This window comes from Triticum aestivum, chromosome 4B (genome assembly GCF_018294505.1).
Source record: "Triticum aestivum cultivar Chinese Spring chromosome 4B, IWGSC CS RefSeq v2.1, whole genome shotgun sequence".
In the NCBI taxonomy this organism is placed as follows: domain Eukaryota; kingdom Viridiplantae; phylum Streptophyta; class Magnoliopsida; order Poales; family Poaceae; genus Triticum; species Triticum aestivum.
Window position 1 is genome coordinate 60,354,710 of NC_057804.1, and position 144,179 is coordinate 60,498,888.

Sequence of the window (144,179 nt, forward strand, 5' to 3'; positions counted from 1 at the left end):
GTGGTCGCGCCGCCGCCCGTGTCAGCCGTGGGGGGGGGTGTGGAGGGGACGACGTGAAGGAAATATGCCCTAGAGGCAATAATAAAGTTATTATTTATTTCCTCATATCATGATAAATGTTTATTATTCATGCTAGAATTGTATTAACCGGAAACATGATACATGTGTGAATACATAGACAGACATATAGTCACTAGTATGCCTCTACTTGACTAGCTCATTAATCAAAGATGGTTATGTTTCCTAACCATAGACATGTGTTGTCATTTGATTAACGGGATCACATCATTAGGAGAATGATGTGATTGACATGACCCATTCCGTTAGCCTAGCACTTGATCGTTTAGTATATTGCTATTGCTTTCTTCATGACTTATACATGTTCCTGTAACTATGAGATTATGCAACTCCCGTTTACCGGAGGAACACTTTGGGTACTACCAAACGTCACAACGTAACTGGGTGATTATAAAGGAGTACTACAGGTGTCTCCGAAGGTACATGTTGGGTTGGCGTATTTCAAGATTAGGTTTTGTCACTCCGATTGTCGGAGAGGTATCTCTGGGCCCTCTCGGTAATGCACATCACTATAAGCCTTGCAAGCAATGTAGCTAATGAGTTAGTTACGAGATGATGTATTACGTAACGAGTAAAGAGACTTGCCGGTAACGAGATTGAACTAGGTATTAGATACCGACGATCGAATCTCGGGCAAGTAACATACTGATGACAAAGGGAACAACGTATGTTGTTATGCGGTTTGACCGATAAAGATCTTCGTAGAATATGTAGGAACCAATATGGTCATCCAGGTTCCGCTATTGGTTATTGACCGAGAATAGTTCTAGGTCATGTCTACATAGTTCTCGAACCCGTAGGGTCCGCACGCTTAAAGTTACGATGATAGTTTTATTATGAGTTTATAAGTTTTGATGTACCGAAGTTTGTTCAGAGTCCCGGATGTGATCACGGACATGACGAGGAGTCTTGAAATGGTCGAGACATAAAGATTGATATATTGGACGACTATATTCGGACACCGGAAGTGTTCCAGGTGATTTCGGAGAAAACCGGAGTGCCGGAGGGTTACCGGAACCCCCCCCCCCCCCGGGGAGTTAATGGGCCACATGGGCCTTGGTGGGAAGAGAGAGGGGCGGCCAGGGAGGGCCGCGCGCCCCCTCTCCCTCTGGTCCGAATTGGACTAGGAGGGGGGGTGGCGCCCCCCTCTTTCCTTCCCCCCTCTCCCCCTTCCTTTCCCCTCCTAGTAGGAGTAGGAAAGGAGGAGTCCTACTCCTACTAGGAGGAGGACTCCTCCTCCTTGGCGCGCCCACAAGGGCCGGCCGGCCTCCCCCCTCCCTCCTTTATATACGGGGGCGGGGGCACCCCATAGACACACAAGTTGATCTACGGATCGTTCCTTAGCCGTGTGCGGTGCCCCCTCCACCATATTCCACCTCGGTCATATCGTCGCGGAGTTTAGGCGAAGCCCTGCGCCGGTAGAACATCATCATCGTCACCACGCCGTCGTGCTGACGGAACTCATCCCCCAAGCTTTGCTGGATCGGAGCCCGGGGATCGTCATCGAGCTGAACGTGTGCTGAACTCGGAGGTGCCGTACGTTCGGTACTTGGATCGGTCGGATCGTGAAGACGTACGACTACATCAACCGCGTTGTGCTAACGCTTCCGCTTACGGACTACGAGGGTACGTGGACAACACTCTTGCCTCTCGTTGCTATGCCATCACCATGATCTTGCGTGTGCGTAGGAATTTTTTTGAAATTACTACGTTCCCCAACAGTGGCATCCGAGCCAGGTTTTATGCGTAGATGTCATATGCACGAGTAGAACACAAGTGAGTTGTGGGCAATATAAGTCATACTACTTACCAGCATGTCATACTTTGGTTCAGCGGCATTGTGAGATGAAGCGGCCCGGACCGACATTACGCGTACGCTTATGCGAGACTGGTTTCACCATTACGAGCACTCGTGCTTAAAGGTGGCTGGCGGGTGTCTGTCTCTCTCACTTTAGTTGAACCGAGTGTGGCTATGCCCGGTCCTTGCGAAGGTTAAAACAACACTAACTTGACGAACTATCGTTGTGGTTTTGATGCGTAGGTAAGAACGGTTCTTGCTCAGCCCATAGCAGCCACGTAAAATTTGCAACAACAAAGTAGAGGACGTCTAACTTGTTTTTGCAGGGCATGTTGTGATGTGATATGGTCAAGACGTGATGCTATATTTTATTGTATGAGATGATCATGTATTGTAACCGAAGTTATCGGCAACTGGCAGGAGCCATATGGTTGTCGCTTTATTGTATGAAATGCAAACGCCCTGTAATTGCTTTACTTTATCACTAAGCGGTAGAGATAGTCGTAGAAGCAATAGCTGGCGTAAACGACAACGATGCTACGATGAAGATCAAGGTGTCGCGCCGGTGACGATGGTGATCACGACGGTGCTTCGGAGATGGAGATCACAAGCACAAGATGATGATGTCCATATCATATCACTTATATTGATTGCATGTGATGTTTATCCTTTATGCATCTTATCTTGCTTTGATTGACGGTAGCATTTTAAGATGATCTCTCACTTAAATTATCAAGAAGTGTTCTCCCTGAGTATGCACCGTTGCCAAAGTTCGTCGTGCCCAGACACCACGTGATGATCGGGTGTGATAAGCTCAACGTCCATCTACAATGGGTGCAAGCCAGTTTTTGCACACGCAGAATACTCAGGTTAAACTTGACGAGCCTAGCATATGCAGATATGGCCTCGGAACACAGAGACCGAAAGGTCGAGTGTGAATCATATAGTAGATATGATCAACATAATGATGTTCACCATTGAAAACTACTCCATCTCACGTGATGATCGGTTATGGTTTAGTTGATTTGGATCACGTGATCACTTAGATGACTAGAGATATGTATGTCTAAGTGGGAGTTCTTAAGTAATATGATTAATTGAACTTAAATTTATCATGAACTTAGTACCTGATAGTATTTTGCTTGTCTATGTTTGATTGTAGATAGATGGCTCGTGCTGTTGTTCCGTTGAATTTTAATGCGTTCCTTGAGAAAGCAAAGTTGAAAGATGATGGTAGCAATTACACGGACTGGCTCCGTAACTTGAGGATTATCCTCATTGCTGCATAGAAGAATTACGTCCTGGAAGCACCGCCGGGTGCCAGGCCTGCTGCTGATGCAACTGACGACGTTAAGAACGTCTGGCAGAGCAAAGCTGATGACTACTCAATAGTTCAGTGTGCCATGCTTTACGGCTTAGAACCGGGTCTTCAACGACATTTTGAACGTCATGGAGCATATGAGATGTTCCAGGAGTTGAAGTTAATATTTCAAGCAAATGCCCGGATTGAGAGATATGAAGTCTCCAATAAGTTCTATAGCTGCAAGATGGAGGAGAATAGTTCTGTCAGTGAACACATACTCAAAATGTCTGGGTATAATAATCACTTGATTCAACTGTGAGTTAATCTTCCTGATGATAGTGTCATTGACAGAATTCTCCAATCACTGCCACCAAGCTACAAGAGCTTCGTGATGAACTATAATATGCAAGGGATGAACAAGACAATTCCCGAGCTCTTCGCAATGCTAAAAGCTGCGGAAGTGGAAATCAAGAAGGAGCATCAAGTGTTGATGGTTAACAAGACCACTAGTTTCAAGAAAAAGGGCAAAGGGAAGAAGAAGGGGAACTTCAAGAAGAACAGCAAGCAAGTTGCTGCTCAAGAGAAGAAACCCAAGTCTGGACCTAAGCTTGAAACTGAGTGCTTCTACTGCAAGCAGACTGGACACTGGAAGCGGAACTGCCCCAAGTATTTGGCGGATAAGAAGGATGGCAAGGTGAACAAAGGTATATGTGATATACATGTTATTGATGTGTACCTTACTAGAGCTCGCAGTAGCACCTGGATATTTGATACTGGTTCTGTTGCTAATATTTGCAACTCGAAACAGGGACTACAGAATAAGCGAGCACTGGCCAAGGATGAGGTGACGATGCGCGTGGGAAATGGTTCCAAAGTCGATGTGATCACAGTCGGCACGCTACCTCTACATCTACCTTTGGGGTTAGTTTTAGACCTGTTATTTGGTGCCAGCGTTGAGCATGAACATTATATCTGGATCTTGTTTGATGCGAGACGGTTATTCATTTAAATCAGAGAATAATGGTTGTTCTATTTATATGAGTAATATCTTTTATGGTCATGCACCCTTGAAGAGTGGTCTATTTTTTTTTGAATCTCGATAGTAGTAATACACATATTCATAATGTCGAAGCCAAAAGATGCAGAGTTAATACTGATAGTGCAACTTATTTGTGGCACTGTCGTTTAGGTCATATCGGTGTAAAACGCATGAAGAAACTCCATACTGATGGACTTTTGGAATCACTTGATTATGAATCACTTGGTACTTGCGAACCGTGCCTCATGGGCAAGATGACTAAAACACCGTTCTCCGGTACTATGGAGAGAGCAACAGATTTATTGGAAATCATACATACAGATGTATGTGGTCCGATGAATGTTGAAGCTCGTGGCGGATATTGTTATTTTCTCACCTTCACAGATGATTTAAGCAGATATGGGTATATCTACTTAATGAAACACAAGTCTGAAACATTTGAAAAGTTCAAAGAATTTCAGAGTGAAGTAGAAAATCATCGTAACAAGAAAATAAAATTCCTACAATCTGATCGTGGAGGAGAATATTTGAGTTACGAGTTTGGTTTACATTTGAAACAATGCGGAATAGTTTCGCAACTCACGCCACCCGGAACACCACAACGAAATGGTGTGTCCGAACGTCGTAATCGTACATTACTAGATATGGTGCGATCTATGATGTCTCTTACTGATTTACCACTATCATTCTGGGCTTATGCTTTAGAGACGGCCGCATTCACGTTAAATAGGGCACCATCAAAATCCGTTGAGACGACACCTTATGAACTGTGGTTTGGCAAGAAACCAAAGTTGTCGTTTCTTAAAGTTTGGGGCTGCAATGCTTATGTGAAGAAACTTCAACCAGATAAGCTCGAACCTAAATCGGAGAAATGTGTCTTCATAGGATACCCGAAAGAGACAGTTGGGTATACCTTCTATCACAGATCCGAAGGCAAGACATTCGTTGCTAAAAATGGATCCTTTCTAGAGAATGAGTTTCTCTCGAAAGAAGTGAGTGGGAGGAAAGTAGAACTTGATGAGGTAACTATACCTGCTCCCTTATTGGAAAGTAGTTCATCACAGAAACCGGTTCCTGTGACACCTACACCAATTAGTGAGGAAGCTAATGATATTGATCATGAAACTTCAGATCAAGTTTCTACTGAACTTCGAAGGTCTACCAGAGTAAGATCCGCACCAGAGTGGTACGGTAATCCTATTCTGGAAGTCATGTTACTTGACCATGACGAACCTACGAACTATGAGGAAGCGATGATGAGCCCAGATTCCGCAAAATGGCTAGAAGCCATGAAATCTGAGATGGGATCCATGTATGAAAACAAAGTATGGACTTTGGTTGACTTGCCCGATGATCGGCAAGCCATTGAGAATAAATGGATCTTTAAGAAGAAGACTGACGCTGATGGTAATGTAATTTTCTATAAAGCTCGACTTGTTGCAAAAGGTTTTCGACAAGTTCAAGGGGTTGACTACGATGAGACTTTCTCACCTGTAGCGATGCTTAAGTCTGTCCGAATAATGTTAGCTATTGCTACATTTCATGATTATGAAATTTGGCAAATGGATGTTAAAACTGCATTCTTGAATGGATTTCTGGAAGAAGAGTTGTATATGATGCAGCCAGAAGGTTTTGTTGATCCAAAAAGTGCTAACAAAGTGTGCAAACTCCAGCGATCCATTTATGGACTGGTGCAAGCATCTCGGAGTTGGAATAAACGCTTTGATAGTGTGATCAAAGCATATGGTTTTATACAGACTTTTGGAGAATCCTGTATTTACAAGAAAGTGAGTGGGAGCTTTGTAGCATTTCTAATATTATATGTAGATGACATATTATTAATTGGAAATGATATAGAATTTCTGGATAGCATAAAAGGATACTTGAATAAAAGTTTTTCAATGAAAGACCTCGGTGAAGCTGCTTTACATATTAGGCATCAAGATTTATAGAGATAGATCAAGACGCTTAATAGGACTTTCACAAAGCACATACCTTGATAAAATTTTGAAAAATTTCAAAATGGATCAGGCAAAGAAAGGGTTCTTGCCCGTGTTAGAAGGTGTGAAGTTGAGTCAAACTCAATGCCCGACTACTGCAGAAGATAGAGAGAAAATGAAAGATGTTCCCTATGCTTCAGCCATAGGCTCTATCATGTATGCAATGCTGTGTACCAGACCTGATGTATGCTTAGCAATAAGCTTGGCAGGAAGGTACCAAAGTAATCCAGAAGTGGATCACTGGACAGCGGTCAAGAACATCCTGAAATACCTGAAAAGGACTAAGGATATGTTTCTCGTATATGGAGGTGACAAAGAGCTAGTCGTAAATTGTTACGTTGATGCAAGCTTTGACACTGATCCGGACGATTCTAAATCGCAAACCGGATACGTGTTTTTATTAAACGGTGGAGCTGTAAGTTGGTGCAGTTCTAAACAAAGCATCATGGCGGGATCTACATGTGAAGCGGAGTACATAGCTGCTTCGGAAGCAGCAAATGAAGGAGTCTGGATGAAGGAGTTCATTACCGATCTAGGTGTCATACCTAGTGCATCGGGACCAATGAAGATCTTCTGTGACAATACTGGTGCAATTGCCTTGGCAAAGGAATCCAGATTTCACAAGAGGACCAAACACATCAAGAGACGCTTCAATTCCATCTGGGACCTAGTCCAAGTGGGAGACATAGAGATTTGCAAGATACATACGGATCTTAATATTGCAGACCCGTTGACTAAGCCTCTCTCACGAGCAAAACATGATCAGCACCAAGACTCCATGGGTGTTAGAATCATTACTATGTAATCTAGATTATTGACTCTAGTGCAAGTGGGAGACTGAAGGAAATATGCCCTAGAGGCAATAATAAAGTTATTATTTATTTCCTCATATCATGATAAATGTTTATTATTCATGCTAGAATTGTATTAACCGGAAACATGATACATGTGTGAATACATAGACAAACATATAGTCACTAGTATGTCTCTACTTGACTAGCTCATTAATCAAAGATGGTTATGTTTCCTAACCATAGACATGTGTTGTCATTTGATTAACGGGATCACATCATTAGGAGAATGACGTGATTGACATGACCCATTCCGTTAGCCTAGCACTTGATCGTTTAGTATATTGCTATTGCTTTCTTCATGACTTATACATGTTCCTGTAACTATGAGATTATGCAACTCCCGTTTACCGGAGGAACACTTTGGGTACTACCAAACGTCACAACGTAACTGGGTGATTATAAAGGAGTACTACAGGTGTCTCCGAAGGTACCTGTTGGGTTGGCGTATTTCAAGATTAGGTTTTGTCACTCTGATTGTCGGAGAGGTATCTCTGGGCCCTCTCGGTAATGCACATCGCTATAAGCCTTGCAAGCAATGTAGCTAATGAGTTAGTTACGAGATGATGTATTATGTAACGAGTAAAGAGACTTGCCAGTAACGAGATTGAACTAGGTATTAGATACCGACGATCGAATCTCAGGCAAGTAACATACCGATGACAAAGGGAACAACGTATGTTGTTATGCGGTTTGACCGATAAAGATCTTTGTAGAATATGTAGGAACCAATATGGGCATCCAGGTTCCGCTATTGGTTATTGACTGAGAATAGTTCTAGGTCATGTCTACATAGTTCTCGAACCCGTAGGGTCCGCACGCTTAAAGTTACGATGATAGTTTTATTATGAGTTTATAAGTTTTGATGTACCGAAGTTTGTTCGGAGTCCCGGATGTGATCACGGACATGACGAGGAGTCTTGAAATGGTCGAGACATAAAGATTGATATATTGGACGACTATATTTGGACACCGGAAGTGTTCCGGGTGATTTCGGAGAAAACCGGAGTGCCGGAGGGTTACCGGAACCCCCCCACCCCCCCGGGAGAGTTAATGGGCCACATGGGCCTTGGTGGGAAGAGAGAGGGGCGGCCAGGGAGGGCCGCACGCCCCTCTCCCTCTGGTCCGAATTGGACTAGGGGGGGGGCGGCGCCCCCCTCTTTCCTTCCCCCCTCTCCCCTTCCTTTCCCCTCCTAGTAGGAGTAGGAAAGGAGGAGTCCTACTCCTACTAGGAGGAGGACTCCTCCTCCTTGGCGCGCCCACAAGGGCCGGCCGGCCTCCCCCCTCCCTCCTTTATATACGGGGGCGGGGGCACCCCATAGACACACAAGTTGATCTACGGATTGTTCCTTAGCCGTGTGCGGTGCCCCCCTCCACCATATTCCACCTCGGTCATATCGTCGCGGAGTTTAGGCGAAGCCCTGCGCCGGTAGAACATCATCATCGTCACCATGCCGTCGTGCTGACAGAACTCATCCCCGAAGCTTTGCTGGATCGGAGCCCGGGGATCATCATCGAGCTGAACGTGTGCTGAACTCGGAGGTGCCGTACGTTCGGTACTTGGATCGGTCGGATCGTGAAGACGTACGACTACATCAACCGTGTTGTGCTAACGCTTCCGCTTACGGTCTACGAGGGTACGTGGACAACACTCTCCCCTCTCGTTGCTATGCCATCACCATGATCTTGCGTGTGCGTAGGATTTTTTTTGAAATTACTACGTTCCCCAACACGACGCAGGGGCTAAGAGGAGGGGAGCGGAATGTCCAGCTCTAGTTTTAACTCAAGAAGGTCAACATTGTTCTCTTAGAATAATCAAGGTGCACATCAATCTGTCGAGGACAAGCAATCACACAACATGAGCCTAACTTCGGGATTTGTTAACGAGGTTCGTCAACATGACTATTTTCTGGGGCATTGACCACAAACGCTCCTCCCTATGTACCAAATTACTTTATATAGGATGTCGGACCGTCCCTCCTGTGTTCTTTGTCTAGCCTACCGATTTATGTCTAGTCTCTTTGGTCACCCCGAATGCCTTTATATAGTAGCTTAGGTTACAAGTGTTCGACTCAAATAGCTAACCCTCTGTGTACGCCAAGCTTAACCGTAGCCCAATGCACATATTCACACAAATTTTTAACAGTGATCCTTCTCGCACTTCCAAAGGGCAGGACACAAACATCATCGTGGTCGTCAGGTATCTGACATGCGATGTGGGTGCGACATTGCCGCAAGCATTGCGACAACGATGGTGATAGCAGGAGGAGCAAGGCCGCAACTTTGTTTTTGTGGTCGATCATGTGGCATATGTCCTTGACCATGAAGTCAGAGCTGCGGTGACACAAGGCGATGCAACGGGCAACTACGCCATGTGATTGACAGATTAGACTATTATGTTGATGCAAGGCATGCTTTCTTTCTCTAGTGATGCTTGTTTTTTTTAATAAGTTGAAGCTTCCTAGCCCTTGATTTTGTTCCGAAAGAAGTTGAGGGGTCGTCTGCAATGAAGTCAGAGCCGTTTGCTCGAAGGACGGTGATGAGGATGACATTTGTAGACAACCTCGACGATGATGTGCGTGAGTCTTGTTGGTAGCCAGATCGACCTGTGTGCCCTAGCTGGTATCGGTTTTTGATTGTTTTTTCCGCAATTAATGGGGCAACTTTTTCTCTACTCCTAATAGAGCAGTTGGTGAATAGTCCGCCGGTTATTTTTCGCTGGTTTTTTCCGTCTCACCACTTTCGTTGGTTTTACTCCCTCCGTCCGAAAATACTTGTCATCAAAATGGACAAAAAGGGATGCATCTAGAAGTTCTAGATGCATCCCTTTTTGTCCAAGGGATGCATCTAGAAGTTCTAGATGCATCCCTTTTTGTCCATTTTGATGACAAGTATTTTCGGACGGAGGGAGTATTTCGCTGGTTTTATTTCGTCTCCCTCCCACCTGCCTTTTCGCTTCACCACCCACATAAACCCATCAGATTAGTTACCATATATTCGTGCTTGATCTGGCAGGTGTCGATTCAATTTAATCATGTAAATATTTGATAATTAAGAATTCAAAAATAATACCATATACAGAAGATCACCTTCCAAACAAATCACCTCCCTCTCCGATTTATTTCTCCCACCGATCTCCTTCCATACTAATAAAGTACGCATTGCATTCCTAACAAAGAGAGAAAATAAAAAAAGAACCCCCCACCCGCACGACCCCGCCCACGCCTCCAGTGCACCGCCACCCACCACCACGTTGCTGCGCGCCACCCCCCACCTCCAGTGCGCCGCCTCCAGTGCCCCGCCACCCACCGCCACGCTGCTGCGCGCCGCCGGGTGTGGCGACGGTGATCTCCGGCCAGATCCGGCTGAGGCGACGAGTAGGAGTCGAATCATGTTCCGGGATGGTGTGGACATGATCTAGGAGGCGCGGGAGGAGGTCCAGCGGCGGGGCTTGAACTCCAAGTTCTTGGCGGCGGCGTTCCTCGCCGGTTCCGAGTGAGCGAGCTCCGTGCGTTGCCACCCAACTTGAATTTATTAGGTAGTATAGGAGAGATATGAAATTTTAAAAGTGTTAGTCAGATTTGTGTGTTGTTTTGGGTAGTATTCAGTTTTGTTCCATCTTAGAGGCCAATAATGCACATGTGATATTATCTACATTATTCAGTTTATACGGCTTCCCATATTCCAATGGTTATATTTTGCTAAATTGTCCATCTACTTACTGGAATTCTCACAAATAGAAGTGCAGTCAGAAGGTAAAAAGGATGGTATGATATGTCTCCATTCACATGGTACTTAACTGTTAGTGATGCTTTGTGTTATTCTGCAGACTTGAATTTAGTTTCTATGGTTTTCTTTTTCTGTTCACAGACGAGAGTATAGTCTGAAGGAAAAAAATGATATGCTCTCAAGTCTCAAGGGTGTGCAAGAACAGTGAGATTTATATTACTGAACATATTGTTAACAATTTGTTATTTTGCAGACTTGCTCTCAGTTTTTAATCTTGGCAGGTGATTCTTCATGATAATTTTTCATAGAGGAACATTTTTGGTAAGCTATTGTAATATTGACTCCACCTTTTTATTTACATGTAAAGATAACCAATTGGAAATTTTAAATTTTAAATGTACATTTAACTTATTTTGTGAAATAACATCATGTCGTTCAGATAATTTGATTTCCCTCTATGATATTCTTTGGCTTTAGTATATCTTAGGACAAAGTTGTCAGAACTTCTATGCTTCATAACCAAAACATAATCTCCTTTTTGTTATTTTATTTGCATCATGATGTGTGCCCATATGTTCCCTTGTCGCTTAAAAAAAATTAATGCCCGATGCAACGCACGTGCATATACCTATCATGACAAATAAACCTCATCATGAAAGCATTTATGTACCTATTTAATTTGCTATGGCAGGGTGGCGCCGGGAACGGGGATCGGTGGTGCTGGTGTCGGTGTTGCGGTACAAGGCAGGATGCAGGACAGGACGGCCATCCGTGTGAGGCAGTCGGCGGTGAGGGTTTGTGGCATCAGGAGGAGCGCCCGCGACACCTCCAGATTCAAGGTGTTGGCCCGAGACCACCGAAGAGGGAGGAGATGTGGTTAGTATTTCTAGAGGGAAAAAAAGAGAAGAAGAACAAGAACGACGACCATCTCGGGTTCCAGGTACGATGGAGCCGGCACCGAAGCGCATAGCGCTTGCAAACATGATACTGTGATAGTGGATGACGCCGATACCCTCAACTGCGGCATCTGCTACCTCCCTCTCAAGCCACCAGTCTTCCAAGTGCGTACGCTCGTCGTCCATGCTAGGCCGATCCATCACAAGTTTGTGTACCAATAACACTGGAACATCATTTCTGCTTGGGTGCAGTGTGGTTTCGGTCATACCATATGCTCGTGGTGCCGCGACAAGATGATGGCTGCAAGAAGGTGCCATGTGTGTCACGTCCGGTTGACCAGCGGCTATCACTGGAACATCGCACTGGAGAGGCTAATGGAGTCCATCCGGGTGCCGTGCGCCAACGCCGCCCACTGCTGCACCACCACGTCGGCCTACTACGACCACCCCCCAACCTCAAGGCGTGCCCTCACGATGTCGTGCTACTGCCCGCAGGCAGACTGTGGTTTCGCTCGCTCCACGGCGGTGCTCCTGGACCACTTCGCCGACGCGCACGGGTGGTCGTGCACGATTGAGCTTCGGGCCTGGGTGTGCGTCGAGGTCCAGCTTTGTGACGACTTCAAAGCCTTCTCGACCCGTGCCAAAGGCCGACAGTACCTGTTCCTGCTGAACGTGGCGTTGAACCCATTTGGCAGAGCGGGCTCACTACAAGAAATATGTCAACTTGTGACCACCACTATTGGTCACTGAAAGGTCATAGTTTTTCATTTGCGACCTTTTTGTGACCAAAACCAGAAGGTCAAAAGGTGGCGGTCGTAAACTGACTATAGCGACCTTCTTTGCGATGTGTAAAAGGTCGTTGGTTCCACGACCAAATTTTTGGTCACAAGCAACATCCCCAGACCACGTAGGCATCCAGCATGGCAAGCTGATGTGGCACAAGAATCAGCCCGGTCCGATTCAGTGTTTTACATGGGCCAAGCCCAACAATTCAGCTCATTTGTGTTTTTTTCTATCTGTCAATTTTTGGTTGGGTTCATGGGCCAAGCCCAATATTGCAGCCTTATTTTTGTTGGGCCATGGCCCTCTTTCCATCAATTGATTTTCTATTTTTCAATTGTTTTATTTTAGAGCTGGTCCCACTAGTCAGATGGGTCCCACATGTCAAAAATTTCAAAAATTCTCAGATTATATTCATAAGTGGGACATAAATTGGTCCTGCTCGTCAAGTTTCCATTTCACATATTTTTAACATACATAATCACTATTTCAAATAGGATGGGACAAATATAATTCATCAAATAACACTACATTAGTCTTTTACAATCTGTTACAATATTACAATTTACTGTATACTACAGAATCAAAAAACTCTTTGCTAAGTAGGGCTTTGCTGCTTCGCCATCTTCCTAAGTAGGGCTTCGCTGCTTCGCACTTGGCTTCACGGCTTCACACTCAAAAAGATTAGGCCTGAAGCTCCTAAAAAAGAGTGAACATAAAAAGCTACCAGCTTAAATAAAGAAAAACAAGTAAGTAAAGCACATATATGTTGTCCTTGGAAGGCGAACGCATAGAACAGCAGGAAAATTGCACAAGAAAAGAGCATAGAAGCAGATTAATTATATGGAACCAAAAACTGAATCATTGCACATCAGATTACACAGGAACAGAATGTAGAAGCAGATTATATTGAAGCAAAAACCAAATCATTATGGAGCACATAATAATACATGAAGAGAAAGAAGCAGCTATATAGGCCAAAACTGGACAAACCACAAACAACAGCACAACGGCAGAAGTAGCCCTATTTGCATCATGTTGAACAACACAAGCAGCCATATATGCAACGCAAAGAAAGAACACTCGACATCCAATATCTGAAGACATGCATTGCAATGATTTCTAAGAACATCTAGCATACTAGTTTCCGCAAAGAGCATAAGCAAACATGATACAATATCATTTGCATCTCATCAACCAAATTATTCAAGCAGCACAACATGCACATGAACAAAGACAGGTTCTGGGTCCTGTTTGATTCACCTAGTTGATGAGGGCGGCAGAGCGGGAGATGAGCTCAATGGCATTCCCATCGAGGATGATCTTATCCTTGACATTCTCGGACTGCAGCTCCGTCAAATGCGGCAGCAACACCTCCGACAACCACAGCAGCAGCAGCAGCACCAATAAGGACCTGCGTGACATTTCATATCATCATTACAGAAGAAAAAAAATTAAGACACAAGCAATCATAATTTCTAACAACAACAATCATCATTAGTTAAGCACATAGTGAGCAAGAACAAACAATGAATCTTGCATCCATAGTATCTCCTATCAACTTCAATAGTGCAAAATCAGCACACTTCAACATAAGCTCATCAGTTAAGCACTTGAGCCAAAAAAAGAAACACCGTCAGACTAAAATACTAAAAAAACGGCATGTTTAATCAGCTAAGCATACAACAGATTCAGGAGAAGAACATGGCACCACAACAAGCACATCAACAGGCAGCAGCTATTGGAGATGATACTCTAAGCCGGCAACATTGCACAAACACTGGCGGCAGCTTAGCATATATAGCAGGAGCCGTGTCTGCTGACCTGCAGCCGAGGAAAACACAATTATCTCGACTCCATACAAACACTATGGAAGCAGACTGCTACAAAATAGGCAGCCTGGCCGCCGCATACAAACAAAGAGGGAAGCATAACAGAAGTGCAGAAGTATGTATTACTAAGTAAATGTGTAGACAGTGGAGTGGAACATGCATATAAATTTCACTGGATATGATCACAGATTCATATGAGGTGTGCATATAAATTTTACACGATAGGATCACAGAATCGCACAACCACTAGGCCTGCCAATCACTTGAACCCAAACTAAAAATAGAAGAACTACATGGGAAGTTATTTTATGTTGTAATTTTACTAACAGGAGATCATACAAATCTACTTCAATACTGATTTGTGTATATATAAGTCCCAAAGCAGGTCCAGTTTGAGAACTTAATATCTGAATTTGAACATTCTAAACTTCATAGTTAGTTGAGGCTAACTTTTTTAGATGTAATGTAACAATTTAGACATCAATGGGGCACAACTTAGTTAGCTACTAATGTTCAGCAAATTCAAAGATTGTATGTTCTAGCTAACAAAAATATGATACCATGCTTAGGAACTCGGAGAGAGAAAAAGTATGTGTCGCTTAAGAGCTACCACAATTGATACTGGTCAAGGATAAAAACAGGTAGATATCATATAATTCTCATCAGGATCATACATTGAATTCATTAAAGTCTATAGATTCATTTCTTAGATATTGAATTGGGAAATCACAAGAAAAGTAGATTAACCAGTGTGTCCAGATAACACAAGAAGGCAAGCACTAGTAAATCTTGACTCTTGTGCCACTACATGTACATAACAAGTATTTGACACAATCATGCAAGCATGCAAATACATGCAGTATTATTTGTCTAATGAAATACATGACATATTCTCCTCGCGTATACTCCAATCAAACACTTGACGGTCGCCACAGCGAAACGAACAAAGGGAGATTACTGAATATCTTCACAAACTGCACAGAGACACTGCATCTTCAGGTCTGACAAGGCGGGGCGAGGGAGGGGATTACCTGCAGCTGCAGGGTGGGAGTTGGGCGAGGTCCATGGTGACCTTCCTTGCTTCCTCCCTCCCTGCTCGGGTGGTTCTCCAATCCAACACATCCTCCAGGCCTAGCTAGGGTTTTTTCTTCTTCTCCTGCAACAATGGAAAGGGAGGACCATGGCATCACCAACAGTACAGAACTGAGCAACAACCAAAAGCAGAAGCAAATCGAAATCGAAACGAATCAGGCACCTTGACGAAACTGGGTGTCCCTCGCGTGTACCTGCGTGAGGAAACCAACAGAAAGCACATGAGCTGAGGGAAGGGAAGAAGAGTGAATCTCAGAGGAGAAGATGGGCGAGTACCTTGACGAGCATCCATCAGTCAGGCGGCCGAGCAGAAGAACTCCCCCCTCACCTTGGTCAACGAAGGAAGCCGTGGCGTGCTGGATATATCATAAGAAAAGAAGGTCAGGTGAGGTCGCCGGCTGTGGCGACTGTCGCCAAACTTGTAGGCAGGCGGAAATGAAAGGGAAGAGTCAGGCTAGCGTACAGGCCAGGCGCTCCCGGATCGGTCGGCGGCGAGGCAACGCGCGTGGCCTGTGGTCCAACGCGCCTTCCTCTCGGCAGTAGACGGACGGAGCTTGGTGGTAGGCATGCATCTTGAAGCAGCCGCCTCCTCACGCACGGCCGCCTCGTCGGAGAAGCGGAAGCGCGCGTGCGTCGAGAACCCGTGTTGCAGAAGCCCTTGACGACGGCGCTGTCCGATTTGGGAGGGAGCTCCATGGCCGCCGCGCCCTTGATGACGCTCACTCGATCTCCCTCTTCTCTTTTATTCTTATGTGGGTAGGGAAGGGGAGGGGAGGGGAGAGTGTAGGGAAGACCGCGGCTAGGGCTGGACCAAAAGCTCGTAGCTCGCAAGCTTAACGAGCGCTCGATAGTTCGGCTCGTTAAGCTCGTAGCTCGCTTCTTAATGAACAGAGCCAATCATTGATTTTAGCTCGTTAAGCTTAACGAGCTTAACGAGCGAGCTAACGAGTTTCACGAGTAGCTCGTTAAGCTCGTTATAACAACACAACACATATTTTCATATTATGTGACAAACTCTTTGTAGCACCTCAGCCCATCTATTTAATCTAATCGACATATGAGGCAACAAACTACTTTATTTATTTTTGTAGTCACCATATTTCATCTTAAAAACCATACCTACACATTCATCATGTATATCATAACACATTATAATCTGTTAACGAGCGCTCGCGAGCGCTCACGAGCTTAACGAGCTTCAAACGAGCCAAGCCGAGCAGGGTTTTCTGCTCGTTAATCTTAACGAGCTTAATGAGCCGAGCCTTAACGAGCACGAGCTTAACGAGTACGAGCTTAATGAGCCGAGCTGCTCGTTAGTCCAGCCCTACCGGCGGCGTGGTCCGAGGGAGACGGCGGCGCCGATGTGGGCAGCGGTGGATTAGGCGGAGCGGGCGGGGGTGGCGGAAGGGGGGGTGTCGATCTGGATCGGAGGAGGCACCGGCGCGTTGGGTCCGCAAGGGTGGGGGTCTCTGAGCGGTGAGAGTGTGTGGGGAACGCTAGAGGAGTGGGGTGGGGGCGGCGGCACGTCGAGATCCAGAGGGAGGGAATGAGGTTGGGGCGGCGGCGGTGGATCCAGAGGGAGGGAGAGGGTGAGAGCTCTAGGGTTTGCTGCGCGGGGAGAGAGAGGAGTGTTGTGCGATGGTTTTTTTAGGGGTAGCTCGCGGTGGGTGGGTGAGACCGTGAGAGGGTGAGGTGAGGGCCGTTGGATCCAGGAGGATCCGACGGTGATTTATCCATGATCCGCGTGAGAGGTCCCTGGACCAATCAAAACGCAGTATACCGGTATGATACTTTGACCATTTAAATTGGTCGTAATTGACTAAAAGTAATGCGCTAAATCATGTTAGCTATTTTATTATGATCTGAAAATTTGAAAAAAAAACTTCTCATTGTGTCAGCAAATTTGACTATAGTTTTCAGGAATAATCACAAATTGAAATAAGACAGATATTTTTTTAAAGAGTTATGAGAAATGAGTTCTTTTAAATTCATTTTCCATTTTTCGAGTGCCCAAAATGAGTTTTTTTGTGAAGGACCTATAATATATTTGTTGCAAAATTGTACCAAATCAATTTTATAAAATACTAGGACATATTTAATGCACAATTGACCAAATGGTTTGGTGTAAAAAGTTTTGATCCACCTCTGGTGAAAAAGACAAATTTTCGCCGATTCAGGTGGAAACGGGTCAAATTTGAACTGCAGCTGCCTTATAGTTTGCTATTTATTTTTTCAAAAAATCATTTATAGGTACGTAACTATCTATTTAATCAGAGAAACACCAAAAAAAATTCAAGATTCAACCACTAGCTAGGAACGGTCAAGCCCGCCGTTTTGACCGTATTTTGAAACGGGCATAAAAAAATCAAAAAAAAATCAAAAAATTGCAAAACCTTCGCATTGTGTCATTACATGTGACCAAGTTTCCATAAAAAATAATAAACTTGTAATACAGCAATTATTTTAAAAAAGTGTTTTCAGAAATGAGCTATCATGCATGAAGATTCATGGCTTTCAAGCCAAATGATCAATCTTATGGCCACATTCATGGCATAGTTTGTTCAAATGATCTCATATGATGCACAAGGGTGCATATTGGAATTCCAAACAATGTTTCCTAAGGGAGTTTTCATTTTCTTTTCACGGAAAATACATTTTCCATTTTTCGAGTGCCCGAAATGAGTTTTTTTGTGAAGGACCTACCATATATTTGTTGCAAAATTGGACCTAATCAATTTTATAAAATACTAGGCCATATTTAATGCACAATTGACAAAATGGTTGGGTGTCAAAAGTTTTGATCCACCTCTGGTGAAAAAGACAAATTCCCGCCGATTCAATAGGAAGCGGGTCAAATTTGAACTGCAGCTGCCTCATAGTTTACTCTTTATTTTTTCCAAAAATCATTTCTAGATACTTAAGTATCTATTTAATCAGAAATACATGGTTTGGTGGCGAGACATCGAGGTTTGGACGGTGGCCGAGGGCCCCAACTCTAAAGCGCGTAAGCTCGCATGCCCGCCGCGTGGTCATCCCGTGACCGTGGCGTTGCCATGTGTTCTAGGCGGCCTAGGAATGTCTAGTGGGTTGGACACTCCCCAGGTAGGTGCTAGGAAAAAAATTATAACATAAGATTCTCATGAGGAGACCGAACTATGCTCAAACATGAATTAGCAGCCAAGTGTTTGATTAGCGGTACGGAAAATGCACATGGCCAATGGGCGTGAGTTTTGGCTGAGGATGATCATATACTAAGAAGAATGTCTTCACAATTTTTTAGGGAAATCAAGAATATATAAATAACACTTCCTTCACAAAGTGCTGCTCTGAACAGAATAGGAAAATGAATATTGTTGAGTTATTTTTGAACTAGGCAAGGAAGGTTTTTGACATATTTGATGAAGGTATGATCGAAACAATTTATGAGAATTTTTTGGGAATTTTTGGAATAACAGAAATATAGGTTGCTTCACAACCTAGGGCAAAAATTGACACATGGACATGACACATAGGCAAAACTGATGAGGTGGCGCCTAGTCATAGCAATAAGTACTAATGCATCCACGTTCACAATCTCATGACCATTTATATTGGTCGTAATCAGGTAGAAATAAGGTCATGGACCACTCTTGTTTGCTTTTATGACCATTTGGTCTAAGGCAATTCAGGGTTTGAGCCCTTCTAAGCGAAATGGCCGTGGATTTACGACTAATTCAGCTAGGGTCACTAAGAGAAGGTCACTAGTTGACATATTTCTTGTAGTGTCTCCATGCTCTCACTGCATCCTTGGGTGTTGTCGACGACGCCATGTTCTTTGAATTTTGAAGCCAGACTCAGGTATTGCTGCAACATCAACCACCGTGGCGACATGTGCCTCGGCCATAACCACGAAACTACGTTTAAAGTAGGGTGCACTGATCTCTCCGGTGGGTTGTCGAGCTCTGAGTACTCTTCCTGGTTATTCCTGGACAAATACGTCCATCCACATGACATCCGTACTATCATGGCCAGTTTCTACGTAGCACGTGTTTCCAAAGAACTATCATTGTTGTATTAACAAATCTGACTTTCTTTCTTTTTCATATTGTGCAGGATTCAGATTTATGACGAGGACACAAGCAAATTTATAGCATCCGTTGTGATGATAGAAGAGAAGTAAGCATAGATGCGTATTTTGTTAAATGTGATGATACATGGGAGAGCTCGGCCTATGCTACCAACTGATCTGTGGCGGCACAGAAGGAGATTTCAAAAGCAGGGCAAGCGAGAGTGACCGTTCTATTGATGGTCAGAGGGAGGGCTTGGCAAGAGAGATTGAGGGAGCTCTACTACCTCGATCTTGGCATAAAACCTGATGGCATATATTTAGGAATGTCTTATATTTAGGAATGGAGGGAGTAGATAGCACCTGTATAAAAACGCTTTCAGGTGTTATCTATCGTTTGTGATGCAGTGCAAAACTATTGTATATTCTTAAACCACCTTCTTTTATTTTGTGCATCAGATGAGTCAGTATAGGTCATTGAATTACATTTTTTTTATCTAAATACATTGCAATTAAAGTGAAATTCAATTTTTCTACACATCTGAAATTTGACATGCATTATGTTTATATACGCAATAAGTAAGTTTTTAAAAAGCCCGTGCCAATTGAGTAAGTCTTATTGGCGGGGAAAATAGGCTATGTGTGTGTGTTAGAGAGAGAGAGGGAGAGAGAGTGAGGAAGAGGGAGGGAGGAGAGTGTGTGTGAGAATTTGATGGTAAAAAAATCATCAATGTCGGGAGTTCTTCTAGTCTTAATGAAATCGGAGTCCCGATAGACGGGCCCGAGAGAACCGAGATAGACGGGCCCGAGAGCCGGACGGAGGCGGCCCAAAAAAATAGAAATTGGGTGGTCGATAGCCCCACAGAGTTTCCGTCCCCTCCCACCCCACCGCACCTCGAACGCGTCGCCGCCGCCGCCCTCCGCCAAAATCCGTCGCCGCACCTCGACGAGCACCGCTCCCCGTCGCCCTCACCGGATTCGGCGGAGATCCAAGGCCCCCGGTTCCTCAGTTCAGCCTAGGGTTTCTCTCGGGAGGAGGCGCGCCACTCGTTCCACATGGCGAACGAGGTCGTTCTCGAAACTCGAATTGCCCCTTGCGTATTATTATTATTACTCCCTCAGTTCCATATTATAGTGCGCATAACAATTTGGATCAAATTCCGGAATGTAGTGCGCATTAACACCTTTGGACGAAGATATCCCTCTGCTGGACCACTGCAGCGAAGTTGCATGCACCCACATGCGTTACAGTCTGACAAAAGCAAAGGGCATTTCTAGTCCAGATAAAAGGGCCAGCACACATCTTGGTATAAACGCCATAAGCAAAGGCGCACTATATAGGGGAACGGAGGGAGTATTATTATTATTATTATTATTATTATTATTATTATTATTATTATTATTATTATTATTATTATTATTATTATTATTATTATCGATTTCTATCTGGTTTCTATCGTTTTTACCACAACAGGAAACATTACTGCTCTGTTAAGTGTTCCTCACGTGTGTTGCTATCTTTATTACACGCAATTAGCTAGTACAACTCCCGAAGCGAGTTTGTAGATGATGACATTGGCCAGTGAAATTTGTTAAATCTGGAGGATAAGTGGTATTTGGAATCAACAAAAATTACATGGTACATGTTTACTTTCGCCACTGGTTCGATCGTCAGTGAAAGTGCACACTATATATAGCTTATTCATGTGACGATCGATAGCAATTGTTGGCACAAACTGGGTAACCAACTCTTGTTCGGTTCTCAAGGTGTCTAGAATTTATCCCTTGTATGATGTCTTTGATTTATTTTTGATCAATTATGACATGCCATCAGGTTTACAGATGTTGGCAATTCTGTTTCTTCTTGCTCTGGTTGTCTTGTCTACAGGGGTTGAAAAAAAATGTTGCCTTCTTGTCACTAGCTGACAACCATTGAACTTGGGACCGGGACCTCTGTCGTCCCTTGCCCTTTTCTCTTGCCAACATATCTTTCGGCTTCTGTATGATCCTTCTATCATTCACTGATGGAGCTGACCCGATCGATGCAGCCTTGATTTTCACCTAGCTTATGCTGAAGGCACCTTATCTCCTTTTCTGACACCATCAAAGGAGGTGAGGCTCCAGGGTTTCACCGAGGATCATACAGCATCAAGTTTATCTTACGTGTCGGTGTCACGAATTCTGTACATGACCACCCTTCTGCCAAGCCTCAGCTACCATGTTTCTCATCGCTTTCATGTCGTTGCAGCATGTTCTCATATACTGGAAATGTTTCTCAGTTTGCTTTCGATCGGTTACTCTGTCCTCACCAGCAGTGCACATTGAGCGGAGTTAGTCGTAGGGATTTGTTCCACTAGAGTACACAGGAAAAGACGTTGAAATTTCTCGCCTCACTAGGGCTTGGTTGAGGTGCACCTTCACATTACGAGGTTCTTGAATGATAATTCTCGCAAGTATGCTATCTTCCACTCTTCATGTTCATTGCGACCAAATTGCTCATGCTCATGAAGGGTTTCAATAAAGTCACCGACTTAAGAAGGAACCAACTATTCCCGTTAAGCTTCCTTTTAGGATTGCCATAAAATCAGGCTCATCTCCTTTGTTTCCTTCAGAACCATCAGACAAGATGACGCCAAACTGAGACCATAGAGATTGCAGCCATGCAGTGACATCCGCCTCCAAAATAGAGACAGGCTTTCAGTACATCTCTTGCATGGAACATTCAGTCTATGTGGGAGCCAATTCTCGGCTGAAAGATCTCCACCTGGGTTTATTCATCTTTGTTCTGCAGTGGAACACCACCATAGGATTATACAATCCACTAAACTGAAGATTTCATGAACTGCCTCGGGCTTCCAAAGCACTGGCAGTTCATACTTAGCAGATACATTGTGGGTCTTTCTTTTACCCTACACATTGGGGCAAAAGTCCCACAGCCATTGTGGGTCTTTGACCCTGGCTGATGATGCATTCGGGGACGAGAACTCCATTTTCCGCGTCTTAACTTCCATCTCTGACCCTGTCTCATCAGCAGAATCATCGATGGTCCACTGTCCATTGGGCAGCACTTCAAGAGCTAGTGCAGGACCACCATCCAACCTTGTCACTTCCATTAATCTTCTTCCCTTCCTGTCTTTGGTCCCGTGTCCTTTTTCCTTGGTATCTGTGTCAATTGAGTGACCGGAACCAGAATTAAATCCTTTGCCACAGGAACTATAGTGCCTGACGACTAGTTTTAAAAGCGATGTAATACCCTCCTTGGCACTTGTGTCTCACCTTATTTTTCTATGTATCCAACTATTTGTTCTTCGGTAGCAAAGATGACAACTTATGGCTGGTTTACACCAAGAGATTGATTCCCCGCTTTTGCTTGCTCAAGAGGTTGACTGATCAAGTCCTTCCTCTTCTCTTCTGGTAGTCTCAGTTTCTTCCCACATGGTAGGATTCCGTGGTCATCCTTGATCTCAGCTGTAATATCAGTTTCCCAATGCTCTTCAGCGCGTTGTCAGTACATACGTATTATGGCGGGCAGCCATGGTTTGTAGCTATTTGGTGAAGCTCCCCAGCTCTGTTTATTGACCTGAACAAGACATGTCTTATTTGAATTGACTGAATAAGTCAGAAAAGTAAAATAGTTCTTTTGGGAATACATTACTAGATGGACATGTTCTGTCTAGTCAGTTTAAATGTTTCACTTGCATTAGTTGCCATTCTTGTTTGCTTTTTGTTCATCAGTGGGGTTGCATTCAACCTGTATTTTGTACGTATGTTTCAAAGTCCACATAGTGATCAGTTTTTGCGCTTCTTCATTAGACATTTCCAAGTTCTCATTTTGTAGGTGTGCATGCGTTCAACTTTTGATCTCATCCAGAGTTGTGAGCGGTTTCAGAAACGTGGCCATGGGTTTGCTGAGGAGGGCACAAGCAAGAAAAAGTTAGCTACTTCACCATCTCCATCTTCTATGGCAGGCCGACAGGTTTGTAGCTCCTTACTCGACGTTGAGGGGTGCTTTTCGAATTCAGTTCAATTGTTTCACTTGCGCTTGTTTTCATTTGCTTAGTTCTCAGCCAAAGTATTTTTTTGTATGTCGTATTAGTGCATACATTTCTCAGACCTATGTTTTGAAGTCCCTAAAAAAGTGATTATAAGATTTCCATGTGTAACATATGTTTGATTTATTATTTTGTAGGCTTCATTGTCGAGTTCTGATCTCATGCCTAGTTGCGAAGGATTTCAAAAGCATGGCTATGAGTTCCCAACGACACATGTCAGCCATCGGTTGCTTTACACCACTGGTGCTGAAAGTTGCCTCAGTGATAATGGCAACGCCACTGCTGCTAAGGACAGCCTTAGCAACAATCTCGACCTAAAAAATGATGACAGTCTTGGAAACATCCCTTATTACAATGATTTTCTCCCTCTTGAGGATGATTCCGGTGATACGCTTACAGATGATGATGGTACTTCCTCTCCCTCCCTGCCCCACTCTCACTTACGTGTATGAATGCTAAGGTTTTCTTATTGAAGAATATTATCAGAACTGGCATTCAAGGGCAAATTCTGTTTATTCCATAGGACTAACCCTTTGGATAATTCCTATCCCTGATACAGACAAAAAAGGGCAACCTGGTGCATGTAGCTCCCGCTTGCGCAGGGTCCAGGGAAGGGTCCGACACGAGGTTGCCCTTTTTTGTCTGTATCAGGGATAGGAATTATCCAAAGGGTTAGTCCTATGGAATATATCAAAAGGCTACTATTGAAGAGATCTGCTTTGAGTATCTCTTCTGCTGAGTTAGGTGTCAATACGAAGTTAAGTATGATTCCAGAATCTTCGAGAGATTTTAGGCATAGTGGTGATCTTTGTTGGCACGAGTATTATCACATGAGTGAAGTATCTCAGAGTAAGCAACTTTTTCCTTACCCTGTGTCTATTTACTTTATTTGCAGACACGTACTTATATACTGAATAAATATCCTTTTTTTAGCTGTTTTGCCACCAAAGCGGTATACTCGGTGCGAACCTTTGACTGCGGTGCGGTGCTTTCACGAGCCACAGGCTATGCTCCAGGTTTTTTCTATCAAGCTGAAGGCATATCTCCAAGCTATTGGCAGTTCAGTCGATGTATATGGTTTTGTTGCAGTCCGGGATGGTGAGGATTATCACCGAAATTATCTTTTCAATCGACCCCGAACTGACCCAGTGACCATCAACACGGTAATTACTTTTACGCCTTAAATTTGACTTGATATTTTGGTAGTAAATGTGCATATAATGGTCTTCTGTAGTGTCCAGTCAAGCTTTTGCGGCTTTCTTCTATTTTTGTATGGACATGTTTACATTAGAGTAAAAAAATGCACAGTAGGTCCTAAAACTATTTAAGGATTGTCAAGCTAGTCCTGATACTATGAAAATGCACATCTACATACTAAAAGTTTGCTAAGTGTGTCACCTGCAGTCCTATCTGCACTGCATCAGCTTTGATTTGCACAGGTGGCAGGTCGACAACTGCCATGTGGCAACTTTTTGCACAAATTCCCCGGAAAGGTCTTCTCTTTGAATTTTATTACCCCTCATCTTTGCACGTATCATCTATTCCTCTCCCTTGCCCTCCTCTCCACCTATGCCGATGCCATCTAGCCATCAACTAACCAAAACACTTGCAATTCTCGTACATAGGCTAATAGCATAGCACAAAGCAGGAAAAAAAAGACAGAAACGTGGAAGCAAAGGGGATCGATCACGGTGGTGTGCATCGCATGTGGAAGCAGAGCTACAACAGCGGCACCATAAAATTGACCAATGGGAAATAACAAGGGAGCAGAGAGGAAGGCACACACTAGACTAATCGAGCTAGAACTCACCAATGGTGGAGGTGGAGGGCAGCGGCTCGACATCTGATGTCGGGGACAAACATTCCAGTTGAAACGTTGTGGAACGTGGGACAACAAGTCTGGTGGGATTTGTCCGGCTCGTTGTGGTGGTCCTCTACATGGGTGGAATCGGGTCAGCATGCTCTGGTGATTGCCGGTGGCGGGGGCGACCTGCCACATGACAGTGGTCAACCTGCCACATGTGCAAGTCAAAGCTGATACAACGCGGATAGGACTGCGGGTGACACACTTAGCAACCTTGTATTAGGACTAACTAGGCATCCCTCAAATAGTTTTAGGACTTGTTGTGTATTTTACTCTTTACATAATCTAAGTAAATTTGTATGTTTGTCTTGGATATAATGCTTTTACATTCATTGATCATGGTGCAAGATTAGCATAACACTTCACAGTAAAGTTGGAACTTGTGATCATATATCTTACTTAGAAATGCACACTGTTCACCTCTTTTGGCTCTGAAAGCCCTCAAATGTGAATGCATCAGTATCACAGCACACATCCTTGGTAAGCTTAACTTAGATGACATGATAAATAAAATTAAACACGTGTAGATTATTTTTCAAGACATTCATGCTGATTTGTTCTGAAAAGTTCCATCTCATTTGACGTCTCAACTAACTTGGCTATATAGTTGCAACATCTCTGACATGTTGCCATCAAGAAAAGATTTTGACATGCTAATTCTTTTCCCTGTCGAAATTCAGACCAGCGACTACCTGCCTTTGATGAGTCCGATAAGAGGCATGTCCATGACATTTGAATGCTTGATCGAAGTTGATATCAGAATAAAGGGAGATATAGAAGATGTCACTCTAGTCGATGGGTGTTCCGATCTCATTGAGAGTCGTTGTCTATATGACACAGAAATCGAGTGCACGATGGAGATACAAATGGTGCGGCCATGTTCGATTTTATCATCTTTCGTAGAGCGCTTGAGGCGACGATAGAGTTGAATTTCACAAAGGTGCCGGAGGCATGGAGGTGAAGATGTGTGGATACACGGCGATTTCGAAGAGCCTTTATGACTTCATGGGCGAGCAGCGTGAGTGTGATCGGTTCGTTGCCTCTGCTGGGAAACATCCACAGTACTTCATAGCAGCTGTGCCGTTTGAAGATACACTGTTTGTTGACTTCATGGAGGGAAAGCTGTCGATTTCTTTCAAGGCAGCAGTTCATGGCAGCCAAGAGAGAGAATACCATTTCGGCAACGGTGCCGTGGTGTCGGTGACGGTTTCTTGGTCGTCGACCTATTACTGAACCTAGCAAGATATATAAGTATGCAGAGTGTCAACTAACCGCCACCTGTTAGATCTTTTATGTAACTTGATAGATTGTAAACTATGTTTATGTCGCTTTGTGCGACACACATCGACTTGTATGCAGTATTCTTATCGAGTAAAACTCGGCCTTTGCGCAGTGAGAGTAATGTGACCAAAACCTTAAACACATCTGGCAATAGGTTGCTTGCTAAATTTTTCCCGATGTTTTAAGCATAATGAACCACCATAAGACTGAAATGCAGATGCAAGCAAGACCAGTAGTTGCAGGGAAAACCTAAAATTCTAGTACATCCATAAGCATGAAAGAAGACCCAGACAAAGAAGAACCACTGTATGAAAGAAGTTGAAGTGCCACGGTTAGATAGTGCCGGGGTAGTTCATCGTGTCCATGGACAAAAATATTCAAATATGTTTTTTCTTCATCTGAAACACATTTGGGAAGAGTTATAGAAGAAAAATTGAGTAGAAGAGCAGTGCATGAGAGTGATGGTGGAAGTGGTGGACTGTTGTTACTGACATCAAGGTTTATGAACGAGATGTGACATCAAGGTTTTCGAAGACACAGATGAAGAAGCAGCTTTTTTCTTCCAATAGTACTCTTCAGGCAATTAAAATGACAATGATTTATGTTATCGCCACTCCTACTTTTTACTGGATGATCATGGAAAGTATGAGAGTATGGTATTTGACGTCTTTGAAATTTAGTTTGGTATTCAAATTTCTAGAGGCATTATTTCTCACTTTTTTGTAGAGATTTAAACATATGACATTTAATAAGTTTAATGTAACGTTGGAAAAAAGCCACTGTAGAAGGGCAGAGAAAAAACATTCATTACATTTTTCATTGACAAAAATATTTTTCGCAAGGTTTACGTAGCTCCAGTTCCTAGTGGGAATCGAGATTACTACTAACATAAAGTAGCTTCCTCGCTCGCCCGCTCGCCGTAGATCTGACCCTTCAACAGCCGGTGATGTTCCAGGAGGAACATGTTGTACCTATGTTCCTCCCGTGCTTGCTGGAACGCTGACAGAGGAGCCGACGCAGGCTGCACCTCCGCCATAGCGGTGTTGTAGTGCCCCTGCGCCTGCTCTATGGTGAAGCCGGCGTGCACACGAGGCGCGGGAGCCAGGACGGTGTCGTCGGAGACCTCGGGCAAGCTGGCCGGCAAGTCAGCCTCGATCCGCCTTGCACGGCGGCTCTGCCAGATGGCGGCAAGGGCAGCCACGGCGTGCTTCATCTTCGTGGAAAGGCTCTCCCACAGAGCTTCTCCGCCTACAGTCATGGCAGATGTAGTGCAAGAGAGGAGGATGGCGAGAGGCTTGTCTTGTGGTGTGGAGTTAGCCGGATGTGTCCTCCTTTAAATAACGGCTTCCGGTGAAGCGAGGTGTCTACGGACGGACAACGACATTAATCGGGTGTGGTAGATATCCGCCCCGTCCCGTCCATGCACGTGTCTCCGGCATTGAACAAGCACGGACACCGAAGACGCGTCGCGGGCGGTGCCCTCGACCGGCACGCCGCTTCAATGCCAGAGGCAGTGAGAGGTCTCGTCCGCCATGAGCCATCTTCACTGTTGAGCGGCGCACTCTACAGCGGCATGAATGCGGGTAGCTGGCGCCAGGCGGGAACACGCGCGGGCAAGGGAGGAGTTTTGGTGGGGCAGGACGGTCAGAAGCGGGCGTGGGATCAGTACGGACCCCCGCAAAGCTCATGTTTGTCTCCGGTTTGCGAAGGAAATTACGCCCGGACCGTGCCGCGGACCGATACAAAACCGTGTTGGATGGCTTTCACTGTCCGGACAATGCGGTCCGAAATATTCCGGAGGTTTACGGGTCGGTGTTGAAAATGCCCTTATGGTGTACCGGGGAATCAAAAAGAATTATTTATCGTGGTTAGCCCCAACTGGCTGGCATCTCTTTATATTGATTAGATTAACTTGTACAACAAGAAAATACAATGGGTATACAACACGTACACACATAAATATATAATACAACTCTTAACACCCCCCTCAATCTGAACCGTCGTGAACAAGGTTGAGATTGGAACTAAAACGACGAAGTGTGAGCTGAGAAGTAGGCTTCGTGAATACATCAGCCAACTGATCGCCAGTGGAGATGAACCGAACATCAAGGGCACCCAAAGCAACCCGCTCATGCACAAAGTGAAAATCAGCCTCGATATGCTTCGTGCGGGCATGAAAAACTGGATTGGCAGATAAGTATGTGGCGCCAACATTGTCACACCACAACACCGGAGGGCGAGAAAGAAACACACCAAGCTCCTTCAACACCGAGTGTATCCATATAGCCTCAGCGGTACCATTAGCCAAAGCCTTGTATTCTGCCTCAGTGCTAGAACGAGAAACTGTAGGTTGCTTGCAAAAACTCCAAGAGACGAGGTTGGAGCCAAGAAAAAATGGCAAAACCGCCCGTAGACCGACGATCATCAGGGCAGCCCACCCAATCGGCATCAGTGAAAATACTCAGTCCCATAGAAGCGGAGCGCCGGAAACGCAAGCCAGTAGACACAGTACCTCAGATATAGCGAAGAATTCGCTTCACTGCCTCATAGTGAGTGGTAGTAGGCTGCGACAAGTACTGGCACACCTGGTTAACAACAAAGGACAAGTCAGGACGTGTCAGAGTGAGGTACATACTGGAGACCCCCAACAAGACTCCTGTACTTGAAAACATACTCAGAGCTCAACGGCTGGCCTTGATCTCGAGACATTTTGTCAGAAGTAGACATGGGAGTAGTAACAGACCGACATTGCTCCATGTTGGCCCGATGCAAGAGATCAAGAGCATATTTGTGCTGCGACAAGACCAGACCCTCAGAATTATAAGTGGCCTCAATACCAAGAAAATACTCCAGGCGCCCAAGGTCTTTGACAGGAAAAGAACCAGAAAGAGCGGTAACCAGTTTCTCAACAACAGCCGAAGAGGACCCAGCCAAAACAATATCGTCAACATAGACAAGCATATATATAATAACCCCATGATGATAAAAAATGAACAGAGATGTATGGGCCTTGCTAGCAACAAAACCGAGCTGATGAAGCTTGTCACTCAAACGGGCATACCAGGCATGAGGCGACTGTTTGAGACCATAGAGAGCACGCTGCAGCTTGCAAACATGCCAAGGGTACCGTGAATCCTCAAAGCCGGGGGGCTGCTGCATATACACTTCCTCAGACAGAAAACCATGAAGGAAGGCATTACTCACATCAATCTGACGAAGGCACCAACCACGAGAGACAGCAAGAGCAAGCACCAGGCGAACAGTGACTGGTTTAACCACATGACTGAAAGTATCATGATAATCTATACCGTACTGCCGTGTGAAGCCTCGAGCCACAAGCCATGCCTTGTATTTATCAACAGAACCATCGGGACGGAACTTCGTCTTGAAGATCCATTTGCTGCCAACAATGTTAGTGCCAGGTGGACGGGGTACCAATATCCACGTTTTGTTAGCTGAAGTGCCTCGAACTCAGCCTCCATAGCAGCACACCAAGCTGGCTCAGAGAGAGCAGTACGATGAGATGCATGCTCCACCATAAACGCACGGCGACGATAGGGATCATATCGAACCGTGCCATCCCGATACACCTTGGGACGAGAGATATCATTGCACCGTCGCGTGACGATGACCCGAGCCGGTTCAGCAGCAGGAGGCGCTGGAGGCGGCGACACTGGTGGTGTAGAAGACGTCGACGAGGGCGAAGAAGCGGCCTCGTCATGGTCCGGAGACATGCCAGGCGAAGAAGCCCCGTCGGGAGCCGGCGAGGCAGACGACCGTGCTGGCGACGGAGAGCGAGACCGCGGGCTGTGGTCGACGACCGGGACCAGCGAATCGGCCTGGGCGGGGTCGGCACCAGAAGCGGCACAAGAAGCCGACCGGGGCGACCCGGGCAAGCGGGGCGTGCCTGCATGCGAGCCGGGCCGAGGCGCGCCAGCCGAGGCATGCAAAAGCGGTGCCGATCTGGGAGCAGTCTGCGTGCCTGCATGCAAGCGGGCCCCTGGCGTGCCGTCCGAGGCATCCAGAGGAGAGGCCGGCTCGGGCGAACCGGGCATGCCTGCATGAGAGGCGGGCCCAGGCGGGCTGCTCGAGACATGCAGAGGCGGTGGCGCTGATGGAGCAGGGACATCGAGCGGCGAAGTTGACGTCACGGGGACCTGCATAGGAGAACTAACAACAACACCAGGTGCATTAGCCGGTAACAAGGTAGTGTCATAATTAGCGTGTCGGTACTCTGTAACTATCTCATCTGACGGAAACGACACGGGAAGGAGTTTGGATACATCAACAGTGGCACCGGGAGTGGCATAGGGAAACACCGTCTCGTCGAACACGACGTCACGGGAGATGTAAATACGACCAACGGACCGATCAAGGCACTTGTAGCCTTTATGCATGGGACTATAACCAAGAAACACACACATCCTAGAGCGAAACTCGACTTTACGTGAATTGTATTTACGCAAACTAGGCCAACACACACAACCAAAAGTGCGGAGAAAAAAAATACTCAGGAAGCATGTTGAGGAGGCGAAACACGGGTGTGGCATTGTTGATAACAGGCGTAGGCATCCTATTGATGAGATAGCAAGTAGTAAGAAACGCCTCATCCCAAAACTGAAGAGGCGGGGAGGAGTGTGCGAGGAGGGCTAGACCCGTCTCAACGAGATGACGGTGCTTGCGTTCAGCTATACCATTCTGTTGGGAGGTATGTGGACAAGACACACGATGAGCAATGCCGGTGCACTGAAAATAAGCATGGAGACGGTGATACTCACCACCCCAGTCTGATTGAGCAGAACGAACCTTAGCATTCAAGAGACGCTCAACATGGTTTTGAAAAGTGTAAACAATGCTCTCAACATCAGATTTATGCTTGATCAAGTATATCCAGCAGTAACGACTATAGTCATTAATGAAGCTGACATAGTACTTAAAACCCTCGGAAGATGGCAAAGCAGGCCCCCAAACATCGGTATGAATAAGCTCAAGTGGTGATGTAGAAACACGAGTAGAATAATTATGGTAACTGGTGACTCTTAGCACGCCGACAAGCATCACACATAGAGGACTCATTGTTTGGAGAGCACAACAATTTATTGGAGCTAACAATGGTATGAACTATTTTATTTGAAGGATGGTCAAGACGCCGATGCCACTGCTCGGTAGTCAGCCTAACGCCGGAAGACGCATGACGTCCAGAGGTGACGGCGCTGAACGGAAGAGGGTAGAGGCCGCCACGACTCCTACCGCGAAGAAGAATTTTCTTCGTGAACTTGTCCTTGACATAGAAAAAGAATTTATGAAATTCAACAAAGATTTTATTGTCAGAAACAAGACGATAAACGGAGAGCAAATTAGTGCTAAGGTCAGGAACAAGAAGAATATTTTTGAGTTCAATGGGGGCGGATGAACCAGGTAAACGAGAATGACCAACATGTGTAATAGACAAACCTGCATCGTTGGCAACTTGCACTTGATCCGTGCCGTTGTATTGCTCCTGGATGTTCATCCGGCTCATGTTGTTGGTGAGATGATCCGTGGCGCCGGTGTCGAAGAGCCAAGGTTGACTGGGGGCAGGTTGGAAAGAGGCAGAATTGCCAGCACGGTTTTCGTCGTACTGAAACGCGTGGTTGTAGCGTTGTTTGCACTAGAGAGCCTCATGCCCCTAGTACCGACAAACTTGACAGTGGGGGCACTCGCATCGGTTGTTGCGCCTGCCACCGCCGTTGCCCTGTCCTCCTCCTCCGCAGTTGCCACAACCACCGCCCCCTTGGTTGGGGAGGTTGTTACCGCGGGAGGCCTGCTGGCCGCCGTTGTACTGGCCGCCTCCGTGCGAGCCAGTAGGACGACCCCCGCCGCGGCCGTCATTGGTGGTGTCGACGAAGATGCACCCCCCTCCACGGACGTCGCCTTGCCGTGCCACAGCATTAGCGGAGGTGGAGAACTCGGGGGCGAAGGAGTTTTGCTCCTTGAGGGATTCGCAGGAGAGGAGCATGGAGTAAAAATCCGATAGGCTGAGGTTGTCAGCGCCGGCGGCTGCCAACACCGTGAGAGAATGTTGGAGGGACTCGTACTGAGGCCCGAGACCGACGACGATGTAGTCGATCACCTCAGCATTGGAGAGAGGCAACCCCACCTGGGCCATGGCGTCCGCGAAACCCTTCATCTTGTGAAAGTATGTGGCGGCGGTGAGGTCGTTCTTCTTCAGCGTCGAGAGTTGACGCCGCATCTGGCGCACCCCGGCCCTGTTCTGCGCCGAGAACATGGACTCAAGGCACGCCCACACAGAGGACGCGGTGGTGCGGCAGATGACATGGCCGAGGATCTCCTCCGTCATGGAGCCGATGAGGATGCTGAGAACACGCTAATCTGTGTAGAACCACAAGGCGTACTCCGGATTGGGCTTGGTCACGGCCTTGGCACTGTCTCCTTCGGTGATCGTGGTCGGAGGGGCTCCGTAGGAGCCATCCAGGAAGCCGTACCATCCCTGGCCGGCGATGTTGGGGACGACCTGCATCTTCCAGAGAAGATAATTGGTGCGATCTAGACGCACCGTGATGGTGTTGAGGTTCTGGCCGGTAGGGGCGGAGATGATGGCGCCGGCGGGGATGGATGATGCGGAGGACTGAACGAGGTGCTCGAAGTGGAGAGGGCAAGCTGCAACGCGGCGGCGGTGTCACCCATCGCGTCGAGGTGCTGCGGCGGTGGCGGCAGCGGGGAAAAGAGATGGCGGCGGAGGAAGCGCGTGAGCGAAACCCTAGGTCGGATCGACCCGCTCTGTATACCAAATCAAAAGAATTATTTGCCGTGGTTAGCCTCAACCGGCTGGCATCTCTTTATATTGACTAGATCAACTTGTACAACAAGGAAATATAATGGGTATACAACACGTATACATATATATAAAATACAACTTTAACACGGGGTACTGTAAAAGATCTGCTCACGACTCCACCAATGTGCGTGTACGTACTTTTTATGAGCCTTAACACATTCTATGGCGATGAGGAGACCATCGAGCACATGTTCTTTGCTTGTGTTCATGCACATGTCATTCGGGAGCAGATGCTCCCCACTGGTACGCCACCGATCCTCTATGTGGAAGAGCTTTGCACCTATGCCTCATATTATGACCACTAAACCTTCGATTGCAAAATAGTTGTTTCCAAAATCTTTTGATGGTTTCCGAAGCTTTCCATGCCCTCACGTTTGGGAAAGATAACATTTTCGTTAGTCAGAGAGGCATGAACCAAAAGATTAGGAAAATCCATGGCGAATAACCCTTTGCTATGTTTTCCAATCGCTAGCTCCATTGCATCACTACATCCTCTGGGGGTCTTACACATTGACAGAGATCAGATCAGTGCTCCTCCCGCCAAGCCATTGCTGTGATGGGGTGCTCTTAGGGTTCTGGATGAACTGCGCCAGCGTGAAGTCGTCGCCCGTTACATTGTCGTGGATGTGCTTTTGTGGCGGTTGCGATGCTCTCGCTTGGGTCTAGAACTTCACAGCTCTAGACTATTTTCCATTTTGCTTCACATTTTAGCAGGTGTTTTCTGCTGCTTCTGTTGTTTCCCTTTTGCACCATGGATTGATGAAAAGTTCAGGTGGGCAGATCCTTCCCGTTAGGCCTTCTTAAAGAAAGTAACATGTCTCTTGCGATTAGGTTCAGAGCAACAACTACGTAAAAAAGGTAGCAGCCTCTTGGATCTAGACTAAGTGGACCATTGTCACACATACACATTGCAATCTTATCTGGAAGTGCCAATTACCCAAACTGGCCATAAGTTGTTCGTGAAGAGCACTTGTAGCGAACTTATTATATACTACCTCCGTCTTGGTTTATTTGTTCCCTTTGTATTTTGTGTCATTCTTCAATCATAGATTTAACTAGCAAAATGTTAATGCATGTCATAAAAAATTATATCGTTGGATTCGTATTTGAATATAGTTTCTGTTGATATTATTTTTGCTATGTATAACTTATATTTATTAGTGAAAATCCTGATCAAAATATGACTCTAAATACAAGAGGGACTAATAAAGCAGGACGGACGTAGTATATTGCTGTACTGTACTTCATGAATGTGGAAAGGAGCGCTTAGCCGCTTACTGCTTTTATTCAAAGTTAATTAAGGCCGAAGGCCGCCATCCAACGTTGCCCGCATATATTTCAGACACTTTTTCAACAAACCAGATGAAATTCATGCAAACACAACGGATTTCGTACAAATCGAACGAAAACGTTTACATTTTGGACACATTTTTAACTGAAAACGATATTGAACTAGGATAAAACTAGTCTACGGCCAGCGCCGGTGGATATCCATTCTGACGACATGGATACCCTTGACTAGTCTACTGCCAGCCGCGACGGATCTTCATTGTCATCCCCATGTCCGGCAGCTGTGTGCCCCGGAGGTATACGCTTCAGCGCAAAGGGCGGCTCGCTTCCCCACCGCTCATCAGAGTGGAACCGCCGGTTGATGCTTTAGTCGGAGGGGAAGGGTCCCTATGCTGCACGGATCAGGGTTGGTTTTAGGGTAGGGGGCGACGGTGGCCTGCCAGAGGGCAAGACACCGGTTGTGTACTTCGGCGTTGCCTCGGTGGTGGCATTCATGGGACCCAAGCGGCGACGGCCTCACGTATTCTACTTCTCCTTGATGAAGACGACGAGCGCGGACATGGTGGCTGTCGCCTCGTTGATGTCCGCGTGGCCGGCATCTGTATTTGCCGTCAGGGCGCGGTTACACAAGCGTTGACGTCGGCTGGCGCGGTACGACACGGCAACCATGATGCCCGTGCCGCCGTGCTGGCTTGGAGCAACTCGGCATTCCTCGGCAAGCTAAACCACACGACGGGCGAGGAAAGAGACGGTTGGGTGGATCATGACAGTCAGAAGTGGTCGATACAGGCCCACGTTGGATGACACAACACGTTCGAATCGTGTGGCCCAGATGTGTACGGGCGGTTTGAGAGTCGGCATTGGAGATGCCCTTAGCCCTACTACAAAACTTATCAACGAATTGCATTCCATTCCTTCCACGACACAAGCTTACATTTCATTCGTTACCTACTCCATGTACAACACACATGCAGCTTTATTGAGCTCGAACTCAAACACGAGAGCAGAGATGAAAATGACGAACGCGTGTAATCCGATTCAGTACTTAGTGCATTTGTTGGTGGAGCCGTCGTCGAGGTGGAGAAGGCAGCCCTTGCCGTCCTCGGGCGCGCACACGCAGGCGCACCCGTCGAGCTTCTGGCCGGGGTAGTTCTTGCAGGTGATGTACCCTCCCTGTTTGCACCGGATGATGTCGCAGGTCGCCTGCGCGTCCCCGAACACCACCAGCGCTGCTCGATCCACAACAAACACAAGCAAGGATAAAGCGTCAGAGGGAGTGCTGCTTGATCATAGTAAACACAAGCAAGGATGCGAACGGAGGCATACCGGAGAGGAGGAGGACGAAGGTGAGTGACAGCTTCATGGTGGCCGCCATGCTTGCGCTTTCGTGTCTGTGCGTCGTGCGATCTGTGGTTGCAGCGCGGTGCGGGTGCGTTTATATAGGGACTCTGGATGGTTGGATGTGGGACTTCAGTTGAGCTCAGCCAAACTGCATGCTGGATCCGCCGCCCTCTCTGACTTTGTGCCGCGTAGGTTCACTAGAGACCTGAAGCGAGATCGCGTGGCAGGCGATACTGATGTGCTTCAAATCTCCAATACGTACGTGCTTGCGTCGACGGCCGCTTCGTGGATTTCAGAACTATGGCCACGTTTCCCGTCGATCTCAGGCAGCATGCTTTGTCCGGCCGGTCGAGGGCAAAAAGTCAGAGGAGGTTGCCGACTTGGTCGAGTGCCTCTTGGTTTGTGGGGTTTGCCCTGCTGGATGGATCAGCGGCCAGCCCGTACCACTGTTTCTTCGATTTCGATGTGGATCGGGTTGACGTACCGCTCAAAAGTCTGACTCGTGGAGTTCACAAATCACACACAGTGGGATGTGACCTGCAAAGCTTTCGGCCTACTTCTTTCAGCTTGAAAACTTATCGTGCATTCAACATTGCGATCTGGATCCAAAATGGTCCAGTCAAACAATCATCACTATTTCCTTTCTTTATTTCTAGAGCTACTTATCGAGGTCCATCGACCATCACGCATGGCAGGTTCACTGCTTCGAGTTGAAGTATGGAGGCTCAGTTTGGATCTTTACGAAACATCTGTCTAGCCTCTTTCCTCATGCACAAAAAAAAAAAAAAAAAAACTTCAGGCTTTCCTCCTCCTCTCGTCGGCGCCGTCGCCGGCCTGTCCCGTCTCTGATGACCTTCGGGCCATGGAGGTGCGGAGGACCTCAGCCCCCCGCCTGCTCTCGTTTCTGTTAGGTTAAGCGTCTTGTTTTGGGTTGCATGGCGGCGATGATGTCCCTCGGTAGGACTAATTTTTCCCACGTTCGATCCCCGTCCTGATGGTGCGTCTGGCTTCGTCGGAGGGCGTTTGAAGGTGTGTCTCCGTCGCATCTCGCGGGATTCAGTTGGTGCCGTTCTTCGGTCGATCTTTTTGGACCCAGTCGTCGTTCATCTCACTCTGGTGTTTATAGGTTTGATCCTTTTGGTCTACTACTTTCTTCAGCGATGATGGTTGCTTTGGTGCGCTGGTCCTATGCGACCTTAACACGATGATTTCCCGATTATCTATTACAAAAAAATTTGCCTGGCTCTAATGAGGGAGGGTGATGACGGTACTTAGCCGCTTACTATACTGTACTGTACTTTACTTCATGAATGCGGAAAGCAGCACTTAGCCGCTTACTGTTTTTTGTCAAAGTTAGTTGAGGAAGAGTGGAACGTGTGTAGGCAAACGCAATATCATCGATTCTCTGCTCAGGACTCCATCAGATTGGATCAATGGCAACCTGCAAATTTTCTCCCGCATGTATCCGCGGACACAGATGCAAAAGGCCACTATCCAACCGCAGCCGCATACATTTTAAACTCTCTTTTAACAAGTCGGAACGAATTCATGCAAATAAGGCTGGATTTCATAGAAACATGACAGATTTCATATAAACACAGTGGATTTTCATTGCATTTCTAACATTTAGAAGAAGAAAACTACCCGACCCTAAAGCTATTCTACGGCGGCGGCGCCCGGCGCCCAAGCCCGTGTCGTCCTTCATCCGCCGTCTCCGTGAGCACCAACTATAAGACCGATAAAGTGAACGTGCGGGTCCGACGAGGAAGACTAGAACACGGGAGACGGACCGGTCCACATGGAACACAAGGCCCTGCCGCCACCCGTGGCAATCATCCTCAGAGGAGTCCACAATCTGTCCGTTGCTAGTGGACGTGAGGTCCATGATGAAAACGGTAGCGCCGGCGCTGTCGTTGTCCCATCGGGCCGCCTGAAGGTTCGGCGGCAGCGTGTAGGAGGTGCAGTTGGCGTTATTCTCCTCCGCGATCGCCTGCAACTACACCTCTGCGGCGACCACTTCCTGGCGAGTGGCGGAGCGTGGACGGCACCAGGCAAAGAAATCTTTGCAGAGTTCTTTTCCTTTTAGCACTAGGCAAATATTTTTTTTTGTTTTCTTAAATTTCTTCTCCTTTCTCTTTGCCAAGTGCCTTTTTATTGCACACGACAAACAATTAACTTTTCCGTTTTCTTCTCCCTTTCGTTGTTTTCTATTGTTTGTACATTATTTGTTTTCCTTTATGGGCCTTAACACATTATGCTCGGAAATTTTATTCGAAGCATGTAAGTTGAATTACACTGCCAAACTACAGACACGCGAACACTTTCGTTATTCGACAACAAGCTTGCAGAGCATTACTGAACTCAAACTCGAACCAACAATTCAGCTACATATTGGGCGTGCGGCAGTTGGTGTGGGTCACGCCGTCGTCGAGGTGGAGCACGTAGCCCTTGCCGTCGTCCGGCGCGCACTCGCAGTCGCACCCGTCGAGCTCCTGGCCGGGGTAGTTGTCGCAGGTGATGTGGCCTCCCTGGAAGCACACCACGGCGCACGGCGCCTTCGCCTTGGCGTCCGCGGTCTCCCCGAACACCACGAGCCCTGCAGGTTCATCCGGCCAGCACACGCACATAACATTTGTCAAAAAGATCCATCTCTCACCGGATTATGGGTAAGAATTTACGATGGACGCACCTGAGAGGAGGAGGACGAGGGTGACCGATAGCTTCATGGCGGAAACCATAATGCCTTCCTGTAGCGTTGTCTTTGTGAGTGCTTTGACTTGGCACAACCATGGATGCATAGAGAGCTTATATAGGGAAATGAAATTGCTAGCGTGGCGATTTCATTGACTTTGAGCATGGAGATGCATGGATCGAGTTTGCTATCGCTTTTGTCAGTCAGCGTACGTCTTAGACTAAACTGATACGGATTCGCCGCGCTCTCTGACCCGAACAGTGCAAACTCTCCATTTCTTCCCTTTCGGATAGGAAGCGGCCAACAGTTTCACTAGATTTGATGAAGAGGTCGCGGCGTCTTCTTGTGTGTGCTGCGCGCTTTCATCTCACTTGAAAGGTAGCACCAAAACACTAGGGATCGGCACCACTGATCATTTTCCAAAGTGCCATGCAGACACTAATTAGAGCAGCCAGGGAAGCATCCTCGCAAATGCTTTTTCTATCTGATTCAAATAGAAGTACAAATGGAAAAGGTTCAGGTTCAGCACCTCTCACTCTCAGTCGACCCGTCAGCGAGGTGGACGACGCACAAAGGCTCCTGTTCCGCGCGCACTGCGCTGCAAAGTCACCAATCGCACTGCGCTGGAAACAAAAATGGGCCAGCACACTGCGGTATTGTGCGCACTAGTAATTTTTGTCTCATCGAGTTTTCAGCCAGGCTTTTATACTTTGACCTGTTTTTATGTTACAATACTACCACAAAATTTAACTATGTTCATACCTTTAGAAAATGTTCGCAATTTAGAAAAATGTTCATGCATTTAAGAAAATTTACACAAATACAGAGAAGGTCTGTGGTTTGAAAAAATGTTCACGGTTTTGAAAAAAGTCCGTGCATTCAAAAAATATTCACGAATTCAACATGATTTTTGATTTTTTTATTTTTTTAAAATCACAACTTCACAAGATCATGAATTGAAAAAAATGTTTGTGATCTACAAAAATGTTTGCAGCATAAAAATGTCCAGGATTTTGAAAAAAAATGAAACTGGAAAATGTTCACGAATTCAAAATATGTTCGTGAATTCAAAACAATTTCTTGTATTTCAAAAAAATCGAAAATTAAAAAATTTCTCAATTTTTTAAAATGTGCACTAAACAATAAGAATTAATAGAAAAAGGTATAAAGAAAAGAAGATACCAAAAAAAACAGCACAGAAAAAAGAGAAAAAAAGCCGGTTCAAGGAAGGTTTTAGAACCTTCCCAAAACCGGTGAGAAGCTCACACGGGAAAAAATATGAAAGATGCGCCGGCCCATGTAGCAACCAGCATTTGGGTAAGTTGTGCATTCGCTGCCTATTCGCTGCAGTATGAGGTAAATAGGACCCACCATGGTGTGGAAAATTTGGCTACCCTATATTTTAGAAATTTTCAAAATCGGCCCAGGGCGCAGCCCGACACCTTCACCTCCCCTGTAGATGAATCCAACGCTGGAACACATCCAAGTCACACGGGAAAAGAGAGCTGACGCTTATGAGCAATATGGATAAAAGAAAGTAAGTACTCGTCCAGCAAGCCTCCACTAAGATCCGGTTAATTTAAATACATATTATAATTCTACCATATGAATGAACCATGTTTGAAAAGGACGACTAAATAAATTGCTTAAAACATATTTATTATTAAATTTTCATCCTCAATTGATAGCTTGAGATGATCAATCTCGAAGTGAGAAGGAAAGGGCTAACTCATCTTCAATAAATAAACTATCAATCTCCGAAGAAATAAGTACTTTTATTACTTATGGCGCTGGCTAGCAAGCCGGCGCTCACTGGCCTTTATCGTGTGGGCAGGACCACCAAAACGCGAGGTACTATTGATAGCTTGAGATGATCAATCTCGAAGTGAGAAGGGAAGGGCTAACTCATCCTCAATAAATAAACTATCAATCTCCAAAGAAATAAGTACTTTTATTACTTATGGCGCTGGCTAGCAAGCCGGCGCTCACTGGCCTTTATCGTGTGGGCAGGACCACCAAAACGCGAGGTACTATCCCTTCCCAACACCCCGCCCCCCCGCGCGCTCTTTCATTCGACGGTTTGACCATTGACTGTTTGTGAGTCGACTTTAGAAAAATCATGAATCTACAAAAAATCATAAATTCAAAAAAGTTCGCACATATTTCAGAGACTTGAAGTGAAGTCATAAATTTGAGAAAAAAGTTTAAGAATATGAAAAAACAAATTTGAAATTTTAGAATATAATAAAATACACTGAATTGAAAATAATTCACAGATTTTAGAAAAGTTCACCAACTTTAAAAATATCACAATTTTGAAGAAAGGTATGAATTTAAAAAAACACAAATTTGAGAAAAATTCACGAATGTAAAAAACTTAACAAATTTGAGAAAAATTCACGAATGTGAAAAACTTAACAAATTTGAGAAAAAAATCATGAGTTTGAGGAAATTTACAAATAGAGAGAGTTTCGTTTTGAAAAAATAATCATGAATTTGAGAAAAGTTTTCGACTAAATATTTTTTGCGCAAACATTTGACGAAAAATGGGTAAAGAGAAAAATGCTAAAAGGAAAAATGAAAAAGAAACATTGGAAAAGTAAAAAAAAACAGAAAGGAAAGTAAATACGAAAAACCTGAAGTAAACTCGTCCTTTTAAAATCAGAGAAAAAGCTGCCCCTAAAGAAAACTGGTGGGAACCTTCTAAAACCTTCTAAAGCCCCTCCCATCTACCTTGCATAGGTGCTAAGCCTGCCATGTAGGCGAAAAATCTAATGTGGCAAATTATTTAAGAGGAAAGAGATGAGTGTGGTGACCCCAGGAAGAAACAATGTCAATCGCGTGAACCTAGGCAAAACATTTAAATGAAAGAAGCCCACAAGCATGGAGAACTTTAGTTGCTAAATTATTAAAGGAAGAAAGTTTAGCTAAAAAAGATAAGCACCTATGTATTGGGGAGTATAATTGCTAAGCTATTTAATGCGCTTAACATCTTATCTAAGCACCAGTGTGTTAGTAGCAGCCTAAAAGTTTCCCAAAAACGGTGGGAAAAAACCCACATGGGCATGCCCGTATAGAAAGTATATGTGGGAGATGTGGAGATGTGAGTGTCATCTACGGTTAATGAAAGAACCAAGTTTTTAATGCGTCAAATAGGAATTGCGCAGGGAAATGTCTCGCTTCTAGAGTGGCCGAAGGAGGTCTCGCCTCAAGGAGTGCCCTCGTTGCTACTATTTGGCCGTCTCGAGTAGCTTCCTGCAGGCTAGTTTGTTTTCTTTGTTGCTTCATTCATTTTTTTTTCATTTTCAAAAATATTCTAAATACATATATTCCGTAACAAAAACTTGAAAAATCAGCAAATTGAAAAATGTCAACGCAACGCAAAAGTTTGTTAGAGTGGTTTTAAGAATATGTTGATAGCATTCAAAATAGATGTTTGTGACATTAAAAAAAGGATCAAGCCTTTTGAAAAAAGCACATGACATTTTAAAAATGTTTATACAGGATAAAAAAATGTTAATGTAAATTTAAAAAGGTTTCCATATTGTTCATAAAATGTACGAGACACTAAAAATATTCACGCATATTTACTTGATATTTACACAAAAAATTATAAATTTCTAAAAATGTTCGAGTAGTTTAAAAAAATGTTCCACGTCTTTCAGAAAAATGTATCAATGTGTATTTGAAAAATATTTAACAACTGTTCAAAAAATTGTTAAAAAATTTATTTAAAATATGTTAATCATGTATTTGCAAATGTTTAATGTGTATAAAATATTCTTCCACGTGTACGCAACAAATGTACAATATCTGTTGAAAAAAGTAGACACGTATTAGAAAAACCAATAAAGCAATGAAAATCTGTTAAACACATAAAAATGAAAGTAAAACACACACACACAAGGTTCTAAAACCAGTCGAAGCGTCCACGAAACCTTCCTTTATTTTCATTGTTTTCTATCGTTTGTACATTATTTGTTTTCTTTATGGGCCTTAACACATTATGCTCGGAAATTTTATTCGAAGCGTGTAAAGTTGAATTACACTGCCAAACCACAGACACGCGAACATTTTCGTTATTCGGCAACAAACTTGCAGAGCCTTATTGAACTAAATCAAACCAACAATTAATTCAGCTACATATTGGGCGTGCGGCAGTTGGTGTTGGTGACACCGTCGTCGAGGTGGAGCACCACAGCCCTTGTCGTCGGCCGGCGCGCACTCGCAGTCGCACCCATCGAGCTCCTGGCCGGGGTAGTTGTCGCAGGTGATGTGGCCTCCCTGGAGGCACACCACAGCGCACGACGCCTTGGCCTTGGCGTCCGCGATCTCCCCGAACAACACGAGCCCTGCAGGTTCGTCCGGCCAGCACACGCACATAAAATTTGTTAAAAAGATCCATCTCTCACCGGAATATGGGTAAGAATTTACGATGGACGCACCTGAGAGGAGGAGGACGAGGGTGACCGACAGCTTCATGGCGGAAACCATAATGCCTTCGTGTACGTCTTCGTGTGTGCTTTGAGTTGGCAGAGCCATGGAAGCCTAGGCAGTTTATATAGGGAAATGAAATCTCCGGCGTGGCGATTTCATTGACTTCGAGCATGGAGATGCAGGGATCGAGTTTGCTGTCGCTTTTATCAATCAGCGTACGTTTTTAGACTAAATTGATACGGGTCCGCCGCGCTATCTGACCATTAGATAGTGCCGGGGTAGTTCATCGTGTCCATGGACAAAAATATTCAAATATGTTTTTTCTTCATCTGAAACACATTTGGGAAGAGTTATAGAAGAAAAATTGAGTAGAAGAGCAGTGCATGAGTAATCTTGTTGTATGGCATGCAACATGTTTGGTTTAAATTGTGGCAATTTCCTACACCATGTTTGTTATGGCACATCCTGTTTAGCATATTATGATGAAACTTTGGCACATGAACTGCAGCATTCTCGATCTAAAACTGTCTGCCTTCTCATTACACCGGATGTTAGTGCCACATAGAATGGTTGCAGGAATTTGATGTTCCGTTAAAAGTTGCATATTTGTGTTAAATTATTGATACTTTTTAGCATTAATGACCAGCTCTGGGCATAGTTGGTAACTTGTACCACTGGGTTGTACTGTCATTTTATATTAATAATGTCCTAAGGTAGCGGATGGTATGATCATTTTGCAAGTTTTACAGCAATATCTTCTGCTAATTAAGCATGTCTTTTCAATTATTGCCTGCAGATATCCCAGTGCCTTCCAGTGCCATTAGTGCAGCCTCAGACGAAATTATTGAATTCCATGAAGTGGATATTGTAACACCATCGCAGAAGCTATTGGCGAGGAAGCTGTCATGCAGTGTGGTACAAGGGAAAAGCCTTCTTTTGACTTGTATATCACCTGTCTGCGCTCTGAAGCCTTCAGTTATCTTTTTATAAGGCAGTGAATCATGCTGACTTGCCTTTTTACCTTGATTTTCTTAAGGCCCCAATGGTACCGGGAAGAGCTATGTTTTTAGGGTGCTCAGAGATTTATGGCCTGCCTTTTCTAGGAGAGTTACCAAGCCCTCTGAAGGGATGTTCCATGTTCCTCAGAGTCCATACACCAGCTTGGGAACCCTTCGGGATCAGATCATATATCCTCTGTCAAGGGAGGAAGCAGAGATGAAGATTCTTTCATTATATAAAGCTAGTAGGTGCCACCCAGAATGTGGACATATTGAATTACCGAAAACTGTATATATTGAACTGCATATCCTTCCTTTTTACTACGAAATTGCTTGTCAAAATGAAGTAGTAAATTATATGTTTGCTTCTCCTGGTAACCTGAAATCCTGTGCTAATGTAGGCAACAGGTCTAGTGCTCCTGAGTTGCTAGATGACCACCTGAAGACGGTTCTTGTGAATGTTCGGTTGGTCTATCTTCTAGAGAGGGAAGGTTGGGACTCTACCCAAAACTGGGAAGACGTATTGTCGCTGGGAGAGCAACAGAGGCTTGGGATGGTCAGTGTTAACTCCACTGCAAGCTGTGCAAACTGTCGTGTCTGTCCTCTTAATATCTTTTGACCAAAAATCTTTTGTTCCAAGCTCGCTTGTTCTTCCACCATCCTAAATTCGGCATCCTCGACGAGTGCACAAAGTATGTGTAGCGCCACTGTCGGATATCCGGTTCTGGCAAAACCCTTAAGGTTCGAACTCTGGGGTGCGCACGAAGATCTTCTCCCTACCGATCCATGCCCACAACTTCGCCGCGATTCTAAGCTAACAAGATGAACAACACAAGGGACACGAGGTTTATACTGGTTCATGCCACCATTGTGGTGTAATACCCTACTTTAGTGTATGGTGTGTGGATTGCCTCTGGAACTGATGATGAACAGTACAAGGGGAAGAACAGCCTCGCGAGGAGAGGTGTTCTTGTGCTGGTGTGGGTGGTTCTGATCCGAATGGATCCGTCCTTTGCTACGGTGGTGGCTAGCCCTATTTATAGAGGCCTTGGTCCTCTTCCCAAATATTGAGCGGGAAGGGATTCCACAATGGCGGGATTTAAAGGGGGACAGTCAGTACATGCTATCCTGACTAAAGGTGGTCTTCGACTGCCAAAGGCACTGGCGATGACGCCGTCTTGGGCTCCACGGTGACCTCCATCTTGCCGTCCTCCTGGTCCTGGTCTTGTTGCACCGATATGGAAACCTTTTCTTGATGCCTCGGTACTCCGCGCCCGCGCTTGCTCCCTTTGCACCAAAGAGAAAACAAGGACACTGCGCTGGCCGGCGCCCGCCTAGTCTTGATCGCCATGGCTTGCGTCATGTGCACCTCGCGAGGTACTCCTTGCCTTGATCTCTCCGCCTCCTCGTGAGCCTGCCTGGTGAGGCTGCCCTTGAGGAGGCCTTGCGTTGTCTACCCCGCGAGGCTTGGCCCCTCGCGAGGGTCTTGAACTTGGGTTGATGAAGACGGGTCGTACTGGGCCATTGATGAGCCACGCCATAGGCCGCAGGCAGGTAAGTCTGGATACCCCCATATCCAGGATGCCGACAGTAGCCCCCGGGCTCAAGGCGCGCTCGGACTTGGCTTAGCGGCGAAGCCAAAGGGCAAGTACGGAGCGCCGCGGGCCCCAACAGCCTGTGGCCCTAGTCGACGCGTGGCGACTGATTGGATGTGGGCGTCTCCACTTCCCCACGCTCCCCCAATATTCGCCTAGCTAGGCGGCCACGAAGCTTTACACAGTTATTTCCCCTTTGCCGCCCACGAGCTTCCTGTTCCCCCTTCTTCCTCGAGCCTCTGTTTCCACTTCCAATCTGACTCGAGCTCTGCCTCCTCCATCGCCATGGCGCCAACCAACAAAGAGAAACGAAAGAAATTGCGCCCTCGTCCAGCTCGCCTCCAGCAATCGAGCCCGCCGTCGGCCAGTCGTTGGTGCTCAATCGTGAAGCCTTGGACAAGGTCCGCTCCGCACTCGCCCCGAGCCTCAACGAGTGCGGAAAGACGATGGCTTGGCCTGCGTCCCATGCCTCCGTCGACAGGATTGTCATGGAGGTTCGATTCTTCGTTGATGCCCTGTGGGCTGGTCTGGTTCCTCCTTTCTCCACCTTTTTCAATGCAGTGCTATCCCATTATCAGATCCATATGATGCATCTTGATCCTCAATCCGTTACCCTTCTTGCTGTCTTTGCTTATGTCTGTGAAGCCATGGTGGGCATTGCTCCTTCCATTACCCTCTTGCGCCACTTCTTCTCTTTGCGCCTGACCGACCCATCGCAGTGCTCGGGGTGCGTGAGCTTCCAGGCCATGGCAGAGACGGCCGCCTCAGGGATTGATTTTGGCCTTCCACCTTCCACGAGCGGGTTCCGGACGCGGTGGCTGTATGTGGATGTCGGGGTGCCCAGCTCCCTGCTCTCGCATCTGACATTGCCTGCTATTCCCAATCCGGGCTGGGACCACAAGGAGCTCATTAGCCCCTGGCTCTCCTTCATCTGGCGCCGACTGGGGAGGTTGAGAGAGCTCGGCGTGACCGCGCCCTGGGTGGTGTAGGAGTTCCTCCGGTGTCGCATTGCTCCTCTCCAGTGCCACTCCTGCCCGATGTGGGCCTTGACTGGGTACCAGGACCGCATGAGGCTCCAGGAGACAGAGCTGGCGCCTGAAACACTGAAGAAGGTGCTGGAGGTCTTGGCAGGTGACCCCGCGCCGGGCGACATTCGGCACGGGGGCAGCCTTCTGTATCTCTGCTCGGGCGGGGCCGATTTCGCGAGGCAGATGCCTCACTTTGATGAATGGGGGCTGCGCCCGGCTGGCCTCGTGGGACCTCACGAGAATCCCGTCACCGTGGCTCCCTTCCCCGCCGCAAACATCGATCTTGCCCCAGGAGCGGGTGCAGGGAGGCAAGCATCGGATGAGGCTGGAGGCTCTGGTGTCGTGGTGCTGACACCACACGGGGCTCCCGAGGCGTCATCCTCCGGAGCCCATGAAGCCCATCCTGAGGCAGTTGTCAATGGGGGGATGCGGCCCGCGACCCCCGAGGCCTCGACAGGTCATCAGGAGGTGGTGCCTGATCGCTCCTCCCAGCTTGGCGCCCCTAAGGTTGGATCTCTGGGTGCTTCTTCATTCGTGCCGCGTGCTGGTCCCCATGTTGCGCGCTTGGGTCGGTTCCGCGTGGACTTAGACGCCCTCCGCAAGAGGAAGGAGTCTTCGAGCGGCAGTGGGTGCCCCTTCCGACCATTGAAGCACAGGAAATACTTCGCCATAGATGAGTAAGTACCTCATTCTTGCAATTCCTCAGTCGCTGCTCCCTTTTCTGATTGTGGCCCTTCAGGATCCCTCCTGTCAAGCCTGCGGAGTCTTCCAAGGGAGTTCTTCCAGCCTCGCCTCCATCGCTGGCCTTGTGCGTCCCGAGCTTTCGCGCTGTCCCTGACGCGAGTCCGACCGGAGAGGCAATCCGGCCTGTAGAGCGCCTGGAATCTGCGCCCTTGCCTCCCTTCCTTCGCTTCCTTGCCCAGGGCGTGACCAGCCTTCCCAAGGCTCATCCCCTGATTGTGGACGGCGAATGGTTGAGGTTGGCCCTAGGCTTTTCTTCTCGGGGTGGATCTGCACCGGCTTGGGTCCCTTGCGGAGCCCGTCCGACGATCATGGGGGCGCCAGCCCCCAGCCCCCTGCCGAGAGGGGGCGTACCGCTCAAGAGCCCGCCGCCAACGCTGAGAGCGGAGGATGATATCAATGACGTGCTCAGGCGAGCGCGAGAGCGCAACTTCGTCCGCCAGGGGTTCCTCTAGAAGGCGATGTACGCGATGGGCCAACTCGGTGGAGAGCTTGCGGACGTGGACGCGTGTCTTGAAGCTGAAGGCTTGCGGCTGGTTGAGGAGCGACGCAAGCTGAAGGTGGCGGTCAGCCTCGCGCGTCATCAGCGGGATCTTCACAATGTGAAGGCCGAAGCATCACTTGCAGCCTCGCAAGAGGCCCGCTCCCGAGCTATTGGGAGGCTCGGGAAGCAGACCAATGATGTCTACTACACAACCTTCTTCTTGTAGACGTTGTTGGGCCTGCAAGTGCACAGGTTTGTAGGACAGTAGCAAATTTCCCTCAAGTGGATGACCTAAGGTTTATCTATCCGTAGGAGGCGTAGGACGAAGATGGTCTCTCTCAAACAACCCTGCAACCAAATAACAAAGAGTCTCTTGTGTCCCCAACACACCTAATACAATGGTAAATTGTATAGGTGCACTAGTTCGGCGAAGAGATGGTGATACAAGTGCAATATGGATGGTAGATAAAGGTATTTGTAATCTGAAAATATAAAAACATCAAGGTAGCAAGTGATAAAAGTGAGCGTAAACAGTATTGCGATGGTAGGAAACAGGGCATAGGGTTCATACTTTCACTAGTGCAAGTTCTCTCAACAATAATAACATAGATAGATCATATAACTATCCCTCAACATGCAACAAAGAGTCACTCCAAAGCCACTAATAGCGGAGAACAAACGAAGAGATTATGGTAGGGTACGAAACCACCTCAAAGTTATCCTTTCTGTTCTATCTATTCAAGAGTTCGTAGTAAAATAACATGAAGCTATTCTTCCCGCTCAATCTATCATAGAGTTCATACTAGAATAACACCTTAAGACACAAATCAACCAAAACCCTAATGTCACCTAGATACTCCATTGTCACCTCAAGTATCCGTGGGCATGATTATACGATATGCACCACACAATCTCAGATTCATCTATTCAACCAACACAAAGTACTTCAAAGAGTGCCCCAAAGTTTCTACCGGAGAGTCAAGACGAAAACGTGTGCCAACCCCTATGCATAGATTCATGGGCGGAACCCGCAAGTTGGTCACCAAAACATACATCAAGTGGCACATGATATCCCATTGTCACCACAGATAAGCATGGCAAGACATACATCAAGTGTTCTCAAATCATTAAAGACTCAATCCGATAAGATAACTTCAAGAAAAACTCAATTCATCACAAGAGAGTAGAGGGGGGAGAAACATCATAAGATCCAACTATCATAGCAAAGCTCGGGATACATCAAGATCGTGCCATAGAGGGAACACGAGAAAGAGAGATCAAACACATAGCTACTGGTACATACCCTCAGCCTCGAGGGTGAACTACTCCCTCCTCGTCATGGAGAGCGCCGGGATGATGAAGATGGCCACCGGTGAGGGATCCCCCCCTCCGACAAGGTGCCAAAACGGGCTCCCGACAGGTTTTTGGTGGCTACAGAGGCTTGCGGCGGCGGAACTCCCGATCTATCTTCATATTCGATGTTTTTAGGGTACGTAGGCTTATATAGGCAAAAGAAGTCTGTCGGGGGAGCCTCGAGGGGCCCACGAGAGGGTAGGGCACGCCCAGGGGGTGGGCGCACCCCCCTGTCTCGTGGCTTCCTAGATGACCCCCCGGCTTGCACTCCAAGTCTCCTGGATCATAATCTTTCCAAAAATCACGCTGCCGAAGGTTTCATACCGTTTGGACTCCGTTTGATATTCCTTTTCTTCGAAATACTGAAACAGGCAATAAAACAGCAATATGGGCTGGGCCTCCGGTTAATAGGTTAGTCTGAAAAGTAATATAAAACTGTATAATAAAGCCCATAATCATTCAAAACAGATAATATAATAGTATGAATGCTTCATAAATTATAGATACGTTGGAGACGTATCAATATCCCCAAGCTTAATTCCTGCTCGTCCTCGAGTAGGTAAATGATAAAAGAAAGAATTTATGAAATGTGAATGCTAGCAGGTGCACAAGTTTGATCAATGATAATTTCAATCACCTTTTCTAGCATGTTTATATGTCATAACAGTAATTTATCTCATAACACTTTTCATGATCAGGTAACAAGCAATTCACATGTTAAAGCATAGACCATAAACTTTCTTGAAAACTAGCAAACTTCATTCTTAGTCATCAAACAATTGCAGTTCATCTTATTTTCAGGAAGGGTCTATGTCAGAGCTTTAATTTAGCAAACTTCACATACTCAACTATCATATAGTCTTCTACAATTGCTAACACTCACGCGATATTAATGGGTCCAAAGTTTTAATCGAACACAGAGAAAGATAGGGGCTTATAGTGTTGCCTCCCAATGTATTCACCTTTGGGTGATGTCAACAATAATAGTTCATGCTAACTTACATTCAATTGGATATATATATATATATATCAGGATCACCCTAACACAAAGTGCTTGCCAAAGGATAAAATGAAAAAGGGAAAGGTGAAGATCAGCTTGACTCTTGCATAAAAGTAAAAGACATAAAGTAAAAGATAGGCCCTTCGTAGAGGGAAGCAGGGATTTGCAGAGGTGCCAGAGCTCGATTTTGAAATAGAGATAAATAATTTTGAGAGGTATGATCTCATTGTCAACATAACAACCAAGAGTTCCCAATATCTTCCATACTACATACAAATAGGCGGTTCCCAAACAGAATGGTAAAAGTTTTTACTCCCCCTCCACCAACAATCATCAATCCATGGCTTGCCCGAAACAACGGGTGCCTCCAACTAACATCAAACCTGGGGGAGTTTTGTTTGTAATTATTGATTTGATTTTGATCTTTTGATCATGGGACTCAGCATCCCGAATACCAGCCATTTTCTCGTGAATGAGGAGCGGAGTTCACTCCTCTTGAGAATAATCCACCTAGCATGGAAGACACTAACAGCCCCTAGTTGCTACATGAGCAATTCAGGCATACAAAACAGATTATAATTTGAAGGTTTAGAGTTTGGCACATGCAAATTTACTTGGAACGGCAGGTAAATACCGCATGTAGGTAGGTATGGTGGACACTCATGGCAAAAACTTGGTTCAAGGAATTTGGATGCACAAGCAATATTCCCGCTTAGTACAGATATTTAGGCTAGCATGAGGGGGAAAGGCAAGCTCAACATGTTTGAATGATCCATGACAATATACTTTAACTGAAATGTGAGAAAACATAACCCATTACGTTGTCTTCCTTGTACAACATCAACTCTTTAGCATGTCATACTTAATGAGTGCTCACAATTATAAAAGATGTCCACAATAATATATTTATATGTGAAATCTCTCTTCCTTCAATATTCTTTCATGAATTGTTCAAATGACCAATACAATGCTTGCTAACCTTCAATACACTTACTACCTCTACTTCTTAGATGTGAAGTCATTACTCCCCATGGGATAAGCAAATGAAACATATATAATTTCAGATTTATGACATTCAATTCATTCAACCATTTACTCATAGGATATAAGTGAAGCACATGAGTAAATGACAAACTACTCTCAAAAAGATATAAGTGAAGATCAATGAGTAGTAAAATAATTATGTAACTATGTGAAGACAGTCTCTCATTAAAGAATTTCAGATCTTGGTATTGTATTCAAGCAGCAAGCAAAGAAAAATAAAATGGCATTGCAAGGATAGCACAACTCATGTGAAGAAGCAAAAACTTAGGTTCAACCGATACTAACCGATAGTTGTTGAAGAAGAAAGGTGGGATGCCTACCGGGGCATCCCCAAGCTTAGATGCTTGAGACTTCTTGAAATATTATCTTGGGGTACCTTGGGCATCCCCAAGCTTGAGCTTTTGTGTCTCCTTAATTCCTTTCATGTCACGGTTTCTCTTTTTATCAAAAGCTTCATCCACACCAAACTCAACAAGAACTCGTGAGATAGGTTAGTATAAACCAATGCAAAACCTTATCATTTTCTACTGTAAAAAATCACTAACATTATTATTCAACATTGAATACTAAATTTATCTGCATATTTAATACTCCTATCCTCAAATAGAATCATTAAACAAGCAAGCATAGGCAAACAATGCAAACATAACAACAATCTGCCAAAACAGTATAGTCTGTAAAGAATGCAAGAGTATAAATACTTACCTAACTCCAAAAATTATAAAAAAAATACTACGCTATAAAAGATTTATTAGAGCTCATTATGCAAAAAGATTCAACATTATATCACTCTCTGAATTTTCTAGGGAATTTTTTGCAACAGCGGTAAACTTTCTCTTTTGAAACAGCAACATGTATGCATGCAAAATAAGCATGGTAAAGGTTATCCTTGACATCTTTATTGAAAATAGAGATGCAAAAAATTATTCTAAATAACAGAAAGCAAATACAAACAAAATAAATTGACGCTCCAAGCAAAACACATATCATGTGGCAAATAAAAATATAACTCCAAGCAAAGTTATCGATGAACGAAGACGAAAGAGGGGATGCCTTCCGGGGCATCCCCAAGCTTAGGCTCTTGGTTGTCCTTCAATATTACCTTGGGGTGCCTTGGGCATCCCCAAGATTAGTCTCTTTCCACTCCTTATTCCATATTCCATCGAATCTTTACCCAAAACTTGAAAACTTCAACCACACAAAACTCAAAACAAAACTCGTAAGCTCCGTTAGTACAAGAAAACAAACCATCACTTTAAGGTACTGTAATGAACTCATTTTTTATTTATATTGGTGTTAAACCTACTGTATTCCAACTTTTCTATGGTTCATACTCTCCGATACTACTCATAGATTCATCAAAATAAGCAAGCAACACAATGAAAACAGAATCTGTCAAAAACAGAACAGCCTGTAGTAATCTGTATTAAACGTATACTTCTGGAACTCCAAAAATTATGCAATAAATTGGTGGACCTGAGTAATTTGTCTATTAATCATCTTCAAAAAGAATCAACCTAAAAGCACTCTCCAGTAAAAAAATGGCAGCTATTCTCGTGAGCGCTAAAGTTTCTGTTTTTTACAGCAAGATCATATAGACTTCACCCAAGTCTTCCCAAAGGTTATACTTGGCACAAACACTAAGGGCCTGTTCTGAAACCATCTAGCTTCTCCAAAACTTCCCATATCCAGCTTCTTGGGTTGCTTCTTGCTTCAGGTGGCGAACAAAAAAACATTCTGGAGCTGCAGCAGCTTCTCCCAGCGCTTGGATGAGCTGGCAGCCCAGCTGTGGCGCGGAAGGCCTGCTGGTTGGCACGTTGGGCTGGCTGAAGGAGCCCATCTCGGGCGGAACTGCAGACAGGCGGCGGCTCGGCAAGCTTCACGGCGGCTCTTGGCTCGGGAAGAAGAGAAGGGAAGGGGAAGAAGAGAAGGGGGGGTCGTCTTGGTGCTGCTCCTGACTTCGAGGTTCTGTCGGGCGTCAATGGCGTCGGGGCTCCGAGCCATGGGGTCGCAGTTCCTTGTAGCAGGCGCGACGGGCGGCGGCAATGATGGGATCCGGCGAGAAATAGCCTTGGATGGCCGGATCTGTAGTCGGAGGCGAGGATCTGGCCAGCGACGGGGGCAGCCGGGTGTGGCGGCGGTGAGGGTTCGAGAGGAGGGACGAGGAAGAGGGGAGATGTGACGAGCGGGTGCGTGCGGGATCGAGGGTGGAGGAGTTGATCGAAACGTTTTTTTGGGCGGTGGCATTATGGCCATAAATAACCCGAACTCCAGATTCACCAAAACGTGGAGCTGGGAATGTCTCGCTTCAGAAAAATGAACTACAGCCCACGACAGCTTCTTGGATTTCAGCTTCACGGAGCTACGGCGTTCGGGTTCGCTTCAGGCTGGGAATTAGAGAAGTTTGGAGTTGGAGGACTTTAGAACAGGCCCTAATTAAAGCATTTGAAAGGGCGTGTAGCCCCTAAGTGTGGTTTTGGTAATTAAATGACAATCTCTATGGACTAATGTTTTCAGTGAGATATATTTGAAGGTTTTGTCCATAGATAGTGCCTCAAGGATATTGGACCGAATCCAGGATGAAGTCTATATATATTAAGATAGTGCCTCAAGGATATTGGACGAAATCAAGGATGAAGTCCATATATATATGAAGATAGTGCCTCAAGGATATTAGACGGAATCAAGGATGAAGTCCATATATATGAAGATATATTTTCCCTATGCTTTGGTATTAAATGACAATTCCTATGGAGCGTCAAGTGCATTGAATCTTATATGAAGATATGTTCCATAGTGATGCTTGAAGTGCATTGGGTTGTTTTGTGAAGTCTGCCATCAAAGCATCCGAAGAAGTCCTCATGGTATCCTTCTCTGGATACCCTGTGCACACGGGCTTGTACCTTGCGCACGGGGTCAAGTGTCAACTCTCTGGATACCCCGTGCTCACGGGGCCTAGGTGTTGGCTCTCGAGATCCCATATCCAGTGAGGTTTCAAGTTGGTCTTCGAGTACTTCTATTGAAGCCATCAAGATTGGTTTCAATGCCTAATCTAATTATGTTCATGATGGAGTGCATTGGAGGATCTCAAAGATTGATATATTTGGGCTTCTGAGGATCAAGGCTTGAGAGAGTAATCAAAGATAAGAATTCAAGTTATGGTTTCAAGACAAGATCATGGTGAGCTCATGTGTTGGGTTTAGGTTGATCAAGTCTTGAAGCAAACAACTAGAGTGAAGAATTCATTGTGCCTCTCAAGATATTATGATGGAGGGCTTTTAAGGATCAAGGGCTTGAGAGAATAATCAAAGAGAAGAATTCAAGTTATGGTCTCAAGACAAGATCATGGTGAGCTCATGTGTTGGGTTTCGGTTGATCAAGTCTTGAAGCAAGCAACTAGAGTGACGAATTCATTATGCCTCTCAAGAGATTGTGATGGAGTTTTTAGAAGGGCAAGTGGTGACCAAGATGATATTCATAGTGGAACTTGATATGGTCATGGAAGAGTCTTTGGTGATATAGTCTTGAAGCAATGAAGGGAAATGAAGAGTTCATTGTGGCTTTCAAGAAACCAAGATGGAGCTTCGAGTAAAGATGTTGGTTGACCAAGATGAAGCTCGAAGATTATATCTAAGTGGTCAACTCTCAAAGCACAAACATTGTACCACGTGAGATCAAGTGATCTAGTGGTATGGTAAGTAATTGTGAATTGTGCTTTGTTACCTAACCCATGCTATGTGTTTGGTATGTCTATGTGGGTTAGGTGTTTCTCATGGGCTTGCATCAAAAGGAAAGATCTCAAGTAGCCTATGTGTGGATGACATCAAGTGGTGATGGTCATCGGGTTCGAGGAGTCCAAGTGCAAGATGAGAAGCCGGAGGTTATATGCTTTGAAGCTTGCGGTCCACATCATGATAATGCTCATGTGAAGATGGGCTTAAGTTAAGGCTTCCCTCATTGCAATATGAGGAATCAATTCGAGCATCTTCACCAAGTGGTTGTGGACAAGAAAGGGATTCCAACTTGAGACAAGAATTGGAGTCATCACCAAGCTCAAGTTGAATATGCAAGGCAAAGGTATACCTTAGCTAGGTTTTCCTAGTTTTGCCGGTCTCATGGTGCTTGGAGGGAGACCGGATTATAGGTTTGATAGCCGTACTATCAAGAGGGACTCTCGGGCAAGTAGCTTGATCATGTCGCATGTAGAGAGCTCAAACCTTTGCATTACTTGCATCATTATTTATTGTTGATCTTGGGTGGTTCTCTATGTTAGGACCTTGGGCTTTTCCATAGCTTCAAAACGAGCCCAAGATCATCGAATTCGGAGTCCGTATGCCAAAGTTATCACTGTTTTAGTGGGCTGCTGCAGGCTGTTCTGGGTACCCCGTGGACACGGGGTTTTTGACCCCGTGGGCACGGGGCCTCGTGCACACGGGCCTGTACCGTGCGCACGGGACCCCGTGGGCACGGGTTCTAAACCCCCGTGGGCACGGGGTGTCCAGGAAGTGCCCGTTGGAGCCCCAACGGCTAGTTTCGGAAGTTGGCTAGAAAAGAGCCCTTCCTCCCCACCGGTTTGGGGGTTGTTCATTCACATTCTAAACATCATTTTGAGCCGCTTACCACCTCTCCCAAACCCCTATCTCCCTTCTAAGTGAAGGGTGATTTGTGGATGGATCTTGGAGTCATTTGTTGATTTCCTCCATTGCATCCCCTCTCTTCAATGTCCCACTTTCTTGAGTTGCATCTTGTGAGATTGAGAGAGTGAGTTGAGCATTTGTTGCTTGACCTTGCATTGCATTTGTTGCATTGGTTTGAGCTCCCCGCATCGATTTGTTCGTGTGAGATCCCGTGAGTTTATTACTCTTGGAGGCTTCGCCTCCTAGACGGTTTGGTGATATATTGAGAAGATTGTGAAGAGGCCTATGTGGCCAAGGTTCTCCCGGAAGCTTCCTTTTGTGGTGTGCTCCGAGGAAGGGTGTTCAAGTGGCCTAGGTGGTCAAGTTCCTCCGGAAGCTTCCGTGGTTGTGGTGTGCTCCGGAGAGGTTTGTAAAGGTGTGGTGGTCGCCTTCAAGACCAACCCCGAGTGAATCGAGGCTCATCCGTTGGGGGTGACTCGAAAGGGAGAATACGGTGAGTCACTTGGTGACGCCCCGGAGCTTTGGCTACGGCACCGCTCTAACGGAGATTAGCACTCTCACGAGTGTGAACTTCGGGATAAATCCACGTCCCCGACTCACTTGTGGTTATCTCATACCCACACCCTTTACTTTCCGCAATTCATACTTGCCCATATTGATATATCTTGTGATAGTTGAATTGCTTAGTTGTTCCTTCATTTCCATATCTTGTGATATAGTTTGTGCTTGCTAGTTTGCTTAATTGCCTATCTTGTTTAGCATAGGTTGTTGGTGCACTTAGTTGAGCCTAGCATATTTAGGATTTGTGCTTGAAAAGTATCCGTTAGTTTAATTCCGCATTAGGATAAAGCCAAATCTGTAAAAGTTTTAAAACTCCTATTCACCCCCTCTAGTCGTCATCTAGATCGTTTCAGCATTAAACCACATCTAACCAGAGGCTAGATGAATTATTTATTACTAAACAGGAACAAAAATCTAGGAACAAAAATAAAGTTGGGTTGCCTCCCAACAAGCGCTTTTCTTTAATGCCTTTCTAGCTAGGCATGATGATGGCAATGATGCTCACATAAAAGATAAGAATTGAAACATAAAGAGAGCATCATGAAGAATATTACTAGCACATTTAAGTCTAACCCACTTCCTATGCATAGGGATTTTGTGAGAAAACAACTTATGGGAACAATAATCAACTAGCATAGGAAGGTAAAACAAGCATAACTTCAAGATTTTAAGCACATAGGGAGGAAACTTGATATTATTGCAATTCCTACAAGCATATATTACTCCCTCATAATAATTTTCAGTAGCATCATGAATGAATTCAACAATATAACCAGCACCTAAAGCATTCTTTTCATGATCTACAAGCTTAGAAATTTATTACTCTCCACATAAGCAAAATTCTTCTCATTCGGAATGGTGGGAGTATCATAAGAGACTTGAACACTAAAAGTTGTTTCCACATTAAAAGAGTAATGTTCATAAAAAGGGTAATCATAATCATGACAAGTTTTATAAATATAATCATCACTACTTTTTATAGCATAAGTTTCATCACAATAATCATCATAAGTAGCAACTTCGTTCTCATCATAATCGATTGAAACCTCTTCCAAGATAGTGGAATCATCACTAAATAAAGTTGACACTCTTCCAAATCCACTTTCATATTCATCACAATAAGATTCAATATCCTCCAAAATAGTGGGATCAATACTATCTAAAGTTGACACTCTTCCAAACCCACTTTCACCAATATAATCATCATAAGTAGGAGGCATGCTATCATCATAACAACTTTGCATATCAAAACTTGGGATGCTAAAAATATCATCTTCATTAAACATAGCATCCCCAAGCTTGGAAAAATCATTAATTTCAGCAAATATATTCTCAAATATTTCATACTCATCAAACATAGCTTCCCCAAGCTTGGGCCTTTTCATATCATAAGTGTGATCATCATCAGTAGTATGGATAGCACCAATAGTATAGCAATTATCATCATCACAATGAGTAGTAGGAGCAACATCATTTGGGAGGGATACCTTTTTACCTTTGCTGCTCCTTCTCTTTCTTTTCTTCTTCACATTATGTGTGGGTTCAACCATCTTCTTTGAGCTCCTTATAGATGAGATTGGTTGAATAGAAGGCTCCTCCTCGATACTTGATTCATCATAAGAAATAATAGGAGGATATTGGGAAGTCTCTTCCCTTTCATTAGTATTCTTATCATCTTCTATTTGCTTTCTTTTCTTTAGGTAATTGGCAATATAAGGATTTTCAATGCAATTCACCGTACAATACATATAAATCTTCTCTAGATCAATATCAAGGAAATGCTCAAGATTAAATTTTGGAATAAGCTTAGTTGCATGTTTCAATTCTTCATAACCCAAAAGAAAACTAAATTCATTGTAATGAGCAAGGGAGATCAAATCATCACAATTTTTGGACATGATTCAATCATGAAACAATTTGCATCGGAGATTTAAATGACCATGTTCATTGCAAAGTTCACAACGGTAAAGATATCTTAAATTTTCAGCACTAACATTAAGCCTTTCTTGCAACCATTTAGTTTCTAAATACTTATGCCTCTTGCAATATATATCTTCTCTATTCGGTGTGTTCATGCAAACATGCACTCCACAAAAGTTGACATGCTCATAAGAGATATTTTCATCATGACTAATGTAATCATCATTAGTACTATGGATATTCAAAGAATTCATACTAACAACATTGCAATCATGCTCATCATTCAAAGATTTATTGACAAACATTTTATAGATTTCTTCTTCTAGCACTTGAGCACAATTTTCTTACCATCATACTCATGAAAGATATTAAAAAGACGAAGCGTATGAGACAAACTAAATTCCATTTTTTTGTAGTTTTCTTTTATAGACTAAACTAGTGATAAAACAAGAAACAAAAAGATTCGATTGCAAGATCTAAAGATATACCTTCAAGCACTCACCTCCCCGGCAACGGCGCTAGAAAAGAGCTTAGTTGACGGGGTGTGAGTGCCGTTTACCTAGCCTCCCCGGCAACGGCACCAGAAAAGAGCTTGATGTATACTACACAACCTTCTTCTTGTAGACATTGTTGGGCCTGCAAGTGCACAGGTTTGTAGGACAATAGCGAATTTCCCTCAAGTGGATGACCTAAGGTTTATCAATCCGTAGGAGTAGGATGAAGATGGTCTCTCTCAAACAACCCTGCAACCAAATAACAAAGAGTCTCTTGTGTCCCCAACACACCCAATACAATGGTAAATTGTATAGGTGCACTAGTTTGGCGAAGAGATGGTGATACAAGTGCAATATGGATGGTAGATAAAGGTATTTGTAATCTGAAATTATAAAAATAGCAAGGTAGCAAGTGATAAAAGTGAGCGTAAACGGTATTGCAATGGTAGGAAACAAGGCATAGGGTTCATACTTTCACTAGTGCAAGTTCTCTCAACAATAATAACATAGATAGATCATATAAATATCCCTCAACATGCAACAAAGAGTCACTCCAAAGCCTAATAGCGGAGAACAAACGAAGAGATTATGGTAGGGTACGAAACCACCTCAAAGTAATCCTTTCTGTTCTATCTATTCAAGAGTTCGTAGTAAAATAACATGAAGCTATTCTTTCCGCTCAATCTATCATAGAGTTCATACTAGAATAAAACCTTAAGACACAAATCAACCAAAACCCTAATGTCACCTAGATACTCCATTGTCACCTCAAGTATCTGTGGGCATGATTATACGATATGCACCACACAATTTCAGATTCATCTATTCAACCAACACAAAGTACTTCAAAGAGTGCCCCAAAGTTTCTACCGGAGAGTCAAGACGAAAATGTGTGCCAACCCCTATGCATAGGTTCATGGGCGGAACCCACAAGTTGGTCACCAAAACATACATCAAGTGGCACATGATATCCCATTGTTACCACAGATAAGCACGACAAGACATACATCAAGTGTTCTCAAATCATTAAAGACTCAATCCGATAAGATAACTTCAAGAGGAAAACTCAATTCATCACAAGAGAGTAGAGGGGGAGAAACATCATAAGATCCAACTATAATAGCAAAGCTCAGGATACATCAAGATCATGCCATAGAGGGGAACACGAGAGAGAGAGAGATCAAACACATAGCTACTGGTACATACCCTCAGCCTTGAGGGTGAACTACTCCCTCCTCGTCATGGAGAGCGCCAGGATGATGAAGATGGCCACCTGTGAGGGATCCTCCCTCCGGCAGGGTGCTGGAACAGGCTCCCGAGAGGTTTTTGGTGGCTACAGAGGCTTGCGGTGGCGGAACTCCCGATCTATCTTCATATTCGATGTTTTTAGGGTATGTAGGCTTATATAGGCGAAATAAGTCGGTCGGGGAAGCCTCGAGGAGCCCACGAGAGGGTAGGGCACGCCCAGGGGGGTGGGCGCGCCCCCCTGTCTCGTGGCTTCCTTCATGACCCCCGGCTTGCACTCCAAGTCTCCTGGATCATAATCTTTCCAAAAATCACGCTGCCGAAGGTTCCATTCCGTTTGGACTCCGTTTGATATTCCTTTTCTTCGAAATACTGAAACAGGCAATAAAACAGCAATATGGGCTGGGCCTCCGATTAATAGGTTAGTCCGAAAAGTAATATAAAAGTGTATAATAAAGCCCATAATCATTCAAAATAGATAATATAATAGCATGAATGCTTCATAAATTATAGATACGTTGGAGACGTATCAACCAACGGCGCGAGATCGCGGAGAAGCGCGCGTGGGAGCTCCAAGCCTGGAGCGCTTCCCTGGAGCAGCAGGTGGAGCTGCATTAGGCCGCCCTCGCATCGCTGAAGGGGATGCCCGTCGAGGAAGAGGAGCTCCGGAGGCGTGAGGAAGCGCTGACGCTGGAGGCTGCCAAGCGCAACCTCGACCTTGAGCTGTTGGAGACAAGGGAGCGCCTGGTTACCCAGGCGGAGGATGATGTTGGCGAGCGGGAGGCTCGGTTCCAAGAAGAGGTCAACCGCCGCGTGGCAGAAGTTTGTGCGGATTGATACGTCTCCGTCGTATCTATAATTTTTGCTTGTTCCATGCCAATATTCTTCGACTTTCATATACTTTTGGCAACTTTTTATACTATTTTTGGGACTAACATATTGATCCAGTGCCCAGTGCCAGTTTCTGTTTGTTGCATGTTTTAGGTTTCGCAGAAAACCAATATCAAACAGAGTCCAAACGGGATAAAAACGGACGGAGAATTATTTTGGAATATTTGGGATTTTTCGGAGGAATAATCAACGCGAAACGGTGTCCGAGGTGGCCACGAGACAGGGGGCACGCCCACACCTCCTGGGCGCGCCTGCCACTCTCGTGGGCCACCCGTAAGGCAGTTGATGCCCTTCTTTTGCCGCAATAAAGCTAATTTTATGAGAAAAATATGGGCGAAAGATTCACCCCAATCGGAGTTACGGATCTCCGGATATTAAAGAAACGGTGAAGGGGTAGAATCTGAGAACGCAGAAACAGAGAGATAGATCCAATCTCGGAGGGGCTCTCGCCCCTCCCATGCCATGGGAGCCAAGGACCAGAGGGGAAACCCTTCTCCCATCTAGGGAGGAGGTCAAGGAAGAAGAAGAAGAAGGGGGGGGCCTCTCCCCCTTGTTTCTGGTGGCGCCAGAACACCGCCAGGGGCCATCATCATCACCGCGATCTACACCACCGCCGTCTTCACCAACATCTCCATCACCTTCCCCCATCTATATTCAGCGGTCCACTCTCCCGCATCTCGCTGTACCCTCTACTTGAACATGGTGCTTTATGCTTCATATTATTACCCAATGATGTGTTGCCATCCTATGATGTCTGAGTAGATTTTCGTTGTCCTATCGGTGATTGATGAATTGCTATGATTGGTTTGAGTTGCATGTTTTATTATTGGTGCTGTCTTATGGTGCTCTCCGTGTCGCGCAAGCGTGAGGGATTCCCGCTGTAGGGTTTGCAATATGTTTATGATTTTCTTATGGTGCGTGGCGTGAGTGACAGAAGCACAAACCCGAGTAAGTAGGTTGTTTGCGTATGGGATAAAAGGGGACTTGATGCTTTAATGCTATGGTTGGGTTTTACCTTAATGAATCTTTAGTAGTTGCGTATGCTTGCTATAGTTCCAATCATAAGTGCATATGATCAAAGTAGAGAAAGTATGTTAGCTTATGCCTCTCCCTCAAATAGAATTGCAATAGTGATTACCGGTCTAGTAACATAGTTAATTGCTTAGGGACAATTCCACAACTCCTACCACCACTTTTCCACACTCGTTATATTTACTTTATTTGCATCTTTATCTAAACAGCCCCTACTTTTTATTTACGTGCTCTTTATTATCTTGCAAACCTATCCTTTCACACATACAAAGTACTTCTAGTTTCATACTTGTTCTAGGTAAAGCGAACGTCAAGCGTGCGTAGAGTTGTATCGGTGGTCGATAGAACTTGAGGGAATATTTATTCCACCTTTAGCTCCTCGTTGGGTTCGACACTCTTACTTATCGAAAACTGTTGCGATCCCCTACACTTGTGGGTTATCAAGACCTTTTTCTGGCGCCGTTGCCGGGGAGTCATAGCGTGGCGTGAATATTCTCGTGTGTGCTTGTTTGCTTTATCACTAAGTAATTTTTATTTGTTGTTCTTAGTTGTTCTCTATCTTTAGTTATGGATATGGAACACGAAATACCAAAAAAATTAGGTGTAGATGCTACTCATGGAGATAGGGAACTTCCTAAAACCCTCGATGCTTGTTATGTGAAACACATTATGTACTACTTTAATAATCCTGAGAAAACCCCATTCAATTATGTTATGGGAGACACGTTGGATCAACATGAATACTTTAGGGATTATCGCTTGACACAAAAAGGGAAACTATTATGGGATCAAATTCATATATTACGTTGGTATACTCGTCAACTATGCTTGATACATGATTATACTTGTTGCTCTAGGATGAAGGCTCCACACCTTCTCTTTTCATGCAAATTCAATGATAATAAAACCTTAGCTTCTTATGCCAATGGTAGATATCATTACTATGATGTGGAACAAATAGAAGAATTTGTTGCTTTTATGGGTGCTTATGGGATTGAATCTATGTTTAAAGAGTTTGATGATTTTGATGATGCGGTTTATAGACCTGAAAATTTTGCTATAAAAATTATGAATACAATTACAATATTAATGCATTTATTGAGAAAGTCTCCGCTGTCCAAGAAGAGATTAATATTTTGCAGGGAGCTATGGAAGAAGAAATTGATGAAACTATGAGCTCATTGGATGAAAAAGATGATGAGGAGAGAGAAAAACAAAAGGAGGAAGAGCGGATTGATCACCCGTGCCCACCTTCTAATGAGAGTAACTCTTCAACTCATACATTGTTTAATTCCCCTTCGTGCTTACCGAAGGATGATTGCAATGATGATTGCTATGATCCCTTGAATTTGTTTGAAATATCCCTTTTTGATGATGCTTGCTATGCTTGTGGCCAACATGCCAATATGAATTATGCTTATGGAGATGAACTTGCTATAGTTCCTTATGTTAAACATGAAATTGTTGCTATTGCATCCACGCATGATAGTCCTATCATCTTATTGAATTCTCCAAACTACACTATATCGGAGAAGTTTGTGCTTATTAAAGATTATGTTGATGGGTTGCATTTTACCGTTGCACATGATGATTTTGATATATATAATATGCATGTGCTTGCTGCTCCTACTTGCAATTATTATGAGAGAGGAACTACATCTCCGCCTCTTTATGTTTCCAACACGATGGAATTGCAAGAAACTGCTTATACTACGCATTGGCCTTTACTTGGTGTGCATGAATTGTACTTTTATGACATGCCAATGCATAGAAAGAGAGTTAGACTTCATTGTTGCATGATATATGTTACTTTGTGCTCACTACTAAATTACAAATCATTGTTAATTAAAATTGGCTTTGATATACCTTGGGATCCGGGTGGATTCATTACTTGAGCACGGAATGCCTAGCTTAATGGCTTTAAAGAAAGCGCTGCCAGGGAGACAATCCGAAAGTTTTAGAGAGTCATTTATTTCTGTTGAGTGCTTTTATATAGTTTAAAAACAAAAAAATAAAGAGGGGAACCTAAAACCTTTTCAAAAAGGAAAGTGAAAGTGAGAGAGACAAGCATTGTTGAAGTGGGAGCTACCCTTGAACTTTGTTCATGCTCACGGAAACTTTGTGAATCTTAATTACAGAAACTTTTCAAAAAAAATAATTATCCCCTTGTATAATTCCATTGTATTATAAAAATAACGTGCCAAGGTTTGCCTTCAGGATGTTTACAAAGCTTGTTGGTTTGTACGGTGCAGGACAGAAACTTTGGCTGTAGTGCACGATTTTACATTTTTAACTGGAAAGTCAAATGGTTCTGATTCTTTTTGCACTGTCTTGATGTATAAAGTTTTTATGTTTCCTAATTTTGGTAGAATTTTTGGGGTACCAGAAGTATGGTGAATGTTCAGATTACTACAGACTGTTCTGTTTTTGACAGATTCTGTTTTTGATGCATAGTTTGCTTGTTTTGATGAATCTATCAATTTATATCAGTGGATTAAGCCATGGAAAAGTTATATTACAGTAGACACAATGCAAAAGCAAAATATTAATTGGTTTGCAACAATACTTAGAGTAGTGATTTGCTTTATTATACTAACGGATCTTACCGAGTTTTCTGTTGAAGTTTTGTGTGGATGAAGTGTCTAATCGAGGAGGTTTCGATATGAGGAAAAGAAAGAGAGGCAAGAGATCAAGCTTGGGGATGCCCAAGGCACCTCAAGTAAATATTCAAGAAGACTCAAGTGTCTAAGCTTGGGGATGCCCCGGAAGGCATCCCCTCTTTCTTCAACAAGTATCGGTATGTTTTCAGATTCGTTTCGTTCATGCATTATGTGCAAGTCTTGGAGCATCTTTTGCATTTAGTTTTCACTTTGCTTTTATGCACCATGCTGGTATGATATAGTCCTTTATTGATTTATAAAATTCTCATTGCACTTCATTTAAATCTTTTGAGTATGGCTTTATAGAATGCTTCATGTGCTTCACGTATATCGTTTGAAGTTTGGATTGCCTGTTTCTCTTCACATAGAAAACCACCATTTGTAGAATGCTCTTTTGCTTCATTTATATTTGTTAGAGCATGGGCATATCTTTTGTAGAAATAATTAAACTCTCTTGCTTCACTTATATCTATTTAGAGAGATGACAGGAATTGGTCATTCACATGGTTAGTCATAAAATCCTACATAAACTTGTAGATCGCTGAATATGATATGTTTGATTCCTTGCAATAGTTTTGCGATATAAAGATGGTGATATTAGAGTTATGCTAAGTGGGTGGTTGTGGATTGTAGAGACACTTGTGTTGAGGTTTGCAAGTCCCGTAGCATGCATGTATGGTAACCGTTGTGTGACAAATTTGAAGCACGGGGTGTTTCTTTGATTGTCTTCCGAGTGGCAGTCGGAGACGAGCGATGGTCTTTTACTACCAATCTATCCCCCTAGGGGCATGCGTAGTAGTACTTTGCTTCGAGGGCTAATAAACTTTTGCAATAAGTATATGAGTTCTTTATGACTAATGTGAGTCCATGAATTATACACACTTTTACCTTTCCATCATTGCTAGCCTCTTCGGTACCGTGCATTGCCCTTTCTCACCTTGAGAGTTGGTGCAAACTTCGCCGGTGCATCCAAACCCCGTGATACGATACACTCTATCACACATAAGCCTCCTTATATCTTCCTCAAAACAGCCACCGTACCTACCTATTATGGCATTTCCATAGCCATTCCGAGATATATTGCCATGCAACTTCCATCATCATCATATACATGACTTGATCATTCATTGTCATATTGCCTTGCATGATCGTAAGATAGCTAGCATGATGTTTTCATGGCTTGTCCGTTTTTTGATGTCATTGCTACGCTAGATCATTGCACATCCCGGTACACCGCCGGAGGCATTCATATAGAGTCATATCTTTGTTCTAGTATCCAGTTGTAATATCGAGTTGTAAGTAAATAAAAGTGTGATGATCATCATTATAGAGCATTGCCCCATAAAAAAAGAAAAAAGAAAAAAAAGAAAAAAAGGAAAGGCCAAAGAATCCTAAATAAAAAAGGGGGCCAAAGAAGCCCACCCAAAAAGAAAAGAAAAAGAAGAAAAAAGAAAAAAAAGAAAAAAAAGGGCAATGTTACTATCCTTTTTCCACACTTGTGCTTCAAAGTAGCACCATGTTCTTCATATAGAGAGTCTCTTATGTTGTCACTTTCATATACTAGTGGGAATTTTTCATTATAGAACTTGGCTTGTATATTCCAATGATGGGCTTCCTCAAATGCCCTAGGTCTTCATGAGCAAGCAAGTTGGATGCACACCCACTTAGTTTTCAATTTGAGCTTTCATACACTTATAGCTCTAGTGCATCTGTTCCATGGCAATCCCTACTCCTCGCATTGACATCAATTGATGGGCATCTCCATAGCCCGTTGATTAGCCGCGTCGATGTGAGACTTTCTCCTTTTTTGTCTTCTTCATATAAACCTCCACCATTATATTCTATTCCACCTATAGTGCTATATCCATGGCTTGCGCTCATGTATTGCATGAGGGTTGAAAAAGCTGAAGCGCGTTAAAAAGTATGAGCCAATTGCTCGGCTCGTCATCGGGGTTGTGCATGATGGGAGTATTTTGTGTGACGAAAATGAAGCATGGCCAAACTATATGATTTTGTAGGGATAAGCTTGCTTTGGCCTTGTTGTTTTGAAAAGACATGATTGCTTTACTGTTACGCTCGAAGTATTATTGTTTTTTATGTCAAATGATAGACCATTGCTTTGAATCACGTGTGTCTTAATATTCATGCCATGATTAGATATTTGATCAAGATTATGCTAGGTAGCATTCCACATCAAAAATTATCTTTTTATCATTTACCTACTCGAGGACGAGCAGGAATTAAGCTTGGGGATGCTGATACGTCTCCGTCATATCTATAATTTTTGCTTGTTCCATGCCAATATTCTTCAACCTTCATATACTTTTGGCAACTTTTTATACTATTTTTGGGACTAACATATTGATCCAGTGCCCAGTGCCAGTTCCTTTTTTTTGCATGTTTTATGTTTCACAGAAAACCAATATCAAACAGAGTCCAAATGGGATAAAACGGATAGAGAATTATTTTGGAATATTTGGGATTTTCCGGAGGAAGAATCAACGCAAAACGGTGTCCTAGGTGGCCACGAGACAGGGGGGCGCCCCACACCCCTGGGCGCGCCTGGCACTCTCGTGGGCCACCCGTAAGGTGGTTGATACCCTTCTTTTGCCGCAAGAAAGCTAATTTTATGAGAAAAATATGGGCGAAAGATTCACCCCAATCGGAGTTACGGATCTCCGAATATTAAAGAAACGGTGAAGGGGTAGAATCTGAGAACGCAAAAACAGAGAGATAGATCCAATCTCGGAGGGGCTCTCACCCCTCCCACGCCATGGGAGCCAAGGACCAGAGGGGAAACCCTTCTCCCATCTAGGGAGGAGGTCAACGAAGATGAATAAGAAGGGGGGCCCTCTCCCCCTTGCTTCCGGTGGTGCCGGAACGCCGCCAGGGGCCATCATCATCATCGCGATCTACACCAACATCTCCGCCGTCTTCACCAACATCTCCATCACCTTCCCCCATCTATATTCAGTGGTCCACTCTCCCGCATCCCTCTGTACCCTCTACTTGAACATGGTGCTTTATGCTTCATATTATTACCCAATGATGTGTTGCCATCCTATGATGTCTGAGTAGATTTTCGTTGTCCTATCGGTGATTGATGAATTGCTATGATTGGTTTGAGTTTCATGTTTTATTATTGGTGCTGTCCTATGGTGCTCTCTGTGTCGCGCAAGCGTGAGGGATTCCTGCTGTAGGGTTTGCAATATGTTTATGATTTGCTTATGGTGGGTGGCGTGAGTGACAGAAGCACAGACCCGAGTAAGTAGGTTGTTTGCGTATGGGATAAAAGGGGACTTGATGCTTTAATGCTATGGTTGGGTTTTACCTTAGTGAATCTTTAGTAGTTGCGGATGCTTGCTAGAGTTCCAATCATAAGTGCATATGATCCAAGTAGAGAAAGTATGTTATCTTATGCCTCTCCCTCAAATAGAATTGCAATAGTGATTACCGGTCTAGTAACATAATCAATTGCTTAGGGACAATTCCACAACTCCTACCACCACTTTTCCACACTCGTTATATTTACTTTATTTGCATCTTTATCTAAACAGCCCCTACTTTTTATTTACATGCTCTTTATTATCTTGCAAACCTATCCTTTCACACCTACAAAGTACTTCTAGTTTCATACTTGTTCTAGGTGTAGGACCTTGAGAAGAGGTGTCTAGAGGGGGGGTGATTAGACATTAAGTACCAAAGTTGAAGTTTTTAAGTTTCTTTGAAGTTTGAGTGGAGTTTAGGCACAAGTTTAACATTCACAACATATAGCAAGAAAGCATGCAAAGAGTATATGAGCAGCGGAAAATAAAGCATGCAACTTGCAAGAATGTAAAGGGAAGGGTTTGGAGGATTCAAACGCAATTGGAGACACGGATGTTTTTGGCGTGGTTCCGATAGGTGGTGCTATCGTACATCCACGTTGATGGAGACTTCAACCCACGAAGGGTAACGGTTGCGCGAGTCCACGGAGGGCTCCACCCACGAAGGGTCCACGAAGTAGCAACCTTGTCTATCCCACCATGGTCGTCGCCCACGAAGGACTTGCCTCACTAGCGGTAGATCTTCACGAAGTAGGCGATCTCCTTGCCCTTACAAACTCCTTGGTTCAACTCCACAATCTTGTCGGAGGCTCCCAAGTGACACCTAGCCAATCTAGGAGACACCACTCTCCAAGAAGTAACAAATGGTGCGTTGATGATGAACTCCTTGCTCTTGTGCTTCAAATGATAGTCTCCCCAACACTCAACTCTCTCTCATAGGATTTGGATCTGGTGGAAAGAGGGTTTGAGTGGAAAGCAACTTGGGGAAGGCTAGAGATCAAGATTCATATGGTAGGAATGGAATATCTTGGCCTCAACACATGAGTAGGTAGTTCTCTCTCAGAAATAGGATACTGGAAGTGTAGGTTCAGTCTGATGGCTCTCTCCATGAATGAAGAGGAGGTGGAGGGGTATATATAGCCTCCACACAAAATCTAACCGTTACACACAATCTACCAAATTCGGTGGGACCGAATCGTTAAACTCGGTCAGACCGATTTAGCAAATAATGTGACCGTTAGAGTTTTCGGTGGGACCGAAATGCAACTCGGTAGGACCGATTCGGTTAGGGTTAGGGCATAATGTAATCTCGGTGAGACCGATTACACAAACTCGGTAGGACCAATTTTGGTAATAAGCTTTCCACAGAGTTGGTCAGGCAAACTCGGTTTGACCGATTATCAAACTCGATGGGACCAATTTTGATAATAAGTTAACCAGAGAGTTTGCATTGTAATCTCGGTAGTACCGATTGCTCAAACTCGGTGAGACCGATTTTGATAATGGACATACACAGAGAGATTACAATCCCATCTCGGTGAGATCGAGATCCCTACCGGTGAGACCGATTTGCCTAGGGTTTGTGGCAGTGGCTAAGACATCCAAACTCGGTGGCGCCGGATAGAAAGAATTAGTGGGGCCGAGTTTGACTTTAGGTTTAGGACATATGTGTGGAAGTGGGAAAGTAGTTGAGGGTATTTGGAGCATATCACTAAGCACTTGAAGCAAGAGGCTCATTAAGCAACACCTCATCCCTCCTTGATAGTATTGGCTTTTCCTATAGACTCAATGTGATCTTGGATCACTAAAATGTAAAATGAAGAGTCTTGAGCTTGAAGCTTGAGCCAATCCTTTGTCCTTAGCATCTTGAAGGAGTTCCCACATCCTTTAGTCCATGCCACTCCATTGTTGAACTTTTCTGAAACATACTAGATAAAAGTGTTAGTCCAACAAGAGATATGTTGACATTAATTACCAAAACCACCTAGGGAGCACTTGTGCTTTCAATCTCCCCCTTTTTGGTAATTGATGACAACATACATCAAAACTTTAGATAAAGATATAAAGAACAGCAAGTAAAGCTTTGGAAAGACATGTAACAAGCATAGGCTCCCCCTACATGTATGCAATCATGTGAATATGAAATATAGAAGCATGTGATAGCATAACCATGATAGATCAGGCAATGTGTTACATGTATCTTGGCCATATGCATCAGAGCAAAAAGTATTAAAGGAAATACCTTCATGCCCATGAGTCCTTCTTGCAAACAGTATGTACATCAGCAAGAATTCATCATACACATGATTGTGATGCATATACTTACCTTGTAGTCTTGAGTAGGCTTAGGATGGAATGAACCTGCACAAACAAGGTTAGATAACACAGGTACATCTACTAGCCAGAGCAAACAGAAGAAACTACAAGAATACCAAGACTGGGATGACATGTAGAGAGTGAGTACTAAGTACCACATTGGATTAGACATGTCCCCAAGAGTAAACATATGCAATGAATTTAAATGATCTCTTTCCCTTAGATGTCTTGCTCCCCCTGAATCTAACATGGGATACTGGGAGAAGATAGGGAACAAAAAATCAGAGCTGAAAGATATAAATGAACAGAGCTAATGCAAGCTAATGCAAATAAGCACATATGAACATGAACATGTCTTTTCCCTCAATAAGACATGTGGCTCTCCTCTTGAACACTAAGCATCTGGGATCCTTGAGAAATGCTCTCTACTAGTATTCTCTCCCCCTAGAGATCTCTCTCTCTTTCCCTGAAGGATCTCTCTCCCCTATAAGATGTGATCTCTCTCTCTAAATGATAAGCTTTGATGTGATCTCTCCTCCCCCTTTGACATCAATTTCCAAGAAGGGCTTGATAAAGATGTAACCTCTCTCTCTCCCTCTGGAATTTGACGTGAATGGGTTTGATCCTTGAGTCACAACATAAAGCAATGATAAAAATGTGATGCTTGTTAGAGGACAAGATTCATTGAGTGGAGCTGGATCAGAAGAGACACAGAATATGTGGCAAACTGTTTTTCCTGTTGTGAAATCGGTGGCACCGAGTGGTATGCTTCGGTGGTACCGAAAGTATTCGGTTGGAGCGAAAATAACAAATCGGTGGAACCGAGTTCATCGCAGAGAAAACACCTGTCACCTCAGCTCACTAGACTAGTAATATCTCACAAAGATTTGCAAGGAATTAACTGAATGATATGCAAGGAATTGGATGCATAGAATGCAGAGCAAAAAGAAAGAAATCTAGATGAAGTTTTTTTTGAAAGGGGAAACAAATATGCATGAGACAAATGCAAAAACACAGAAGAAAACACAAGGGAACTTCATCTAGAAATGGTCGGCGACAAAGTCACCTATGTTAGAGTATATTGACTTAGGAGTCAAGTGAGATCACTTGATCATAGGTCATACTCATCGTTTAAGCTCAAAATGGGGTTGCCATTTTTTGTTTAAGCATCTTGATGTATTCACATCTTGTCGAGTTGCTTTAGCTCATGTCTCGGAGTAAAGCTTCTCTAAGATGGAATAACATACCTTGGTTGGTGGTGTTGTCCATGTAGTTGAACTTGTGTGAGTTGCTCGAGGTTGATGTAGCTCATCAAGAATTTGGAGCACCACTTGGAATTTGAGTCCATCTACCTACATGGGTTAGTTCTTGCAAGGAAGAGCACTTGTGTATCCAAAAATGACACTCATGAAGCTTAACATAGAATTTGTCAAAGGATATGTTCGAATGGTTTCGTGCTTCCTTGTCTTCAACCACCTTTGTATAGAGACTTGGTGATGTAGAGATTGCTCAAGATATGAGTAGGTTTCAACCTCATGGAATTTGATTCAACCAAGTACCTACATGGGTTAGATAACATGCAAGATACAAATATATCCAAGACATAAGATTTTCATCATAAGAGAAATATCAAGGATTAGTCATAAGCTCATGTCTTGCATGTATCCAATGGAGTTTCTACTCCAAGTTTGAAGCATCAATGATGTTCAATTCTCCTCTCAACCTGCAAAATACTTTCTCATCAAGAGGTTTAGTGAATATATCCGCTAATTGCTTTTCGGTGCGAACATGCTTAAGATCAATGTCACCCTTAGCAACATGATCTCGAATGAAATGATGACGAACTTCAATATGCTTAGTTCGAGAATGTTGCACAGGATTATGACCAATTTTGATAGCACTTTCATTATCACAAAGAACATGTCTCACATATATCCCATAATCTTTAAGAGTTTGGGTCATCCAAAGTAATTGAGCACAACATGATCCAGCGGCAATATATTCAGCTTCGGCGGTGGATAAGGATACCGAGTTTTGTTTCTTGGAGGACCAAGACACAAGAGATCTACCAAGAAATTGACAAGTACCCGAAGTGGACTTTCTATCAACCTTGTCTCCGGCATAGTCCGAGTCGGAATAGCCAACAAGATCGAAAGAGGCCCTCTTAGGATACCAAATGCCAAAATTTGGTGTATGGATTAAGTATCTCACTATCCTTTTCACGGCCTTAAGATGACATTCTTTAGGAGCAGCTTGATATCGTGCACACATGCACACACTTAGCATAATATCGGGACGTGAAGCACATAGATATAACAATGAACCAATCATAGAGCGATAAACCTTTTGATCAACCGGTTCACCATCTTTGGTCAAGTCAAGATGTCCACTAGTAGGCATGGGTGTAGACATACCTTTGCATTCTTGCATATTGAACTTCTTGAATAAGTCCTTAGTGTACTTCGTTTGAGAGACAAAAGTACCTTCCTTAGTTTGCTTGATTTGCAACCCAAGAAAGAATTTGAGTTCACTCATCATAGACATCTCAAACTTCTCCGACATTAGCTTCCCAAACTTTTCACTAAAATGAGGGTTAGTTGAACCAAATATAATATCATCAACATAGATTTGGCACACAAATAGTTCACCATTAACCCTTTTAGTAAAGAGTGTGGAATCAATTTTCCCAATTTCAAAGCCTTTTTCAATAAGGAACTTGGTCAAGCATTTATACCATGCTCTAGGAGCTTGTTTAAGACCATAAAGAGCTTTGTGAAGTTTGTAAACATGATTGGGTTTCTTAGGATTGACAAAGCCGGGAGGTTGTTTAACATAAACTTCCTCCTCTATTTCACCATTTAGAAAAGCACTTTTAATGTCCATTTGGTACAAGGTGATATCATGGTGATTAGCATAGGCAAGTAAGATGCGAATAGACTCAAGTCTAGCAACGGGGGCGTAAGTCTCACCATAGTCCATACCTTCGACTTGTGTGTAGCCTTGGGCGACGAGACGTGCTTTGTTGCGAACTACTTGTCCATCTTCATCTTGCTTGTTGCGAAACACCCATTTGGTACCGATGATGTTGTGGTTGTTGTCGGGCTTCTCAACCAATGTCCAAACTTGGTTCCTCTCAAAGTTGTGTAGCTCTTCATGCATAGCATTTATCCAATCCGGATCTTCCAATGCTTCTTCGACCTTCATAGGTTCAATGCTAGAGATGAAAGAATAGTTTTCACAAAAGTTAGCTAAACGAGTTTTAGAGCGAGTGATTCTCCCGGTTTGAATATCATTGTAGATTTGCTCGACGGGATGGTCTTTAGCAATTCTTGCTCGAACTCGTGAAAGCTTTTGCTTGGTCTTCGTTGAACATCTTCTTCATCTTGTTCTTCTTCTTGGCCTTCTTCATTGTTGGCGTTGTCGTTCTCTTGTCGTGGTGGAGAAGGAGGTTGTTGACGTTCATCTTGATGCACTTCCTCGTTTCCTTCATCTTGGTGTGTCCCACTTGTGGATGCTTCCGTATCAACTCTTGGTTCACCTTGTCGTGAAGTAGAAGCTTCCACTTGGACAGACGAGGTACTCTCCTTCACCTCCGTTGGACGGACCTTGCCAATAGACAAGTCTTGGATTGCTTCCGAAGGATCTTTGTCTCCTACATCAATTGGCAATTGCTCTACTTGCGAGCCGTTAGATTCATCAAACTTCACATCTACCGTCTCTTCAACCTTTCGGGTGAAATTGTTGTAGACACGGTATGTGTGAGAGTTTGAGCCATAACCTAGTAGGAAACCTTCATGAGACTTAGGAGCAAATTTAGAACGACGATGCTTATCAAGAATGTAGCACTTTGAGCCGAATACTCGAAAGTATCCAACTTGGGGTTTGTTACCGGTGAGGAGCTCGTATGCCGTCTTGCCGAGTAGCTTGTGAAGATACAAGCGATTTGTTGCATGACAAGCTGTCTCAACCGCTTCTGCCCAAAAGTGCTTCGGCGTCTTGTACTCATCAAGCATCGTTCTCGCCATTTCGATGAGCGTCCGGTTCTTCCTCTCAACAACTCCATTTTGTTGAGGTGTGTACGTAGCCGAGAACTCATGTGAAATCCCTTCTTCGTCAAGAAAGGTGTCCACATTTGCGTTCTTGAACTCCGTTCTGTTGTCGTTGCGAACCTTCTTGATCTTCACTTCAAATTGGTTTTGGGCCTTCCTAGCGAAGTTTTTGAAGATCTTTTGGACCTGCGATTTATCATCGAGAAAGAAAACCCACGTAAATCTGGAAAAATCATCAACTATAACTAGACCAAAAGAATTTCCACCGAGACTCTTGTAAGAGTTGGGACCAAAGAGATCCATGTGAAGTTGCTCGAGTGGCCTCTTTGTGGTCATCATGTTCTTCATGGGATGCCTTCCTCCAACCTGTTTACCTCCTTGACAAGCACTGCAAAGTCTATCCTTATCAAATATGACATCATTAACTCCAAGGATATGATTTCCTTTAATAAGCTTGTCAAGGTTTCTCATGCCAACGTGACCTAGTCGTCTATGCCATAACCAACCTTTTGAGGATTTAGCAATGAAGCAAGTTTTAGGTTGAGCCTTTTTAGTGAAATCAACAATGTAAAGATCACCTCTACGTATACCGGTAAAGACCATTTTATGATTATCTCGACGAAACACTTGGCAATCTACTTCAGTAAATAGAACATTGAAACCAAAATCAGCAAGTCTAGATACTGAAAGTAAGTTGTATCCAAGAGATTCAACGAGCATGACATTTTGTATGGAGCTATCATGTGAGATGGCCACCTTACCAAGGCCAACGACCTTACCCTTTGAGTTGTCACCGAAAGTGACATACTTTCGAGGACTATCATTATCAGCAAGCTCACGAAACATGTCTTTATCTCCGGTCATGTGATCGGTACATCCACTGTCAAGGACCCATTCCTTTCCTCCTGACATATATCCCCGAAGATTTGCCATAAGACCAAAATGTCTCATTGCATCATCAAGATCGAAGTCACTATCATCATCCACATCATAGTATCCATGTTCAACATCGTCATGTGGTGGATCAAATCCTAGAGAGGGTGATTCATTAGAGTGAGTTTGACAATGATCTTGTCTATGAATTTTTATAGCTTCGGAAATAATATCACTAATAATACCAACATTTCCTTTGGCACGCATAAGGTTTGTAAGCTCAAATAGACGATCACCAAACATAGGATCACTAGTATTCATTTTACTCAAAGCAATAGACTTATGGAGAATTTCATCAAGATTTTTCAAAGAATAATCAGGAAATCGTTCCTCAAGAAATTTCCATATAGTGTAGGCACACTCAAGAGTAGGCAGTTTTATAATCAAGTTTCTAGGCATGCCTCTAGTGATAAGATTAACAGTTCTAACATTCCTAATCATGTCAATAGACTCATCAAGGGTAGGATGCATAGGATCAACACAAGGTGCACAAGGACTAGCAATGTACTTGTTCAAATGATATTGATTGAAAATTACAAGCATCTCATTTTTCCACTCATGAAAATACTCTCCATCAAGAATAGGCACTCTATGTCTAAGACTCCCCAAAGTAGACTCATCCATCTTCCTCCAATGGTGATTAAACCAAGGCAATGGAGACCAATGCTCTGATACCACTTGTAGGACCTTGAGAAGAGGTGTCTAGAGGGGGGGGTGATTAGACACTAAGTACCAAAGTTGCAGTTTTTAAGTTTCTTTAAAGTTTGAGTGGAGTTTAGGCACAAGTTTAACATTCACAACATATAGCAAGCAAGCATGCAAAGAGTATATGAGCAGCGGAAAGTAAAGCATGCAACTTGCAAGAATGTAAAGGGAAGGGTTTGGAGGATTCAAACGCAATTGGAGACACGGATGTTTTTGGCGTGGTTCCGATAGGTGGTGCTATCGTACATCCACGTTGATGGAGACTTCAACCCACGAAGGGTAACGGTTGCGCGAGTCCACGGAGGGCTCCACCCACGAAGGGTCCACGAAGTAGCAACCTTGTCTATCCCACCATGGCCGTCGCCCACGAAGGACTTGCCTCACTAGCGGTAGATCTTCACGAAGTAGGCGATCTCCTTGCCCTTACAAACTCCTTGGTTCAACTCCACAATCTTGTCGGAGGCTCCCAAGTGACACCTAGCCAATCTAGGAGACACCACTCTCCAAGAAGTAACAAATGGTGCGTTGATGATGAACTCCTTGCTCTTGTGCTTCAAATGATAGTCTCCCCAACACTCAACTCTCTCTCATAGGATTTGGATCTGGTGGAAAGAGGGTTTGAGTGGAAAGCAACTTGGGGAAGGCTAGAGATCAAGATTCATATGGTAGGAATGGAATATCTTGGCCTCAACACATGAGTAGGTAGTTCTCTCTCAGAAATAGGATACTGGAAGTGTAGGTTCAGTCTGATGGCTCTCTCCACGAATGAAGAGGAGGTGGAGGGGTATATATAGCCTCCACACAAAATCTAACCGTTACACACAATCTACCAAACTCGATGGGACCGAATCGTTAAACTCGGTCAGACCGATTTAGCAAATAATGTGACCGTTAGAGTTTTCGGTGGGACCGAAATGCAACTCGGTAGGACCGATTCGGTTAGGGTTAGGGCATAACGTAATCTCGGTGAGACTGATTACACAAACTCGGTAGGACCGATTTTGGTAATAAGCTTTCCAGAGAGTTGGTCAGGCAAACTCGGTTTGACCGATTATCAAACTCGGTGGGACCGATTTTGATAATAAGTTAACCAGAGAGTTTGCATTGTAATCTCGGTAGTACCGATTGCTCAAACTCGGTGAGACCGATTTTGATAATGGACATACACAGAGAGATTACAATCCCATCTCGGTGAGACCGAGATCCCTATCGGTGAGACCGATTTGCCTAGGGTCTGTGGCAATGGCTAAGACATCCAAACTTGGTGGCGCCGGATAGAAAGAATCAGTGGGGCCGAGTTTGACTTTAGGTTTAGGACATATGTGTGGAAGTGGGAAAGTAGTTGAGAGTATTTGGAGCATATCACTAAGCACTTGAAGCAAGAGGCTCATTAAGCAACACCTCATCCCTCCTTGATAGTATTGGCTTTTCCTATAGACTCAATGTGATCTTGGATCACTGAAATGTAAAATGAAGAGTCTTGAGCTTGAAGCTTGAGCCAATCCTTTGTCCTTAGCATCTTGAAGTAGTTCCCACATCCTTTAGTCCATGCCACTCCATTGTTGAACTCGTCTGAAACATACTAGATAAAAGTGTTAGTCCAACAAGAGATATGTTGACATTAATTACCAAAACCACCTAGGGAGCACTTGTGCTTTCACTAGGTAAAGCGAATGTCAAGCGTGCGTAGAGTTGTATCGGTGGCCGATAGAACTTGAGGGAATATTTATTCTACCTTTAGCTCCTCGTTGGATTCGACACTCTTACTTATCGAAAACTGTTGTGATCCTCTACACTTGTGGGTTATCAAGATTGATCTTGTGCGCGAGTATGGCCAGAAGCTAGGGTTGATTGAAGCTGAGGCCGCGGGCAGGACCGCCGCCCTTAGGTCCAAGCTGGCAGAAACAACGCAGTGCACAAAGGCCACCGCAGCCACCCTGGTCTCGGCGCAGACTGAGTTGGGTTTCTCCCGCGCCAAGCTGCTTCTCCTTCAACGGCGAGTTGATGACGCTGAGTCTGTTGCGCGGCAGAACAGAGAAGAAATTCTCCAGCACCAGATGCTGGAGCACATGCATGGCCCCATGCTCCAAGAGCTCAGGGATAGGGCCAACATGGCCCTAGGCAATGTCTGCGACGCGAACGCTCCATATCCTCGTGTGACCAACTATGCTGCCCATCTCCAATTCTTCACTGACGTGGTGACGCATCTGCAGAATCGCTCCGAGAGAGCTCGCCAGCTTGTCAAGGAGAGGAGCCACGTATTTCTCGGGTGTGCATTCTCCCGCGTCTTCAGCCATCTTCAGGACAGAGATCCCCACTTTGACTTTGACGTCGTCATTGCTCCAGTGCCCATGGTCATTCGAGGTGACCTGGCGCAATGGGTAGAGGACAACGTGGATGCTCTTGTTAGGGCCTTCGCTTCTGATGATGACGGGGTGGTAGTGGTCGCGGATGAAGGCGATGTGGTGAACGACGGTGAAGATGGCGCCGATGACGGTGATGGTGATGACAGTGATGGTGACAGCGACGCCGGTGATGCCTCCGGAGGCGACCTAGAGGATGCGGTGAGCGATATGTCCGACTGATCTTGTGTCTCCCTGTTGTTTTTCCCTGCACACAAAAAGCTCGGGTGTGGCCCTGAAGGTTGTGAGAGCATTTTGGGAGGGGAAGCCCCTCATGTAAAAAGGACCTTCATCCGCATGCTTGTAGGGGTGACACTGAATGTGTGCCTCCATCAGGCTACATGCCTCGTGATGAGTTAGTTGCTGTGGTTTACCTTTAGCTCGAGCATGCCTTGGGGTCGTGGTCCTCCGAAGGTCCTCTAGGGGATCCGCTGATCATGTGGTGAGAGCCTCGCGAGAGCGAGTGATAGCCAAAGGCCGGCGCGCGCATGTGCTTAGCCCAGCCCCACCCGCGAGGGGCTCGCGGGGGGGGGGGGGGGAGGCAAGTGACGCGAACCTTGAACTAGGGCAGAAATCAGAACACGAGAAATCACACGAACGAGACAAGACACCCCCCGAAAACACGCAAACACAAATTCAATTTCAACTTAAACCCAAAGCAAGGAAGCTCGACCACAAAAAGGGAGGCAAAAAGCAAAAGGCCGCGTCCGGCACCTAGTCTAGTCTTCGATGTCTTCTCACCAGCGCAGAGCTAAGTGCTGCCACTGGGCGTGGGCGGGAGCCCTCGAGGCCCGAGGGCGGCCCTCCAGAGACTCCGGGGCATGTACAACCCCAACTCATTATTACGTGAGAGTGTCACGGGCGGCGAGCTTCACAGGCACTAGGCCTTCTTCACAGGTACCGGCCTTGCTTCATATCGCCAGACGAGGGCTCCGCCTTGCGCCACGCTCGACCATCATTGACGGCGACCGGAAACCAAGGACGACACCAATGGGATAAAGCGGACGCAAGCGGTTCCCCCGACGACCACGGGTCCTCTGCCGGGGGTAGGCTTCGGAGCACCTCCCCGGCAAAGGGCCTACCTTCGGAAAACACCTTCCTTCGCACGCCATGGGGAGGGGTCTGGCTCCCGGCCCCTCTCCAGCAGCCCCCAGTGCGCCCCTCCTGGCGGAAGGGAGGCTGCTGAGCTGGGGCAACCATCCGCTGCAGTGACCTGAACTTCCTACGATCCATGGTTAGCCTAAGCTTGCTCCTGAGGAATTAACGGTACCCGATAGCTGTTGCCGCCAGCGCGGTTGCTGATGATTCCTTGTGGCTCCTGAAAAGGCTCGGCTTCCGGTCTCTCTTCCTCCCAGCCTGGTCCGGAGAACAAGTCATGGTCGTCTTCCAGTGCGTACTCCTGGTCCACAATGTGGGGTACGTAAGCCTCCGAGGTTTCCACCCCGAAGGCTTCGCCGTAGTGCGCCATGCTCCATGCGGCTTGACCCAGCACGCCGTCTTGGGGATGATAGGGCGGCAGGCCGCTTGGGTTGTAGGCGGTGATGCGCATGCCCTCGCTCACTAGGGGTGGTGCTGATGCAGTCTGACGCCCGGCGTTGATGGTTGAGCTTGTGCTGATGAGGCCTTGAGGCACGCCTGAGGGCGCACGGGCGCGGATGGGCCCGCCGCATGATCCGCCCAGGGCCTGAGATGGAAGCTGGACGCAGAAAGGAGGCGCCCCTGAAGCTGCAGCATCAGGAGCTCGGCAACGCGCTCCAACAGCACATCTCTGCCGCTCTCCTTCAACCTGCACCGCAGCAGCTCGCGAGCCACCGTGAGCTCAGCCCTCGTGTTTGCTTGCTCCCGCCGGGTGTGCGGTGCCGTGACCGCGACGTGATTCGAGGCCCTTGCTGCTGAGCGCACCTGCCGCGGAGTGAGGGCAGGTGGCGCTTGACCGCGTCGCCCGCGGCCCGCAGCGCTCTGCGGAGCGCGGGTTGCGTGAGGCGTGGGGTTGAGGTCACCTGGGGCAGGCGGCGCGGCATAGGCAGGCCATGCCGCCGAGCGGTTGGCGTTGACCGTCGGGTCGCCAGACATTGATGCGACAAAGCGGTGGAACACAGATCGACGGAGAAAAGATTCCGGTGCACCCCTACCTGGCGGGCCAAATGTCGGATATTGGGTTCCGGCAAAACCCTTAAGGTTCGAACTCTGGGGTGCGCACAAAGATCTTCTCCCTACCGATCCACGCCCACAACTTCACCGCGATTCTAAGCTAACAATATGAACAACACAAGGGACATGAGGTATGTACTGGTTCAGGCCACCATTGTGGTGTAATACCCTACTCCAGTGTGTGGTGTGTGGATTGCCTCTGGGACTGATGATGAACAGTACAAGGGGAAGAACAGCCTCGCGAGGAGAGGTGTTCTTATGCTGGTGTGGGTGGTTCTGGTTCGAATGGATCCGTCCTTTGCTACGGTGGTGGGTAGCCCTATTTATAGAGGCCTTGGTCCTTTTCCCAAATATTGAGCGGGAAGGGATTCCACAATGGTGGGATTTAAAGGGGGACAATCAGTACATGCTATCCCGACTAAAGGTGGTCTTCGACTGCCAAAGGCACTGGCGATGACACCGTCTTGGGCTCCACGGTGACCTCCGTCTTGCCGTCCTCCTGGTCCTGGTCTTGTTGCATCGATATGGAAACCTTTGCTTGATGCCTCGGTACTCCGTGTCTGCGCTTGCCCCCTTTGCACCAAAGAGGAAACAAGGACACTGCACTGGTCAGCGCCCGCCTGGCGCCTGCTTGGTCTTGATCATCATGGTTTGCGTCATGTGCACCTCGCGAGGTACTCCTTGCCTTGATCTCTTCGCCTCCTCGCGAGCTTGCCTGGTGAGGCTGCCCTTGAGGAGGCCTTGCGTCGTCCGCTTCGCGAGGCATGGCCCCTCGTGAGGGTCTTGAATTTAGGTTGATGAAGACGAGCCGTACTGGGCCAGTGATGAGCCACGCCGCAGGCCGCAGGCAGGCAAGTTTGAATACCCCCATATCCAAGACGCCAACATCCACAACTCTCTTTGACCATTTTTATTTTCATTCACTGATCAATTACTGTGGGTCCTAAAAATTCGCACTTCATTGCAGCGCTACGAGTGTTGATGGTGAAGAGCATCTGTACAGGCTAGCAGCAAACATGGGCATAACTGTGATCACTTCGTCACAAGTAAGTGTTCGCGTCATTCCCGCTAATTGTGTAAAGTATCTGCTGCGACCGCAGCTCAGTTATTTGTTGTAGCCTCTGCATTTCAATAGTAAACGTATTCCCAAATAATCTGAAGTTGAGTATTTTGCTGGAACTTCTTTTCCCTGCTCCATTTACAGAGGCCTGCTCATCGACGGCGAGGGAAACTGGGAGCTGTGCGAGATCCAGCATTGATTGACGCCCCCAAGCTAGAGTTTTATCGGCTCAGTCACTTATGCCGTGCAGAAGATGCTGCTGCTGTTACTGGTGCTACAGCAATTTGTTCATAACAGGTCGCCCTCACAGACCATCTGAAAGCTGGAGCAGTCTGTACATCTGCGAAGCAGCTCGACACAAAGAAATGAATCCTTGCCAGGAACTGAAAGACGCAGAAACATGTCGATCGTAGTCTAGTTATACCAAATTTAGTAGCAAACTGAATGAGCAGGTGACGACGGAAAACCGGATGCTTAGGATTGGGAGGTGTTTCGGTTTGGAGGTGTGGAGTGAAGTAGGAAGAGTGTATAGCAGCAGTACATAATCTCAGAGCAGCTGTTAATGTTAATTCATCCATCCTATTATTCATTGATTCCAAGCTAGTGTAGTACATATGGAATAAATTTGGCTGTTGTTGCCATCATCTTCATTGTCGTCGTCATAAAAAATCGTGTAAACAAAAAAGGCAGGAAATGATGGAATAAGTTATTGGTTGTTGCCATCACCAAACTGCAATTGAATGTTTCTTTAACATTCTCCACGTGCACGGATGATCATGTGTTTGGTTGTATAGAACTAGCAAAAGGACCGTGCGTTGCAATGAAAGGAAAAAACATAATCGCCAAAGGATATAATCACATTTTGCTGAGTGCAGCGATTCGGTGCCCGAACTCATCTCACCTGGTCAGAAAAAAATTCACAAAATTCCAAGTGTTTTTCATGGTAGACAATTTATTGCGTGAGGTTCGCTCCAAATATTAGCTCACTTGGACATCTGAGTAGCTCCCTGCAAAAAAGACAAATAGGGTCAAAACAGTACATGAATAGTAAATTGTTTTACATACTCGAATTTGTCTTTTTTGCGGAGAATTGCTCAGTTGTCCAAATGATTTGAAAATTTGGCGGACCTCACGCATCAAATTGTCTATCATGGAAATTTTTTTGGAATTTTTGAATTTTTCTAGTATTTTTTTGATTTTTATTCAACATAGGTGCAGATGAGTCCAGGCTTAGAAAATGATTTTCGCATTTTGCTGCATTATTGAGATACACTATCACTCTCTTCCCATTGCGTGTGTCAACCCGGGTGGGGAGATTCACTAACATACTTTTCCAACCGCTACTGTGTGGGCTGGCCCAGGTGGAGGTGGGGATTCCCCTATCTAAAACGTATTTATGTCTCAAAAAAATCTAAAACATTTTTTCAACCGCTACTGCATGGGGGTTTCCTATTTGGCGCGTAGCAACCCAGCGTGTACCCTCTCCTGCCTTCGATCCTGTTTTCGGTCGACCCTTTTTCGGATTTCTTCCTCATTGGTTTTGGGAAGGTCCTTGAGCCATTTTTTTTCTATTTTTCTTTTATTTTTCGTATTTCTTTTCTTTTTTTCTTTTTCTTTCTTTACTTTCTTGTGAACATCCTTTCGAATTTTTGAATATTTATCTGAAATCATGAAAAAAAAATTAAACTCGTAAACATATTTGAAATCATGAACTTTTTGCAAAGTCATGAAATTCTTTACAAATTTGTGATTATTTTTAAAATCATGAACATTTTTTAATTAATGAACATTTTATATTATTTTGTATTACTTTTTTAACTGTGAGATTTTTTTTGAATCGGCGGACATTTTTAGAATTGACAAACATTTTTTTGGAAATTTATGGAACAATTTTTGAAATTCACAAACACTTTTTTGATTTATCAAACAGTTACTAAAATGGATGATCAATTTTTAAATCAGCAAATAATTTATGATCAACAAACTATTTTGTAATTCATGAACAATTTTCTAATTTTTAGGACATTTAAAAAAATTCATGAACATTTTTTGAATTGGCAATTTTTTTGTTCAATTATCAATATTTTTAAACTAAAGGTTGAACTTAGGATTGTCATCTGCCAAGCCGAGCTGGTGGGGGTCATGGGCGGCGGGGTGGGCCGAGGGATGGCTGGCCTCGAGGTGCGCAGCGGGGGCATGCGCTATAGTTTCCCCCATTTTACCGAGACTTGTCCTTGGAGGACAAATGGGTTAGATGTGTATATTTTGGGATGAACAACTATAAATCCAAGGGATGGGCTAGATAGTGCTTAATTCCCCAAACCAGAAAATATCGTCCATATACAACAAAATTCTGAAACCAGGCAACGAGCACCGCTGGCTGCTGAGCCGCAGATGCAATTCTGTTTTCTCCCAAAAAATTCTCATTAACCAATCAATGCCAACTTTCCTCTTAGTTGTCGGCTATATATACCACTTTGGATAGTCTGAAATTCAATCAGATGACGAACAAAACTGATGGTATGGTTGACGATCTAAATTTTTTTGGGTACTCACCTTTGGGTGGGCCCGCCTCGTTATTTCTTCAAAGCTCCGCCACCGCTAGGCAATCTACTTGTACACTTCAACACCTTGAACTAGACTAGATACTTTCTTTGTCCGGGTTTTTAACCCCCCTTTTGCATTTTTGATTAGTTTTGACCATAGATATTATTAGCAAAATTTAAACTAAATATCATGAAATTAATATGACTAACTTCGTATTTGAAAGAAGTTCCAAATAATATTATTTTTACCACATAAAACTTATATTTTATTGGTTACGTTTACATTAAAGTTTGACACAAAATATGAGGGGAACTAAATAAACTCAGACGAAGGAAGTATATTATAAGAATCTTTTATCGAGTTATTATTTGGTTAGAAGACTTCCCGGCTGCCATTGGCAAGGTCAAGCCGACTTCGGTAGGGGAGTCACGACAGCGGTGCATCGGTGAATCGTTCTGGCAGCAGTAATCTTTCGATGATCCAGAGACCTTGATGTAATTTTTATTATGTCTGAGGTGTTTTGTACTAAGTTTGATAATAAATCTGAATCATTAAAAAAATAGTATTGACTAATGAATGTGTGGCATTCATTTTTATTTCCGCATTTTTAGCTCCTTATCAAAAGAGAATTTAAGCATTCAATTTTGCTTGTGAACTGAGCATAGCTTGGATGATTGAATCAGCTCACCAGGGTTCAAGTCCTAAATTTAACAATAGTGCTTCTACTTTTCTAGATCTGTTTTAGACTTTTTGACGATGTTGGTTTAGCGAGAGAAGACGTTGGTGACTTCTTCAAATATGTTGTGTTGACTTACTATTTTAGAGGTACATTTTGCGTGCGTGACTTCATAGAGATGAATGTACGTGAGCAAACCTGGACAAATGGGCTGGTTTTTGTTGGGGAACGTAGTAATTTCAAAAAAATTCCTACGCGCACGCAAGATCATGGTGATGGTATAGCAACAAGAGGGGAGAGTGTTGTCCACGTACCCTCGTAGACCGTAAGCGGAAGCGTTATGACAACGCGGTTGATGTAGTCGTACGTCTTCACGATCCGACCGATCCAAGTACCGAACGCACGGCACCTCCGAGTTCAGCACACGTTCAGCTCGATGACGATCCCCGGACTCCGATCCAGCAAAGTATCGGGGACGAGTTCCGTCAGCACGACGGCGTGGTGACGATGATGATGCTCTACCGGCGCAGGGCTTCGCCTAAACTCCGCGACGATATGATCGAGGTGGAATATGGTGGAGGGGGGCACCGCACACGGCTAAGGAACGATCCGCAGATCAACTTGTGTCCCATGGGGTGCCCCCTGCCCCCGTATATAAAGGAGCAAGGGGAGAGGAGGCCGGCCCTAGGAGGGGGCACGCCAAGTGTGGAGTCGTACTAGGACTCCCTAGTCCTAGTAGGATTCCACCTCCCTTGTTGGAGTAGGAGAAGGGGAAAGAGGGGGAGAGGAAGAAGGAAAGGGGGGCTGCGCCCCTTGTCCAATTCAGACCAGAGGGGGGGCGCAGGCCTCCTTCCTTTTGGCCTCTCTCCTCTATTCCCGTATGACCCAATAAGGCCTATATACTCATCGGCGAATTCCCATAACTCTTCGGTACTCCGAAAAATACCCGAATCACTCGGAACCTTTCCGAACTTCGATATATCGATCTTTACGTCTCGACCATTTCGAGACTCCTCGTCATGTCCCCAATCTCATTCGGGACTCCGAACTCCTTCGGTACATCAAAACTCATAAACTCATAATATAACTGTCATCGAAACCTTAAGCGTGCGGACCCTACGGGTTCGAGAACTATGTAGACATGACCTAGAACTATTCTTGGTCAATAACCAATAGCGGAACCTGGATGCCCATATTGGCTCCTACATATTCTACGAAGATCTTTATCGGTCAAACCGCATAACAACATACTTTGTTCCCTTTGTCATCGGTATGTTACTTACCCGAGATTCGATCGTCGGTATCTAATACCTAGTTCAATCTCGTTACCGGCAAGTCTCTTTACTCGTTACGTAATGCATCATTCCGTAACTAACTCATTAGCTACATTGCTTGCAAGGCTTATAGTGATGTGCATTACCGAGAGGGCCCAGAGATACCTCTCCGACAATCGGAGTGACAAAACCTAATCTCGAAATACGCCAATCCAACATGTACCTTTGGAGACACCTGTAGTACTCCTTTATAATCACCCAGTTACGTTGTGACGTTTGGTAGCACCCAAAGTGTTCCTCCGGTAAACGGGAGTTGCATAATCTCATAGTTACAGGAACATGTATAAGTCATGAAGAAAGCAATAGCAACATACTAAACGATCAAGTGCTAGGCTAACGGAATGGGTCATGTCAATCACATCATTCTCCTAATGATGTGATCCCGTTAATCAAATGACAACTCTTTTGTCCATGGCTAGGAAACTTAACCATCTTTGATTCAACGAGCTAGTCAAGTAGAGGCATACTAGTGATACTATGTTTGTCTACGTATTCACACATGTATTATGTTTCCGGTTAATACAATTCTAGCATGAATAATAAACATTTATCATGATATAAGGAAATAAATAATAACTTTATTATTGCCTCTAGGGCATATTTCCTTCAGTCTCCCACTTGCACTAGAGTCAATAATCTAGTTCACATTGCCATGTGATTTAACACTAATATTCACATCTGTATGTGATTAATACCCATAGTTCACATCGTCATGTGATCAACACCCAAAGGGTTTACTAGAGTCAATAATCTAGTTCACATCGCTATGTGATTAACACCCAAAGAGTACTAAGGTATGATCATGTTTTGCTTGTGAGAGAAGCTTAATCAACGGGTCTATCACATTCAGAGCCGTATGTATTTTGCAAATATTCTATGTCTTTAATGCTCTGCATGGAGCTACTCTAGCTTAATTGCTCCCACTTTCAATATGTATCCAGATTGAGACTTAGAGTCATCTGGATCAGTGTAAAAGTTTGCACCAATGTAACTTTTACAACAAACTCTTTTATCACCTCCATAATCGAGAAACATCTCCTTAGTTCTTACTAAGGATATTCTTGACCGCTGTCCAGTGATCTACTATTAGATCAAAATTGTATTCCTTTGTCAAACTCAGAGCAAGGTATACAATAGGTCTGGTTCACAGCATAGCGTACTTTATAGAACCTATGACTGAGGCATAGTGAATGACTTTTCATTCTCTTTCTATTTTCTGCCATGGTCGGGTCTTGAGTCTTACTCAACTTCATACCTTTGCATCACAGGCAAGAACTCCTTCTTTGACTGTTCCATTTTGAACTATTTCAAAAATTTATCAAGGTAAGTACTCATTGAAAAATCTTATCAAGCGTCTTGATCTATCTATATAGATCTTGATGCTCAATGTGTAAGCAGCTTCACCGATGTCTTGCTTTGAAAAACTCTTATTCAAGTATCCTTTCATGCTATCCAGAATTTCCATATCATTTCCAATTAACAATATGTCATCCACATATAATATTAGAAATGCTACAGAGCTCCCACTCACTTTCTTGTAAATACAGGCTTCTTCAAAAGTCTGTATAAAACCATATGCTTTGATCAACTCATCAAAGCGTATATTCCAACTCTGAGATGCTTGCACCAGTCCATAGATGGATCACTGGAGCTTGCACAATTTGTTAGCACCTTTAGGATTGACAAAACCTTCTGGTTGCAACATATGCAACTCTTTTTTAATAAATCCATTAAGGAATGCAGTTTTGACATCCATTTGCCAGATTTCATAAAATGTGGCAATTGCTAACATGATTCGAACAGACTTAAGCATCGCTACAGTTGAGAAAATCTCATTGTAGTCAACATTTTGAACTGTGTCGAAAACCTTTTTGTGACAAGTCGAGCTTTGTAGATAGTAACACTACTATCAACGTTCGTCTTCCTCTTGAAGATCCATTTATTTTCTATGGCTTGCCGATCATCGGGCAAGTCCACCAAAGTCCACACTTTGTTCTCATACATGGATCCCATCTCAGATTTCATGGCCTCAAACCATTTTGCGGAATCTGGGCTCATCATCGCTTCCTCTTAGTTTGTAGGTTCATCATGGTCTAGTAACATGATTTCTAGAATAAGATTACCGTACCACTCTGGTGTGGATCTTAATCTGGAAGATCTACAAAGTTTGGTAGTAACTTGATTTGAAGTTTCATGATCATCATCATTAGCTTCCTCACTAATTGGTGTAGGAATCACTGGAACTGATTTCTGTGATGAACTACTTTCCAATTCGGGAGAAGGTACAAATTACCTTATCAAGCTCTACTTTCCTCCCACTCACTTCTTTCGAGAGAAACTCCTTCTCTAGAAAGGATCTATTCTTTAGCAACGAATGTTTTTGCCTTCGGATCTGTGATAGAAGGTGTACCCAACAGTTTCCTTTGGGTATTCTATGAAGACGCACTTCTCCGATTTGGGTTCGAGCTTATCAGGTTGAAACTCGTAACTCAAATATTCGTCTCCGAGATCAGATCGTAGAAACTTTATTTTCTTGTTACGATGATTTTTCCACTTCACTCTGAAATTCTTTGAACCTTTCAATTATTTCAGACTTATGTTTCATCAAGTAGATATACCCATATCTGCTCAAATCGTTTTGTGAAGGTCAGAAAATAACGATACTTGCCACGAGCATCAACACTCATTGGATCAACTCTGAAATTCTTTGAACCTTTCAATTATTTCAGACTTATGTTTCATCAAGTAGATATACCCATATCTGCTCAAATCGTTTTGTGAAGGTCAGAAAATAACGATACTTGCCACGAGCATCAACACTCATTGGATCGTATACATCGGTATGTATTATTTCCAATAAGTCAGTAGCTTGTTCCATTGTTCCGGAGAATGGAGTTTTAGTCATCTTGCCCAAAAGGCACGGTTCGCAAGCATCAAATGATTCATAACCAAGTGATTCCGAAAATCCATCTTTATGGAGTTTCTTCATGCGCTTTACACCGATATGACCCAAACGGCAGTGCCACAAATAATTTGCACTATCATTATTAACTTTGCATCTTTTGGCATCAATATTATGAATATGTGTATCACTACGATCGAGATCCAACAAACTATCTTCATTGGGTGTATAACCATCGAAGGTCTTATTCATGTAAACAGAATAACAATTATTCTTTAACTTCAAATGAATAACTGTATCGCAATAAACATGATCAAATCATATTCATGCTCAACGCAAACGCTAAATAACATTTATTTAGGTTTAACACTAATCTCGAAAATATAGGGAGTGTGTGATGATGATCATATCAATCTTGGAACTATTTCCAACACTCATCGTCACTTCCCCTCAACTAGTCTATGTTTATTATGTAACTCCTGTTTCGAGTTACTAATCTTAGCAACCGAACAAGTATCAAATACTCAGGGGTTACTATAAACACTAGTAAGGCACATATCAATAACCTGTATATCAAATATACCCTTGTTCACTTTGCCATCCTTCTTATCCACCAAATATTTAGGGCATTTCCGCTTCTAGTGACTATTTCCTTTGAAGTGTAAGCACTCAGTTTCAGGCTTTGGTCTAGCTTTGGTCTTCTTCACGGGAGTGACAACTTGTTTGCCACTCTACTTGAAGTTTCCCTTTCTTTCCCTTTGCCCTTTTCTTGAAACTAGTGGTCTTGTCAATCATCAACACTTGATGCTCTTTCTTGATTTCTACCTTCGTCGATTTCAACGTCACGAAGAGCTCGGGAATCGTTTTCATCATCCCTTGTGTACTATAGTTCATCACAAAGTTCTAGTAACTTAGTGAGGGTGACTAGAGAATTCTGTCAATCACTATCTTATCTAGAAGATTAACTCCCACTTGATTCAAGCGATTTGAAGTACCCAGACAATCTGAGCACATGCTCACTAGTTGAGCGATTCTCCTCCATCTTTTAGATATAGAACTTGTTGGAGACTTCATATCTCTCAACTCGGGTATTTGCTTGAAATATTAACTTCAATTCCTGGAACATCTCATATGGTCCATGACGTTCAAAACATCTTTGAAGTCCCGATTCTAAGCCGTCAAGCATGGTGCACTAAACTATCAAGTAGTCATCATATTGAGCTAGCCAAACGTTCATAACGTCTGCATCTGCTCCTGCAATAGGTTTGTCACCTAGCGGTGCATCAAGGACATAATTCTTCTGTGCAGCAATGAGGATAAACCTCAGATCACGGTTCCAATCCGCATCATTGCTACTAACATCTTTCAACACAGTTTTCTCTAGGAACATATCAAAATAAACATATGAAAGCAACAACACGAGCTATTGATCTATAACATAATTTGCAAAATACTACCAGGACTAAGTTCATGATAAATTAAAGTTCAATTAATCATATTACTTAAGAACTCCCACTTAGACAGACATCTCTCTAGTCATCTAAGTGATTACGTGATCCAAATCAACTAAACCATGTCCGATCATCACGTGAGATGGAGTAGTTTCAATGGCGAACATCACTATGTTGATCATATCTACTATATGATTCACGTTCGACCTTTCGGTCTCCGTGTTCTGAGGCCATATCTGTATATGCTAGGCTCGTCAAGTTTAACCTGAGTATTCCGCGTGTGCAACTATTTTACACCCGTTGTATTTGAACGTAGAGCCTATCACACCCGATCATCACGTGGTGTCTCAGCACGAAGAACTTTCGCAATGGTGCATACTCAGGGAGAACACTTCTTGATAATTAGTGAGAGATCATCTTAAAATGCTACCGTCAATCAAAGCAAGATAAGATGCATAAAGGATAAACATCACATGCAATCAATATAAGTGATATGATATGGCCATAATTATCTTGTACTTGTGATCTCCATCTTCGAAGCACCGTCGTGATCACCATCGTCACCGGCGTGACACCTTGATCTCCATCGTAGCATCGTTATCGCTATGCCATCTATTGCTTCTACGATTATCGCTACCGCTTAGTGATAAAGTAAAGCAATTACAGGGCATTTGCATTTCATACAATAAAGCGACAACCATATGGCTCCTGCCAGTTGCCGATAACTTCGGTTACAAAACATGATCATCTCATACAATAAAATATAGCATCACGTCTTGACCATATCACATCACAACATGCCCTGCAAAAACAAGTTAGACGTCCTCTTCTTTGTTGTTGCAAGTTTTACGTGGCTGCTATGGGCTGAGCAAGAACCGTTCTTACCTACGCATCAAAACCACAACGATAGTTTGTCAAGTTAGTGCTATTTAAACCTTCGCAAGGACTGGGCGTAGCCACACTCGGTTCAACTAAAGTTGGAGAAACAGACACCCGCTAGTCACCTGTGTGCAAAGCACGGCGGTAAAACCAGTCTCACGTAAGCGTACGCGTAATGTCGGTCCGGGCCGCTTCATCCAACAATACCGCCGAACCAAAGTATGACATGCTGGTAAGCAGTATGACTTGTATCGCCCACAACTCACTTGTGTTCTACTCGTGCATATAACATCAACGCATAAAACCTAGGCTCGGATGCCACTGTTGGGGAACATAGTAATTTCAAAATTTTCCTACGCACACGCAAGATCATGGTGATGGTATAGCAACAAGAGGGGAGAGTGTTGTCCACGTACCCTCGTAGACCGTAAGCGGAAGCGTTATGACAACGCGGTTGATGTAGTCGTACGTCTTCACGATCCGACCGATCCAAGTACCGAACGCACGGCACCTCCGAGTTCAGCACACATTCAGCTCGATGACGATCCCCGGACTCCGATCCAGCAAAGTATCGGGGATGAGTTCCGTCAGCACGACAGCATGGTGACGATGATGATGCTCTACCGGCGCAGGGCTTCGCCTAAACTCCGCGACGATATGACCGAGGTGGAATATGGTGGAGGGGGGCACCGCACACGGCTAAGGAACGATCCGCAGATCAACTTGTGTCCCATGGGGTGCCCCCTGCCCCCGTATATAAAGGAGCAAGGGGAGAGGAGGCCGGCCCTAGGAGGGGGCGCGCCAAGTGTGGAGTCGTACTAGGACTCCCTAGTCCTAGTAGGATTCCACCTCCCTTGTTGGAGTAGGAGAAGGGGAAAGAGGGGGAGAGGAAGAAGGAAAGGGGGGTTGCGCCCCTTGTCCAATTCGGACCAGAGGGGGGGCGCAGGCCTCCTTCCTTTTCGCCTCTCTCCTCTATTCCCGTATGACCCAATAAGGCCTATATACTCCCCGGCGAATTCCCGTAACTCTCCGGTACTCCGAAAAATACCCGAATCACTCGGAACCTTTCCGAACTCCGAATATAGTCGTCCAATATATCGATCTTTACGTCTCGACCATTTCGAGACTCCTCGTCATGTCCCCAATCTCATCCGGGACTCCGAACTCCTTCGGTACATCAAAACTCATAAACTCATAATATAACTGTCATCGAAACCTTAAGCGTGCGGACCCTACGGGTTCGAGAACTATGTAGACATGACCTAGAACTATTATTGGTCAATAACCAATAGTGGAACCTGGATGCCCATATTGGCTCCTACATATTCTACGAAGATCTTTATCGGTCAAACCGCATAACAACATACTTTGTTCCCTTTGTCATCGGTATGTTACTTCCCCGAGATTCGATCGTTGGTATCTAATACCTAGTTCAATCTCGTTACCGGCAAGTCTCTTTACTCGTTACGTAATGCATCATTCCGTAACTAACTCATTAGCTACATTGCTTGCAAGGCTTATAGTGATGTGCATTACCGAGAGGGCCCAGAGATACCTCTCCGACAATCGGAGTGACAAAACCTAATCTCGAAATACGCCAACCCAACATGTACCTTTGGAGACACCTGTAGTACTCCTTTATAATCACCCAATTACGTTGTGACGTTTGGTAGCACCCAAAGTGTTCCTCCGGTAAACGGGAGTTGCATAATCTCATAGTTACAGGAACATATATAAGTCATGAAGAAAGCAATAGCAACATACTAAACGATCAAGTGCTAGGCTAACGAAATGGGTCATGTCAATCACATCATTCTCTTAATGATGTGATCCCGTTAATCAAATGACAACTCTTTTGTCCATGGCTAGGAAACTTAACCATCTTTGATTCAACGAGCTAGTCAAGTAGAGGCATACTAGTGACACTATGTTTGTCTATGTATTCACACATGTATTATGTTTCCGGTTAATACAATTCTAGCATGAATAATAAACATTTATCATGATATAAGGAAATAAATAATAACTTTATTATTGCCTCTATGGCATATTTCCTTCAGTTTTAGCGTGCCGATCAGATAGCCGTGTGCCCGAACCGACATGTTTATAATTGGGCCGTGCCGGCACATGGCACACCTAGGGTTATGCGTGGGCCGCGAGGCTGGACATAAGTGCCGACACGACACGTCCCACTTAGTTTTTTATGTAGCCTAATAGACTAATATAGGCCCAAAATAACCTAATGGGCTGGATTCCATGCGGGCCAGCGGGCTAAACGGGCCGACATGCTGGCCCGTGTAAGAAGGGGGGCGGGCCTGGGCCAGAGAGGGAAGCATGCGTGTTGTTCCAGCATGGCCCGTGTACTTGCCGTGCCTGGCCTGTATAACCCAGGCCGGGCCGACCCATTTGTCCTAGTTTGTATGTGAGCATTTATCAGTGTTCTATGTTAATTATGTTTTGATAGATGCCAATTTGATCCCTCAAAGCCTACCAAATTACGCCTTCCGTGTCCACGTCGAAACACACGGCTCCCCACCTCAATTTTCATCCCTGGAACAACCATACAACTTCCCCATCCCCATCCCATCCCGAGCAGCCCACCCGCTGACGACCGCTAGGGCGAGCACCCTCCTCCTCGGCACCGAAGAGAATCCGCTCTCGGAGCCCAGCCGCCTTGGTCTCCTCTCCGTCTCCCTCGCCCTGCCCACCGCCTCGGAGCCACCCGCCGCACCCCACTTGCACTATGTCTTCTCTCCCATCAGGTTGATCTCTAATAGAACAATGGACAATGCCATGAGTGAAGAGGAGATGATTCACGAATTCAACAACATGGTCACAAGAGAGTCTGAAGCATATGAGCCTACAAGCTTGTTTGAGGGCCATATACGTAGTGATGATGATAAAATAAAGTACATGAAGCAACTTCAACTCAATTTGTCAGAAAAAAGTGAAGCTACAGATCTTCATGATATGGATGTCCCGGTGAATGCAGGTTCTCTTCTACAATATAATGTTCTTTTTCGTGCATGTCTAACCTGAGTAGTGAACTACTAAATCTTTGTAGGCTAAATCTAAGCAAGAAATGTTGCTTATTTAATTTGTGGCTAAACTTTGAGATGTCACTTGTCCAAACAAATTGGAACATGGGTCAAATTATAAATATGATTTATGCTCAACTTTTATATCTATTTATAATTAACTTTATCATGTTGCGGTCTTAAGAGTATTATTTACATAGTTAATCACATATCGTTGTTCATACATATTAGTTATAGTGTGCTTTCTTATACAATTCTGTTGCATATCATTGTAACATATATTTGCATTCTCTTGAATTATTTTTAACAATGTCATAAATTATAGATGTGAATTTTGTGTGTGTTTTCTATTCTTAAATATCATGTAGACACCTTTTAAGTGGTTGATAAAACTAATATCTTAATGATGGTTTTTGATTTATAATTAGGTAAGCTTATTTGTACAAACTTCTAGAGTATAACTTGAATAGTTGTCATTTTTCTTTTGCTAGTATTTTTGTGGTTGAATGTATCTTGCAAGTAATGGTTCATCAATTAGTTGACGAGGATTGTGTGCTATTTGTACTGATTTGTTTTTAACCTATGGCAATCACCTGCGAACATCAAAATATCATGCCAAGTACCTCCACATGTACACAATACAATTACTTGATATGCCCGCTTGCAATGTGTTTGGTGTCATCTTTTGTGCATGAGTTCTGCTACTAGTTTTTAAACTAACAGTCTTACTAAAACGAAAACTAAAAATCTGGTTAACTCAAGTTCACTGCAACATGTAGAACGTCCATTAGAGAGATACATGTGTAAGGATTGATCTTTGTGATTAGGTTTACCGTGTTTCCAATATCGTCAATAATCATATCGAAGTTGTTTTAGCGATTGCTAAGGCGCCTCGTAATTGTTTGGTGTAGCAGGGTCATGAAAGTCTCCTCCACCAAAATTGATATCATCTCTTCAAAAGATCAGGACACCCATTTACCTATCACAAACCCATGTCACACGTAGGCTTTGTGGGCTGCAGTTGCATCCATATGCGATACAGGACAAAGGGTGTGGGCCACTGTTGTGTATATGATCATCTATCTCACACAACTTTCTCTATCCTCCACGAGCCCCACACAACTGTGGCCTTTTCAGCTTTTTGTTTCACCCCATGTGAAGTTTCTAGAATTTTGAAAAGTTCAGAATTGCAAAAGTATTAAATTTTGGAAAGTTCGAAAACCATGAATGTCCAAATACCGGAAGTTGTTTTAAATTTCTAAATTTCAAATTCTAAAAAACTCGTAAATTTTGAAGTTCAAAATTTTCAAGAGCTCAATTTATTTTCAAGATTTGAATATTTGAAAGCTTCAAATTCAAGAAGGTGGGCAAAAAATATTCTAAGTGAATATTACAACTCCTGAAATTGCCAAAAAGTTTTTTTAAGTAGGAAGCACCACATAGGGAAAGTTACCAAGAAAGGAGTGTCCAAATTTGACCGCGGCAACATTGGATGGCTTTGCGTTAATAGCGACCGCACCATCCGTCAGGCAGGAGTAACGTGGCCAAATTCAACCAAGTGGGGACTTCTTGTTTTTGGAAAGTCGTGTTTGGTTGGACTTTTCTTATTTTCAAAAAGTTCCCTTTTTAGGAAATTTTTGATAATGCATGCACCATCTTTCAAAAATGGTCCACCATCTTTTAAAATTTCAAATTTAGGAAAACTTTTCATTTGAACTTTCCAAAATTCAAAATTTCAATGACAAAACATAAAAGTTCAATATTATTTTTTGATTTATTTTGCACCACTTGGAAAATCAAACTTTTGTAAAGCTAAAAGTTTTCAACTAAAAATAATAAAGTTGAAAATTCTAAAACATTCAGTTTTTTGGAGCTTCACAAAAGGAGAAGATAACCCGGAAAAAAGGACACACGAGCGAGGACCACCGGAGAGAGCTGCTGAGAAAGAGGGGACATATTGTGTGCCCCCTAGTAACTTTCGACATCAATTTGATTTAGGAGGGTTGGCCAGTTTCAACTTGATTCAAACAGCACGCCCAACATCTTTTTCGGGGACCACATGCCCCATTTCTGTTTTAACCCCAAATAAAAGTAGGCATGGAATTGCTTATTTGGTGCTTATAGCACCCTCATAGGCTTATTGCTAGTTAGCGCACACCCACCACGTATGCTGTCTAGAACCACACATAAACTTACTTTAAAAATATATTAAAGTATGACTGATTATGCATGGCTTTATTCGCACCAGAAAAAAGACATGCATGATTTCATGATGTGATATTGTTTATATTGATAGATTAATGCAAAAATGCACCTTATGGGTACATGGCTGACTTGCCGATGTTACAAAATTTTAATCAGATGACTATTGGTAACTGAGGTGACGTGGAAGTACACATAGTGCAAAAACTGTAATAGTGTGGACTAGCTACTCAGATATAAAAGATATCTTTGTTGCATATTTATTTTTATAATATTGTTGTACTTCGGTTGTGTATCATGTTAAGAAGTGTGTAATTAGCTAAGTGTGGTACGGGCATATGACTCTCTCTGCAGGCAGGCAAATACCCCATATTAGATTTTCTTAAGTGTTTGGTGAATGCTGAAGTGAACAACCCATCCAAATCCCACTGTTAACTAAGGGTGTGTTAACTATTGTCTAGAAGGTGTTTCGGGACATGTCTGCTTATTTCTGAACCTGTTTGGTCACACGCTTAACGGGTTCTAGTCCTGGCTATTGGAGAAATGAGTTAAAAGAGCACCGAAAGAGTTTTAGGTAGTTCTGAAAGTGTTCCACAGAAAGGTTCTGGGAATTCCGGATCGGTATAACATGATTTCAGAAAGTCTAGATATATATATGGAAATTTTTCGGGCTCTCACAATGGGTTGTGGAGACATCCATAGAATCCAGGATTTTATTTGTGAAAGAAAGTTCTCAAGGACCATCATGAGATGACGACTCCTAGTGAGCCCCACAGGGCCCACATGGTGCGCCCCAGACCGAATTGGGAAAGGGAAGGGATTCTTCCGTGTGCAAGGGGAGAAGGATTCCTCCTTCATGGGGCTCCCTCTTCCTTGTCCACACATATATTATACTAGCAAGATGCCCGTGCATTGCACGGAACATCAAGATGCATTTTTTACAGAACACCTGTTGTGATTGACCCATGCAGGAGTAATCCCATGTGTAAAAACTAATGATATCTTGAGAATTTTATCGGAATAATGGTATCTCAAGAATTTCATCGAAAAAAATGATATCTCGAGAAAGATGAGAGATAAGGTGAGGAGGAGTAGGGCATGGTGGTGACTGGTGGTCGGACTGGGCGGAGGCATGGGGATGGACTGCGCCGGCAACGGCTACCATGCTAGATTGTTCCAAAGATTTCCTTTTTTAACTGCTCAGCAATGATGTTGTGGGAGATAAGGATGAACGAGGCAAGGCCTTATCTATAAATGTGGAGAGATGTGCGGGTATCTTTTGTAAAATTGTCATAGTTTGCTTTCTGTCCTTCAGAGATAGATCAGACGGCCTATATTACAAGATGGCAGGCACACCATCATCACCAACTCGGTTTTTCTTATAAGAGTAGAGATGTGGAGGGCTCCCTCTTGAAACAGATGAAATCCAAGGGCTTCTCTCCCGCATAGCTCCATGCTCTCCATGTCTAGTTGTGCCAACTGTTTAGCCTCCTAATTAGACGATCTCTAATCTTGATCTCATTGGTCTAATATAATTAGACTCCTAATTAGAAGAGAAGCGCCGCTAGGCTTTCTCTCTTTAGTTTTCTCATAATTCTTCTTCATGGACGTCGAAACTCTGCTAGACTACTACTTCAGAACACGTGGATACCTCGAAGGGGTCATCTACACCGACTCTCATCTCGGAGAACAATCTCATGGCTGGGAGGTATAACCTAGCTGTGGGAATCAATGGGAATCGTCACGCTGCACCGACTCGTCACTACTTCCGCTACTCTGCACTGTCGATGAGTTTGATCGTTACATCCATCTTCCTAGTGTTTCTGGGTGTGATCGTGTAGCATAAAATTTTGTTGCGTAGCACCTTCCCGTACAATTTTAGCATTAGTGGGCTTGAGCAGCAGAACACCATCATCATCATAAAAGGATATGCGATGTCGGAAGCCCGGTCTCGCGAGCAAGGAGAAAATGCCAGCTTCCTCAACCTTTACGAAGATTGCTAGCAAGACGTCCATGACCAAAATGAATAGAAGGGGAGAGACAGGATCTCCCTGACGAAGACCGTTACCATGCCAAAAATTGTCGCTAGGGAAAGCATTGACTAGGACTTCGATACTTGCATAGGAAAGGAGCAAGGCCCATCACGCGAGCCATCTAGGCCAAAAACCATGATGACGTAGAACCTGACACAGAAAGGTCGAGGTAATAGAGCGAAAACACCACATGAGTCTTAGGGAGGCCATCAGCATACGGAAGAAATCGTCCGCAGCTGTCGGCATAGCCTTGTCGGCGTATTCTAGACGGTCCATCGACCTAGAGACGCCCTCGCCATAGCGATATGTGCTGATGGCTTCCGTTCGGCTGTCGACCTTGTACCACCATCGGCAAAAAAGATCAGACGGTAGCTGACGGAACCGTCGGCAATTCGACCCTACCAGAGCCTGCCACGTGTGGACGGTATGCCGACGGCCAGGTCGTCGGCATACACGGGGAACTATGCCGATGGCTAGCATCGACATGTGGCGGCACCTAGCGCTTCGTGGCTCGAAGCTATGCTGACAACTGCTACTTGTGAACTGCGTTGGGATTTTCTCGAAGAGGAGAGGATGATGCAATACAGTAGAGATAAGTATTTTCCTCAGTAAAGAACCAAGGTTATCAATCCAGTAGGATAACTAAGCAACACCTCGTTAGCAGCAGCTGCACACAAACAACAAATCCTTGCAACCCAACACGAACAATGGGTTGTCAATCCCTTGACGGTTACGAGCAAGATTAAATTATATGGTGGTTGATAGATAGACTGAACAAAAATACAAAATAAAATAAATAAAGTAAAAACACAACAAGGTATTTTTGGTTTTAATATAGGATAAAAGTAGACCCGAGGGCCATAGTTTTCAGTAGAGGCATATCTCTTGAAAATAGCATACAGCGGGTAAACAAATTACTGTTGGAAAATTGATAGAAAAGTAAATAATTATGACGATATCCAAGGCAATGATCATATATAGGCATCAGCTCCGAGACAAGTAGACTGAAATGATTCTGCATCTACTACTATTACTCCACACATCTACCGCTATCCAACATGCATCTAGAGTATTAAGTTCATAAAGAACGGAGTAACGCCTTAAGGAAGATGGCATGATGTAGACAAGATAAACTCACATATGAATAAGCGCCATCCTTTTATCCTTAATAGCAATGATACAATACGTGTCATGTCCCCCTCTATCACTGGGATTGAGCACCGCAAGATCAAACCATTACAAAGCACCTCTCCCATTGCAAGAAAAAATAATCTAGTTGGCCAAACCAAATCAATAGATCAGAGATAAATACAAAGCTATAGTAATAATGCATAAAAGAGTTCAGAGAAAACACAAATAATATTCATGGATAGATCTGATCATAAACTCACAATTCATCGGATCCCAACAAACACATCGCAAAAAGTAATTACATCAAATAGGTCTCCAAGAACATCAAGGAGAACATTGTATTGAAGGTCAAAGATATGGAAGAAGTCATCTAACTACTAGCTATGGGCCCGCCGGTCTGTGGTAAACTACTCATGCATCATCGGAAGTGCAACAAGGTTGATGTAGAGCCCCTTTGTGATCCATTCCCCTCAGGCAAAGTACTCGAGAAGGCCTCCAGATGGGATCTCGTGGTTCTGGAACTTGCAACGGCGAAAAATGTATTTGGGGTGGCTCTATGATCTCAAGGGAATATTTGAGAATTTATAGAGGTGGAATTAGGGTTGGAGGTGCCACAAGGGGCCCACAATCCTGGGGGGTGCCCCCTGGGGCGCCCCCTCGAGCTTGTCACTCCCTTGTGTCTCGTCTGGCCTTCTCCCGAACCTTCTAGGGTCTCTTCTGGTCGAGAAAAAATCAATCCAAAGTTTTTTCTCTGTTTGGACTCTGTTTGATATTGATTACCAGAGAAGTGAAAAATAGGAAAAAAAAACTAGCACCGGGCACTAAGTTTATAGGTTAGTCCCAAAAAATGATATATATATATATATAATTGCATATAATGGTATATAAAACATCCAAGTTGATACTATAATAGCATGGAACAATTAAAAATTATAGATACGTTGGAGATGTATCAAGCATCCTCAAGCTTAATTCCCGCTTGTCCTCGAGTAGGTAAATAATAAAAACGGAATTTTTGATGTGGAATGCTACCCAACACATTCATCATACAATATTTTTCTTTTGTAGCTTGGATATTTGGACTTGAGCGATTCAAAGTAATAGTCTATAATTTGACATGAAAACATAAATACTCAAGTATTCCAACAAGCAACTATGTCTTTCAAAATATCAATGCTAAAGTAAGTTATCGCTAGCCCATTATGCTCATCCGTTGATCCATTCATGAAATACACTCAACATTAGCTACATCTAATGCACAAGTATGACTATCTCTCCAATTGGTGATTTATAAGAGAAGATGGAGACTCAAATAAAAATAAAAATTGCATAAAAGCAAATAGTCAAGCCCTTTGCAGAGATTTGCAGAGGTGCCAGAGCTCAAGGTTTAAAATTGTTTTTGAGATAGGCATGCTTTTCCTGTGAACAAAAACGACCGAGAATTCCCAATATCTTCCATGCTAGACACATTATAGGCAGTTCCCAAACAAAAAATAATGTTTATTTCCTTTCCACCATTCTTTCACAATCCATGGCTAGCCGTATCCATGGGTGCCTTCTATACCAACACTTTCGAAGGAATTTATTATTGATTTTTCCGTTTCAGGATTGGACATCCCTATTACCTTGCCACTTTCTCGTGCAATGACAAGTGAATAAACACTCATCGTGAGAATAACACACCTAGCATGAAAAATATTGGCCACCCCTGCCGCTTCATGAGCAGTACGGGCACACAATACGGATTTTTTTTGAATGATTAGAGTTGGCAAATGCAAATTTACTGGAACGACATGGAAATACCGCATATATGTAGGTATGGTGGACTCATTTGGCATAGTTTTGGGTTTAAGGAATTGGATTCACAAGCAGTATTTCCGCTTAGTACAAGTGGAGGCTATCAAATAGATTGAGAAACAACCAACCAAAAAACAAAAACGGTCATAAACATGCATTGAACATCACTAACACTGAATAATGCACCATAAGTAGGATGTAACTTCATTGCATAACTATTGACTTTAAGTGCATGCATAGCAATTCAGAAACCTTAACACCAATATTCTTACTAAAGCATAATTGCTCACTAGCATGATTGACATATTATCATCTCCATATCACAAAACTATTGCAAGGAATAAAACTTATCACATCCATTGATCTATATGGAATTTTTTATTATATCCTTCTTCGATATTCATCACTTTGGGACCAAATTCATATCTTGTGCAAATTACCATTACTATTATCAACTCTCAAAAAGATATAAGTGAAGGATGAGAGTTCATATATTTCTTCAAAATATAAACACCGACGTGCTCAAAAAGATATAAGTGAAGTACTAGAGCAACTGCCTAGCTCAAAAGATATAAGTGAAGCATATAGATTATTCTAACAAATCACGAAGAATGTGTGTCCCTCTCAAAAAGGTGTGTTCAATAAATATGATTGTGAAAAACTAAAAAGCAACCAAAGAAATGACTCATATAATACACGACGCTCCAAGCAAAACTCATATCATGTGACGAATAAAAATATAGCTCCAAGTAAAACTACCGATAGTTGGTAGAAGAAAGAGGGGATGCCTTCCGGGGCATCCCCAAGCTTAGTTGCTTGGGATTCCTTGAATATTACCTTTGGGTTCCTCAGGAATCCCCAAACTTAGGCTCTTGACACTCCTTATTCCTTCATCCATCATGATCTCACCCAAAACTAAAAAACTTCAATCACACAAAACTCAACAAAACCTCGTGAGATCTGTTAGTATAATAAAGAAAATCACTACTTTAAGTACTGTTGAAAACCCATTCATATTTTATTTTTGCATTATACCTACAGTATTCTAACTTCTCCCTATCTTGTACCCCCCGATACAATCCATAGTTTCATCAAAACAAGCGAAACAATGGACCAAAAACAAAATTTGTCAAAAACAGAACAGCCTGTAATAACTTGAACAATGACCATACTTCTGCAACTCCAAAATTTCTTAAAAATTAGGAGAACGTGGGAAATTTTTATATCAATCATGTGTAAAAAATTCAGAATTTTTTGACCCTTCAGTGATTTTTAACAATAATGCTACTGGACATAAAATTTTCTAATTTTTGCACAAAAATCAAAGCAACTATCAACCAAATCATCCCAAAGGCTTTATTTGGCACAAACACTAATTTAAACACAAAAAACACAACCTAATAGTAGCATAATTGTGTGCTTATTGAAAAACAGAAAAGAAACAAAAAATAAAAAGTAAATATTGGGTTGCCTCCCAACTAGCGCTATCGTTTTACCCCCCTAGCTAGGTATAATGCATATTTAAAGTGTTGTCTCCTTTATATTCTAACTCCTCAATCACACATTCATAATTCCTAGGAGTTATAGCATACAAGCTTTTAATGATCACACTCCTAGGAACAAAATGAAGAGATTTGTTTTCATATGTAGGTTCCTTTATCAAATCAACAAAATTGGGTGAACATTAATCATTTTAAGATCTTCGCCGTTGTTGCTAGATGTGGCACCCTTGTTTTTAGGAACATATATAAACTTTCAACTCTTGCTAGGTGGAGTTTTTTCTATAGTTTTAACAGAATAAAAAGCGAAACCCAAATTAGTAATAATTTATTCCAACTTATCAATCCTAGCGGGACTTTGCTCTACTCTTTCATTGATTATTGGTTCTTTATCCTTTAGCATCTTAAGAGTAATCCCTACCTTTGATCCAAATTGGGTAACATGATCATGAATCTTTTTTATCCAAATTTTCAATATGCTCTAGTAGGCATTTTATTTTCAATAGCATCAAGCCTTTGCATAACATGTTCCAAGGCTAAAATTGTTTCATTAATAGTGATAGGTGGTGATCGCACTAGGTTTCCCATAGAATTGAAAGCATGCATAGGGTGACTACTCAAGAAATTCCCTCCAGTAATAGTATCAAGCACAAATCTATACCAAGTAGTAACACCCACATAAAAATTGCAAAGAAGAACGGTAGTAGATTGCTTACGAGGTGATCTATTTTGACCATCGCAAATCCTTACTAAACATCTTTGAAATTCTCTCCTCCCCTTTGCTTAAAGTTGAGAACTTCATTTTCAGGGGTACACGTAACAAGGGAAGAACTAGCCATAACGATAGAGTGGACAAGCAAACAAAAAAAGGAAAATAGAAAATATTTTTGTAAAAAAATTTAGAAGTGGGGGAGATGAAAACGAGAGGCAAAAGGCAAATAAAATAAATGCAAGGCGATGAAAGTTTATGTGAAGGTACTTGATAGATGTTCATGATGTCTACCTGGCAATGGTAGTAGAAATTCTTCTTGCTACTTGTGAACTGCGTTGGAATTTCCTCGAAGAGGAGAGGATGATGCAGTACACCAGAGATAAGTATTTCCCTCATTTAAGAACCATGGATATCAATCCAGTAGGAAAACCAAGCAACACCTCATTAGCAGCACCTGAACACAAACAACAAATCCTTGCAACCCAACCCGAACAAGGGGTTGTCAATCCCTTGACGGTTACGAGCAAGATTAAATTGTATGGTGTTTGATAGATAGACTGAACAAAAATACAAAATAAAATAAATAAAGTAAAAACGCAACAAGGTATTTTTGGTTTTAATATAGGATAAAAGTAGACGTGGGGGCCATAGTTTTCACTAGAGCATTCTCTCTTGAAAATAGCATACATTGGGTAAACAAATTACTGTTGGGCAATTGATAGAAAAGCAAATAATTATGACGATATCCAAGGCAATGATCAAATATTGGCACGTCCGAGACAAGTACACCGAAATGATTCTGCATCTACTACTATTACTCCACACATTGGTCGCTATCCAGAATGCATCTAGAGTATTAAGTTCATAAAGAACGGAGTAACGCCTTAAGGAAGATGACATGATGTGGACAAGATAAAATCACGTATGAATAAACGCCATATTTTTATCCTTATTAGAAACAATACATTACGTGTGATGTCCCCTTCTATCACTGGGATTGAGCACCGCAAGATCGAACGCATTACAAAGCACCTCCCCCATTGCAAGAAAAATCAATCTATTTGGGCAAACCAAATCAATAGATCAGAGAGAAATACAAAGCTATAGTAATCATGCATAAAATAGTTTAGAGAAAACATAAATAATATTCATGGATAGATCTGATCATAAACTCACAATTCATCGGATCCCAACAAACAGGCTGCAAAAAGTCATTATATCAAATATATCTCCAAGAACATTAAGGAGAACATTGTATTGAAGATCAAAGAGAATGAATAAGCCATCTAGCTACTAGCTATGGACCCGTAGGTCTTTGGTAAACTATTCATGCATCATCAGAAGGGTAACAAGGTTGATGTAGAGCCCCTCTTTGATTGATTCCCCCTCCGACAGAGTACCGGAGAAGGCCTCTAGATGGGATCTCGTGGTTTTGGAACTTGTGGCGGCGAAAAAGTATTTTCGGTGGCTCTCTGATGTCAGGGGAATATTTGAGAATTTATAGAGGTGGAATTAGGGCTGGAGATGCCATGAGGGGCCCACAAGCCTAGGGGGCGCGCCCCTCGAGCTTGTCGCTCCCTCATAGCTTGTCTGGCCTTCTCCCGAAACTTATAGGGTCTATTCTAGTCCAGAAAAAATGAATCCAGTTTTTTATTTGTTTGGACTTTGTTTGATATTGATTACCTGAAAAGCCAAAAACAGGCAAAAAACAACAATTGGCACTAGGCACTAAGTTAATCGGTTAGTCCCAAAAAATTATATACAATTGCATATAATGGTATATAAAACATCCAAGATTGATACTATAATAGCATGGAACAATCAAAAACTATAGATACGTTGGAGACGTATCAACGACCAAGCTATCGGCATAGTTCCCTCTGTTTGCCGCCGGCCAGACCGCTGGCATAGTATTTAGACATGGTGGTATCAGGTGCTTCGTGGCTCCAAGATATGCCGACGGCCTGGCCGTCCGCACAGTTCCCCCATATACGCTGATAGCCAGGCCGTTAGCATAGCATGGTGTCCACTAGATTGTTGCATAGTATAAAATTGTCCACAATGGATCTCCCCCAATGAAAGCACTTTGGTTGGTGTTCATAAGCTTAGGCACGACAAGTGTGGCAGGCATAGCCTTGATCTTGAATACAATTTTTCCAAGGTTGTGAACCAAACTGATTGGCTGAAAATCCTTAATACCATAATGTCAACATGTTTATAAAGAAATTACTTGTATCTACAATACCAAAGATAAATGATAGTATGAAGTAACTACATGTTGTGATGAATCTAATGATCGTTCCAGATGTAAATGTTTTTCTCCACATATACCTGGTCAAACTTTCCTGAGGTTTGAGTTTTCAAAACATCCATATGCTTATGGACGTGAGAGAGTACCTATCTAGAGAGAGAGAGAGAGAGAGAGAGAGAATGAAATAGAAAGAGTGACTAAAAAAGTGTGTGTGCATGTGTGAAAGAGACATGGACAACACACGATAAAAGTAGAGAAAAAGCGTGTGTGTCTTATGCAAACATATCACACATGCATCTTCGACAACGAAAGCAAGGTGAGGAGATAGTGTGTGGTTGTTTGCAACTGGGAGAGAAAGACCCCTAGCACGTGGCTGAGAGGGGTCTGACAAACAAGGGAGAGAGGTCGAGAGAGACGTACAGAGAAAATGCAGACATGGGGAGGAGAGAGTGTATGTTTTTCATAGAGAGATCGCCTGGAGATTGTGATGGGACTACATGGGTAGGAGATCGAGTGACAAGGTGTGTGCATGATAGAAGATACCCAGAGAGATATCGAGATAGACGTATGGATGGAAGGAGACAATACGTGTGTTCCTGATGGCTAGTGAGAAATATTCATACTTAGGGGGGGAGTGCGTGCGCCTATGATGGAGTGAGGGATTATGGTACTTAGGGGGGTGCGTGTCACATAGAGAGAGAGAGAGAGAGAGAGAGAGAACAAGGGCAGGGAGTGTTAGATGGGTCTATGTAGCGCGAGCGAGACATGTGTATGTGTGAACCGGGGAGACATAAAGTTTGAGAGAGATAGAGGAGCCCCGATAAGGCTGAGTGGCGCGTCAGATAGCTGAGAGGGGGAAAGAGATATTCCACCCGCTCGATAATCCAGTGCATATAATTTTTTTAGAAGTCGAATTTTGGAAACTTTGACTAGGTTAACACAAATATTATTTATATGTACAATACCAAAGATACATCATACGAATCTACATGTCATGATGAATCTAATGGTATATGTTTGCCATTCTAGATGTAAATGTTTTTCTCCACGTACATGGTCAAACTTTGTGATGTTTGAATTTTCAATAAATCTATATGCTATGGACCAAAGAGAGTGCCTAAGTCGAGAGAGATCAAGTGTATGTGAGGGAGAATGAGTGAGTGTGCAAAAATAGTATGTGTGTGAAAGAGAAAAGGACAACAAACGATAAGTTAGAGAGAGAGAGGTGTGTGTGTGTGTGTGTTTGTTTCTTATGCAAACATGTCACGCACGCATCTCCGAGATAGAAAAACGAGGTGAGGAGATACACGAAGATAGCTAGTGCGTGATTGTTTGCAACAGAGAGAGACACCCCTAAAGAACATGTCCAATAGAGGTCTAGCCAACAAGGAACAAAGGTCGAGAGGGACGCATGGAGAAGATGGATGCATGTGGAGGGAGAGAGAGAGGGTGTGTTTGTGATAGAGAGATCACCTCGAGATCGTGAGGGGACTATATGCGTGGGAGATCGAGGGACGAGGTGCGTGTGCAATAGAAAGATGCCCCGAGAGAAATCGAGATAGACCATGCACATGTTTGTGATGGAGACTAAGAATTAGCTAGTCATATACATATAGGGGGGACTGCGTGTGCCTACAATTGAGGGAGAGACCATCATACTTGGCTAGGCATGAGATTGTCTGTGTGTGTGTGTGAGATGGAGAGAGAACGAGGGAGAGAGATAGAGTTTTAGATGGGTCTATCGAGTGCGGGTGAGATATGCATGTGTATGTGTGACCCAGGGAGATGGAGAGTTAGAGAGAGAGAGAGAGAGAGAGAGAGAGAGAGAAGAGCTCCAAAACGACAAAGTGGTGTGTGGGAGAGTTACGGGCAATGATCCAGGGAATTTGTGTGCGTACGATGAGTGCACCCAAGATATTTAGCTTGGACTAGATAATCATACATAGTGTGCGAGAGAGAACTATACATGGAGTATATATGTATGTGAACTAGAAAGACCCCCCCCCCACACACACACACAGAGAGAGAGAGAGAGAGGGAGAGGGACCAACAAGGTTTGTGTGTTGGATGTGTGTGATATAATTGAAGATTGTCGGCGAGAGAGAGAGCAGGAGTCCGGGAGAGGGGGAGGTCGCATTTTATGAATCAAAGACTGATATAAACCATGTTCCGATATAAACTTGCATTCAAATATTTAAATTGGAGAACATGTTGTGTGCAATCCACACATGAACGGAGATATGCGTATCAAACAAGTTCATTAATTTGACTTTCAACATGTTCATGGAGTACTATAATACTGTACAACATGCTACTCGATTGAGGTGTTCAATTTTTGATTTAGTTCACTATTTTGACTTGGTGAACGAGCTATTTCATTGAATAGAGCTATTTCATTTTGTTTTAATTCCCGTTTTTTAGTGGGTCAACTATTTATCATATAGTAAATCGTTAGCAACGAATGTAAAAACACATTAGTCCCGAGCATCATCTCTCCATCTAAAAAAGAAGTTGCAAGCTAATATTTCAAAATTTGATTGGAACCAACTTGGTAAGGTAGACGTGGATGCTCATTCTCCCAAAATTTGAACGAGCCGCTAAACACCCTCTGCTCAGTGGAATTCGCCCAAGCAAATAAATGGGAGACACGAAATTACTGGCCTATGCGGGACACGCATCAATTGGCCCGTTGTACATCGAGGGTAGGTTCGTAACTTCACCCAAGCGCGCCTTCTCCTCGTCCGAAATGACATGTGCCAAATAATTCATAAAGCATGGGCGGCAAAACACCCTCTCCTCGCTTGAAATCGCTTGCGCCGACTATTTCAAAACACGCCCTCCTCGCCCGAAATCGCTCGCGCCCACTATTTCAAAACAAGCCCTCCTCGCCCGAAATTGCTTGCGCCCACTATTTCAAAACACGCACTCCTCGCCCAAAATTGCTCGCGCCCACTATTTGGAAGAAGCAAAGTTACTCTACTATCCCCGACCCTTAGTACTACCCAAGCCCAGAAGCCTAGAGGCAGGGGTAGAACTGTAAGTCACCCCAAATTTCAGACAAATGCGTCTGTAAGACATGGTTCCCCCTCCCAATTCCCCATTCATACCTCGTGGGCACCAAATCACCTTCTCCCCGGAAGCTTCCTTCTCCCCAGCCGCGAAACCTCAGCCCCTCCTCCATGGCACCCCACACCGCACCAAATTCACCGCTGCCCTCCTCCCAAATGCCGGAGATGATGTCCGTTTGCTGTCGTGTACTGGGCCGTGTGCCTCTTACTCCATGTTGCCGGAGCTGCATCGACGATGGCCGCGTGAACCATACCAGAGCCGATTCACCCCTACCATTGTGCACGGCGCCGGAGCGACTCCAACGTCGGAAGCATCCGGCAGGGCCTCAACGCTGCTTCCCCGTAGCCGTCGACCGTCGCGACATCTCTGCTTTCCTACCGCCGGTAGCCACCGCAACCATGCCGTCCTCATCGACTCGACAGCTGGAGCTGCCTACTTCATCGGGCCGCAAGATAGGTCGTACACTCATCCTCAAATCACTTTATTTAGGCATCAGGTGTCTGAATTTTTATTCTGGGCCAATCGATTCCCAATGGGAAGCTGCACTCCTCGAGGCGGTGGAGCTCCTAAGCTGCCGGTTGGCTGGTCTCTAACATAAGGGTGTGAGGGCGCAAGTTCGTCGCAGAAGCAGCGCTTACATGGCTATCTTAGAGTTGCATGGGTTGAAGGTACTGCCGCCGCTGGATCTGGATGACGGTGAGTCTTTGTGGATTGGCCGGGGGCGGCGCAACCGCTGCAGTGCAGTGGGGCAGGGAGCGGGGTTTTGGTCGGAGCTCTCGCGGCCACGGATGATGGAGGCAGGCTGCTCTATCGGTGGTCGCTAGCTCTTCAAGGAAGATTCTGAACAGTGTCAGCCAGGAGGCACAAGACGGCCATCAAGCCATCCGGCATAGATCTTATAGTACCAAAATAAAAAAAATTGTGTGACCCCAATTTAGTCTTCAGTTAACAAACGTGTGACCACTCTTGTACCTACTGTTGATCTCTTAGGGTATTTCTTCAGATCAGAGATATGTGTCGTTCTTAACATTATGCGTTTTCTGCATCTTCAGCCACACCGTCTTCCTTCTCACTGGAGCTACTTCAACAAGGGAAGCATACACCAGAAGGGAGCTATAGTCCCCACTCAACAGTTCCCTGCAACGAATGCGCATGCCCGACATGGACAACCACAACAACTGCAGGGCCATCGACAAGTCAGCACATGATGCTCACTCCTATGGACGGCGGCCAGATATGTTATACCCTCATCTTACTTGTGTGCAACATTTATGGCTTTGTTATTCATCTAAGTGATAACCCACAAGTGTAGGTGTCGGATTTTGGGTTCCGGCAGACCCTTGAGGTTCGAACACTGGGGTGCATGCGGAGATCACACCCCCAGCCTACTCATGTCTCACCGCCTCGCTAGGATCTAAACTACACGAAGAACAACACAAAGGACACAAGATTTATACTGGTTCATGCCACCATTGTGGTGTAATACCCTACTCCAGTGTGTGGTGTGGTGGATTGCCTCTGAGGCTGATGAACAATACAAGGGAAGAACAACCTCGCGAGGGTCTGTTCCTTTGGTGGTGGTGTTGTCCATGGTTCTTCTCTCTGGTTGGTCTCCAGATCGGATGCCAATGGATCAGGTGTCTCTACCCTGGGGGTGGCTAGTCCTATTTATAGGCGGAGGCCCTCGGCCTCTTCCCAAATATTGAGCAGGAAGGGCGCCAACAATTGGCCATTTTGAAGGGGAACATCTAGTACACTTATCCTGACTAAAGTTGGTCCTCGCCTGCCAAAAGACCCTGACGATGACGCTGGCTTGGGCTCCACGATGACCTCCATTCTGCCGCCCTGCTGGTCTTGGTCTTGTTGCACCGAAATGGTTGCCTTTGCTTGATACCCTTGCCCGCGCTTGCCCCCTTTGCACCAAAGGGGAAACAAGGACTCTGCGCAGGCCGGCGTCTGCCTGGCGCCCGCCTAGCCTTGGTCGTCATGGCTTGCGTCACGGGCACCTCGTGAGGTACCCCGCCTTGATCTCTCTGCCTCCTCGTGAGCCAGCCTGACGAGGCCGTGCCTGAGGAAGCCTCCTGTCGTCCTTCCCCGGGAGGCTTGGCCCCTCGCGAGGGTCTTGAGCATGTGTTGGTGAAGATGGGCCGTATTGGGCCACTCCTTGAGCCACGCCGCAGGCCGCAGGCAGGCAAGTCTGGGTACCCCCGTTCCCAGAATGCCGACATTAGCCCCCGGGCCCAAGGCGCGCTCGGACTTGGCTTAGCAAAGAAGCGAAGAGGCAAGTGTGAAGCACCGCGGGCCCCAAGAGCCTGCGGCCTTGGGTGCCATGTGGCGGTTGATTGGACATGGGCGCCCTGGCTCCCCCACGATGCCTTGGCAACTGCACGATTTGACAAGTCCCTGCATGCAAAACGGGTCATGATTACCTGTGATCGTGGAGGCCGATGGTTGGCCTCCCCCGGCTATATGTACGGAACGGCGCGAGCCCTTCCAGTCCATCTCTTCCCGCTACTCCTCGTCTTCCTCTTCATCCTTGCTCCTCCCTTCACCAATGGTACCGATTCGTCGGTTTTCTGCCGAAGAGAAGGGGATGGCTCCCCGGGAGGGTCCTGTCCCGCTTCCTCCGAAGAAATGGCTCGTCTCTTGCCACGGGGAAGGAGGTGCTTGGCAGGAGGTGTTGAGGCCACGGTTCGAACGGCCGCCGCCGAGATTCCCACTGCCTCTATACGCCCGGATCGAGGGCCCTAAGGATGCTGGTGCCGAGCAGCATCGCCAGAGGCGCCGTCGCCGCCGGCGGATCACGGTGGTGCACGTCATTCCTCCTGGGGTTCATGCCATGGGCTCTGCTCGCGAGCTCGTGCCTCACGCCGCCACGCCTCCTCGGTCTTGGATTCACCTCCCTCCTTCCTTCGCCTTTGAGGTCCCGCCGAGGGGGCCTACCGAGCTTTGGCTGCAGCATGCTGGCTGCAGTGCCCCTGCGACCGAAGCGGAGGTCGAGGTCGTCGCTCCGGGCAGGGTCTACCTGACCCGTGGCTGGAGCAAGATCGCCCGGGTCGGCAGGATGGGTGGCGCCCTCGCCATTCACCTCGAGTATGATGGTGCCTCCCTGATGTTCTTCAAGGCCTTCAACACGGAGGGGCGCCGGCTGGAGTGCTGCCCTGCAGCGGCGAGGACTAGGCTCGTCAACCGCTTCCCCAGCAGCTCCTCAGGCAGCGGGGGTGCCGGAGGATCCAGCGACTCCGCCGAGCTCCTTGTGACCCCGGAGTCGAGCGATGACAGCTATGAGCCTCCGAGCTTGCGTCGCTCCCGGAGCCGGACAGGCTCGTCGGGCCGCCGTTGCCACTGATCTGTATGGGGTTGGCGCCAGTGGCCGATGGCCCACTGTTGGTGATGGCGTCTCTTGCGGTGATGCGTGTAGTTAGCACTCCTTAGGATTTGCCCCTTTTGTTTCCTGCTAGGAATCGAAGAACAACACCCCGCGGGGGTTTGTAAGGTGCTTGTAGTTCCATTTGTTAATATGAACCTTATTATGAAATGGTGAGGGGTGCTCGTCCTGTCTTAGCTTAGTTCCTCCTTTCGAACCTCGCGAGGACTTGACGCTCTGCGCTGACAGGTCCCGGTCCCAAGGCAGGCTTCAGCCGTCGCTGGTATGCCAGGTCGCGATGCCGTGGTCAAGGCCAGGAGGTGAGCGGCCCGGGGTCCAGTAAGAGCCCCTGAGTCGCGATGCTCAGGAGGTCCCCCTTAGCGCTCAAGCAGCCATCGCTCAGTGAGAAAGGAGCGCGACATCGCCAAAAACAGAACTGCATTAGGTGCGGGGTTGGTGCTGAGACAGCTAGCATTCCCGGAGGATGACTTATCTCAGGAGTCAGAAGCCACCCCTCGGCGCGGCACCAGGCCCGCGCATCGGCAACTGTGGAGGTGCCTGGCGAGGTCCCTTCGTGCCTCTTCCCTCTCGCCTTTACTCCCCTTCATGCTCTACATCCTCAGGTCCCAGCCCTTGAGCGAGCTCAGCAGTCGCTGGTATGCCAGGTCGCGATGCCGTGGACAAGGCCAGAGGGTGAGGGCTGGAGAGCGGTAAGAGCCCATGAGTCACGATGCTCAGGTACCCCCCTTTAACGTGCAAGCAGTTCGCGCGGATGAGAGCGAAGGAGACGCCGCGGAGACCTCACCCGACGGTGCTCCTTAGAGTGATCTTGCGTTCATCATGAGAAAAGCGAGGGTTTGCCGTTACAATTGCCGGCCAGCTGTTGGTCGCTCTGGGAGGGCGACGAGGCACTAAAGGATTGGTGAGGTGGCGCCCTGCGGGGTTGCCACGGCCAGAGCTCAGCCACTCAGGTTTGTTGATGTTGCAGGGACAGACCCATGCGCAAGCGTCGTGCCGTGAGGGAGCAGCTCCATCAGTTGGTGTCAATCGAGCAGGCGATTGGGTCAAGCACGTTAGCCATGAAGGAGCAAATCCATTTATAAAGACGCAGAAAGAGACGATCACCGCTGGGTCGAACCCGAGCGACTTTGGGGATGATGCAGCCCGAGGGGCGCCCCCGACAAAGTAAGCTGAAAACATGGACTGAAAGAGATACATGCCGTAGGGATGAACCCACGCGGCCTGGGAATGATGCAGCCCTGGGGGGCGCTCCCAGCTGAAAATGAAACTCGAAGGATGTCACCTGACGATGTTGAAGATGGAGGGATGCTGAAGTAGCAGACAGCGTGTGCTGCGGGAGATGATCTTCACGAGCCCCCAGGCCCTGGGGCCTCGGGAGGCTCCAGAGGCGCTGGCGGCTCCTCGCGGACCATCTCCATCTCTGCCAGGACTGCGGAATGCCTGAATGCCTGAGCCTCCAAGATGCTCCTCATGAGGCGCTGACGCACCGCAGCCGCGTTCGGCAGGCTGTGAGGCATGCGAACATAGCTGTGGGGTGGACCTTCGTAGCGCCCCACGCGTGAGGGCCAGAGGCGCTCCTGAGAGGCGGCTCGGTTGAGTCCTGGTATGTCGATGCAGACGCGTAGCCCACCATCCTCGCCTGGATGGGGAGCTACGGCGGGTAAGCTGCGACTGCCGCTCATGACTCTTGACTCCTGTAGCTCCTGAATGATCTTGTTGATGAACTCCTGGGGGTTTGGCCCTCCTTGTCTTGCTCCTTCTTGAGGGAAACGTGCCTTGAAGCATGCCTCCAAGTGGTGCCCGAGCGCCTCCCTCGCGATCCTAGCAAAGTCGATGGCCCTCCAGGAGAGAGCCCCCGAGCCTTGCTCGAGGAGGGCACCGGGCGCGCCTTTCTATGCGGCAGAAGGAGGCGCCCCCTGAACAGGCACGGACCCTGAGGGGCCTGCCTTCCGAGGGGTCGGGCCAGGCAACATCTTCTTCTTCTTGGGGGCGGCCTCGGGAAGCCTCCCGCTTCCGTGATCTGGGTCTTCAATTGATGCGGCTTGGAAAGCGCATTCCAGAGAACACACAGCGTCTCTTTCTTAATAGGGCACCGTGATGACTCCACCGCTTCCTGGCATCTTGAGGACATTGTAGCCGTGATGGGTCACGGCCATGAACTTGGCCAGGGCTGGGTACCCAAGGATGGCATTGTACGGCAGGCGGATGTGAGCGACGTCTAAGTCAATGAGCTCGGTGCGGTAGTTGTCGCGCTTCCCACAGGTGACAGGAAGGCGAATCTGCCCTATCGGAACTGTGGAACCATCAGTGACTCCTGAGAAAGGCTTGGTCGGCTGCAGTTGATTGTATGGCACTTGGAGATTGTTGAACGTCTCGAAGGATAGGACATTGAGCCCTGCTCCACCATCGATGAGGGTCCTGGTGACTTGCACATTGCTGATGATTGGGGAGCAAAGCATCGGGAGGACTCCGACTGTGGCCACGCATTTGAGCTGATCCGCTGAGTTGAACGTGATAGCGCACGATGACCACCTGAGAGGGCATGTGGCCTCAAGCTTGGGGAGGACTGCATTCACTTCGCGGGCGAACTGCTTGAAGATGCGCTGAGAGGCCGGGGCTTGAGCGCCGCCCAGGATGCAAGCGATTGCGCGCGGCTCCCGGAAGCCCCCAGCCCCCTCGTCCTGGTGATGGTCTTCGTTCCTCCTCGGCTGTGGTGGCAGAGGAGGGAGGCCTGCATTGCCTTGTGGGCGATCCTCGCGAGGCTGATCTCTCCAACCCCCCTTGCGAGGTGGGTCCCTCCAACCTCCCTCACGAGGCTGGTCCTGCCAGCGGTCCTCGCGAGGTCAGTCGCGCCACCCTTGGCATGGGCCACGGTCTTCCCATCGTCCTCCACCTCTTCCTCCTCCTCGGCCATAGCCCCGGTCGCTGCGCTCGGGGCGTCGGTCGGCATGTACGTCTCACACGGCCCTGAGCTCTTGGCATTCATTGGTGTTGTGGGTATGGAGGTCGTGGTACACGCAGTACCGGCTTCCCTTGGATGACTCAGGATGATCCCTGCCTCGCTTGGTGTCTGGCTCTGCTGCAAGCACTGCAGCCCCCTTGCGCTTCACGTCCTTAGTCTTGGGCTTCTTCTCTTCTTGGTCAGCAACTGGCAGCTCGAGGAGGGACAGGCGCCCCTCCTCAGCCCTAGCGCACTTGGTCGCCAGATTGAACAGCTCCAGGGAGGTGCACAGGTCTTCATGGATTGCGAGCTCCTGCTTCATCTTGACATCACGCACGTCGTTGGAGAAGGCTGAGATGATGGCCTCCTCGGACACCTTGGGGATCTTAAGGCGAGCGCTGTTGAAGCGCTGGATGAACTTCTGCAGGATCTCTCCCGGCTGCTGCCTGATGCGATGCAAGTCGCTCATGGCCGGGGGCCGGTCGCGAGTGCCTTGGAAGTTGGCGATGAATCGGGTGCGCATCTCGTCCCAGGAGGATATCGTGCCTGGAGCCAGGTTCAGGAGCCAGATGCGGGTGCCGTCCTTGAGCGTCATGGGGAACCAGTTCGCCATGACCTTCTCGTCCCCGTTGGTGGCTTCGATGCCCAGCTTGTAGAGCTGGAGGAACTCAGCAGGGTCAGCCGTGCCGTCGTAGCGTGGGGGCAGGTCTGTCTTGAACTTGCCCGGCCAGGCCACGCTGTGCAGCTCGGCGGAGAAGGCACGACAGCCTGCAGTGGCCGCGGAGGCCTTGGGCGATGGAGAGCTTGATCTTGGAAGTCCTGGTGCGCTGCCTCCAGGAGCAACGCGGGGTCTTGGTGCGCCGGAGCAGGTGCGCGCTCGTGCCGAGCCGGTGCAGGGAGCACACGGGCGGCTTCTTTGGGACGAGGGATCTCCTGGCAGCTCTTCTCTTGCTGCGCTGGCACCGGACGGAGTGGGTTCTACCCAGGGGCCATGCGCCTTGGGGCCAAGGCGCCTTCTTGAGGGGGAGGCGGCTGAGGCACCCCTGGAGCTTCGTCGCCCGCGCCGGGCGGTGCGCGATGCAATGAGAGGGGCGGTGCAGGGGAGCCCCCAGCGGCGCTGACGAGGTCGGTGATGCGGGCGAGCCACTCGTCATAGAGGTCGTCGACGGGACGGTAGTGCAGAAGCTCTCGCGCCCGAAGCAGTGAAGCGTGCGCGTACGCTGGAGCGCGACGGGCGTGGGACGAGGAGCCGGCCGAAGTCATCGACGGAGTGGCGGTGCGGCCTTCTCGCCGCACTGATGGGTGTAGGGACGATGCCTGCTGTTCATTCCCCGCCGGGCCGGTGGCGACGTTGATGGCAGGCGACAGGGAACGGTGGCGGCACCCGCCGACGGGGGCAGTCTGAGCGACGCGAGTGGCGAGGGCGGCCCGGTGCTCGGCGCAGGCGCGACGTGCGTCCGACATAGATGGGATGAGCAGTGAAAACATGAGGCGACGGAAGGCGGATTCCGGTGCACCCCTACCTGGCGCGCCAGATGTCGGATTTCGGGTTCGGCAGACCCTTGAGGTTCGAACACTGGGGTGCACGCGGAGATCACACCCCCAACCTACTCATGTCTCACCGCCTCGCTAGGATCTAAACTACACGAAGAACAACACAAAGGACACAAGATTTATACTGGTTCAGGTCACCATTGTGGTGTAATACCCTACTCCAGTGTGTGGTGTGGTGGATTGCCTCTGAGGCTGATGAACAATACAAGGGAAGAACAGCATCGCGAGGGTCTGTTCCTATGGTGGTGGTGTTGTCCATGGTTCTTCTCTCTGGTTGGTCTCCAGATCGGATGCCGATGGATCAGGTGTCTCTACCCTGGGGGTGGCTAGTCCTATTTATAGGCGGAGGCCCTGGGCCTCTTCCCAAATATTGAGCGGGAAGGGCGCCAACAATTGGCCATTTTGAAGGGGAACATCTAGTACACTTATCCTGACTAAAGTTGGTCCTCGCCTGCCAAAAGACCCTGACGATGACGCTGGCTTGGGCTCCACGATGACCTCCGTTCTGCCGCCCTGCTGGTCTTGGTCTTGTTGCACCGAAATGGTTGCCTTTGCTTGATACCCTTGCCTGCGCTTGCCCCCTTTGCACCAAAGGGGAAACAAGGAATCTACGCAGGCCGGCGCCCGCCTGGCGCCCGCCTGGCCTTGGTCGTCATGGCTTGCATCACGGGCACCTCGTGAGGTACCCCGCCTTGATCTCTCCGCCTCCTCGCGAGCCAGCCTGATGAGGCCGTGCCTGAGGAAGCCTCCTGTCATCCTTCCCCGCGAGGCTTGGCCCCTCGCGAGGGTCTTGAGCATGTGTTGGTGAAGATGGGCCGTATTGGGCCACTCCTTGAGCCACACCACAGGCCGCAGGCAGGCAACTCTGGGTACCCCCGTTCCCAGAACACCGACAGTAGGGGATCGCAACAGCTTTCGAGGGTAGAGTATTCAACCCAAAATTATTGATTCGACACAAGGGGAGCCAAAGAATATTATTAAGTATTAGCAGTTGAGCTGTCAATTCAACCACACCTGGATAACTTAGTATCTGCAGCAAAGTATTTAGTAGCAAAGTAGTATGATAGTAATGGTAACAGTGGTAAAAGTAACGATAGCATTTTTGTAGTAGTTGTAACAGTAGCAACGGAAAAGTAAATAAGAAAAGCACAATATGTAAAAAGCTCGTAGGCAATGGATCAGTGATGGATAATTATGTCGGATGCAATTCATCATGCAATAGTTATAACATAGGGTGATACAAAACTAGCTCCAGTTCATCAATGCAATGTAGGCATGTATTTCGAATATAGTCATACGTGCTTATGGAAAAGAACTTGCATGACATCTTTTGTCCTACCCTCCCGTGGCAGCGGGATCCTAGTGGAAACTAAGGGATATTAAGGCCTCCTTTTAATAGAGTACCGGACCAAAGCATTAACACATAGTGAATACATGAACTCCTCAAACTACGGTGATCACCGAGAAGTATCCCGATTATTGTCACTTCGGGGTTGTCGGATCATAACACATAATAGGTGACTATAGACTTGCAAGATAGGATCAAGAACTCACATATATTCATGAAAACATAATAGGTTCAGATCTGAAATCATGGCACTCGGGACCTAGTGACAAGCATTAAGCATAGAAAAGTCATAGCAACATCAATCTCAGAACATAGTGGATACTAGGGATCAAACCCTAACAAAACTAACTTGATTACATGGTAAATCTCATCCAACCCATCACCGTCCAGCAAGCCTACGATGGAATTACTCACGCACGGCGGTGAGCATCATGAAATCGGTGATGGAGGATGGTTGATGATGATGATGGCGACGAATCCCCCTCTCCGAAATCTCGAACGGACTCCAGATCAGCCCTCCCGAGAGAGATTAGGGCTTGGCGGCGGCTCCGTATCGTAAAACATGATGATACTTCCTCTCTAATTTTTTTCTCTGTGAAACGGAATATATGGAGTTAGAGTTGAGGTCGGTGGAGCAGCAGGGGGCCCACAAGACAGGGGGCGCGCCCAGGGGGAGGGGGCGCACCCCCACCCTCATGGACAGGGTGTGGGCTCCCTGGCCTTCATCTTTTGCCAGTATTTTTTATATTTTCCAAAAGTTATCTCCATGGATTTTCAGGTCATTCCGAGAACTTTTGTTTCTGCACAAAAATAACACCATGGCAGTTCTGCTGAAAACAGCGTCAGTCCAGGTTAGTTTCATTCAAATCATGCAAGTTAGAGTCCAAAACAAGGGAAAAAGTGTTTGGAAAAGTAGATAAGTTGGAGACGTATCAACTCCCCCAAGCTTAAACCTTTGCTTGTCTCAAGCCATTCAGTTGATAAAGTGAAAGTGATAAAGAAAAAAATTACAAACTCTGTTTGCTCTTGTTGCTGTAAATATGTAAAGCAAGCATTCAAGGTTTTGGCAAAGATTATGAACTAACCATATTCAATGCTCAAGTCTCATGTTTACTCATATCAATGGCATAATCAGCTAGCGAGCAATAATAATAAAACTCGGATGACAACACTTTCTCAAAACAATCATAATATGATATAACAACATGGTATCTCGCTAGCCCTTTCTGAGACCGCAAAACATAAATACAGAGCACCTTTAAAGATCAAGGACTGACTAAACATTGTAATTCATGGTAAAAGAGATCCAGTCAAGTCATACCCAATATAAACTAACAGTAATACATACAAATGACAGTGTGCTCTCCAGCGGGTGCTTTATAATAAGAAGGTGATGACTCAACATAAAAGTAAATAAATAGGCCCTTCGCAGAGGGAAGCAGGGATTTGTAGAGGTGCCAGAGCTCGATTTTAAAATAGAGAGATAAATAACATTTTGAGCGGTATACTTTCACTGTCAACGCAACAACTATGAGATGGTGATATCTTCCATACTACATGCATTATAGGCGGTTCCCAAACAGAATGGTAAAGTTTATACTCCCCCACCACCAACAAGCACACTCCATGGCCATCCGAAACAACGGGGTACTGTCCATACCAACAACAGTCCTGGGGGAGTTTTGTTTTATTATTTTGATTTGTTTTGATCTTTTTGATCATGGGACTGGGCATCCCGGTTGCTGGCCATTTTCTCGTGAATGAGGAGCGGAGTCCACTCCCCTTGAGAATAACCCACCTAGCATGGAAGATACAGACATCCCTAGTTGGAACATGAGCTACTCGAGCATACAAAACAGAATTTCATTTGAAGGTTTGGAGTTTGGCACATACAAATTTACTTGGAACGGCAGGTAGATACCACATATAGGAAGGTATGGTGGACTCGTATGGAATAACTTTGGGGTTTATGGAGTTTGGATGCACAAGCAGTATTCCCGCTTAGTACAAGTGAAGGCTAGCAAAAGACTGGGAAGCGACCAACTGAGAGAGCGACAACAATCATGAACATGCATTAAAATCAATCTACACTAGGTGCAAGCATGAGTAGGATATAATCCACCATGAACATAAATATCATGAAGGCTATGTTGATTTTGTTTCAACTACATGCGTGAACATGTGCCAAGTCGAGTCACTCAATTCATTCAAAGGAGGATACCATCTCATCATACCACATCACAGTCATTTTAATAGCATGTTGGCACGCAAGGTAAACCATTATAACTCATAGCTAATTAAGCATGGCATAATCAACTATAATCTCTAAATGTCATTGCAACCATGTTTATTCAGAATAAGCTGAATCAGGAACGATGAACTCATCATATTTACAAAAACAAAAGAGGTCGAGTTCATACCAGCTTCTGCCATCTCAATCAGTCCATCATATATCATCATTATTGCCTTTCACTTGCACGACCGAACGATGTGTATAATAATAAGAGTGCACGTGCATTGGACTAAGCTGGAATCTACAAGCATTTGAATCAAGAGAGAAGACAAAGTAATATGGCTCTAAATTAAATCAACAATCATGCATATGAGAGCCGCTAAACATTTTCAATATGGTCTTCTACTCTCAACCCCCAAAAGAAAAGAAAAGAAAAGAAAGCTATTTACACAGGAAAGCTCCCAACAAGTAAAAGAAGAATGAGAAATCTTTTTGGGTTTTCTTTTAATTATTACTACAGGCATGGAAATTAAACTAACTAATTTTTTTTGGTTTTTCTAGGTTTATCAAACACACAAGAAGAAAAATAGAAAAAGAATTTAAACTAGCATGGATAGTACAATGAAAGAGTATGAGCACCGACAACTAGAATAGTGTGTGAACATGAATGTAAAGTCGGTGAGAAATACGTACTCCCCCAAGCTTAGGCTATTGGCCTAAGTTGGTCTATGCCCATGGGTAGCCTGACTGATATCTGTAGTTTTAACTGGGTTGTACTAAGATACAGCAGTCATTGCCTCCTCAGCTGCTGCCTGACGGCGGGCTGCTTCCGCCCTCCTCTCGTATTCACTTGCCTCCTCCCTGGTGACAACATACCTTCGTTTGCCTGATAATCAAAAAGAGTAGGAGCAGGGAGAGTAATATGGACAGCACGACGTCTGTCAAAGATTAGTCGGTATTGGAGGAATTGGTCATTCCTCTCAAGAAATGGGTGACTAAGCATAGCATTATGATCTAAATAAGTGGGAGGCAACTCCATATCATTTTCATGTATAGGTATCTCAAGATAATTAGCCACATGGGTTGCACAAATTCCTCCGAAAAAGTTTCCAGCTAAACCATTATGATGCAACCTACGTGCAACAATTACCCCCAAGCTGTATTGTTTATCACCTAATACAACACTCTTGAGAACACAAAGATCAGGGACACACATGTGACATGCTTCATCTTTACCATTAATACATCTACCAATAAAGAGAGCAAAATAATGTATAGAAGGAAAATGAATGCTCCCTAAGGTAGCTTGTGCTATGTCCCTAGATTCTCCCACAGTGATATTGGCAAGAAAATATTTATATTCTGATTTACTAGGTTCATTAACACTTCCCCAATGCGGGAGTTTGCAAGCAGTAGTAAAACCTTCTAGGTCCATGGTATATGATTTATCATAAATATCAAACAAGACATTTTGAGAATTGCGCGAAGATGTAAATTTAAACCTTCTCACAAATGAATCAGTTAAATATCGGTACTGCGGGCACTTATCTTGCATGAATGCCTCAAGGTCGGCATTACGCACATATGCATCAAATTCATCCTTGATATCCGCTGCAACCATAAACGGCTCTGACGGCCATTCAGAGGGCCGAACATCAGCTTCCCTTGGTGGTTTGTCGTCTAGCTCACGTATCGCGAGCCTGGGTCGTTTCTTCCTTGAAGAACCACCTTGGTACATTTTCATGAACATATTTATTTTTCTGCAATATTTCTGAAATTTTTTGTAACTTCAAAATAAAAGTAAATCAAACCGAACAAGATTGATAGCAACTACTCCTACAAGTGCCTAGAGCCTATATCATGCATTAGAATTACTTGGGACCTCATAAATTTGACATGCAAGCTCAAGAACAGGTTCACCAAGGCAACAAGAATTTGCAATGAATAAAGCACTAGAACAAAAACTAATTGGACCAATGGAGGAGTCACATACCAAGCAACAATCTCCCAAAGCAGTTTTGCGAATGGAGATTTGAGCAAGGAGATCGAAAATCACAGCAAAATGAGCTAGAACTCGTGCTTGAGCTGGATGGGGATTTTTTGGCAGGAAGGTGGAGTGTGTGGGTGCAGGAATAAGTGGAGGGGGTCCACCATGGGCCCACAAGACAGAGGGGAGCGCCCAGGGGGAGGGGGCGCGCCCTTCACCCTCGTGGCCAGGTGCTTGACCTCCCCTGCAGTGTTCTCAGTGCCTAAAATCCTCAATATTCCGTAAAAAATCATACTAAATTTGCAGGGCATTTGGAGCACTTTTATTTTCGGGATATTTTTTATTGCATGGATAATTCAGAAAACAGAGAAAATATCTTATTTCTACTTTATTATTCTAAGTAACAGAAAGTAAAGAGAGGGTACAGAAGGTTGTGCCTTCTAGTTTCATCCATCTCATGATCATCAAAAGGAATCCATTAACAAGGTTGATCAAGTCTTGTTACCAAACTCATTCCGAATCGCATGAAACTGGAGAAATTTCAAAGTGGCACTAGGTTACCTGAACGGGGATATGAACATCCCCAATAATAAGAATATCATACTTTTTCTTTGCAGTAGGAAGAGGAAATTCAAATCCTCCAATAATTATTGATGGAATTTTCTCAATAGAATTTATGCTGTGAACTTGAGGTTGTTTCCTCGGAAAATGTACCTTATGCTCATTTCCATTAACATGAAAGGTGACATTGCCTTTGTTGCAATCAATAACAGCACCTGCAGTATTTAAAAAGGGTCTACCAAGGATGATCGACATACTGTCGTCCTCAGGGATATCAAGAATGATAAAGTATGTTAAGATAGTAACGTTCGCAACAACAACAGGCACGTCCTCACAAATGCCGACAGGTATAGCAGTTGATTTGTCAGCCATTTGCAAAGATATCTTAGTAGGTGTCAACTTACTTAATTCAAGTCTACGGTACAAGGAAATAGGCATAACACTAACACCTGCTCCTAAATCACATAAGGCAGTTTTAATATAATTTCTTTTTATGGAGCATGGTATAGTGGGTACTCCAGGATCATCAAGTTTCTTAGGTATTCCACCCTTAAAGGTATAGTTGGCAAGCATGGTGGAAATCTCAGCTTCAGGTACATTTCTCTTATTTGTAATGATATCTTTCATGTATTTAGCATAAGGGTTTGTTTTAAGCATATCAGTTAAGCACATGTGTAAGAAAAATAGGTCTAATCATTTCAGCAAAGCACTCAAAGTCTTCATCATCCTTTTTCTTGGATGGTTTAGGAGGAAAAGGCATGGGTTTCTGAACCCATGGTTCCCTTTCCCTACCATGTTTCCTAGCAACAAAGTCTCTCTTATCATAACATTGATTTCTTGATTGTGGGTTATCAATATTAATAGCAGGTTCAATTTCTATATCATTGTTATTACTAGGTTGAGCATCTACATGAACATCATCATTAGCATTATCATTAGGTTCATGTTCATCTCCGGATTGTGTTTCAGCATCAGAGATAGAAGTATCATTAGGATTCTCAGGTGTTTCTTCATTAGGTTCACTAGAATCGTGCAAAGTCCTATAATTTTTCTTTTTCTTCTTTTTAGAAGAACTAGGAGCATCTAGGTTATTATTCTGAGAATCTTGTTCAATTCTCTTAGGGTGGCCTTCAGGATACAAAGGTTCCCGAGTCATTTTACCAGTTCTAGTAGCCACTCTAATAGCAAAATCATGTCTATTATTTAATTCATCAAGCAATTCATTCTGAGCCTTAAGTACTTATTCAGCTTGAGTGGTGACCATAGAGACATGTTTACTAGTGAGTTTAAGTTCACCCTTAACTCTAGACATATAATCACTCAAGCGTCCAATCATATAAGCATTATTTTTCAACGGTCTACTAACATAATCATTGAAATTTGCTTGTTTATCCATAAAGTCATCAAATTCATCTAAGCACTGGCTAGCAAATTTAGTAGACGGGGTTTCAACTTTATCATATCTGTAGAGAGAATTTACCTTCACTACCTGTGTCGGGTTATCAAGAAGATATGTTTCTTCAACAGGTGGTATATTAAGACCATGTATTTCTTCAATAGGAGGTAAATTTTTAACATATTCAGCTTTAATACCCTTTTCTTTCAATGATTTTTTTGCCTCTTGCATATCTTCAGGACTGAGAAATAGAACACCCCTCTTCTTCGGAGTCGGTTTAGGAATAGGCTCAGGGGTTGGCTCAATTGGCTCAGGAATTGGCTCAGGAAGAGTCCAATTATTTTCATTAGTCAACATATTATTCAATAACAATTCAGCTTGGTCTACTATTCTTTCCCTGAAAACACAACCAGCACAACTATCTAAGTGGTCCTTGGAAGCATCGGTTAGTCCATTATAGAAGATATCAAGTATTTCATTTTTCTGAAGAGGATGATCAGGCAAAGCATTAAGTAACGGAGAAGCCTCCTAAAAGCTTGTGGGAGACTCTCTTCTTCGATTTGCACAAAATTATATATTTCCCGCAAGGCAGCTTGTTTCTTATGAGCAGGGAAATATTTAGCAGAGAAATAGTAAATCATATCCTGGGGACTACGCACACAACCAGGATCAAGAGAATTAAACCAAGTTTTAGCATCACCCTTTAATGAGAACGGAAATATCTTAAGGATATAATAATAGTGAGACTTCTCATCATTAGTAAACAGGGTGGCTATATCATTTAACTTAGTAAGATATGCCACTACAGTTTCAGATTCAGTACCATAGAAAGGATCAGATTCAACTAAAGTAATAATCTCAGGTTCAACAGAGAATTCATAATCCTTATAAGTAACAAAAATATGTGAAGTAGCAAAAGCAGGGTCATATTTCATTCTAGCATTCAGAGTTTTCTGTTTCAGCTTAGCTAATAATTTCTTAAGATCTGATCTATCATTGCAAGCAAGAAAATCTCTAGCAGTTTCTTCATCCATAACATAACCCTCAGGAACAACATGCAATTCATATTTAGGGGGAGAACCTTCATCATCACTATCTTCAATATAATTAGTTTCAATAATTTCATTCTCCCTAGCTTTAATAAGTTGTTCATCAAGAAATTCACCTAATGGCACGGTGGTATCAAGCACATAAGTAGTTTCATCATAAGTATCATGAATAGTAGAAGTGGCATCATCAATAACATGCGACATATCAGAATTCATGGCAGTAGCAGGTTTAGGTGTCGCAAGCTTACTCAAAACGGAAGGAGAGTCTAGTGTAGAGCTAGATAGCAGTCCCTTACCTCCCCTCGTAGTTGAGGGATAAATTTTAGTTCTTTCATCTTTCAAGTTCTTCATAGTGATCAGCAGATATAAATCCCAAGTGACTCAAAGAATAGAGCTATGCTCCTCGGCAACGGCGCCAGAAATTAGTCTTGATAACTCACAAGTGTAGGGGATCGCAACAGCTTTCGAGGGTAGAGTATTCAACCCAAATTTATTGATTCGACACAAGGGGAGCCAAAGAATATTCTTAAGTATTAGCAGTTGAGTTGTCAATTCAACCACACCTGGATAACTTAGTATATGCAGCAAAGTATTTAGTAGCAAAGTAGTATGATAGTAATGGTAACAGTGGTAAAAGTAATGATAGCAGTTTTGTAGTAGTTGTAACAGTAGCAACGGAAAAGTAAATAAGAGAAGCACAATATGTGAAAAGCTCGTAGGCAATGGATCAGTGATGGATAATTATGTCGGATGCAATTCATCATGTAATAGTTATAACATAGGGTGAGACAAAACTAGCTCTAGTTCATCAATGTAATGTAGGCATGTATTCCGAATATAGTCATACGTGCTTATGGAAAAGAACTTGCATGACATCTTTTGTCCTACCCTCCCGTGGCAGCGGGGTCCTAGTGGAAACTAAGGGATATTAAGGCCTCCTTTTAATAGAGTAACGAACCAAAGCATTAACACATAGTGAATACATGAACTCCTCAAACTATGGTGATCACCGAGAAGTATCCCGATTATTGTCACTTCGGGGTTGTCGGATCATAACACATAATAGGTGACTATAGACTTGCAAGATAGGATCAAGAACTCACATATATTCATGAAAACATAATAGGTTCAGATCTGAAATCATGGCACTCGGGCCCTAGTGACAAGCATTAAGCATAGCAAAGTCATAGTAACATCAATCTAAGAACATAGTGGATACTAGGGATCAAACCCTAACAAAACTAACTTGATTACATGGTAAATCTCATCCAACCCATCACCGTCCAGCAAGCCTATGATGGAATTACTCATGCACGGCGGTGAGCATCATGAAATTGGTGATGGAGGATGGTTGATGATGACGATGGCGACGAATCCCCCTCTCCGGAGCCCCGAACGGACTCCAGATCAGCCCTCCCGAGAGAGGTTAGGGCTTGGCGGCGGATCCGTATCGTAAAACGCGATGAAACTTCCTCTCTGATTTTTTCTCCGGAATATATGGAGTTGGAGTTGAGGTCGGTGGAGCAGCAGGGGCCCACGAGACAGGGGGGCGCGCCCCCCACCCTCGTGGACAGGGTGTGGCCCCCCTGGCCTTCATCTTTTGCCAGTATTTGTTATATTTTCCAAAAGTTATCTCCATCGATTTTCAGGTCATTCCGAGAACTTTTGTTTCTGCAAAAAAAATAACACCATGGCAGTTCTGCTGAAAACAGTGTCAGTCCGGGTTAGTTTCATTCAAATCATGCAAGTTAGAGTCCAAAACAAGGGCAAAAGTGTTTGGAAAAGTAGATACGTTGGAGACGTATCACTAATCATGGAAAATAGATTATCACATTTCATTGCATATTCATGCTGATCTCTTACGGGTCTTGTTCAGGAGTTAATGTTGTTCCATAGTTCAGCTAAGAGACTTGTTCTTTAGGTAACGTTGTTCCATAGTTATCATCCATCAGCCAATGCTATCCCACATGCTAGTGATTGTAGTATTATACCACTTCTAGTATTACCTATGTTGTTCTTTAATACTTTTGTGTGCCATCTAGTTAATCTTGAGTACAAATGATACATATTCTGTAGCTTTCATCTGTGTTCTCCCTTTAGTTTTTGAGACCTGTTGCTGCTAGTTAACCCCAGTCCTACTATTTATGTCGTCTCTTACAGGCACTCATTACATAAATCTAACTACTAGTTGTCTTCCATGCATGTCAGATATAATTGCACACACTGATTTATCCACAAGAACCTCACGGAGCACTGTAACGGCCAACAAACTTGATGTCAATGATACCCAATATGATGGAACATGTAAAGGTAGTTCTTCACAAGACTTGCAGAAAGATGATGAATCCTATTCACCCCACAAGGTCCTTGCTCTAACTTGGCACGTGATATGGGTACATCATGCATATAATGTCCTGTAGTGCATCTACTCTGTTGTAATGCATTGTGCTTAGCCAGCTAATCATGCATGTAAATATGGCATGCCTTCCTGTTTTTCAGTACCTATTCCATTCATGATAACATGTTTTCAAATTCAAGTATTGTCATTCTACTCTATCGCAATGCCATCTGCTTAGTTTGGACATCATGCTTCTGAATATCCTATGCATTATTATTCATCAGTATGTACTTCATATGTCTACCATACCATGTTCTTTTTTTTACATTGAAGTGTTGTTCTAGTGGTCTGTTGCAATGCCATCTTAGTTTTCCAATCATACATGCATATGTTGCCTTAGTGTTTTTCTGTATGTATTCTGCTAGCATACAGCTTTACATTCAACTAGTGTTTATTTTACACTGTTGTCCTGTCGTATCCCTAGCTCCTACATCATACTCCCTCTGTCCGGATTACATGTCACAGAAATGGATAAAAATGGATGTATCTAGAACTGAAATATGCCTAGACCCATCCATTTATTTCCAGATGGAGGGAATACATGTCAATATGTCATTCCTTTCTATTCTTCTGTACCTATTCCATCTCTGTTGTAGCATGTTTTATAATTGAAGCACCATTCTTCTATATAAGGCATGTAAGGGGAAGACGGCTATGTTAGAATCTGAAGGGTTACAAACGAGGTCTTTGCAAAAGACCAAAACGCCAGGAGATAGTAAACCAACTCCAGTTTTCATAGATACTGCTCCAGCACAGAGAAACTCAACTCCTACTGATAATAAGCAGATTCCAGTGGCTAAAGAACTAGTCCGCTCCAATCCAGCAAAAATATGTCCATTCTAAGAAGCGTGTGCGTATCCTCGCATCATGAAATTTTATAGCATTCTGATCATATTTTTTACATGTTTCTTACCCATCTCTCTTTTAGAAAATAAGGTTAAACGATAGAAGATTTTCTGCACTAGGATTGTATTCGAGGAAAGTATCTTGCGGGAATTCTCTATGCTCCAATGCTGATATAAGTACCTGTTGTATATCACTATATTTTTACATCAGCATGTATTTTGTTAATTGGCGTGAATCCAACCTTTATCTGATCTAAATTTAGTTGTAGCAAAATGTATAATTAAAGGCGACAATGTTGATTTTTGTAAGGAAAACTACCTGGTGGTTTTGCATACTGAGCTGCATGAGTGTACTATCTCATATCATGCACATTACTGAATTGTAGTGTTGCTCTGGTTGCCCATTCATTCATTGTGTCAATGTTGCTTTCGTGTTACCTTACCTGGCTGATGATAGTTGTGCCATATTGTGTTAATTTGGTGTAGGCTGGTGTGGTCTGGTTGCCCAATGATACGTCTCCAACGTATCTATAATTTTTGATGTATTCATGCCATGTTTATAATATTTTTACATGATTTTGGTATGATTTGGTTAGAACTAACCCGAACTGATGTTGTTTTCATCAGAACTACCGTGGTGTTGTTTTTGTAAAGAAATAAAAGTTCTCGGAATGCCCTGAAAATCAACGGAGAATATTTTTCGAAAATATAAAAATATTGGAACGAAAAGTTATCAGAGGGGAGTCCCGAGGGCCCCACAAGGGTGGAGGGAGCCCCCCTATGGCGCACCCCCTGCCTCGTGGACTCCCTGTGGGGCCCCCTGACATGAGACCGACGCCAACTCCTCTTATAAATCCCCAAACTTCCAGAAAGAAACCTAGATCGGGAGTTTCGCCGCTGCAAGCCTCTGTAGCCACCAAAAACCAATCGGGACCCTGTCTTGGCACCCTGTTGGAGGGGGGAATCATCACCGGTGGCCATCTTCATCATCCCGGCGCTCTCAATGACGAGGAGGGAGTAGTTCATCCTCGGGGCTAAGGGTATGTACCAGTAGCTATGTGTTTGATATCTCTCTCTCTCTCATGTTCTTGATATGGCACGATCTTGATGTACTGTGAGCTTTGCTATTATAGTTGGATCATATGATGTTTCTCCCCCTCTACTCTCTTGTAATGGGTTGGCTTTTCCCTTTGAAGTTATCTTATCGGATTTGAGTCTTTAAGGATTTGAGAACACTTGATGTATGTCTTGCATGTGCTTATCTGTGGTGACAATGGGATATTCACGTGATTTACTTGATGTATGTTTTGGTGATCAACTTGCGGGTTCAGTGACCTTGTGAACTTATGCATAGGGGTCGGCACACGTTTTCGTCTTGACTCTCCGGTAGAAACTTTGGGGCACTCTTTGAAGTTCTTTGTGTTGGTTGAATAGATGAATCTGAGATTGTGTGATGCATATTGTATAATCATACCCGCGGATACTTGTGGTGACATTGGAGTATCTAGGTGACATTAGGGTTTTGGTTGATGTGTGTCTTAAGGTGTTATTTTAGTACGAACTCTAGGGTTGTTTGTGACACTTATAAGAATAGCCCAATGGATTGATTGGAAATAATAACTTTGAGGTGGTTTTGTACCCTACAACAATCTCTTTGTTTGTTCTCCGCTATTAGTGACTTTGGAGTGACTCTTTGTTGTATGTTGAGTGATTGTTATATGATCTAATTATGTTATCATTGTTGAGAGAACTTGCACTAGTGAAAGTATGAACCCTAGGCCTTGTTTCGAAGCATTGCAATACCGTTTTCACTCACTTTTACCACTTGCTACCTTGCTGTTTTTATATTTTCAGATTACAAAAACCTATATCTACCATCCATATTACGCTTGTATCACCATCTCTTCGCCGAACTAGTGCACCTATACAATTTACCATTGTATTGGGTGGGACACAAGAGACTCTTTGTTATTTGGTTGCAGGGTTGTTTGAGAGAGACCATCTTCATCCTATGCCTCCCACGGATTGATAAACCTTAGGTCATCCACTTGAGGAAAATTTGCTACTATCCTACAAACCTCTGCACTTGGAGGCCCAACAACGTCTACAAGAAAAAAGTTGTGTAGTAGACATCAAGCTCTTTTTTGGCGCCGTTCCTGGGGAGGTTAGTGCTTGAAGGTATATATTTTGATCTTGCAATCGAATCTTTTAGTTTCTTGATTTATCACTAGTTTAGTATATAAAATAAAACTAAAAATGGAATTGAGGGTGCCTCATATGCTTCATCTTTTTAATGTCTTTCATGAAAATAGGGATTCCGATAATTGTGCCAAAGTGTTAGAAGAAGAATGCAATAAAATGTTTGGCATACAATCTTTGAATGATGAGCATGATTGTAATGTTGTTAGTATGAACTCTTTGAATATCCATAGTACTAATGATGATTGCACTAGTCATGATAAAAATGTCTCTTATAAGCATGTCAACTTTTGTGGAGTGCATAGAGTTTGCAAGTACACACCAAATAGGGAAGATAGAATTTGCAAGAGGCATAAGTATTAAGAAACTAAATGTTTGCAAGAGAGGCTAGATGCTTGTGCTGAATATTTTAATATTTTTAGCCATCCTTGTGAACTTTGCAATGAACATGGTTATTTAAATCTCCAATGCAAATTGTTTCATGATCGAATCGCGTCCAAAAATTGTGATGACTTGATTTCTGATACGTCTCCAACGTATCTATAATTTATGAAGCATTCATGCTATTATACTATCTGTTTTGAATGATTATGGGCTTTATTATACACTTTTATATTACTTTTGGGACTAACCTATTAACCGGAGGCCCAACCCATATTGTTGTTTTATTTCCTGTTTCGGTATTTCGAAGAAAAGGAATATCAAACGGAGTCCAAGCGGAATGAAACCTTCGGCAGCGTGATTTTTGTGAAGAATATGATCCGGGAGACTTGGAGTTCACGTCAGAAGATCCTCGAGGAGGCCAGGAGAAAGCTGGGCGCGCCCACCCCCCTAGGCATGCCCCCTGTCTCGTGGGCCCCTCGAGCACCCCCCCCCCCCCGACCGACTTCTTTCGCCTATATAGTCCCACGTACCCTAAAAACATCAACGGAGAAGATAGATCGGGAGTTCCGCCGCCGCAAGCCTCTGTAGCCACCAAAAGTCAATCGGGACCCTGTTACGACACCCTTCCGGAGGGGGGAATCCCTCACCGGTGGCCATCTTCATCATCCCGGCACTCTCCATGACGAGGAGGGAGTAGTTCACCCTCGAGGCTGAGGGTATGTACCAGTAGCAATGTGTTTGATCTCTCTCTCTCTCTCTCTCTCTCGTGTTCTCTCTTGTGTTCCCTCTATGGCACAATCTTGATGTATCCCGAGCTTTGCTATTATAGTTGGATCTTATGATGTTTCTCCCCCTCTACTCTCTTGTGATGAATTGAGTTTTCCCTTTGAAGTTATCTTATCGGATTGAGTCTTTAATGATTTGAGAACACTTGATGTATGTTTTGTCGTGCTTATCTGTGGTGACAATGGGATATCATGTGCCACTTGATGTATGTTTTGGTGACCAACTTGCGGGTTCCGCCCATGAACCTATGCATAGGGGTTGGCACACATTTTTGTCTTGACTCTCCGGTAGAAACTTTGGGGCACTCTTTGAAGTACTTTGTGTTGGTTGAATAGATGAATCTGAGATTGTGTGATGCTTATCGTATAATCATGCCCACGGATACTTGAGGTGACAATGGAGTATCTAGGTGACATTAGGGTTTTGGTTGATTTGTGTCTTAAGGTGTTATTCTAGTATGAACTCTATGATAGATTGAGCGGAAAGAATAGCTTCATGTTATTTAAGTACGAACTCTTGAATAGATAGAACAGAAAGGATAACTTTGAGGTGGTTTCGTACCCTACCATAATCTCTTCGTTTGTTCTCTGCTATTAGTGGCTTTGGAGTGACTCTTTGTTTCATGTTGAGGGATTGTTATATGATCTATCTATGTTATTATTGTTGAGAGAACTTGCACTAGTGAAAGTATGAACCTTAGGACTTGTTTCCTATCATTGCAATACCGTTTATGCTCACTTTTATCATTAGTTACCTTGCTGTTTTTATAATTTCAGATTACAAATACTCATATCTACTATCCATATTGCACTTGTATCACCATCTCTTCGCCGAACTAGTGCACCTATAAAAATTACCATTGTATTGGGTGTGTTGGGGACACAAGAGACTCTTTGTTATTTGGTTGCAGGGTTGTTTGAGAGAGACCATCTTCATCCTACGCCTCCTGAGGGAGTCCTGGATAAGGGGGTATCCGTACAGCCGGACTGTATACATCATCCGGACTATAGAAGCGTCAAGATACAAGACTCAAGACTTCGGCTCGTGTCCGGATGGGACTCTCCTTTGCGTGGAAGACAAGCTTGGCGATCCCGATATTATGTTTCCTTCCTTGTAACCGACTCCATGTAAACCCTAGCTCTCCGGTGTCTATATAAACCGGAGAGGATGGTCCTTAGAAGGCCGATCACAATTACAATCATACCATCATAGGCTAGCTCTTAGGGTTTAGCCTCTACGATCTCGTGGTAGGTCTACTCTTGTACTACCCATATCTTCAACATTAATCAAGCAGGAAGTAGGGTTTTACCTCCATCGAGAGGGCCCGAACCTGGGTAAACATTGTGTCCCTTGCTTCGTGTTACCATCAGCCTAAGACGCACAGATCGGGACCCCCTACCCGAGATCCGCCGGTTTTGACACCGACATTGGTGCTTTCATTGAGAGTTCCTCTGTGTCGTCACTTCGAGGCTTGATGGCGTCTTCAATCGTCAGCAACACGGTCCAAGGTGAGACTTTTCTCCCCGGACAGATCTTTGTGTTCGGCGGCTTCGCACTGCGGGCCAATTCGCTTGGCCAGTTGGAACAGATCGATAGCTTTTCCCCTGGCCACCAGATCAGGTTCGGAAACTTGAACTACATGGCAGATATCCGCGGAGACTTGATCTTCGACGGATTCGAGCCTGCGCAAGGAACGCCGGACAGTCACGACGAGTATGGCCTAGACCTGCTGCCGGACAATGCTCAGGACATCATCCCCGAAGCTGCCTCGGATCTACATCCAGGGCAGGTTGCGTTGCCTATGGATGGAGGGCTGGACCTCGCCCCGCAGGCCGCAGACTCATCGGCGGTGGAGCCGAACACAGGTCTCACCTCTGTGAAGGCCTATAATCCTGGGCCCCAGGACTCTTATCCGGCTGTTGGCCCTAGCCCGCACACTCTCGAGCCAGCCAAGCCAGGTTGGGCTCCGATGATGGAGTTTACCGCTGCAGACATCTTTCAGCACTCACCTTTTGGCAACATGCTGAACTCATTAAAGTCTCTCTCTCTGTCAGGAGGCTCTGAGCCGAACTATGTCCGGCTTGAGTGGGAAGCAGGCGACGAAGGAATTCGCTGCCCACCCACCACCCACTTTGTCGCCACGATCGATGATTTAACCGACGTGCTCGACTTCGACTTCAAAGACATCGACGGCATGGACGACGATGCTGGACACATACAGGAGCCACCGCTCACAGGGCGGTGGTCAGCCACTTCTTCATATGATATATATATGGTGGACACTCCGAAAGAAACCAATGGCGATGAGGCAACGGAGGCTAACCCCTCCAAGAAGAATGCAAAGCATGGGCGTCGCCAGCACTACTCCAAGCCCCTCCAAGGCAATACCGGCACCGGAGACGATAATAATCCGGACAGTGTTGACGATGATACAACCCCGAACAGCCCGCCTTCGAGCAGGCCGAACAGGAAGACGGGCATGCCAGCCCAGATGAATAGGCGACAAGCGGGTATCCGGAGGAGGACAACTACATGCCCCTCTCCGAAGACGAGGTTAGCCTCGGCGACGACGAGTTCGGCGTACCCGAAGACCCCACAGAGCAGGAGCACTTCAAGCGCTAGCTTATTGCCACTGCGAGAAGCCTGAAGAAGAAGCAGCAACAGCTTCAAGCTGATCAAGATCTGCTCACAGATAGATGGACAAAAGTCCTGGCAGCCGAGGAATATGGACTCGAGCGCCAAACGGCTGACCGACCGCCTCGAGGTCGGGACAAAACGGCATATCAGCCGGAACACCAGCCTACAGCTCCGCGCCGGTTTACTACGGCCCGGGGCAATACTCAAGACCTGCGCGATAAACTGGGTAACGCCATAGGACAACCAAGATCGATCTACGGATCACGGGGGCGCGCCAAAGCACATGACGAGGACCGTCATACTGGATACACTAATAGCAAATCCGGCCGGGCCGAATACAACCAGTCAGACGCAGCCGGACTGCGCCGCGACATAACTCGGCACAGAAGCACCGCACACCCCCTCTGCTTCACTGATGAAGTGATGGATCATGAATTCCCAGAAGGGTTTAAACCCATAAACATCGAATCATACGATGGCACAACAGACCCCGCGGTATGGATCAAGGATTTCCTTCTCCACATTCACATGGCCCGTGGAGACGATCTACACGCCATCAAGTATCTTCCCCTTAAGCTCAAAGGACCTGCCCGGCACTGGCTAAACAGCCTGCCTGCAAATTCCATTGGCAGTTGGGAAAACTTGGAAGACACATTCCTTGACAACTTCCAAGGCACATATGTGCGACCTTCGGATGCCGATGACTTGAGCCACATTACTCAACAGCCCGGAGAATCAGCCAGGAAGTTCTGGACTCGGTTCCTAACTAAAAAGAACCAAATAGTCGACTGTCCGGACGCCGAAGCCCTGGCGGCCTTCAAGCATAATATCCGTGACGAGTGGCTCTCCAGACACCTCGGCCAAGAGAAACCAAAGTCCATGGCAGCTCTCACGACACTAATGATCCGCTTTTGCACGGGCGAGGACAGTTGGTTGGCTCGCAGCAGCACTACGCCACATTCTGGCCGTCAGATGTCCGTGACAATAACAGCAAGCTACGGCGCAACAGACACAAGCAACGGAACAATGGCGGCAACACCGAAGACACGGCGGTCAATGCCGGATTCAGCGGACCCAAAGCCGGTCAGCGAAAGAAGCCATTCAAGAGAAACAATCAGGGACCATCCAGTCTAGACTGCATACTGGAGCGCTCGTGCCAAATTCATGGCACCCCGGACAAGCCAGCCAACCACACCAATAGAGACTGCTAGGTATTTAAACAGGCCGGAAAAATAAACGCCAAAAACAAGGACAAGGGGCTGCACATCAACGATGACAATGAGCCCCGGCGTCCGAACATGGGGGGGCAGAAGAAATCCCCCCCAGGTGAAAATGGTCAACATGATCTACGCCACCCACATCCCCAAGCGGGAACGGAAGCGAGCACTACGGGACGTATACACGATGGAGCCAGTCGTCCCCAAATTCAACCCATGGTCAGCTTGTCCGATCACCTTTGATCGTAGGGATCATCCTACTAGCATCCGTCACGGCGGCTCAGCCGCATTGATTTTAGACCCAATTATAGACGGATTTCACCTCACAAGAGTCCTTGTGGACGGAGGCAGCAGCGTGAACTTGCTTTATCAGGACACAGTGTGCAAAATGGGCATCGATCCTTCAAGGATTAAGCCCACCAAAACCACCTTTAAGGGTGTCATTCCTGGAGTAGAGGCCCGTTGTATGGTCTCTATAACATTGGAAGTGGTCTTCGGATCTCCGGATAACTTCCAAAGCGAAGAGCTAATCTTCGACATCGTCCCTTTCCGCAGTGGTTACCACGCACTGCTCGGACGAACCGCATTCGCCAGATTCAATGCGGTCCCACACTATGCATACCTAAAACTCAAGATGCCAAGCCCGCGCGGGGTCATAACAGTCAACAGGAATATGGACCGCTCTCTCCGTACAGAAGAACACACTACGGCCCTTGCGGCCGAAGTACAATGTGGCTTCCTCCGGCAAACCACCAATCCGGCGGCGACAACCTCAAGCTCCGTCAAGCGAGGGCGGAACACCCCGCAACAGGATCAGCAGGCACGTCAAGAGCATGACTAGCAGTCCGGCCTCCGCCCAAGTCCCACCCAAGCAGCATTCGTGCCACACGTACACAATTACACACTCAAAATACCATGGGCATAGGCAGAGGCGTAGCAGTAGCTCGGTCAATAGTACGGTATTGCTTCGTAACCTTTCCTTTTACCCTTAAGGACATTGCTTTAGTGCAGCTTCTCCAGAAGAATCTGATTGTCAGACTTACAAAGGAGAGGAAACCCAGGAGGTAACAGGCTTCGGGCGCACCAGGAAATACCCAGGTGGAATCTATTCACGATCGTTGTTCCTGCTTTATCTATCTGTACGTAGCCTGCTCCTGGATAGGATATGTCAAATAATCCTATTTATCTCCGCTTAATGCATTCATTATAAACATACGCTTAAACATATTATTTATCAATGGGAGACAATATACAGCGTCAGCTTATTATTATTTTTTGCATTTTTTATAAATGTCTATTTGATTTTGCATCCGTACACTTTGGTACGTTGAGTTTGCCAGGGGCTTCTTATAGCGCCCCATAATACGGCAAGACAAGTCCGAACACTTTCAACAGTGCGGCACCCCGAACTTATAGCATTATATGCATCAGCTCCGAATCATGTCTTGGGTTACAGTTGGGATAGCCTGGCTCCCTTGTTTTGGTCCCTTACGTTCCGTTAATTCGGCTAAGGTAGCGCAGGGAGAACTACTGTGATTGTGCCCTAGTTTTTTCGGACGAGCACCTCAGTAGAGAAAGCACAAAACTGTCCAGCATGATGTGGCGAGATCTGGTCGCTGTTCAAGAGGTCTTAAAATCCTTAAAGATTTTTCCGCTTTAGGCGATAATTCGGCTTTGTCCGATATAGGTGTGTATAGCGCCCCAATTCGGTCTTCCGGATTCTAGGGGCTTTGCCGAAATTTAAAATCGTAGACTTCTATGGCTAAGTGAAGGTTATAAAGCCGTATAGTCTGATTGCCTGGTTCGCTGTGCTGGACACCTCCTTAAGGGACCAAACATTTGGATAAAGAGTGTCCGGGTTTTCCACGAACACCCCAGTACTAGTTACACGGGGGCGGAAGCCGACGACTGGCCTACTTTCAGAATTTAATAAACAACCGCACAGAAGGTAATATTTTAAATCACAAAAGCGCTTCATAGCGCAAGTAACTTCATCTTTAAATTACAAACATGACAGAGGTGAATTAATTCAAAAATGATGTCTTTGGTACATTCATCGACCACGAGGCAAGCACCCTTCATAATGCCATCATAATACTTCTCGGGGACGCGATGCGGCTTGCCCTCCGGCGGCCCGTCCTTCACCAGCTTCTCCACATCCAGCTTGCCCCAATGCACCTTCGCGCGGGCAAGGGCCCGGCGGGCACCCTCAATGCAAACGGATCGCTTGATAACTTCCAGTCGCGGATAGGCATCCACCATCCGCTTGATCAGGCCGAAGTAGCTAGTGGGCAGAAGCTCACCAGGCCATATCCGGACTATGAGATCCTTCATAGCCACTTCGGCCGCCTTGTGGAGTCCGACCAACTACTTCAGTTGGTCACGCAGAGGCGTTGAATGTTTGGCCCCAGCATACTGGGACCAGAACAGCTTCTCCGTTGAGCTCCCCTCCTGGGCACGGTAGAACTCCGCGGCATCTGATACGCTGCATGGCAGATCTGTGAATGCCCTGGAGAGCTCCGGATTCGGGTAACTAAAAGAAATGCCTCCTCCACATGTTTGCTATGCATAAAAAATTTCTTACATGCCGCTATCTTTTTGGCCTCCTGGATCTCCTGTTGTGCCCTCTCGGCTTCGGCCTTGGTGTCTTTAATAATTTTCAGGGCCTTTGCAAGCTCGGCCTCTTTTGCTTTCAGCTCACGCTCTGTGGACTCGAGCTTCTTGCCGAGCTCCTGGAGCTCTTCTTATACTTTGCCCACTCGGGCTTCTTGCTTTTTGCGCTCCTTGAGTTCCAAGGCCGCTTGGTGTTCGGCCTCGGACAGCGCCTTCTTGAGAGACGCCACTTCGTTGGTAGCCTCTGTTACCATATCACGACATTTCGTCGTCAGCATAATCAAATTTTATTTACTACTCATTATATGAGAGAGGGCAATCATTCACCTTTGCTCTCCTCGAGCTGCCTCCTCGCAAGGCCGAGCTCTCCCTGTGCCCGCTCTAAGTCCTGCATTAGGCCGGCGATTTCGACTGTACGAGCAGCAGCGGCCAGCAGGACAGCCTGTTTATTTACATTCAGACTTATTGTTAGACTCCTGCGGATTTTAGTTGACCCTCCATTTGGTTTTTCTTTCCAAACACCAAACAGTGTATCAGGGGCTACTACCTATCGGGTGGTAACTTCACATATTTTTACTGCTTACCTCAAAGCTTGTTAGGAGGCTGATGCAGGCTTCGGTTAGTTCGCTCTTGGCAGACGAAACCTTCTGAATCACCGCACTCATGACAGTACGGTGCTCTTCATCTATGGAAGCACCGCGAAGCGCTTCCAGCAGACAATCCGGCGCCTGGGGCGTAATGGAAGTCCTTGATACAGACGGCCCTCCCTCCATAACGAGGGGCTGCCCGCCTAAGTCCGGAACCACTGAAGGCTCCGGAACAGTGTTCGGCTGAGAGCCCGGCTTGTTGTGGCTCTCATCAACATGATCCGTGGGGACCTTGAACCCCACGAGTCCGACGCCTAGGATGCCGCCTTGAGGCGCCTCCAGGGCCACCTCCGCCACTGTTGGGAGCCTTCGGGACAACACCTCCGTGTTGTTCGCAGGACGAGGAGACGTGGCCGTCGGGAGTGAGTTCATTGCTGACTCACTCAAGGACCCGTCCGAAGACGACACTTCCGGATGGGCCCTAGCCGGACTGCATACAAGTTCGGCATTATAAACAAAATTATGAAGAGAAATTACGCTTGAGTGCGGATACTTACGATCGCACAAGGGGCTTCTTCCTAGGCAGCCATCCTTCCTCGCTATCAGCGGCGGTGGCGGAGTAGTCCGGAAGGGATGCCTTTCCCTTCTTGGACATCCCAGTCTCCCCCACCGGGGCGGCCTTCCTCTTCTTCCCTCCCCCGACACGGGGAGGTGGTGTTTCTCCTTGTTCCTCCCCGCCTCCGCGGGAGGAATCTGCCTCGCCGTCATCGGACGATAAGGGTATGACGGCCTTACGCCGGGGGCCTCTCCTGCCCCCTGGTTCGCCATCTCAGGCCCCCATCCTTTCCGGACGGGGCGACCTCTTCTTCTTCTTCTTCCCCTTCGGGGGAGGAGTGCGCCTCGTCATCTTTGGACAAGGCTTGCGCAACCTTACTTCGGAGACCCTTTCGGGTCCCAGGGGCCTTCTTATCGGCCTTCTTCTCCGACCCCTTATAGGGCACCGGGACCAGCATCTTCGTCAGAGGATCATTGGCTGGACTTTCTGGCAACGGAGCCGGACTGTCAATCCGCTCCGCTGTCTCCACATACTCCTAAACAAATATACACAATCGCTTAGGAATTATCCATGAATACATTGGGAAGAATCGGACCCGGTGGCGGCCTGAGAACTCACCTGGGTAGGGTGCCATGCGGCATGGAGCCCACGGTCCTCGGTTATGAGAGGAGGTACTTCTGTGGCCTTGAACTACGCCTTCCACGTGTTCTTGTGCTTCATGCCATAGAGCCTCTGGAGCGTCCGGTGTTCGGCCGGAACGAACTGCCACAGATTGTATGCCCGCCTTTGGCATGGCAGAATCCGGCGAATGAGCATGACCTGGATCACGTTGACAAGCTTGATGTTCTTGTCCTTCATGCCCTTGATGCAGTTGATGAGTCCGGTCAGCTCTGTAGATTCGCCCCACAACAGGCCCTTCTGTTCCCAGGAGGTGAGCCGCATAGGGGTTCCAGATCGGAACTCAGGGGTCGCGCCCAGTTGGCATCGCGTGGCTCGTTGATGTAGAACCACCCCGATTGCCACCCCTTCACGGTTTCCAAAAAGGAGCCGTCAGGCCAGGTGACATTAGGCATTTTGCCCACCATGGCTCCTCCGCACTCCGCTTGCTGGCCCCTCACGATCTTTGGCTTCACGCAGAAGGTTTGGAGCCACATGCCGAAATGAGGCTTAATGCGGAGGAAAGCCTCGCACACGACGATGAACGCCGGGATGTTGAGGACGAAGTTTGGAGCTAGATCATGGAAGTCTAGCCCGTAGTAGAACATGAGCCCGCGGACGAAGGGGTGGAGTGGAAACCCCAGTCCATGGACGAAGTGGGCAAGGAACACGACCCTCTCGTGGGGTCATGGAGTTGGAATGACCTGCCCCTCGTCTGGTAGCCGGTGCGCTATATCTGCGGCCAAGTATCCGGCCGCCCGGAGATTCACGATCTTCTTCTCCGTCGCGGTGGAAGCCACCCACTTGCCTCCTGCTCCGGACATGACTAACTGTGCGGAGAAGACCTGGACTAGGGCACTGGAGCTTGAGGGGCCAAGAGTATGCGAGGGAGGAAGAAGGCGTGGTTAAAAATGAGGAACTCTTATCCCTTTATAGAGGCGACGAAAGCGGTGCGCCTCCCCACTAGCCTGTTGAGAATCTCTTACTTCCCAAGCGCCACGATTGATGGCACGGGGGGATTACCCATACCCGTATTGATGAGAATCCCGTGATAAGGGGACATGATCTCTTCTTTGACAAGACGTGTCAAGGAAACTGCCTCGGAATGCGCGTTGTGGTTGGTTGTGAAAAAATGGTTCGAATAATGACCTGGCTCTAATGGCATGTCACGTCATCTAAAAGTTGTCAGCAGAAGTATCATTCTCTCTACGGTGGTATGTGAAGATCATTTTGTAGATCCGGACACGACCTACGTGTTCGATAATAACCTTGGAGTATTCGGAGGAGGAACCCGCCTTGCAATGCCGAAGACAAGACTGCGCGCCGGACTCATCGTCATTAAAGCCTGGTTCAGGGGCTACTGAGGGAGTCCTGGATAAGGGGGTATCCGGACAGCCGGACTGTATACATTGTCCGGACTATAGAAGCGTCAAGGTACAAGACTCAAGACTTCGGCTCGTGTCCGGATGGGACTCTCCTTTGCGTGGAAGATAAGCTTGGCGATCCGGATATTATGTTTCCTTCCTTGTAACCGACTCCATGTAAACCCTAGCTCTCCAGTGTCTATATAAACCAGAGAGGATGGTCCTTAGAAGGCCGATCACAATTACAATCATACCATCATAGGCTAGCTCTTAGGGTTTAGCCTCTATGATCTCGTGGTAGATCTACTCTTGTACTACCCATATCTTCAATATTAATCAAGCAGGAAGTAAGGTTTTACCTCCATTGAGAGGGCCCAAACCTGGGTAAACATTGTGTCCCTTGCTTCATGTTACCATCAGCCTAAGACACACAGATCGGGACCCCCTACCCGAGATCCACCGGTTTTGACACCGACACCTCCCACGGATTGATAAACCTTAGGTCATCCACTTGAGGGAAATTTGCTACTATCCTACAAACCTGTGCACTTGCAGGCCCAACAACGTCTACAAGAAGAAGGTTGTGTAGTAGACATCAAGATCTTTTCTGGCGCCGTTGCTGGGGAGGCTAGGTAAACGGCACTCACACCCCGTCAACTAAGCTCTTTTTTGGCGCCGTTGCCGGGGAGGTGAGTGCTGGAAGGTATATCTTTAGATCTTGCAATCGAATCTTTTTGTTTCTTGTTTTATCACTAGTTTAGTCTATAAAATAAAACTACAAACAAATGGAATTGAGTTTGTCTCATACGCTTCATCTTTTTAATATCTTTCGTGAGAATGATGGAAAGGAAAATTGTGCTCAAGTGCTAGAAGAAGAAATCTATACAATGTTTTGCACTAAATCTTTGAATGATGAGCATGATTGCAATGTTGTTAGTATGAATTCTTTGAATACCCATGATGCTAATGATATGCAAAGCCACAAGCTTGGGGATGCTATGTTTGATGAATATGATATTTTTTGTCCCCCAAGTTTTGATGAGAATATTTATTATGATGATAGCATGCCTCCTATTTATGATGATTATATTGATGAAAGTGGGTTTGGAAAAGTGTCAACTTTAGGTAGTATTGATCCCACTATTTCAGAGGATATTGAATCTTATTATGATGAATATGAAAGCGGATTTGGAGAGGTCATGACTTTATTTCATGATGAATCCACTATTTTGGAAGAGGTTCCAATTGATTATGAGAACAAATTTGCTATCTATGATGATTATTGTGATGACTTGTATGCTATTAATAATAATGATAACCATGAAACTTGTCATCATGATTTTAGTTTTCAATTGGATTATGCTTCACATGATAATTATTTTGTTGAGTTTGCTCCCACTACCATTCCGAATGAGAAGAATTTTGCTTATGTGGAGAGTAGTAAATTTTCTATGCTTGTAGATCATGAAAAGAATGCTTTAGGTGCTGGTTATATTCTTGAATTCATTCATGATGCTACTAAAAATTATTATGAGAGAGGAACATATGCTTGTAGGAATTGCAATAATATCAAGTTTCCTCTCTATGTGCTTAAAATTTTGAAGTTATGCTTGTTTTACCTTCCTATGCTAGTTGATTATTGTTCCCATAAGTTGTTTGCTCACAAAATCCCTATGCATAGGAAGTGGGTTAGACTTAAATGTGCTAGTAATATTCTTCATGATGCTCCCTTTATGTTTCAATTCTTATCTCTTATGTGAGCATCATTGTCATCATCATGCCTAGCAAAAAAGGCATTAAAGAAAAGTGCTTGTTGGAAGGCAACCCAACTTTATTTTTGTTTCTTGTTTTTTGTTCCTGTTTAGTAATAAATAATTCATCTAGCCTCTGGTTAGATGTGGTTTCATGTTTTAATTAGTGTTTGTGCCAAGTAGAACCTTTGGAAAGACTTGGGTGAAGTCTTTATGATCATGCTGTAAAAAACAGAAACTTTAGCGCTCACGAGAATAGCTGCCATTTTTTACTGGAGAGTGATTCTAGGTTGATTATTTTTTCAGTGATTAATAGACAAATTCCTCAGGTCCACCAATTTATT

At 44.9% G+C, this 144,179-nt stretch overlaps 3 protein-coding genes and 2 pseudogenes across 3 annotated transcripts; 2 read left to right on the forward strand and 3 right to left on the reverse strand.

Annotated features, from left to right (window-relative positions):
• The first annotated feature begins 23,668 nt into the window (after positions 1-23,668).
• On the forward strand, positions 23,669-26,755 carry LOC123094410 (uncharacterized; annotated as a pseudogene).
• An 8,892-nt stretch (positions 26,756-35,647) lies between these two features.
• LOC123094411 (uncharacterized) lies at positions 35,648-36,198 on the reverse strand. Its single transcript, XM_044516421.1, has 2 exons — positions 36,095-36,198; positions 35,648-35,997 (listed from the first exon to the last, which is right to left on the reverse strand). The coding sequence occupies exons 1-2, from the start codon at positions 36,141-36,143 to the stop codon at positions 35,807-35,809; spliced, it is 240 nt and encodes a 79-aa protein (XP_044372356.1). The 5' UTR covers positions 36,144-36,198; the 3' UTR covers positions 35,648-35,806.
• Positions 36,199-38,364: 2,166 nt separating this feature from the next.
• On the reverse strand, positions 38,365-38,886 carry LOC123094412 (uncharacterized). The gene is made up of 2 exons (XM_044516422.1): positions 38,799-38,886; positions 38,365-38,705 (listed from the first exon to the last, which is right to left on the reverse strand). The coding sequence occupies exons 1-2, from the start codon at positions 38,845-38,847 to the stop codon at positions 38,494-38,496; spliced, it is 261 nt and encodes an 86-aa protein (XP_044372357.1). The 5' UTR covers positions 38,848-38,886; the 3' UTR covers positions 38,365-38,493.
• Positions 38,887-42,940: 4,054 nt separating this feature from the next.
• On the reverse strand, positions 42,941-43,295 carry LOC123089958 (uncharacterized; annotated as a pseudogene).
• A 113-nt stretch (positions 43,296-43,408) lies between these two features.
• Positions 43,409-82,062, forward strand: LOC123089959 (ABC transporter D family member 1-like). The gene is made up of 7 exons (XM_044511479.1): positions 43,409-43,427; positions 44,035-44,181; positions 44,275-44,481; positions 44,638-44,796; positions 44,877-44,928; positions 81,771-81,884; positions 82,008-82,062. The coding sequence occupies exons 1-7, from the start codon at positions 43,409-43,411 to the stop codon at positions 82,060-82,062; spliced, it is 753 nt and encodes a 250-aa protein (XP_044367414.1).
• Positions 82,063-144,179: the final 62,117 nt, after the last annotated feature.

What these genes read in the sequence shown, in the direction of transcription:
- LOC123094411 (XM_044516421.1), bottom strand. Translation starts at nt 36,143, where the DNA reads ATGGCGGCCACCATGAAGCTGTCACTCACCTTCGTCCTCCTCCTCTCC. An exon ending in CTTCGTCCTCCTCCTCTCCG is followed by an intron (nt 35,998 to 36,094) that starts GTATGCCTCCGT and finishes TGGATCGAGCAG; the next exon opens with CGCTGGTGGTGTTCGGGGAC.
- LOC123094412 (XM_044516422.1), bottom strand. Translation starts at nt 38,847, where the DNA reads ATGGTTTCCGCCATGAAGCTATCGGTCACCCTCGTCCTCCTCCTCTCA. An exon ending in CCTCGTCCTCCTCCTCTCAG is followed by an intron (nt 38,706 to 38,798) that starts GTGCGTCCATCG and finishes ATGAACCTGCAG; the next exon opens with GGCTCGTGGTGTTCGGGGAG.
- LOC123089959 (XM_044511479.1), top strand. An exon ending in GAAAAGCCTTCTTTTGACTT is followed by an intron (nt 44,182 to 44,274) that starts GTATATCACCTG and finishes GATTTTCTTAAG; the next exon opens with GCCCCAATGGTACCGGGAAG. An exon ending in ATCCTCGACGAGTGCACAAA is followed by an intron (nt 44,929 to 81,770) that starts GTATGTGTAGCG and finishes ACTTCATTGCAG; the next exon opens with CGCTACGAGTGTTGATGGTG.